Source organism: Strix aluco, chromosome 4 (genome assembly GCF_031877795.1).
Source record: "Strix aluco isolate bStrAlu1 chromosome 4, bStrAlu1.hap1, whole genome shotgun sequence".
In the NCBI taxonomy this organism is placed as follows: Eukaryota; Metazoa; Chordata; class Aves; order Strigiformes; family Strigidae; genus Strix; species Strix aluco.
The window spans coordinates 73883795-74027973 of record NC_133934.1 but is presented as its reverse complement, the minus strand read 5'-3'; the positions used below and the strand labels follow the sequence as shown (position 1 = coordinate 74027973).

General features: G+C 37.7%; 2 protein-coding genes across 7 annotated transcripts; one reads left to right on the top strand and one right to left on the bottom strand.

Annotated features, from left to right (window-relative positions):
* Positions 1-88856: 88856 nt before the first annotated feature.
* Positions 88857-96793, bottom strand: C4H4orf33 (chromosome 4 C4orf33 homolog). Of its 4 annotated transcripts, none has more exons than XM_074823663.1 (6): positions 96715-96793; positions 93833-94022; positions 91930-91990; positions 91691-91742; positions 91379-91578; positions 88857-89702 (listed from the first exon to the last, which is right to left on the bottom strand). In XM_074823663.1, exons 2-6 carry the CDS (start codon positions 94017-94019, stop codon positions 89603-89605), a joined length of 600 nt encoding a protein of 199 aa, XP_074679764.1. In that variant the 5' UTR covers positions 94020-94022; positions 96715-96793; the 3' UTR covers positions 88857-89602. The 4 variants fall into 4 exon arrangements, with proteins under 4 accessions (XP_074679764.1, XP_074679762.1, XP_074679763.1 ...); XM_074823661.1 differs by lacking the exon at positions 96715-96793 and adding an exon at positions 96032-96258 and having other exon boundaries at positions 93833-94092; XM_074823662.1 differs by lacking the exon at positions 96715-96793 and adding an exon at positions 96032-96258.
* On the top strand, positions 96361-142670 carry SCLT1 (sodium channel and clathrin linker 1). 3 transcript variants are annotated; one of them, XM_074823658.1, is made up of 22 exons: positions 96361-96437; positions 96804-96887; positions 99981-100048; positions 100750-100802; positions 101716-101785; positions 102819-102874; positions 103250-103382; positions 104157-104279; positions 106402-106467; positions 109105-109175; positions 115115-115205; positions 115377-115468; positions 117153-117330; positions 120785-120883; positions 122584-122655; positions 123570-123644; positions 124150-124295; positions 125190-125382; positions 126743-126939; positions 138046-138124; positions 139203-139298; positions 142004-142670. In XM_074823658.1, the coding sequence occupies exons 2-22, from the start codon at positions 96854-96856 to the stop codon at positions 142064-142066; spliced, it is 2055 nt and encodes a 684-aa protein (XP_074679759.1). In that variant the 5' UTR covers positions 96361-96437; positions 96804-96853; the 3' UTR covers positions 142067-142670. The 3 variants fall into 3 exon arrangements, with proteins under 3 accessions (XP_074679759.1, XP_074679757.1, XP_074679758.1); XM_074823656.1 differs by having other exon boundaries at positions 96434-96658; XM_074823657.1 differs by lacking the exons at positions 96361-96437; positions 96804-96887 and adding an exon at positions 97003-97021.
* The last annotated feature ends 1509 nt before the right edge of the window (positions 142671-144179 follow it).

Here is a 144179-nt window from a genome sequence, read left to right as displayed (position 1 = left end):
GTAAGAGGCTGGCAGACAGTCTATTTGCAGCTGTATTCTTATTTTTAAAAATAAAATTCTTTATGCAGTCAGCAAGTGTCTTTTCTAATAATTTTTCACTTCAGAGGAGCACCTCTACTTACACTAAGATATTGCAACATGAAACAGTATAATACGCTCACATATTCTTTACAGGCATATTGAACATTTCAAGTAATCTTTTGAACTATACAGTATTATTGCAATGACTTCTCTTTTTTTCTTTGGTTTAATGACCACAATAGATGTGTTCACAACATGCTACCCTGACAAAGCAAGGTGCTCTGCTCTAGAAATTTGCCCTTCTTTTTCTTCGTGATCTAAAGCTAGATGAAAAACTGCAGTTTCTTGCACGGGGGGAAGAGGTGAGTGTCAAGGGCCAAGCTCAGACTATAGTAATAAGGTATGTTTAACCTAAGGGCTACTCATCCTGCAGAGATTCTCACTCTGTGAGCAAACTAAGAAATCAGAGGATTACACACAGTGTAAGATGAAACCCAGTTCAGGTAAAGATGACAAAAATCTAATCTTCATAAAACTGTAACAATGTTCTTTGAGGCTTTTTAGTCCCTAGAATTTAATAATAATATCCATTGACAGCTTAGTCATTGAAGTCCTTGGTGGTGTACCAGGCACTTTAACAGTCATCCAGAGGATACGTCTGTTTCTGCCAATTCATAAATGCAAATTTATTTTAGACAAGGCATGAATAACCCATTAATTCATCGTCAAGTACAATCAGATGAAAATGCATGTGTTGAGCAACCAGCCATACGTTATTATTTGTTATGGATCTGCTATATCTGCCTTCATTTCTATCCCTTTTCAGATGAGGGACAGACAAGATGATTAAACAGGCAGTGTAAATCTCAAGATTACAGTCAGGAAACATATCTTCATTACAAAAAGTTCTCTAGAAGCCCTTATAAACCTGTATCATCTCACATCTAACAACATGTTATTGATGTTCACTTCTCAAAAACTGCCACTTGAAAATACGGGTTAGGTTGTAATTTCTAGCTGATCTCCTGTCTTTCTCATATAAATAGAAGATAACTGAGTGGGTGAAATAAAACAGAAAGTCGTTCTTGCATCTCCAGCCTCTAGACTAGGAGAGACTATCAATGGTATGCTTCTCTTATGATGAACATTCACTAAACCTTTTGTTGAACTAGTTTCTATAATTTGCTTATCTGTATAACGGAGTTTTGCAATGAGATAGTATGCTTTACTGTTTTCTTGAGAACACTGTATCAATGCTTGCAAATGTATTTGCTTTATACATTCAGCATACTGCAGAATGCAGCTCTGCTGTAAATCTGTAGCCTCACAAATTAAATGTGCTATACATTACTAGTTACCATATTTCAGTCATGCTTTTAGCATAATTTTGAATAAAGTTAACATCAATATGTAATTTTGCATTATTTTTATTAAATATCTACTGCAAGAAAATTAGTCTAACATCCATTTAGCAGCAACATAATATGTACCAAAGCATATAGTTGCAACAAAAGTAAGTACATCTTCACAGGCAGCTAAAGACAAATGCAACAAATTTTGTCTCTGTTAAAAGCCAGCTTCAGGAAAGCCAGCTCAGTCTTGGCTTAGCCATATCAAAAGGACAATGTCCTTGAGCTAACAGCACCTTTTTTTTAGAATTCTCACTATCTTCCTTATCTTCTTATATCATGCCTTGACTTTTATTGACAAAATGTTCAGCTCCTAGAAACTACACCATCTTATATCACCTAGGAATGACTCCTCTGAAAAAAACAAGTGATTCTAACAGGTATAGAAGAAATGCAATCCTGTCCTTTAGATATTTAAAAAAAAAAAAAAAACAAAAATCAAAACCACAAACAAACAGAAAAACCCAGCATGATGTACAGTTTTTAGCAAGAAAAAGATACAGGAACCTTGACCAAAAAATGAAGAAAAATTCCATTATTTAGAAATACATATTGTATTTTAATAAATATGAGTAATACACATTGCTGTATCACCTCAAAAAATGAGATAAGATTCCCAAATTATCTCTACACAGGATGAAAATCTCCTAAATGCATACAGACATCCTAGTCTAATAAGTATCAGGTTTTAAATAATAAAATCTATAGAACATCTTCTGTCTGCTCTAGAATGAATTTTACTCATAAAAAGAAAACCTCATGTACACCATCAGTCCAAAATCATCCTTTATACTTGTTTTAATCTCAAAAATAAAAGATTTTTCCTTTAGAAATCAAAGTCTTTCTGCATGGCCTATTTGTGCTTCAACACCTCTTACCACTGCTGTGTAACTAGCACCTTTAGTCTCATGCAGAAGTAAATTTAGCATCCTACAGCTTTCCTAGGAATAAAAGGAACATCACGGTAGGAGCCAGTGAATCACTTTCAAGGCAAACACAAGCCCATTTTCGTGTCTTTGTATTCTGCTGAAGTTTGTCAATGTCAAGTCAACCCTCCCTGAAGACAACACATCTTCAATTAGAGATGTAAAAAACAGTTTGCATGCATTTAAATCCTGCAAACTGGCAATCTTCTCATGAAAACCACAAACAATTATTTCCATTCTCATGCATCAGTACTCCTGATTTACCATCGTTTTTCTCTTACATGAATTGATCTTTAATTTCTAAGACAGGGAAAAAGACTGAGCATCTTTGACAGGGGTTACTGATTTGCCATTTAGTCACCACACAGTCAAGCTTACAGTGTTAACAGTTTAAACCACATGACCAGGTAATATTCTTCTCTAATAAATTCTTAATATACCTCATGGGTTCCCACTCCACCCTCATCCAGAAAAATTGGTGTTTTCTCATCTTCCCAACTAAAACAATATAGAACCGGCTTATGAGCGTTTGAAGCTTGCAAGTTTTCTCATGCTGAACACCAATCAAATACGTTACCATGCGGCAATTACAGGAGATACATATTTAAAAACATTAGAATATCAGAAGAGGCACTGAATTTTGATTCAAATATATCAGGTTGTGTTCATGTGAGGCCAGATCTTCAGTTGGTTAAATCAATACATCTCCTTTGCCTTCAGGGAAACTGTGCCGATTTAGATTCCAAATCAGCAACGCACTGTAGTCCCACTGAAGTCAGTCTGTCTAAATGTAAAGCTCAACAGCAGTATAAGGCCACTGCTAATACCGATGGACTTCTGAATCACAATTTTACTGTGATCAAGAATATGAACCATGTCTTTTAGGTTACTGAAACTGCTCAGAGACATATGCAAAACTGAAAATTAATGGGGAAATGTCACAATTCAAAGGAAGCTGACACCTGTCAATGTGCTTTTAAAAAGAAATGTTCTAGTTAGCAAAAATGGTAGAATACTGATCTGTTCTGATGAGTACTCATTCAAAATTAGGACTCTATTCATTAAACCATCTCTTAGCTTTTTTTTTTTTTTTTTTGTGGTGGAAAAATCAGAATTTCTCTTTCATTTAAAAAAAGAATGCTTCCAAAACAGTTCAAAAAGGTAGCTGTTTGAAATTTACTGTACCTTTGTTTTAGACTCTCAGAATGTTTAATTTCCCTTTCTCACTGTTAACCCTATTGAATTTTCATTGATTTTATTCTCCCAGTTTTTTTAAGGCCTCAGCTTTCTTTTAATTAACATAATTTCTATCTCCTCCCTTTTTCCTGCAGGATTTTGTAATTTTTTTGAGTCTCCAGAAGCCCTGGAAGAGTCTAAGGTTTGCTAGAAGATACTGAAGGTGTTCTGTGGTTTGCGGTGTGTGCTGTGACTGAAAGCACATAAGGAACAATCTTCTATGACAGTACTACTGTACCCAGCACATCAGATGGCCACAAAGTCCTGTGTGCCCCTCTTTATGTGGTATTAAGCATATGCTCCTAGATGTTGATTTCTAATACAAAATGTGTAACTAACATGAAATCTCAATTTGAGTGTTCACTTTCAGAAAATTTTTTTCAATTCAAAATGGCAAATTCTGTGAAACATTCTGATTTAAATGAAAGCACAATTTGCAGAAGAAAACTGCCATAATGAGCATTTTGGGGCAAGTCTTTTTGGAGGAAAAAAATGAATTCTTTGTTATTTTAAATCAATCTTTCTTTTAGACAGAAATGTCAACTTGCTTCAGAACAAGCATATTTCTTTATGGGAGATACTTCCGAAAGGAAAATTTTCAGAGCATGTCATACCCACTCATCACCCTGCACTGCTCAGTGGTGGTAGAGAAAGTAAAGGAGTAAAGATGAGCCTGGGAGAGGGTGGCAGGGCAGGCATTGTTTTAATGTTTGTCTTTGTTTCTCACTACTCATCTATTTTAATTGGCAATAAATTAGTCTTCCTCAAGTTGAGTCTGCCTTGCCCTCAACAGTAACTGCTAGGTGGTCTCCCTGTCTTTAGCTCAACCCATGAGCTTTCTCATCATATTTGTTTCTCTCCCTGTCCTGCTGAGGAGGAGGAGGAGGGAGAGAGTGGCTGGGTGGGTGTTCGGCCCTTAGCCAAGGTTAACTCACCCCACTGCATTGAACTAGATTTTTCACAGAGGACTGGGAACTTGCAACTGCATTGAACAACTTCAGAAATCCTAGCAACGGCTCTGATTCTGCAACCTTTTATGTCTGGGAAAAGACACAGGTCTGTGCAGAGCCCTGTTGATTTCAGTGTACCTGCCTGCAAGGACAACTTCTGTACACAGAAGATCTAGCTGGAGCCACTGAGGATCCACCAGAGCACAAAGCTCCACCTGCTTCAAGACAACTGCAGGATCAGGACCATGAACTGCTCAAATGAATCCGAAGATAATATAACTGTCAAAGGCATATGAACAAAACCAAGAAAATCCCTTCACAATTAGCCCACAACCACTTAGCTATATGGTCATCAAAATACTAAAGAAAAAACTTGTTGCCAGTATAGTCAGGGTTCTCTTAATTTCATGCACTGTGACTTCAACAATTTCTTCATTTCTCATTTTATTTCTCTAAAAGTGGCTTCATTTAAAAGCAGGGAAACCACATTTCATGCTCTTCAGTTTCATTAAAGATATACAAAAGCCCTTACCAAAAGAAGACTACTCTAATTAAACCATTGTAGCAGAAGGAAATATTGAAATGATGAACCTGAAAGGATTCTGACATGCTATATATTCTCTTGCACATCATCGTTTATGGTATTAAAAAAAAAAAAAAAAAAAAAGAAAAAAGCTCCTCCCTTTAAAAATAAAAAGGTTTAGAATCACATGATGAAACATGTAACACTCAACTCAGAGTAACACAAATGGACTATCTCACAGATTTTCTAAAGTGTGTCAAGAAAGAAGGTCATTGATCACTCCTTCAGCAGAGTGAGAACATAATATTACACCCTCAGAAAAATCAACCTGTATCTGCTTGACAAGGAAAGTATGGTTAAATCCCCTACTTAAAACACATTTCATAGGAAATGTGATATAAATACCATAAGAATTACATAAGAGAAGTTCAGCATCATTAAATATGTGCTGCTTAATTGGCACTTGAATTAAAGCATTGCTGAAAATAAAAGAAAAAAGTAAAACCTGAATATTACTCCTTCCCTCAGGAACTGCAAAATAAGACTTTTTTTGAATTATATCTTTCCAAGATCAAGAAGAATGGCAGTGACTGTTCTGACACTGGGAATAGAATGAGGTGGGGTTTTATTTCACTTTCAAAGCACATAAAACTAGGGCTATGTTAAAAAGTTGGCTCACAGTGAACTCAATTTTGTGATTAATTAATTAATTGCTCCAAATTCCAATGGTATTTTAGGGATCTTTTGGTTACAGGACAAATACATACGTGAAGAGTTTGTTTCCAAGTGGGTAAGCAACCATTTCTGGGGCTGGCTTGAACCGAAGAAGCAGCTTATATTTATTCAAATGCTATTTCATAGTGGATAAGGATCTTTAGCGCCCCTTTTGCATTCAAATCCTGTACAGATAACCACAGTCTGTTGGTTGTTGCATCAGATGAGGCTGACAAACTATTTCAGTTAAATTCCCCATTGTTGAAGATCTCTATCACAGGCTCTTCCCTTCTCCTTTTCAGGTGGGTCTGCAAAACAGATTAAAAGGAAAAATGTAAAAAAAAAAAAAAAAGTTTCTCCTTTCTTTCTCTTAGATCTCTCCAAGGAAAGGAGACTACCATACGATTTCTATCAGGGAGCCTCCTCCACAAACACACCTGCCACCTTCAGTTCATGATGTTCTCTACCTTCTCCTTCAAAGCTGTACTGCCTCAGACTCCTGTAGCTAAAACTTTCTGAAGAACCACCCTTCAGGGTCTTTCTACATGAAAAGGAAAGTAAAGACTGGAAATGCATATGAATATTTCCAGTCTGACAAAGCCTGTGCAGCCCATAACATACCATGCTTCCGTGTGGTTTCTGATACCCTGAGTTCCTTCCAGCTCCAAGATGACAGAGAAATGGCACTGAGACAGGTGATTAGACTTACTTATTCTCATGCCACCTTTTTTTCATTCCAGAAACACCTTCACAGATCTTTTGAATTATCTTCTTAGCTACACAAAGGATGAGCAAAAGATACTAATTCTGTGCTTTTTTTTGATTCCTATTGACTAGGTCAGTGACTAACAAAAGACCCAGAAAGTCATTTCCAATAATCCAAACCCTATTTATAATAGGCAAGAGGCACAAGAGAGCAGACTCCAAGGAAGTCAAGAAACCAAAATTTAGTTTCTTTCATAGGCTGAATGAAAATGAAAGACATATCTTCCATCCAGAAAAGCAGATGAACGTGAGTCTTGTCAATCTCACAAAAACCTCTCTATCAAATTAAGAGCTATGAAATATTAATTCTGTTATTTTAAATTCACTTTTGTTACTCTCCTTACAATCCACTGGAAATACTGAAATACTAGAAATGTCCAGTAAACACACATTCATAGTTCTGGCCCTACTATCAACAGCGATCAAAGCAGAGAAGAGAGCAAATGCATTACTGACTGACTCTTGGGAGACTTTAATCTTTTCTCATAAATCACTTCTCTCCAGCTACCTGATCATTTGGATTTCAGAATAAAATGCATGTTTCCTGTAAGGTTCTGACTGATCTGAGTGGTTCACAAGTAGGACCATGAGGAGTCTTAAATGGCAATGGTCACACGCTGTCCTGGTTTTTATGCATCTATTCAGGTAGATTGCCTGAAATGAACCATGACATCAGCTTATGAGGAAAGGTGTCATTTTTTCCAAGAAACTTACTATTGCAGAGAACTATAACTAATCTTTTTTTTTTTTTCCTAGCTTGTAAGGTTGAGATGAAGGTGTATTCAAAATATATTTCAAAAATATTTGCTAAATCCATACACTAAAATCTTGCAGTATGTCTATTTCTCACTTGCTTACTCTGTGTAAAACAATGGATTGTACACTATATATGCTGGTGGGAGAGTGGCTTCCCTAAAACATAACACACTGGGAAACTGCGGTCTAACATACCTCGCCAATTTTGCCTGAAGCTGTTTCCATCAACAACAAAGCAAAGGAGGTATCATTGATTTCAACGGATGCTGGCTCAGATGCAAAGACAGTATACACAAACAAAGCTTTAGGGACTGGTTTTGATCACCCAGGGTTTTTTTTATTGTTGCTCATCTCTGCATTTCCTGATTTTGTTGAAATAAAGAACAGCTGTTCTCACAAGCTTACCAATTCAAAGCTGTGAAGACAAAAGTTGCATCCAAATTTCCTTTTTCTTTAATCGCATAGTATAGATCTTATTTCATTCAATGGAGAACAAATTAAGTCCAAAAAGGGAGGGAGAGGAGTCAGTCTCACAGTCCTGCTAGTTGTGAGAAAATGTATCTCCCTGCATGTGTATCTACAGACACACTCTGCTGGAGTTTCTTGCTCCCCAATATGTGGCCAACAGAACACATACCATGGTGAAATGGTTCACACCCTGAGAACCGTTCCCCAAAATTGCTCTAGGGTCATTACAGTGACAAACCTAAGTCAACATCAGCAGAACTGGCATTTTTCCTGGACAAAAAGATACATATGCATTCTTCACCATGTGTGGCCCTTGCACTGAGTTATGATACATACGCAAATCAATTGTAGGCACAGTACAACTGATGTGAACGTGCTCTGTGGACATGTTCTGGTTTTCTGGACATTCAGCACTCCAAACAAATATCCTGAACCCTTGTTTTCCATCTCAACAAAATTTTTTGCAAAATAAGTCAATACAGCCAGAGAAACATGAACATCAGAGTAAGATGTAAGCCAGGCACGACCCCACACCAGTACATAGCTTAGCATGTGCTATAAAACCTGCCCAGAAAGTTGGCCAAGTGTTTTGCTACTGCAGACACACCACCAAAATAGCCCTACATGCTATAGTTCCCCAGAAAGATACAGTAGCTCCCTCTCAGCTTTCCAACAGCATGAATCTGTTCAGGGAAAACACTGCACCCACGCAGCTGCCATGTTTTCAAGCAAAACATCTCACTTTGGATTGGACTGTGCAATGCAAATGTACCTGCAGCATCTGTACTCTCTAGTTAGCTCAAGCCACACTACAGTCACTGCCATAACAAAAGTTTACATATATCCTTCAAGTGGGATATAGTCTGTAGCTGAGGAACAGGAGCACCACATTCGATCCTCGCTCCCTCTGTAAACTGAAGGAAACAAATTAGGCACTGTGCCTCTGTGCCTGTTGCTCAAGAGCCAGGCTGCTGTGCTTTTCAAACCAAAAGGACAAAGATCGCTGGCTGCATGTAGGTGGGGGCAGACAATTAGTGCACTGCACACACACACTCACGGCTAGAAAGAGGTCTGTCTCTCTGACACAGCAGCAAACAAGAGAGCATGACTTCTAGGTCCAACACTTTTTTCTTCCTTTCCCTGCTGTCTCAGACAGTGAAATGAGGCAGGGATGACAGCTATCAGATAAGTCGCTACTTACCTGCAAGTCAAGTGCCACACACAACTAGTTGGCAGTATAGTTTCCCACACACATTAAGGGCCCATTCAGAATCCCAAATAATAATTTACCTCACAAGAGTTTGATCATTATGTGCTTTGCCTGGCCCTTGTGCTCTTGTAAAACCCTCTTTGAGTAGGTAGGCATGAAATAATCTCCTGCTGCCTGTAGCACTGGCCTTTTTTTCTTTTCATGTGACTGCAAACAGAAACTCCTTATTCAAAAAGGAAAAGGTTATTAAACTCAGCAGAGTTATTTTAAAAAAAGATAGAAATGAACTGTGACTGCAATCTTAAGTGTGAGTCTTGCCTAGAAAGCTGTTCAACACACAAAAGGCAAGCGGAAAGCACAGATTCAAGTTAAGTCTGGCCATTTTCATGTATAGTCACCATTAAACTGGCAAGACAGCAATCTGTTACCTCATTTTGTTATGAATAGCCCTTTAATTTGGGGTTATTATTATTTTTATTAAAGGTTTCTTTAAGCTGTATGCTCTCTTGACATGAGTCTCCCTTTTCCAAAAAAGACACACATCTCAAAAGGATTTAGGCATTGTTTGTACTTTACACTGGTGAGTTGTTTCACTGATGTCAGAATGACTCACATGAGTAACATGAAGGCCGATAAGTCTAAGCAGCACCGGAGCCCTGTCTGATTAAATCTTTATATCCATAGCAGTTCACCTGTTAAACAGCGTCATGGTCATGACATGAAAAGTCAGCAGCTGGTAAGCCAATGAATCAACACAACATACCTCCAAAGGCCAAGTTTTAACTTACCTCCTTGTTTTAAATAGGATGATGAATGGTGGTAAAAATGGTACTCACTCTTCATCTCTTTCATGCCTTTGTTTGTTTAATGGCTGGACTGGCCAGCTACAATATTTCTTCTGCACATAAAACTTATTAAGTGCACTCCAAACCTGAAGTTTTAATGCTATTCTCTATGCTAACATTTGCCTGGTGCATAAATTGCCACAACAATGTCGCATCTACCGTGATGACAGTACAATGCCTTGAAACAACAGTCCCAGGCCAGTCAGAATGATTATTAGCACTAGTCACACTTGATTGAAAATAAAACAGATAAGCTGTATTAAACCATCTTATTGGTAACCATCAAGAAATGAAATGAGCTAATTACTATTTCCTTTCTTTTCCCAGTGATCTGCAATCCCTGGATGAATGCTGTGTAAACCAGAAAGGTTTTTGTGGCCATCCTTTAGTAATTGACCTTTAGCTCTTCCCATTTCATTTGCCCTAAGTGTTAATTGACTTTGAAAAAGCAGTATATTATCCTTTTAGGAAAAAAAAAAAAAAAAAAAAAAAAGTCTGATTTGTGCCCGCCAACATCTTAAAGCATCAAAGGCCTGTTAAATCATAGTGCAGTACAGCTGGAAATGAGTCTCCAGAAGAAATGGAAAGAGGGTGGGGGAAGGAAGCAAATCCATCACTGAAAGAGCTCCAGTGCCATCTAGAGAGAATCTGCACTAACCAATTTTCTGAAAGGGAGGATCAGGTTGTTAGTCAAAATATTTCCATTCTGATGCTGTTCTGGGGGAAAGTAGGGACTCCATTCAGGTTCACTACATCTATACATTTTTTAAACCAGCTTTGTAGTAATTTGCACTAAAAATAGCATATCCTGGAATATAATCTACCATAAATTCTAAGGAAATCATGGGAGATAGCTTTAAAGGCTCACTTATAGCTTTGTTTCAAAGCAGCTCTTTTGAAGAGGTAGGTGCTGTATCTTTGCAGAAGGTTGCTTCAGTCACAAACAATTTACATTTTGACAGACATGCTATGCTCCTAGCAGCTGCCTTTATGATATTGCTTGTCAGTTAAAAAGAAAGAATGTGCTATTTCAGGCTATGATTTTTTCTCTTTCAAATATATAAAATTGTCTTTTCTGAGTGTTTTATATGCAGCAGCCTCACAGAGACCAAGTCAGACAGAGAGCAGGCGGCACCCATGAAATGTGCTACTAGTAACAGTCAACTTTAATCTGAGCAATTTAATTTACTCTGCCTCTGACCAAAGAGCAACTGAACTCCATTTAGTGTAAATGATGGGTCAGCTGCTATGAAAACTGGAGAGGCGTTCCTCACCACCAGCACCTAATCCAGTTACATTCTCAAGACAGACAACACACGGGTACATGGCTAACTTCATCTGGAACAAAAGAAATTAATTTGTAGTTTAGGGTACAGTCAGCAAGTAATGAAACTACATCACTAATGCACCTCAAAAGGGAGAGTTCATTACTGCAGTCTCACAAAAACACTCGCTGTGAATTGTGGCCCTCTTGGTCTCGATCACTGTTATTTACTTCCTAATTAAAAAGAAACATGAGACTTGTAATAGCTAATAGGAACTCACAGGTTTCTCTGTCTACTGACTCCCTGAAAATTTCAAAACCAAAACCTGCTTGAGGACTAAGGACTGCTAGTATGAACCTAGCCACGACCATTAAAATATTGCCTGGATGTTTTTCATATTACAGTGTAATTTGTATTTGCTTCCTTTATGAAATCCTATTGGGCTGAAATATCTTGAGATCAAGAAAATTAGTAAATTAGTTTATGGCTATCTCCTTTAGCTAGCCAGTGAGGTACTCTGTGATAGTGCAAGGTATCTGCCCACAATGGCAGCAGTGGTGAATACTTCACAGAAGAAGGTGACGGTGCTTATACTTGAGCTAAGAATATGTAAAACATGCTGCATTATACAATTATGAAGGGCAATACCTGAATTATTTTCACTCTTCATTCTTGACTAAGAGTGGCACCGCAAAACAGGATTATCAATAAAATTATACCCAGAAAAAACATTCTTCATTTTCACTGAAATACACTGAAATCAGAAACATTTGATTCCACACTGCCCTGCACTCCTTGACATTTATCCTGACTGGATGCTAAATGAGACCATTCTGAACACTCATTTTACAGGGGCATGGGTGGCTACTCAAGGTGAAAGCAATGGAGAGTCAAGCCTACAGAACCTATTATCCAACCATCCGAGCCAAGAACTGGTCTCAATGAGGTGACTGACTGTCTTCTCATTTCTATTAATGGTAATACTGACAATTCCTGGATGGAAGAACATAGTAATTTTGAGTGATAGGTTTACAAGGAGAGAGAATCCACCACTTTGACGGAGTATTAGGAAACACAGAATACAGAAAAATGAAATGGATGACTGACTAGATAGATCTTCCAGTCCAAATGTTGCAAAATGCAGGAGGCATTGCTTTCATTCATTACAGCCAACAGACTTGTCAGGAGGAAAAACCCCAATGCACCTTTAAAACCCAATTTGTCCTTTTTGCTGACAAACACAATTAAGCTGTGCAATTGAGGGAGAGAACAGTAGGCATAAGAAAAGTTATTGTGAAAGGGCAAACATTTAAACATGGGTAGACTGGGCTCTTTGATGTTACCCTGCTTCTTACCTTGTCCAGAGACCTTGAACACAGTCCTGAAATAATGACAAAGAAGAGGAGCTCACCTTATAACAATATAAAGCATTAAAACCGAATCTGGTAAATGGCAAAATCCAGACAGTTGTAGACACAGTACTGCTTCTGGTGAAGCAGAAGTATAGACATTCTTATTATTATTCTTCTTTATTTAAGGGCAAATAAATTCAGCCCATAATACTTGCAACATGCAGACGACCTCTTTGTCTACTATGTTTTACACGAGAAGTTGTTTTAGGCATTACTGCCAACAGACAGTCCTGTTAATGTCAGACACAAGTACATGAACTAGAAATAGAAAGGAAGATAACATTCATTTTGTGGAAACGAAAGGATAGCATCTCTTTTGTGTCTGGAATTTATTGTGGAGTCAAAGGGCACTGAAGAAATTCTGTTTGATTTGTACATGCCACTGGATATAATAGGATGGACTTCATGAAGATATGAATCTCTCAGCTTTTTTGAAGGCTCACTTAAAATGTATTATTTTTCAAGGGATATAAATAAAACTCCTTTAAAACCACTTACTTACAGTGTGACTGTAATCAATTTACTTCATGTCTTGATGGTTCCCTTCCTTGCTTCCAGACTTTGTCTTGTTTATTGAAACTATATTTCTAAGGGTAGACTGTCCCTCACTATTATTTTTTTTGTGAAATGACTGGTACAATGAGACCAAGTGCCCACTCTAAAGGTAACTGTCATGTCAGGGTCCAGTCCTTGTTCAAAATGAAATTCCCTAGAACATATTCATTCATGCTAGCTGTTTTTGTGCATTTTAGCAAAAAAAAAAAAAAAAAAAAAAAGGCACACAGATCTCCCTCCTTCTTTCACAAGCTCTTTTGTCATAGGTTCATTGACTAGTGAATCTCATTCACGATGGAGGTTCATGTGTAGGCTTCTCCTTAAATACCACATAAAACCTGACATAGCTGGCATTGTTGTAAAGTAATATTTTATGATTTTGTAAAGACATGTTTATTTTTATATTGATTGTAAATATTTTGGAGAATAGGCTGGGTCTGCTCTGAAGAAAGCAAAAGCCGCAGCTTGATGTTGTTTGTCTAGTTTCCTCAGTGACCAATGCAAAGAGTTACAACAGTCTATTACTCATTTGAAGTTAACAGTTTCTCTTCTTGCACAAATGTCAGGGACTTGCCTTCTTGGTACACAGTATCTTGAGTTTGATCGTGATGGAAGATCATCATGCGTGCATGTAACCATGATACTCAATATCATCATCACAAAAACAGATTCAGGGATAGCAAATATCATCATGGCAGGGCACTAATGTCATTCATCACTTAAGCAGCCTCAGCCAGGTGCTAATGAAGTATAAATCACCATAACACCATTGAGACTAGTCAAGCTTCACCAGTTTTCACCAGCTAAAAAACTGTCCTGTCATATAATGATATACAGAAGAGTCTCGTAACACAGAGACAAGAATGAGCAAAGAGGCAGCAGATATTAGTGCTTTAGAGCTCTTCTGTTCTTTATAAGTAACCTCTAGGGATAATATCTCTCAATTTGTTTGCTTTTTAAAGAGCTTGCACAACCTTTTGGTCAGCCTCTTTCAGACCTGACTGGAAGCAGTGTTCAGCTTCTAATGAGGAATGCTGTAAGATGCTTTGCAAATTGTTGCATATTCACTTTAGTACGTGAGATATAGGAGACTAGCTGCTTGAGCGGATAAAAACCAGCTAGCATACTAGACCCAGAAGGTGCTTATGACTAGAAGCAGTTCCAAACGGAAGGAGTTGACTTGTGGAATACTGTAATATTAGTATTGATTTTGTTTACTTTATAAACCTGAAGGGAGGAAAATGCAGTAAAGTGATGAAATGTGCTGATGATATGAAATGGGTGAATCAACAATACACAATAGGGAAGCAATAAAATTCACAGGGACTTGGCTAGACTAGAATCATGGGCAGATAAGTGGCTTATGCAATTCAATTTGGAAAAAGGTAAGATAATGAATCTACAGACAAAATAACAAGAAAAGGGAACTCTATCTTCAATGGCCAGAGAGGTGACTGCTGAAAAGGTTTGCATTTTAACATTCCAGTGGAGAAAATGGTATGCTATAAACTCAGGTTTCTTTAAAATAAGCTCCCTTTCTGCCCATTTTTTTTTTTTTTCAGTAGTTGCTGCTGAATGGTAAAAGGCACTAGCCAGAAGAGAGAATTTTAAAGAATATGTGAAATTCTTCAACTTTTGGCCAATTGACTCTTTTTGCTATAAAAAAAGGACAAGAAACAATGTTTAAGCACATAGACGTTAGAGGAGATTATTCTAATACTGGGCTAGATTAGATATTATGAAAGTGACATTTATAATACATATATCACACTGATTAAAAAAATGAAATGGAATTGGGAAAGTAGGATGTGAATAAGGCGAGGAGAAATATACATGGGCTAACACAAAATACTTATTTAGGAAGCCTGAGAAACAGGGTATGCATTTGGAAAGCAGTGAGAAGATTAACCACATCACTCTTACCAGCTTTACAGAAGCACAAATCCCAGGATATTGTTGTGAAACCCGTAAACATACTGTTAAGAGGAAAAAGGAAAAATAAAAACCAAACCCTGACATCTGAGACAGGATTTACTAAGGAATACAAAATCCCAGAGCTGTCAGGATTATCCCAGTAACTTTTGTATTATTGAGAGCTCCTGAGCATTGGTAACACCACTTTGACCCCAAACCTTCTGTGCCATGTCAGTAATAGTAAGAAGCTATTATTGTGGAATATTTTACTCATCAGTAGTATGGTTTTAGCTGCCGCAAGACTGATTTCTGCTTAACTTTCCTTTATGGTTTTGGATGAAAAACTATTCTGAAGAGATGGTAAGGAGGGTTAAGAAATGGAGGTAGAAAAATGTCACAAAGCCAAGGAAAATGTAGTAAGAGTTGGAATGTTCCTTTCTTTCACAATATCCCCTTGGGCAGGAAACTTACCTGCACTGTGCAGTTTAAATCTGGATCCTGCTCCAGGCTTGTCAGGCAAGGAAGCTTTGAATCCTCCTCTCCCACTTTGCAGGAGGCCATCCAAAAGCCCTATTAGCTGGTACTCTGATAAATTTCTGTTGGCCTTTGCTGTGGGAGCATTTCCACTTGGCACATAATACCTGAATATTTGCTGGAGCAGAGGCAAGACCTCAAGTATTTTGTATGTACCATAACACACCTCAGGAGAAAAACAGTCACTTCCATGGCCCTTCACAAGACTGAGATACTAGCAAAAAAATGTAAGTCTACCTCCTCATCCTTCCCCTCTTCCATTCAATTCAGAAACGTTAAAAAGGGAAAAAAAACCTCCCAGAATTCCCCAAGAGCAAGAGAAGCAACATTTCTATGGTCAACATACCAGTTCTCTACTTCAGACAAGCAGCTACAGCAGAGAGCACCCACAAAATGTAATAAGTACCTGAACACGTTTCCTCTCTCTGACATGTCCCTGTCACTGGAAGAGGCAGCATGCAAGACCAGATACTGAAAGCTCAACAATGCAATGAAACCAAATTTTAATAAATAATATATTACTAATAACAGATAAAACACTCCAGTAATGTTCCAAACAGGGAAATATTTGGGGAAGAAAGCTAATGAAGGCTTAGGTCAGCTCTGAAGTTACTTTGGGGAAAAGAACAGCATTTTATCCTTCAGTGACTCCTAAGTCAAATACACACACTTTGCATGCAAAGACAGGTTCTGTTTTAATTTCCAACAATGCAAAGTTTACCTGGACCAAAGAGACTGTGTGAGGTCTTTCCATTTAATACCTAAATATTAGCAGTAATGGTTTGTTGTTTTTTCCCAAACCATTAACAGGCAAACCGATCCTACAGACCACAATGATCTTGTAAGATCTTCAGTATCCCCTCACTGACCATAAACCTGACTGATCCAGCCAGTGAAACTTGGTCAGCAATGCTACTAATAGAACAGGAAGAACCAAATCCTGCTCATTGTAAACACTATACTTGCGACTGAATTTTTCAAATCTGAATTGCTGCTCCTAAAATAATAATAATGATAATAATCAACAGATATGACAACACAGAGAGAAAAGTTTATATAGAGGAAAGACTATATTTTCTTGCAGACAAGACACAGGCTCAGTTTCGATGGTGGTCTACTTATCCTCACAGGAGCCACCCAATTATCTGCTAGCGTCTAATGAGAAAAGTGTTGTTTAGCTACCTCCAGATTATCTGTTTTGGCATGCAAAAACAAATCACAGCAATAGACAACCAACAGAACGGAAGAAAAACCACCAGCCAAACTAATTCCACATTTTTCACTGTGACAGTTAAATAAGTTACCACCCTTTATGCTTCTTTCACAAGTTTGAAACATGTACAGGACGTCCCAATCCTCTCATTTAATCTATCATGACAGTGTCAGAAATGGCAATATGTATTACTCCAGTATGTTAAAGAGACCAAGTGTGACAAATATTGCAAGGCTTCAGGTGACACATCGAAGTTTCACACATTTGTGAGATATCTCTGCTTAAGAACTACTCAGATGATTATACCTCTCATTTGTTTCACACAAGCACAAGGGATAAAGGTAGGCATTACACACACACACACACACATAGAGCATTGCAATTTTTTTTAATATTTTGTGGATAATTACACTACTGCTAGAGGCTGAATACTAATTGCCTGAAATCAAAAGCAAAATAAAAAGCAACCCTCATAGCTGTTAATTTGACAGCTGGTCATTTCCTCAAATCTGATAAAGAATCCTTGGGCCAAAACAGCTTTTAGAACTGTGTAAGGCACGTTCCTGTAGGAGGCAACATAGCAGCAGGGCTTCAAGGAGGGAACCTGATCTTTATTTAATAGACTGGCAGCTACAGAAGAGAACTCCAGCACATTTGCAAATGTGCCTGTAGCTAATGAGTGCATGTGCAGCTCAGAAGGGTTACAGATCTCCACATAAAACTCTGACCTAAAGCTAACACTCAGTTTAGAATCAAATTATAGGGGGAAAAAATTGTGTAAATAATTCATAAGAATTTTAATTGACATTCTTTTCTGTGGCAACAAGTCCATTAGCATTATGGGTGATTACCTGTTGTTTTAATCACTCTTTGTGTTATAGCTGTGCATTATATAAACTACCCAGCCCTGATACACTAGAACAATCTAATGACTGATTCTGCAACAGTACGTGCAGTCACACAAGCAGTCCTATTTTCCTCAGTGAAATTATACCAGTAAAGACAACTTCGCTCCGAGAACATATTGCACCATACCTTTATTCTGAGACAAATTATGCCAACATTTTATGCACTCTCAAGTCCAACTGGTTTCTACACCACTAATTGTAGGGTTAGATATTATTTAATTCAGGGGCACCTGATCTTAATACTTTTTCAGATAAGACTGGTGTCACAGCAAGAAGGAAGGAACAGTACAGCATAGTATATTTATACATATTCTCACCCACTCCAACTTTTTATAACAGTACTTTACTAGTACTATTAAGCCTACTCTCTAAGCATCATCCTGTGGAGATATTATAACCTATCAATCTCTTTCTTAGCCTATGTTTAGCTTTTTTCCCTTTTAGAAAACACAGTGGTGGTAGCTTAATGCTATCTAAGGATTCAATGTCAAAGCAGCTCAGAGAGAGGGAAAGCCACACAAGCAGTAAAACTTTGGCCTTGGAATCAGATTATATCAGTCCATCAGGTAAGTCTATTCGGTCACTGGTGTTGACCAACTCATTTCAGGAGTAGCACATCCGTGTAAATAAAGTTACACTCAGAGTATATCATTAATGCACATCACCAACTTTGCCTCCAGTGTAAAGTCATGGCTAGACAGAATGGGAAGTGATACTAGAAAAAGGTTTAAGATATTAATTTTTTTCCCATATGCAATCATGTGTGTTGATAGATTTCAAGCTCCTTCTGGAAACCTCTGCCAACACTCTAGCACATTCCCTTCCACTGCTCTGCACAAGCCTGCACTGGGAAAACCTGGTGAAAATGACAGCCCAGGAGATACAGGGTAATTACTCTGTTCAGCCACAGCTTCCAGCATCCTGAGTTCCCAAATGCTCTTTATTGTCAGGAAAATTCACACCCCTAAAAACACAAGGTCTATACTATTGTATTGGAAGATGTTCTTATGGTGAGTATTATGTATGCACCAAAAGAAGAACCATGAGCACCATTTCTGGGAACACATAAATAATAAAAAAAGCAAATTGAAATGAACAGTCCAAAATTAGAGATGAGCACTGTCTCTTCAAGGACTCTTAACCTGGTAGCTACAATGAGTCAGAAAGGATATTTTGCAGTAAAATAATGTCAGCTGTCATTTATACAGCTCTTTGTATCTGGTCAGGGTATTTTTGTACCATGATCAATTCTACATGTTGATTTACAAGCAATGTCCCAATCCTGCAATCACATATAAGTCTACAGATAACTAAATCTGTGAGTAGCTCCAACTGCTAAGAAAACAACTCACACGCCTGAAGTTGTGCATGTGCTTAAGTGTTTGCAAGAGTTGGGCCTAAATTACAAATTACATTCCTTATGCCTCTGTGATTGAGCACAGCAGCTGTTTTAGCTTCATACATCAACACGACACAGCCACTGAGGCGAGAGAGTGTCTGACCTCACAATACTACAGGGAGAACTGCAGGTAGGGTGATTAAAATTACTCAGATGGAAGAAGTCTTAAAATATGAAGCTTATAAATTATATAGTCCTGTCAAAGCCACGGGGACAGACTACACAGCAGCTTCCATACACCTACTCTCAGTTTCATGCAACCATGGTTTGGAGATAAAGTTTGAACGCTGGTATCAGAAGAGAAGGCAGAGGGGTGGACTTCCTGCTAGAGCCTTAGTAAAGAGGGGAGAGAAGGAAACACCACGATTGTAACAATCACTCTAAAAGCATTTCTTTTAGCAACAATATTAATTGCATTAAAATTAAAACTATAATTTTGTAATCTGACCGCTAGTAGACTAGCAGCAAAGTACTGGACTGCCATCTGCTGGCATTACCATATAACGAAAGCATGGCAACAAAATTAGTTTTTGGGAGTTCTGCAGGACTCAGCTCTTGGCGTATCCGCCGGTGGTATTGTGCCAGAATAACTGCACTGGGTTATACCATCAAGGCACGTGCTGCCTACAGCAACTATACTAAATGCATCAAGAAATACAGAGATTATGATGTTTTCTGACGCGTACTGCAAGATGTAATAGGGACCAACATAAATTTACACAGAAAACCAAACGCGAAGGGAAACCGCAAAAACAGAGCAGCTGTCAGGTCGGATCTGCAAACCTGGAAGCAGGTTGTACCCCAGTGAGTACACAAATTCAATATCGGATGAAACTCCAGCAAAACAGTATTAATCAGCCTGAAGGCCACTTTTGTCTGAGGAAAATGAGCATCTTTTGATGTACACTCATGCTGAGTATTCTCATGTCATACATCTCCACGTAAGAAGTGTCAACTCATTGTTTTTTCTGAAACTAAGGATAGCATCTAATGTATGTTAATGTTACTGTAAATTCATAAGCTATTTTGATTCAAAAAAGTTGAAAATCAATACTGGACACATTTTTCTGACATTCCCTAGGGTCTTCCCTTAACTATAAAATCATTTATGGCTAAAATTAAGCTGTCCAATTGTTCCATTACTTCCTCATTCCCATTATGTACTAAAACATCCATTCAGCATTTTTTTTTCCTCTACTAATGTAACAGAAATTCATCTGCTCAACGAGATTTATTGCTTGCTTTTTTTCCTGTGTTCACAAGAGATTGTTGTGCATTTTGCAGTAGGTCTTTATTATCTAGTAATGATGGCTTGCAAATTAAATTAGTTTTTAATGGCACAGTTAAATTCTAATTTATGTTTTGGAGCTTTGTTTAATTCATTTAGTTGTAATGTAATCGCTTTCTCACTATTATCTTACATTACATAGGAAGAACAAAAGCATAGCGACTCCTCATATTCAGTTGTTTTGCTTTTATTAAATCTTGTAACAAATTGCATTTCCCTGAGAAACTTTTTAAACTACTGTAGGCTTATCTGAAGAGAGGGGGCAGGGGGGCATACTATGTGGCTGCTTGGGATTCATAGTCTTGAAGGAGTCAAACAGAACACTTACTGCGACTCACTGGGGTCTGACTGTACACATTGCTTGTGCACACATACTCCTTAGAGGCATGACTCATTATTGCCCTGCAGATTTCTGGCAACAGCTATGCGTAAAAGCAGGGCAGTAAGGAAAAGGCAACAGCTCTTTACCTTTACTTTTTCTGGCCCCAAACCAGTCTGTTACTAGCAACCTTCATAACAGCTATTTTGGAGGACTGAAATGAGACTTAAGGAGTGATTGTACCTCCAGGTCTGATGCAGATTTTCCTCCCTGTATTCCCATCAGGTCATGTTCTGCCCTCTAAATCTTTGCTTTTGTGCTAACGGTTTCTTACAGGCATCCCACCTGTTCAGCAGGAGGTTAAAATGAAAGTACTTATTCAGTACATCATGTAAGTTATAGTTAGTATATGTGTAAGGAGTTTGAAAAGCACTGTGCACTACAGATTATTTCATCCAGGAATTAATGTAGCCCTACAACATAACTTAAGGTGTTTTATTGGGTGGGAAAACTAAAACACTGAGGCTAAATAACTTCTGAAAGCTTATACACTAAATATCTGGTAAGAAATAGATCCTACATTTCCAACATATTAGTTTTCAGTCAATAAGGTTGATTTTGTCTACAAAATTTCATAAACTAGTTAACCTTGCAGTCAATCACATGTAGTTTTAAAGGTCTTCATCTCTGTCTTCCCATAACCTGTGCTTTCCAAATTTAAATAAATGTATGTTTAAAAACAACACACGCAAATATACGCAAAACTAAAAATTCTGTCTTCTCGAATCTGTGTGCCACAGCACCACAAGCTGTTCAGACCTGAAGAGCAAACATGTTCCGGGTGCTAGAAGAGATCACAAGCAAGGGCTTCAGAGGTCTGCTTCCTGCTAAGGTGACAACTCCCTGAATAACCCAACAGAAGACAGATCCCTTTTCAGTACTCCACCTTCTAGTCTGCAACCTGGTAAAAGCAGCTTTTACCCTTCAGCCTATTCAGAAAGATGGCTCATTTTTTTACAAACCAATGATTAAATCCATTTAAGTAAAATGAAAAGAGCTACAGACGTTTAAACTATCACTACGATAAAATTGGAACCAGTTGCATATAAATGGTACTACTAAACTACAAAAAGAGCACATACTTTCTGGAATGACATATTTTGGTAGTTTCATTTCAACTTGGATGTCTTCTGACACGCCATTTCTAGCAGTGACCCTGGAGAGCCTATCAAACTGAATTTACCCTCTGCAGTCTGCTATTCGTCATAAACCAAAAAAAGCTGTTTCTTAATGTTTGTGGTATAAGGCCCTGAAATTAATTACAGGCCTATATTAACTCTAGGGACAGCTGCGTTATACATGTGCACTGTGTTCTGATGTTACAAACTTTGAGAAAACAGCTTTTGTGGTTTATGATTCATGGGTGTAAATCCAGTTTTGTACGACCTTGCATGTTAAAAGTCATTAACGTGGCACTCGGAAAAAATACAAATGATAGTTTTTGGTACTGACATGCAGTGCAAGAAACTTAAGGTTTTTATCCTACTCTTGAATAAATATGATCAAAGCTGTTCACATGGGAAGAACTGGCATTTTTTTAATAACATACCAACATTAATCTCTAAAAATACATTAATCCCTACCTCATCATTTGCCTTTAATGATCTATCAATAGATGAATAATTATCAATAATCATTTGGTAACATTATTTCAAAAGTTAAAATTCTCTCAGAAGCAAGAGAATCTCAAGTACTGCTATGAACATATTTTTGATTAATGTTTCATAAGGGTCAAATACCTTTTCCTCAATGTATTTTTTAAGACCTAGGAGACAACATTCATTTGGTTCTTTTTGACAGCTTTAACTTATTTCTAATTGGCACAGTCATTTTACAGTTCTACACTATGCTTAAAGTTTTTCACAATTAACAAAACTATCCAAGATAAATCTTTTGAAAAAAGAATCTTTTCTTCACAACAGTTATAATTTATGTATTCAGCCCAAAATATTTTTCACCTGTTTGCTGCTGAATACAACAGCTACAGATTGCTGGCTACAAGACAGTCATATAATTAGTATGACAGACCACTACAGATTTCAATTACTATATCATGATCAGTGCCCAGAATAAAGAGGGAAATTTTGTAGAAGAAATCCATAGGAAATAAACTGGACTGACAACTGACTAGAATTCAATTTTGCTGAAGTGATATTGAAATACGGAGAAGTAGCAGTACATTGATTAAGTTTCAAACTGCTGCATTACTAATACTGTCTCATGAACCTGTATATTCTGTTATCACCATGGCAACATGATCATCAGAGCAATCCAGAGAGCATGCAACACTACAGACTGTTCATTTACATTTGTGATAGATGCTGAAAAGACCTGGGATTTAATAAGCCCAAATTTCTTCTAGTTCATGGAAGAAAATGAAGCCCAAAACCATAACTGAAGTTCATAAATAAAAGTTATAGAAAAGGAAAGGGGAAAATGTTCTCAGTCTTTTAAATACATAGATTTATTCTAGATTTCATGATAAGAATTTCCACCCTCCAAAATTCTTATTAATTTACTGGAAATAGTATACTGTTAATTTCTTGTGCTGCATCCAAACAGAAATGCTATTATTTTAACCTTAGTCACATCTACTCTGCAGCTGAAGTTGTGTTCAGATTCTGGACTTTAATCTTCACCTTTAAAATCTGAGTAGTTTGCTCAAAAATTCAGATTTAGACTTCATACTAGACTTCAAATAGTCCCTAAATTGTGGATATTTATATCTGAGGTATAATGATGCACATGTAATAAAAGCCTACAAAGATCTTTAAAGACATCAGAATTTGTGTCTCCAGCTCATAATTCTGAGCAAAGTATAAGACAGTTCTGCATCAATGCCCTGGACACTACCTGCATTCACTCTGTAAGCATGTAAAAGTTGCAGCCAACATCATCCTTTTGGGAGAGGAGAATGCTGAGATGGTCATCCAGTTCACAGCATGGTTCCACAGATAGCTGTTCCAGTACAAGTCACAGGGCTGCAAATTAAATTAAAGTAGGAATAAGCAGCTAAGAAAAGGTATATAGGAATTATAGCCTATGTTAGAAAGCCTATATATTATCAGACTTAGACATACAGCATTATAATATGCAAAAAGCTGTTATACCGGTGACATCTTTAGGTTTATGAGTAAGTAATATTTCACTTTGAGTAATCATGGAAAAGGGATTCAGGTTGACACAAGTGAACTTATTTTCAAAACCTCATTTTGACCAAATAAGTCTGAGGAATCTATTTACAAATATCACATTAAAAATATAGGTTTTTATAAATAAAAGCCCTCCAGAATAGGGCAATGAGCTGGGCTGAAGCTGTTGCCTGAATGACTTCGCAAGACATTATTATCTGAACACACACATTTTCACAGATCTTCCCGTAAATTATCTCTTCTGAGACAAGAGATTTATAGTCATGGTACTATGAACACTGGCTTTATGGAGAAAACTTGAGAAAAAGAACAAATAACTTTTCAAAACTTCAGAAAAGTATGTTTTAATAACATATATTACATCTATTAACCTGCATTCTATAATTGTGTATTTTATGAACTGAAAATTACAGAGAGACTTCTCCATTGGTCACTGGTGAAACTTGTCCATTACACATACCCTAACCAAATGCATGTATTCAGCTCACAGCAGCAGGGATTCCTCCAGTTACAGAGTATGTCTGGCAAATTATGGAGTTCTCTGTTAGGGCTGAAGTTGAGCTCCACATGGGGGAAGAGGAGGATTATGGTAACAGAAAGTGTTTTCCTCTGAAGGAGGTTTGGTTTTTTTGATGGCAGTTATTCACAACGTCTCATGAAACTGAAATGCCACTGAAAATCCTGGAGAGAAAGATTAAAAGGCATAGAGCAAGTGAAGCAGTCAGGGGCCCAAGATGAAGATATCAAATACATTTCAGCTCCACATACATGGTATGTAAACAGAGATGGGCTTATATGGCATGTATATGTACGCGATAGCACTGACAGACAATTTAGCAGTTTATATATAAACTAGAATTTGAAGCCAGATCAGACACACCAACATTATAAAATCTATCAAATTGAACCCAAGCAAACACTCAAAAATAATAAAAGTAATAAGACCAAATTAAGCAGTATTAAACAGCAAACACTTAAATGTAATTCAGAGCCATTACAAGGTACTTCTTGTCTACAGTCGTCTGTTCATTTGAACAATGAGGAAAAGTAAAATGCCGTCATTTTCCAAATGTATAATTATAGCAGTTCACAAAGCTAATTACAAATGAGTATCACCAGCTCCAGTTCCCTGCAAAGTAGAAACTTCATGGACAATAATGTAATTATTATAATTTGTCATGTTCTCGTGTGATCAACTGTACTACAGACACAACACGTGTGCTGCAGAATGCCTGCAGAAACAGACCTCAAGTCCAGCTGCTACAGCAAGGGAGATCATTTCTAGCACAAGCTGAGAGTACAAGTGACAGAAAAAGATATGCCAAAGGAAACCCAGCATGTAAACATGCAATCAGAAGCAGAAACAAATGAAATTATATTGAAATTAGCCCCAGACTGTACTTGCAACTTCTTCTCAAACTAAAAAAGGGCACATTTCTTGGCTTCTATCAAAAAGTTGTGAACAGACCTTGTGTTATTTCAGTCAAAAAATCAGGGAAACGTGACAACAGCAAATTATATCATAAAAATGAATGCAAGGTTGGCCACCTCACATAGGTTTCAGGTTGACCTAGAAGCTGAATTGGATCCTTAAGCCCCAAATCTCGTTTCTATGACTCATCTTTACTGAAGTCCCTCTCTCCCTTCTCTCTCCTTCTCTTTCTCTCCATTTTTTCCCACAAATGCTAAAAAACAGTGAAAATCTGTTTCCTTACTGAGATTTTGTAAGCACCAAATATTACACTGATATTATTATATGGTTTTAAATAATGTTGAAATATAGTTTCTAAGCCTCTGCATACAATATAATAGATAAGGAGCCACTGCCCTTTTATTCATTCACATTTCCTGCTACAGCAACTAAAACATTTTCCACTTACAGAAAACACATGCCATCAGACACTCAAGGATTTTTCAAAAACTGAATTACCCCTAGTAAAAATAAAAAATAAGGAAGCATTTTGCAAATGTATGCTACTAGTCTTCTGAAACACGTTAACAACTTACAAGTGTCAAGGGCCTGCTGTAACTTAGTACCAAAAAAGCATTAAACGCAATTGCCTTTGACTAATAGATATTTTATGTTAAAGGATAACATCCAATTCTGCTCCAGGAAGTACATACTTGCCATTCATTGCAGACATTAGGAATTATGATTAAGATATATGAATGAAAGTCATCCATGGGAAAAAAAAAAAAAATAAAGTCCAACATTGGAACTAAAATTGTGAAGTTTAAGGAATACTCAGTATAACTCAGAACCAAAGGAAAATTAATTTAAGAACTACCAGATGATTTGTATCTCAGTAAGACAAAGTATTTACAGGGACATATCAATGTCATGTATCACCTCGTAAAACAAATCCTTGGAGGGAGTCAGGAAGAATTTTCTCAAAGTAACATCCTAGTTTGTTAAATGCAGTACTGCATGACCCCATTCTCATGTAACTCAGTGAAAAATGGATTCTAGTAGCAGTGGGAGCTACATTTATCTCTCTAAGATGCCCAGCTTTCCTACGAGACTCGATATCACAAGAGGACTGGCATTGAACACACTTTAAAAGGGCAAAGCCCAGCTCCTTTATTTCCGTGTTCCCCCAGCCTCTGCAGTTCTTCATGTCTTATAAACAAGCGTCTGAATAGACAGTATTTCCCTAATGCACAGAGAAGATTACTCTTCAGCCCAAGTGTGATCACTGAGATTAAAACAGACCAGGTCCTGAAAATATGGCTTTGAAAAAAAGATTATTAATAAATAGGGATGCAGTCAGAGGCTGTGTCTACAAAGAGTATATACTTAAGCTCTGTCCCAGTCACACCCCGGAACAAAACCTGTCTGTGCACCATCCCTTTTCCATTCCCCACTCCCTACAGCCCTAAGAGGAGCTAACCAAAGCCTGACCCAAAGAGCAGGGACACAGACATGCAGGGCACCATGGAGAGCCAGCTGCTTGTCCACCAGCAGCAGTGCCAGCACCCCTGCTGCTCATGAAAACCACTCAGAACAGCACTCTTGTCACCCACTATTGTTGTCATTCCTCCTTGCTTTTAATTTAAACATTATTTCTTAGCATTCCTGCTTTTACTGGCTGCTTGTAGTGGCACTGTCCCATAAAAGACTGCCCAGTTCTGCAAAAGGGAGCCCTGAGGACTTTGTCATTGTACGAAGCCAGTGGGATGGCTGCAGCCAGCAACGGTGGGAGCTCCCTGGGTGGCTGTCTGCCTTCAAGTCATCCCTCTGAGTCCCAAGGAAAAGCATCTTTCTTCCCCTGCCTTCGTCCCAGGCTGCCCACTGGCCTCTGCAGTCAGCACTGTGGCTGCTGGTGGCTACAATTAGCCCCTTGTGGGGCTGGCTGGCTAATTGCAGCTGGATATAATTAGCCCTTTACAGATTGCCAGGCTGAAACTTGATCACGTAAAGGCAGGACTTTTTAAAATAGTTTCTTGGCAGTTGTACACTAAGCCCCTGTGGAGACAAAGAGCATACATATAGTAATGGTTATTCCACACGAAGCAAGCAATCACTCACAGGGATTTCTTTTAATGCCTCTTCATGTTAACACATAATGAAAGAAATTAACCGTAGTCTTTCTAATATGGAAGTACACCCAGCTGAATACAAAATCACAGCATTTTCTAAACAAAAGACAGGGGAACAAAATAGTTTTTATCTTGAACTATTCATTACGAGACCAGTGATAAATTATTTCACAAAGGAGGCAGGAACTGTATGGCAAAGGTGTAGTTTTCAGTATGTACAGCATGTACAAATGTTTAGAGATATCATTAAGCCTGTATCAGTTTGAAGATATCAAAGCAACAGGTTTCTCTACTGTTTATATTCCCAGACAACATCAAAAAGGGCAGACAGTCATCATCTTTGTTCTAAATACAGTGGGCAGTAAATGCACATTTAAGACATTTATGGAGTACCCAGTAAATTCATATATACTAATTTATTTTTTTTTGGCAGCTGTGCCATGCATTCATTAAATTACAAGTGTAAAGGATAAAATGCAAGGTGAATCTATGTTTTCATTTCTAGAGGAAGATTTCAAATAAGCAAGCTATGATGAGAAACACTGTTATGAAACTGCTATCTGTGTGCTTGCAAAGTGACAAAAATCTGTATGTTTGCCATTTCCTACAAATATACAAGCTTTGGCCTTAGTTCTCAATATGCAGATATCCCATTAGTTTCAATGCGAGTCTTAAATATGCAGGATCACTCACAGTTATGTCCTTACGACTCTGTCCTGAGATGTCAATTATTTCCTTGAGAAATACATTCAAACATAGTTCAGAGAGGAAAGATCTGTTTGCAAAGAAAGAACTTGTATATACAGCTTTGAAATGGACTGTAGTAAAAACTGAGAAAATAACCTTTCAAGGCAGAACTATATGTATACTAGGCATCTTTCATTTAAAAAATAAGATCACTGAACAAGAATCCAATGCTTAAAAAGAGGGAAGTGTTTTTCCCAACACAGTCCCTCCGAAGAAATCCACCCCCCTTTCCAAAGCTTCAAGTGTGCAGTAAGATCCGTTTTGGGAGAAAGGTAATTTCAGCAATTTGAGGGCAAAATACGGACAGAAGGAGGAAAAGAGTAGTCATTGCTTTCCATTCTCCTTCCATCTTCTGATACAGTAGTTAGCACATAGTCTGGAGCAGTAAAAGGAACTCAAAGCAGGGAACAGTTACTCTGAGTGCTCACCTCAGGGCAAAAAAGACTTCCAGCTGAACAGTCTACCTGGCAATTACTTGGCAACAATAGTTGCAATTCTGTCCCTTCATCCAGCCAGGCTTCAGTGAGAAAAGTACCACACAAACAGCTGTGTGGTGACACCCATCTTCCTTCAGCGATGTTTCTCCTGCCTGCACATGTCCCAAGATCCACACAGATCTCTGTTTACTTACACATTTCAAGTTGTAACAGCTGGTTCATTTTGCCCTACACTTTATACCTACCAGTTTTTCCAGATAAATATTTACAAATGATAATTCAATAGTTCTCAAACTATACCACTGAGAAAGCTTCATGTGACATCAGATAACAATTTAAATTGAAAGAGATGTTCTGTAATATCTCCAAGTTTTGATTTGCACCGTACCAAAAAATTCACATTTTTCCCTACTAAGTTCTATTCCTCTACTGTTAATGTAAGTCCAGACTTCTTACATTAGAAGCTGAAGGGTTTTCAAATGCTTAAGTACTTCTTACGTACTGATTTTATTTTTTTTTCAAAGCATAACTTTATCCATTCAGGGTCTGATCTGAATTTCAGCAGTCAACAGGATGATTCTTGTTGATTTCAGCAGTCATCTGTGGAGCAAAACCAAACCAAGTTAGCATCACTTAGAACCTGAAACAGAAGTGATGCATTGTCTAATGAAAATTATTTACAGAATAGAAGATGCGAAATAATTACCAGCAAAATAGCTGACATTTGATAGTAGTTTACAATCAGTTAAGCAGGCAGTCCTAGAAATGTCAAACCTGTCAGATGTTATTTAGGTAGCCACTGGACTGACAACTATTGACCCATAACAGCTGGCCTTTTTCCCTTGTATTCTGTCTCTTGTATCCACATATTTCTTCCCACCTTGCAAAAGTTTTGAGAGGCTACCTTGTTTGGTTTTTATTTTGTTTTGTTTTTTAAGAAAATTTTACTGTGGTCTTCACCTCCAAGAATTACTACAATGCAAATTAAAAAATACTAAACAGCAATTTTTTTAAGTGCATATGGGAAAAATAGCTGTTCCAGCTGATTTTGAATTCATTTATTCTGCCTGTTGTTGAGACCTAGCCTTGAGGGATAGTCTCTGTAAAATGAGAGGGACAAGTAACTGATCTTCCATGTCTTCCATCAGATTTCACAGGATTTTCAAAGCCAGCATCATCTTAAATAAGAAACTTATTTAGAATTTGCTTGTTAGTGCACAATAACCAAAGTGATTTAAAGGAAGATTTCTTTCCCTGACAAAAACCCTAAGTAAACTCAGTTCAGCTGCTGCCTTATTTCAAACAAGGAAATGGCAAAAGTATATATATGCCCCCTCAACACAAAACTAATATCATTATTTGCTTTAATGACAACTTGACCACAGATGCTGGTGCCAGTACTCCAGCATAAATCCTCAATATTAAATGTCCTGCTTCAGCATGATGCTACAAGCTTTACACCCAGAAGCTTTATCCTAACAAGCAGGAAGTTAAAGAGTCCCGTTTTAGCAATTAGTTTTAACAAAATATATACCACACAGACAGCTCAATCCTCAGCATCTTATTCCCCCTTTCAGCAACTTACTCTTCTACAGCTTCACATTTCTCAGTAATCAGTCCCTTGAGGTAAGGACATTACCATTTTTCCTCCTTTGTCTATAAAGGACAATACAATTCCTGGTGTTACAAAAACAATAGTAATGTCCTGATTGCATTAGTTTGCCACTATTAGCCTAGAATAGAATGAGCCCCTGAGAAAAATGTTATTTTTTGAGGATGGAAAGAACAGAGTGAGTTTTAACTATATTTGATATTGGCCTGTATGCCCCATAACATCATTTCAGAAAACTCTGGATTCAATTTGGGCTGAGGCTATGCTCCTACAGTTGAAGTTTCTATTTCATAGTTCAGATTTTCTTGGGTTTCAGATTTACAAATATAAAGTTTCTTCCACACATAAATGGTACAGCAATCACTGCTCCTTCAATGTCTATTCCTCCTTTTTAACTTATGAAAGGCAAGAATTGTTTTAAACCAAGTTGTTCTTCATGCTTCATACCAACCACTGTTTTCCAGTTTTGGAAAGTAGTAACTTTTCCATTGTATAAATTTAAGTAATAAATTCTAGTCCTGTAATGCTTTAACCAAATTTCTGAGAACTCAGTTTAATACTGAAATATATAATATTAAAAATAATACTTCATTATTTTATTAAAGATTTGTTTCCTAGAAGCTTCACATATGTTTCCAGCAACATTTCCAAATGGAAGTGGTTGCTTGCACATGGTGTTGATTGCACATTAGATATCAAGGTCTTCTTTTGCATTGCTTCAATATTTTAGAGGAATCCAACAGTTCTTTCAGCAAGATTAATTTATACAAGTTACCTCGAATATTCCTTTGAAGTCATGCAGTTTTGTACACTGTTGCTTCCAGTAAATGATTCTTTAAATGCACAGATTGACTGGTGGCTCATTTTCCCTGAGTTCCAGCAAAGAACCCAGGACAACAGAGGTACACAAGACAGTGACAGTTTATCAATCTGTAACAGATAGATCTGTTTACTCCAGCTGTGCAATGATGAAACTCAACTGAAATCAAGGGAATTCCACCACTGGAATATAAAACAGTTATCAGTCAGGCAGAAATCTTAAAAGTCTGACAGTTGAAACTTCCCTCCATTTCCACTCTTGTACTTTCCTCTCTGATGTGTTCAGTTCCATTTGTGAAATAATGAGGGGATAAAGCAATTCTTAATAGGGCACAGGACTAGGTACCAGGAGATGCAGGTTCAGTTCTGTCACTTTTCAGTTCTAAAGTCCACAGCAGTGAAATCATTCTACAGACAGTGGAGAAATTAAAATACAGCAAAATGAAACAAATCCCTCTATTTAAATTCCAGTATTTTTTCCAAAAGTAAATCTCATCAAGTCTTTTCTCACTCGAGCAGCATCTTGCCTGGGTAAGTGAAAGACAGCACAGAATCACAAAATCACAGAATTGTCAATCAGACAGGAGGGAAAAATCTTCCAAAATAAAATAATATTCAAAAATATCATAAGACTGGGGAGGGTAGTAACTCCAGTGTTTACTCATGTTGATAAACCTTTTGGGTAAAGCATATTGAACCTGCTTATTACACTCAGTTCAATAGTAGTAACTTCAATAATGCCCAGTAAATAACTTGTTTAAAGCAAATATCAGGTTTTGAAGCAAAAGACATTGGGCTCTAATTTTCATGCTCTATTCGGACAACTAGCAGAGTAAAGGAATTACTAGGCCCTGCACTACATGGCATCATGTCTGGTGTAGAGTGATAGTTTTCTGACTGACTGGTGGGCTTAGGTTTCATAACATACTATAATATGCACTTCACTGTAAGCCCACCATTGCAATGTCAATAAAAGACAGGCACAGAATTTCTTATTCAAAGATTCCAGTGAGCAGCTCATTGTCATCTCCATCACAGATGCAAAACATACGCTACAAAGCTAAAACACCTTACTGCTTCTGTCTGCTGAATTTTACATTTGCTAATGACTGATACAGAAACAGGTGCTGCCGTAAAGCCATGGGAAAGCACTGAGTTAGCCATATGACTAAAGCAGTAATGCAAAGTTGTCCACAAGAGGGGAAGACATCAAATTAAAACATGTGTAATTCATTTCCTTCACAGAATATTTTCTGCTGACAGTTGTACAGACCTCCATGTGTTAGCAAACTATTTGTGATGTTTTGCAATTGGTTCGAAAGCAGTTTTTACTCTGTGGAGTGACAGCAGCAGCAGTGATTAAATGAAGCTGGAATGCAAGGTCCTGCTGAGCTTCCCCCGTCAGAGAGCAGCCATGCCACTGTACTTGGGAACTTTAGGGAGTTTTTGTGGGTTTTTTCTTGCTTTCCTTGCCAATTTGTGATTTGTTCTGTTTGACTTGCTTCCCCTTTCCTTAAGACTGTCACTATCTATGACAAGCTAATTATGATATATTCATTTCTGAATACTTTTAGAGAGATGTCCCAGAATGTCAAATAACGTTGTAATAGAGATGAGGAGAAAACAGCAGGTGCTTGACATCTAATTTAGTTAGAGCTGCCAGCCTGAAATAAGAGAAGAAATGAACATACAACATGTACCATGCATATATTTATTAAAACTCTATGTACCTGCACAGCAGAGAACTCAAATTAACCTAGCCAATAGGTTTCACTGCTGTTCTGTATCTCTTATCTATTCTACATTGACAGAGACGGAGGAATGCAGTTTGGATCATCCATCTTCTCTGCGACTATTAACCTGCAGAGATTCATCAGAAGTGGAACTAGGACTCGATACCAGGATATTCCCATCACATTCAATAGCAGCTGAAGCTGTTCCACAGCTCATAGAAGAGGTATCACACTTTTCAAGGTTTGCAGTTAGATGAGCATCAGAGAAAATGTTTATAAAAATTACTGGCAGAATCTTAATCAGTCCTGCCTGTCCTGGTTAAGAAGTCATGATCTCATAGAAGTGAGTCATTCCTAACAAAACCATGAATTAAAATACAAGTTCATCCAGATTTCCTCTGACCCCTAGATCTCAAGTACTTTGTTGAGAAAATCCTTCTCTGTTCACCAAATCACAAGCTCACAAGACAGTAGCATTAGTGGGTTTTGGGGAGATAGAGGAAACTCTAATAGTAAAGGTTTAGGCAGCTAGAGACATGTCTTCTTATCACATATTGTTTTTAGCTATCTTCTAGTAATACTTGCATTATTTTGTCATTTTAATGCTTTCTTATCCCATTCTAGCACTACGACTATACACAAGTCTCCGTATTACCTTTCCCTCTAGACAGGTATGCAAAAGAGAAATGTAAGCTATGAAACCCTCCCAAAGGGTTTTGACTCTCAAAGCACGTTTCTGACTTGGGTCTCAGCTTCCTTTGAAGTTGACAGGACTTCAAGGAGGTCTAAGCAATCTCACTGGAACTTAGTGGAAAGTCTTCCCCAGAAAGTTGGCCAGACAGTAAGCATGGGGCTCTATCATTTTTTCCCTAAGAAGATTCTTTTTTCAGACGTTGTTTTCACATGTATCCTTGGTTTGCTGCAGTTTACATTTGTTTAAAGTGTGTTTCCTCTGAAAGAAGTTTAGAAGGGCTTGGACTTATTTTACTAGCTTCATTGCCTCTAGTAGATATTAATTTTCTTTCACTGTTATATACCTGCGCCTTATATGTACTCGTGTGACGCCTGGGATTCCCTGCTTTCCCGTTTGGACACTGAGAACAAGACTTACTGAGCAACCTAATCTATGAGCCTATTACTCTGAGCTGCATGTAACATTAACAGATATGGGCAGAGGAGCTAAAGCATCCTCTAGCTGTGACTCTTTGTTGTCTCTCTCCATCCACTTTATAGGAGTTTAGAAGCTCTAGTCAAGCAACTGTAAAATTATGTGACTAGGCAGTAGTAGCTATGCAGAGTGAGTACATCTGAAATCTGCAAGACATCAAGAAAACAGCATGATTAGATATTAACCCTGTCTCACTATAGTTACTCTTTCTGTATTTGCATATTGTTTTATGCACTAGCAGGCAGTGTGAGGCACTCTGTGTTCAAACTGGGTATCTCAGACTGGTTGCTCTTAGACATATTTTAAGTCCAGCATTCTTTTTCTCTCACCACCTTTGACACTATTGTGGTTTAACCCCAGCCAACAACTAAGCACCACACATCCACTCACTCACTCTTCCCCCCTCCCAGTGGGATGGGAAGGAGAATCAAAAAAAAAAGCAAAACTCGCAGGTTGAGATAAGAACAGTTTAATAACTAAAATTTAATAAAATATAATAATAACAATAATAATAATAACTGTAATAGTAATGAAAAGGAATATAACAACAACAAAGAGCAATAAAACCCAAGAAAGACAAGTGATGCACAATGCAACTGCTCACCACCTGCCAACTGATGCCCAAGCAGCGCTCCACCCCTCCCAGCCAACTCCCCCCAGTTTATATCCTGAGCATGATGCCCTATGGTATGGAATAGCCCTTAGGCTAGTTCAGGGCAGCTGTCCTGGCCATGCTCCTTCCCAGCTTCTTGTGCACCTGCTTGTTGGCAGAGCATGGGAAACTGAAAAATCCTTAATTTAGGATAAGTGCTACTTAGCAATAACTAAAACATCAGTGTGGTTTCAACGTTTTTCTCACACAAAAGACATCACTGTACCAGCTACTAGAAAGAAAATTAACTCCATCCCAGATGAAACCAAGACAGATGCCTGCCCTGGTGCCATATATGCCTGATTTTCTATGACTGCAAAAAGAATACAATTATTTTGACAAGAAAAAAAAAAAAAGTGTGACCAACCTTGATATTCTTTTCAGCTCTTTATTATGAAAGCTGCAATCCACAGCTACGACCTTCTATATGTGCAGAGACTCCTTAATGCTCAGGACACAAAGTACAGAGGATTGCATAGCTCCACAGACCTCCTAAGAGAGATGCAAGCAAACTCTCGAGATGGCAGGCAGCTTTGCATTAGCTGAGTGAGCCTTCAAAGCCAACAAGGCTGTTGGAGGAAATCATGTCATCATTCTTGAGTCAGAACTGGCCATGATGGAAATCTGTATTCTTTTGCATTGAAGTCCCCTCCACCCCATGACTGCTCCAGGACAAAATCAAAACCATGCTGTCCTATTCACAAGCCATACCACGAGCCCTGAAAACAGGACTGTGAAGACCTGTTTAGGTAGAAAATTACTTAAACTCCCCTGTGAAACAGTACTTTATTTCTATGCCATTCAACTCTTCAAAGGTTTGGTAAGGACAGTAAGATGACCTATAAGCAAGAATGAAGTACTATACTTCTCTGTACATTAGGGGAGAGAGGCTTTGGCTTTTTTCTGCTAGCTCTCAAGATTCGATAATAGCAATAATAACCTTCAGCATTAAAAATATCATGGTCTGTTTCACATAGAAATATATATATAAAATAGGGTCTTATTAACAAAACAAAATTTTGTTTTGGTGCTCTGCCATCTCTGAAGTATGCAAGCATATAAGGAGTGGAAAGAAAAGACATTAATTATTGAACTGAGAATGGAGAAACTTAGTCCTCGTGATATTCAGAAGAACCCTGGGAAACTGGACTTCCTTGTAAAGCACTTCTAAGACTGATGTGCTCATGGATCAAGTGCTTTTGCTTTCTTTAAAGCAGCTGAATGGATACCAAACATGTCCTACATGTAACAGTACTCTCTGCAAGACCTCAAAAATGATGACTTTATTTACCACTGCAAATTGCTAATGCAGTAATCCTAATCCTCAGGTGTGGTACTCACTTGTTTCCAGCACCAAAAGCACAGCTCTCTTAGCATTTATGAAACTGAATCTATAAGCACATCTCAAATTCAAGCATATGCTCTGCACTGCCCTTCAACAGACCTGCATCAGGTTGGTATTTTCACATTTGAGTAATTTAAACCTGGAAAAAGTTGACTATGCCTCTAGATTTTTCAGTGTTGTGCACAACTAATGAAAAAAAAATAAATCTTGTAACAAAGAACCTAGCATTACACAAAGATTAAGTATTTCCAACAGTATAATGGCCCAAACCTACATTTTTATAGCTGGCACTATGCATTCTTTATAACATTAGCAATACCTGTAGCAAACTGAACTTATTAACCAGAAGCCTAGGGCTATCATGGTCACCTCAATAAATTAATGCTGCATACAGAGCTCAAGTCAAAATGCAAAGCTGGGATAATGTAAAATGTGCAAAGCCCCTTCTGCAATAAGCAGTATATTTTAACAGACAGCTGTGACACCAGTGTGCCAGGTACGCTGTCTGTTGGTGTCCAAATCATTGGTCTGAAACTTTAAAGCTATGGGGTCTAATTTCTCTGCTAAAATGTGTACCCTGTGCGGCTAATCAGTCTGGACAGAGGATTAGATAAACATCACATTTTGTGCTAGAATCCAAGCTAGCTGCGAGTATAAATGTACCTGTTGTGTAAAAACACTCCAAGTGTAACATCTTAACTCCCAGGTGAGATACCAGCTCCTAGGAAGGACCCTAGTGACACTACCTAAACTGGTAGATGTAGAAGCACGAAGTTCTCCAGTCTTGAGAGATAACCTGGCTGCAACCATTCCCATACTGCAGTGAAACTTGCACCTTAATCTTTGCAGGAGAGAAACTCAGGGATGTTTGCTGAAGGACATAAGAACAGCACTCCAGGTCCTTCACTGGGCATTTCAGGATCAGGACCCTAGGACACACTGAAGAATGCACCTGTACCTCACCATAAATGCTGTATTAAAAAAGATGGGGGTTTTGCTTCATGCAAGACAAACTCAGCAGAATTTTCCTCTTTCTTTCAGACACTGTTAGAAGAGTTATCAATCATGTGTTCATTTTTAGATGGAGGGCAGTTTTATACTTAGTTTCCTCTGCATGAGTTAAGTCAAAACTAGCTAAACACTGCAAAAGAGTCAAGCTAGTTGTTATCTTAAATAAGACTATTTTCTGACTGTTCCTTCTTCCTTGTTCCTCTTGCGTATATATATTAAACAATGAAGTGCCATTTAAAACTTCTCTGATTGTTCTTGCAGTTTCTGGAACATTTCCCCTCTGGAAGCACTTTTAACTGCTCTATCCTTCCTCTCAGAGTATTTGCGTAGTTCAGTTTTCTTCTGATACAGTGTGCTGTTCTGTAATCAGAGCCAATTGAGAATCAGGCAGAGACCTGCTTCCTTCAGTGCCTGGCTAATAGGTCAGAGTTGCTTAATATAGCACAAAACAATAACCTGGTCCTAACCATCACCTTTTAAAGCTACAAAAGCTATTTCAGACCAGGGATAGAACAAGTTCTTAAACAAACCCTGCCAGCAACCCTCCCTATTTTCTGGTAAGCTTTAAAGACTTCATAAACACATCTACCACAACATCTTGGGAATATACATGCCTCTTTGAGAAATGACATAAATTAAAATTTAACATTTTTAGGAAATTATGGAATCTTTTGCTCAGAGGCTCTCAAACTATCTAACTGTAAATTCCTCCAGTCCCTGATGTTCTAGATGGTTTTGTTACAGGTATTTCATGAAGACATTGCAACCTCCTGCAAGCTGACTCTCTCAACAAAAACTTAAGAGCAACAGTCCTTATGCCAATCTGAAAATTACATGGAAAGAAATCACAAATAGGATTTCACAGCAAACCCTCAGAGGTGCCCTAGAACATGCACAAAATAGTTTTACAGTCGCTTACAAACTCCCCCTTGCAACTGGCACAAGTGACCAGATAGGACCAATTAACCCAATCCATTCATGCTAAGTCAGTGAAAATATTCTTTCAGAATAGACTTAACTTGGGATCCAGCCCAAAATCCAGAATAATTAAAACAAAACAAAAGAAACAAACAAAAAAAAAACCCCACAAAAACCCAAAAAAACAACAACAACAAAAAAAACCCCAACCACATCATTGAAATCCTTATCTGTAGAGCTTTGGGTAGAAAACAGCAGCAAGCCCAATGTACCTTCTTACAGCACAAATTACTGAAAGAACATACCCCAGGTTTGGATGACAAAACAAATTTAACTGATAGAATAACCAAAGCAGGGTACAACAGCCTGCTCTGCCACTTTAGTAAACGTATTGCACTGTCAAAAGAAGGTTTTATAATGAAAGTGTTCAGCAGCTTTGGTAGCTTTTAGTTAAGTGCTCGCTATACCCTTCCTTGATCTTATGCCTTCTCACTTTTCTAATACAACCTAATACACAATTTGCCTATTTTCCTAAACTGTTTGATGGGATCATGGTTTCAACAATTTTTTCCATAGTAACTCCCAAATCTTTTTCTTGATCACTGTGCAGGATGATTGTTCCACTTAGCAGGTATTCCCCAGATTATTTAGTTCCTTCAACTTTAATTATCTTACATTTCTCTACATTGAACTCTATTTGCAATCTGATGGCCTAGCCTCAAGTGAAACAATTCCTTCTAATTTAGATTGCATTACTCTGCATTATTTGTTCTGCCTCTAATCCTGGTATATGCAATCTTGGAGGTTTTATTTTCAATATTCTTTTTCAAGTCAGCTTGATAGGTGTCAAGAGAAATGGCTCAGCCAGTTCAGAAAACAAATAAATGCTTTCAGAAAAAAAAAAAAATCTGTGCTTCAATATGAATTTAAGTGTTCTTCAGTAACTCAAAAAAATAAAGAAATTCATGTTTCATATAACACAGGAAATATAAATTACATATTGTCATAAAAAACCTGTGTGCTCTATCCTTCTCTCCCAAGGAAAGATCTAAAAGTCAGGGCTCAGAATAAATGCTTCGCCATTTTGGAGACTTCTCTGAGCTTGTGAAAACTATTTATTCTTAAAATCGGACTTAAACTGACCTGTGAAATAGCTGATGATTTCAGCTCCCTACTGCAAATTTTGTTGTCTTTTATTGGCAACTAAGAGCTGTATTTTGCACTTAGAGGAACCAGTCCGAAGTCTATTGCATGTAGTTAGTTTTCCCATTGGCTCCAGTAGGCTTTGGCTCAGGCTTGTCTAGTGTTTTCCACCCAAAGAACTCCAGCTAGCTTAATTACAGACAGAAAGAAAATTTCCTAATATTTACCTTTTAGAGAAGATAAACTTGAGTCCCAGAAGTTAACTACAGTTTTTAAGATCAGCAATAGGTTTTGATCATGGCTTTTTAAAAATTTGCTGAAGGAAAGTTAGCAGCAGTATAGGGCAAGAATCTTCACAAATCATTACACTGATCAGATTACCCTTAGCTTTATTCCACATTAAAGTATTTTTCAGCATATCCTCAGAAGCAGACTTTTTCTGTAGATTCTATCTATAGAATAACTCCTCAGTGCTGGCATCCCAGCTGGACAATCGGTAGTAGACACCCACTACAGCATCTGCTTTGTTTTCCATCCCCCTCATCCTCACCCAGAGGCTCTCAACCACATCCTTGCTGACTGTAAGGGATGTACCACCAAACCTCTCACTTACATCTGTGCAACACCTCCATCTTGCCTGCCCCTCCTGCACAGCCTGTACCCTCCAGTCCAGCACTACAGGCATGGGACTCATTCCACCAAGTCCCCCTAATCCCAAGGATATCCCAGCTCTTGGAATGGACCAAGGCTTCCAGCCAAAGGCACTTGCACCCACAGCCCCTGATAGCCACCTGTAGGGGCCAGGGGCACCCCAGCCTCCCCTTAACCCTTTCCCTCCCCAGGAGCAGCTGGAGAGGCCGTTGGGGGTGGGACAGAACACAGGGAACCCTGACCCTATCTCCTAGGAGACCCGAGTGAGTCGTTAGCAGCCAGCAGCCATAACACACCATGGCACTGCCACCACTGCAGCTCCTGCCGCGTGGCCCCTGGGCTCCACTGGAACCTCACCTCCTTCAGCCCTTTCTGCTCCCCGAAACCTTCTATCCCCAAGGTAAGGACCAACCCCAATCCCTTTCTTCCAGGCTCAGTCAACCTGTGCCAGCTGCCCAGGCAGGAGCAGCCCTTTCCCGCACACTGGGGAACCCCAGCAGGGGCGGCAGCCCAAGCCCCCCCAGCACCCCACCTCCTTCAGCCTTTTCTGCTCCCCGAAACCTTCTACCCCCAAGGTAGGGACCAACCCCAATCCCTGCAGTCTAGGGACACTTTTGGAGGCAAGAGTAGACATGACTGCCAGCCATCACTCCTGTCTTTCTTCCAGGCTCAGCCAACTTGTGCCAGCTTCCCGGGCAAGAGCAGCCCCTTCCTGCAACATGGGCACCCCCAGCAGAAGGAGCACCCCAGGCCCCCCAGGCACCACCAGCAGGTATGGCACCCCTGTCTGCTCTGACACCCCAGCACCTTTGCCACCTTCGGCGTCCCCAACCCCCAGGGCACTCCCGGCATCCCCATCACACCCGCCCCCTCTGACAACTTACACATGGGGTTTCTGCAAACCCAGGTGAGCATCCCTGCCCTCACCTGGGTGATGTGTGCCCAGTAAAACCAATTTCCAGAGAATTTCCCAAATACTTAAGGCCATCTCTCCCACTTCACCTCCTAGAAGCGAGTCTCCTCCCCAGTTTGTAACCCCATCCTGCTGGCACAGCAACTCACACCGCAGGGAGCACCCCAGCCACAGGCTCCACGCATGCCTGGCGCAGAGCCAGGGGTTGGCAATGGGGGCCGGCTCGGCGGGTGCCCCTGGAGGGTCCCCCAGCCCAGCACGGTCCCCTCTCACCCACACAGGGCTGCAGAGGGCTCCATGTGGATGCTATTTTGATCCCCGGATCTTCTATATCCAGTGGACAAACACCAGTCTGCCTCAACCAGCCACCTCCACATTGAGCCACAGCACCACTTCTCTGCCAGGTGCTGACCTGTGGGACCCCTGTGGCGGTGGGACCCCCCAAGCCTGGGCAGTCCCTGGGACCCCCCAGGACCAATTGCAACATCAAGCACCCTACAAAAATCAGATCGTGGTGGCCCCAGCCCCACCAGTGCTGTCAACATCTCTCCCTGGCTACCAACACAAGGGGCAGTCAGCTGAGAACATCATCCCTGGCACGGCCACCCCTACGGGGGCATCCCCAGGGAGCAACATCCTCCTGGGCAATGACGTCTCCTCCAGCCTCTCTGCTGCCCCCCATGACCAAGGCATTGAGGACCCAGCCACCAACCTTGCAGTGTCGGAGGACGTGCCTCTCGAAGAGATTCTAAGGTTCTTTGATTGCTCCCTCGATGCAGTGGAGGTCATCCAGGATGGTCCTGACAGCAGCCCCATGCCTGGGAACCCTGATGGCACTGGCACAGCCATCCCTCCCTGCGACTTCGACTTGCTCTCACTGCCAGATGATCTGCTCACCCCCAACTACAATGTCCCCGATGCCACCGACATCACCCTGAGTCTAGAGGAATTCAACATCATTGGGATGGAGCCCCAGGAGCTGTGGATGGAGGGGATGGAGCCACTGCCATCCCCGCCTGCCGTGTCAGTGGAAGAATAAGTGGAAGAGCACCTTGTCAATGCCACCCAGCAGGCGCAGAGCTCCCGCAGCCAGCACGGCGGGGCAGGGGGCGATTAGACCTGCAGCACAAATGAGATGGAGATGGAGGGAGTGGGGGGTGGGGGAGGAGAGGTGGTGTATTTGTGGGGGGAGGGAGAGGGTCAGAGTAACTTGTATGGGACCTTTTCACTTGTTTTTTGACATTAAAAGCTGTTTCTCCAGAACCACTCTGTGCCTGTGTGGGAAGGGGAGGGAGAGCAGGGGGCATCAGGAAACATCACCCAAAGGTGCAAAAGCCCTGCTGAGCCCCAGATCAGAGCTGGCGAGCCCCAAAGGGCACTAAGCCACCCCCTGGGCCAAATCACCGCTAGTGGGGCAGGCAATGGCAGGGGGCAACTCTGCCATCCCCTTTCCCACAGGAAGAAGCCCTTTGGTGGGGGAACAAGGACAGATGAGTCCCTGCAGGACTGATGGACACAGCCCCATGCAGAAAGCTGCATGGAGCCCCTAGGACAAGGACAGACCTTGGGGAGCCAGGGTGGGGACGGACACACATGACAACAAGGGCTGCAACACCTTAGTCTTGAATACAGCCAGCATCCCCTCCAGCGGGACAGGGCTCAGTGCAAAGCCCTTCAAAACCTCAAGACAATCATGCCCTTTCTCAGGTCCCACCACGCTCAGCTCCAGACCCTCAGACTGCCTCACTACCGTAGCAAAATAACCCCAAATCAACCCAAGAATGGCAAAGGAGGGAGATGCAGGCCAGGCAGCCATCCTCCTCTCCTTGTCTGGCTGCACCTTGGGCAGCTGCAACATCAGGAAAGGGGGAAAAAAATAATAATAATAATAAAAAAAAAAATCACCGTACCAGCCAGAAAGTGCCTGGAAACTTCATCTCTCTCTATTGCCCATTTCCCATCTGAGCTCCACAACCTGGGTCCAATGCAGCCAACAGCACCTTTGGGAAGCAGCCTCACCTTTCCAGGTCTGGCTTGCAGACAGTGCGGGGTGAGGTCCCCGTCAGAGCAGTCCCCCAGTGCCAGAGGTCACAGGGGCTCAGCCCCTTCCTTAGGGCACTCCCAGTGATGCCGCTGGGGTGGTGGAAGCCGCTCTGGACCCCAGGCAGGCACAGTCCCATTGATGTGAGCACAGCACAGTGCAGCTCCCCGTGCAACCGCTGCTCAGCGTGCTCACCTCACATGCTGACTTGCCCCAGGCATCATCTTTGCCCCAAAACTCCTGTCCCCTGGAGCAGCAGCACGACCACCGCCCACAGCTCTGGGGAGCCACGGAGAGTTATTCTGCTTGAGAGAAGGAGGAAAACAAAAGAAAAAGCCCAGAACCCTAACTTCAGGGCTGACCAAAAGTTAAAGCATGTTCTTAAGGGCATTGTCCAAACTGACTCCTCTTGAGTCTGCTGCTGACCAGCACCCCCAGATCCCTTTTTGCAGGGTTGTTCTCCAGCTGCTCCTCTCCCAGTTCAGACTTGTGCCTGGCATTACTCCTTCCCAGGTGCAGAATCCAGCACTTGGACTGGTTCAGTTTCATGCTGATGATGATTTTCCAATGCTCCAATTTATCTAGATTCCTCTGTAAGGCCTCTTGTCCCTCAAGAGAGTCAACAGCACCTCCCAGTTTGGTACCATCAGCAAGCTTGCTAATAGGGCATTCAACTCCTGTATCCAGATCATGGATTAAAATATTGAACAGCACTGGCCCTAGCACTGACCCCTGAGGAACACCGCTGGTGATCGATCACCAGCCAGATGTAGCCCCATTCACTACAACCCAGCCGGTTCTTCACCCAGAGCACCAGGAACCTGCTCATCCCACAGCTGGACAACTTGTCCAGAAGGATGTTGTGAGGAACAGTATCAAAAGCCTTACTAAAATCCAGAAGAACTACATCTGCCATCTTCTTTTCATCCACCGGGTGGGTGACCTTATCCCAGAAGGATATCTAATAAACAGGACTTTCCCTTTGTGAACCCATGTTGACTGTGCCTGATGATTGCATTGTTATTTACATGCCTTTCAGTAGCACCCAGTATAGTCTTCTCTGTAATTTTTCCAGGTGCTGAGGTTAGACTTACAGGTCTGTAGGTGTCTGGGTCTTCCCTCACACCCTTCTTGCCAACTGGAATAACACTGGCTAGTTTCCAGTCAGCAGGGACCTCCCCAGACTCCCAAGACCTTTGGTAGATGATTCAGAGGGGTCCTGTCATAAAATGCTCCGACTCTTTCAGTACTCTGGGATGAATCCCATCAGGCCGCATGGACTTGTGAACATTCACAGCTGATACAGCTGGTGCCTGACAATTTCAAGGGCCCACAAATGGAAAGTCACTGTTCCTGTACTCATGGTACTCTGACTCAGAGGACCGAGCAGCCCATGGTCTGTTGACTGAGGCAAAAAAAGCACTGAATCCCTCACTTTTTCTTCATGCCTATTTGTCAGGTGACCAACATCAACAAGTATTGCTCCAACATTTTCTTCAGACCTCCTATTCCTATTAACGTACTTAAAAACCTCCTGTTGTCAGACACAACACTGGCCAGTTTCAACTGTAATTGAGCTTTGGCCTTTCATGTCTTCTCCCTGCGTATGTGAGCCATGGCTCTGTCATCTTCCTGCCAAGCCTGACCTTACTTCCAGAGATCATACAATTCCTTTTTCCTCTGGAGCTCCATGAGGAGTTCCCTGTTCAGTCAAGCCAGCCTTCTGCTCCGCTCGCTTGATATCCAACACAGAGCAATTGCCTGCTCCTGGACTTCTCAAAGGTGCTTCTTAAAAACTGAGCAGCACTCACCAACTCCTGAGCCCTCAACAGCAGATTCCCAGGGGACTCTGCTAAGTACAGATTCTATCTGAAGACTGTGAGGTTAACTCACATTCAGATTAAAAGTCATTAACTTTCTACCTCAGGAATTTGGTAATGAGTGATTCTTTTTTTAGTACCACCAAAAAAAGAATCAAAATATAGAAAATGAATTTTTCTTTTCACCTGCTGAGCAGCAGGTTTTGATTTTCTCTGCCACTGTAATGATATCCTTTAAGAAGGGCAAAGAATCAAGTTTTCTAAAGATCAGAGATTCTGATGTCAACTGCATTTAGAAAAAAAGTACCTTGAATCCAGGTCCTACTAAGGAAGGGTGGGGTTTTTTTTCCAATATTTCTAAACGGTTTTGTCTGCTTTGAATACATATATATCTTCAAGTTTCACTGGAGCAACCTGCTTTAGACAGACCTGCTTTGATGTCCCCTTTAACCTGGGTTCTGTGATTCTAAAGCCCTGGAAATGGGTCTGCTTACACATGGCAGTAGTCTTCCCAAAGACAAATGCGACAAATCCTAGAGATGACTGGCACACGAGACATTTTTACATCTGAATTCTAGAAGATGTTTTTGTATCTTAGATTCTCATTAACACCACTTCATAAGGATACTGTAAGAGCTTTAAAATACTAGGAATTACAGATGTTTGTAAAATATGTATATTATATTTAAGGAAAGAGTGTTAATTTAAACAGAGCAGTTTACTTTCAAAACCATTTTTTTTGCATGCTCACACCCTTCACTTCTGAGGGGAACTGCTCCATCTGAATGGTTAGGTTTGGAATGCATCTACATATGTGGTCTAACAGATTGAACTCTCTTTAAAATAACAACCTGGTCTACCAATCATACTCGAGCAACTCAACTCTTCAGGGCTTAACCCTTCCTATTCAATTTCCTGCTATGATGAAGCAGTTGCTTTTGTTTAATTTCTGAAGGGCTTTGTTTACCTCGATGACAGCATTGATTATGTATAAAATTATCAATTATCTAGTATTACTGTTTATAAAGTGGCATCACCTTCATAGATATTTACAGAAAACTCTCTCTCTATGGCTGTTCTATTTGTTTCCACAAAATGAGTACCTTTACTTGAACACTGCCTTTTGAAAAACATCCGAGGAATCAGTTATATGCAAACTCATTTTAACTAGGCTTTGTAAAAACCACAGAAGTGTTTATGCTCTACCAGGCCTCTTAGCAGGGGCTTAAATTATGAACAGGAACCTTTGCCCTAGTGGCACAAAGGAGTTGGCACAGAAGCATGTCAGTCTCCTACTGCTCTCCCTTATCCCTCAGCCACCACTGGCACAGTTTTCCTGTGGAGGAGAGCAACTGAGGGCAGTCAGTGCTATTTCTAAAGCAGCTTTAATTCTCCATCAGCTTCCTGCCAAGAAATCTGCAGGGTCAACAGGGAACATTGTCAGGGAGTCACAATTCTTGTCGCTTGAGTTTTAAGCTTTATTGCTGCTTGAGCTTTGTTAAACATTTAGAATACCTTAAGAAACACACTGTAAGCACTGATAAGGGACATCTGCACCATACAGAATATCCCTCTCACTCCACTAATAATGGACCCACCCGTACCTTTAAGAGGCATGTCCTCGCACTTGCGAAAAGGTGCAGTTATACAAGTCTTGGTGTTTTATTTTTCTTCTCAAAAAACTCCCTTTCTAGTTCCAGATTATTATTTGCTTCTATTCTTGTGAAATCTTATTTTATCCTTTCATCTAGTAACCTGGTACCGGCCCACCACACTCTGAGTCTTCTTAGACAAAATAGGGAATTCTTCCCCTTTCAGTGAAGTGTATATTAATTTAAATTTACAAATACATAAATAAAAGAGGCACTGTCTTCATCACACTCTGAGAATCTTTGACACCAATTTCTTTAATATCTTGTTCAGCAACACTTAATATCTTTTTAGTCATTGTTGCTATAGCTATGTCATGATAACTTGGACACATCAGGGTATCTATGGTCTCAGCTAGTGTCAAGAGCAAGACATTCAACCTTCCATCTTATTCTATTATCTGTCTCTGCACAAAATAAATGCCATACTATCTAAATCAGTGGTTTTCTCTCAGTGATAGGCACATACACAGTTTCAGCTACAAGATTCATAATGGTTTCCTGCAAATGCCATCTGGGTATAGAAACTTTACTAGATTGGTATACAATCTGCTAGATTTACTGCAAAGGTAAACCACACTTGAAAGCTACTCTGCAAAATCTCCTAGCATCTCCATCAAGCTCTGGTAAATACTACGGATTTCCATTGATTTTCAGATTACATTTAGACAAGGGATTATCATTCAGTGTGAATCCTACAGTGCTGAGGTTCAGATTCATCACACTTAACTGAGGTACCAAAGGTAGGTGCGCAATAACCATAAGCTCGCTCTGTAATCATCAGACACTTTCAGAAAGCAATTCAGATTTTCAAAGGAATGAATGGCTTTTGGAGTGTGCTTACCCCCTTGAAGTGACTACAGAAGGAGCCTGAGACAAAAGCGTTCTCAGTTTAGGCATGTCAGCATAGTGCTAAAAGTTAAGTGGCTGGAAGGTCCAAGCTGTTTCTGACTATCAAATACTGTTACACTACATAAAAATAAAATGGGTGCACACATTTGTCTCTCGGAATCAAACACTGAACAGAATTAAGAGACCAAATGTAAGGACCTTACCCAGTTGATTGACATCATTTGCATGTAACAGAGTTACAAACTGTACAACAGCCAACAAGTGTTCATCCTAACCTCATTTACAGTTCCCATATTCTTTCTAGAGCTCTTCATATCAGTGCCCATGTTATACAATCATTCCTAACTTCAACACCTACATCTGGATTTAAGTGCCTAACAATAAAACGGCCTCTTATTCTCGCTTTAAAACATTTGCATGTAGGACTTGCATGTAAAAATAGTAATGACTTGCCCAAGTGTTTCTTTAGGAACATGCTGAACAAGATCAAATGTAGTTAATTGTAATAAAATCATTACAGGTTATAATGCCACTTGATGTTCATAGTAAAGTGAACTCATTAAGAAGAAAAAGTGGTGGTGTGTGTACTCCCTTGTAAGGAAACAGAATGATTATTATAAGTCAGCCAAGCTTCATTAGCAAAACAGCAGCATTTGTGAGTCAGAGCAGCACTAGCAGACAGCAGGCTAGCCTATTTGATCCATTTTTAAATCCATTTCTATTAGCCTTCAACTACTATTTTCAACAGTACAATGTTTAAACTGCTTACCATAACACAAAATCACCTTCCTCAATGTATAATTGAAGCATTCAATAAACGAGGTATTCTGGCAAGTAATGAAAAACAGCACACTATATACAACAGTAAATATTTGACTGGTTCTTCAAAAGAAAATTGCAGCATTTCAATATTTACTTTCACTCAGAAGTGTTGATGATTTCCCTACTGAGCAATAAAAGAGGAAAATTAAAAGTGCCTTCATAATCACTTGATCTTCCTTTTAAAAAACAATATTTGCCAAAATATTCTCTGTATTCCTATTGTCTGTGAATTAGAAAATGTAAATTGCAAATACATTTGGAAGTGCTACTGTTTTAAAATAGCATCTCAAACTTTGATTTTCCTATCTGCTCTCTGCCCTAGAGCGAATAGCAATTTCTCACTATGACAAGACGGATCTGGCATCCTCAAGCTATATCAGCATGAACTATCATCAGCACTTGCTGAGCATCTATCTCACGTTATATACAGTTCCTAACACATTTATGCTACAATGGCAATTATAAAAGTAACATTGGCTGCCTGCAGATGGTTATTTGATCCGTAACAAAAATGAGTCCTTCTTATTGTTTATTATCACTGGTGTAAAGTACATCCTGCCTGAGTAGAAGACAGATAACAGATATCTTATCTCTTTAACTATGTAGTCTCTTGAGAGTAAATCATCAGTTATACACGGTGATAAGGATGCCCCAAAACGTCACTTCAATTTTGATAATTCAAAACATTTGGAATAAATCCCATCTAAAGTAGTAAAAATAGCCTGCCTGCCCACACCCTTCTTCAGAATTAAATGTGTATTTAACACAACTAGGTAAAATTCACAAGACAGCCACTTCATTTGCTGGCTCCCACCTAGCAGGCACGCAATTGGTACCAATTTATGAATCTCATCTCTATCTTCACCAGGTAAAATAACTGATTTAGGTAGTGTGCTGTTCCTAGGATTGGTAGTATGATATAATTTATTTTCTTTTAAAGATTCAATCTGACACTTACTTTGAAATACTTACTCTATAAATAAAGTGCCAAATCCTTAGTTATGCCTGAAAGCAGCTCTTCAGCATTAACCTTATTTTTCCACACCAAACCTCAAGTTTTTTATGACAAAAAGTAAACAGAGAGGTCTGATTTTTCCTACTTTGACTACCTGAAGTTATACCAATAGGCTAAGCAAGGCCTCTAGGCTCCTTAGAGTCCACAGTGAAAAACAGGCATCTCCAGAGGACAATTCATACCATTCCGAATCAAATGTTATGATACAGAATTGCCATCACCCCTCTGTTCACCACCAAATAAATGAGATACCTGCTTTTTGAGATAACTAAAGATGAGAAAGTCCTCTCAGAGTGTCTTTGTCCAAAATAACACACAACTCAGTAAAAGCAAATCAGAACCAGCATTCATGGAGTAGTGGCTACAGCCAGCCAGTAATTCCTGGCCTAATTGCAGGACAACGGCAACGGTGTTTCAAAGAACAACAAAGAATATGTTATGATTAATTAAAACTGTGCTACAGATAATTTAGTTTTGGTATAGATAAAATGCTATATAAATGGAACAGTATTTTTTCTCTGTTATCAGAACACTCCTTAAAAAGCCTTAGGAAAGAAAAACAAAGCCTTATGGCTGAAAAACATTAGCTCATCACTCACCTGTGGAGACTGGATTTTATAGATAACCATGAAATGAGGAAAATGTTGTCAAGCTTGATTTTATATTTTCTGCTTTTGTCAGCTTGTGTAACTTCCATCCCCTTTTGCACAGCTCTTAATGTATTAAAAATAATGAATAAAGGAGAATCTAAAAGGAGAAGTCAAATATGACAATATAATTAAATTACTCAGCATCCAGAAATCTCTTGCTTTTCAGATCTAGGAGTTAAATATATGCCAATTCCATTTCCTTAAACACTTGACAGGACCTATTTTCTATGAGATTTCTTGCTAACAGCCTTTTAGTCACATTAAGTGCTCACAAAGTACACAGAAGTTGTATTTTACTGCACAGCCCTAATTGAGCTGTCTGGGCTAATGTAGCTGAATGTTACAGAAATGTTTATTATACAAGCCCACTTACTCTCAAACTAGAAAAGAACATTCCTGTACATTTGAGTGTAATTTATCCTAGAAAAAAGAAAGCAAAAGGTCTTTTATCACCCTCTCATTTCAGTGAATTATGCTTACGGAGTTCTTTTACAACTCAAAATCTGGTTTCACTCCAAACTGCAAAAGAGCAGACTCACATACCTTTCAGTTGGCTCTCATTACATTTGATGTCTCTTTCTGACCAAGAAGTGTAACTTAGTTCCTTGTAGCATTCAGTAGCAACTTGCTGTTTATAACTCATAAGGGTTCATACCTCAGCAGCACTCTATGAATGGGGAGATAATATATTTTTGTTTTCAATAAACGTCTTGTTGTGCATGTTTGCCTTTTCCCTATAACTTCCTTTAGTATTTGCTTCTCCATTTCTTTAGAGCATCTATTCATCCAGTCTAAATTAAAAGTCATGTTTAAAGACACATAAAATACAAAGGAAACAGATGTAAAAAATCCTAATACCTGCACGTGAAATGCAACTGTGGCTGAAACATCACACACACACAATCCCTATCTATGTATCCTATACACCTTCCTCGTGGCAGTGAAGGAGGTCAAGGGCAGAGATCAACTTTTCTCAAGCGACAGTCTAAAATCCAGCTCTGTTACAGAGTAGCGATGTGTTGTAGCAACCAATTTATTGGATAAAAGCTGTAAAGCAGGCGATGTTAACATAAAACCTGGTATCAGCACTTACCTGATAGGGGCCACTAGCTCACCTGACCCTCTTTTGAGCAACTCTCTGTACCTCTGCAGCATGGCTCCAGGAGCTCCCAGCTGTGAGTACAAGGCAGAGTCACCTGATCTGACCCCACAACTTGGGCCACAATAGAACAGCAGAATCTATTCATTTGATCTTTGTATCACACCTTATCTGCAACTGTGCTAGCGGCTCACCGACTCAGTACATGCCTTGGAGAAGAAATGGCAATCTAAATGAGAACCTTAAATACTAGACTTGACCCATTTTCCTTTATTTCTGAAGATGTCTTTAATAGTTTCTTTAATAAATAAATAAATAAATAAAACCCAACACACAAAACCTGCACATCAGCTTAGTGGGCTCTTCAAGGCTACAGAAAATGTTGGTTTAAATCCAGTTTTTGCCTCAGTCTGGCCCCACTCACACAAGCTTATTATCAAAACACCAACCCAAGATACTTTAACCTGAGAAGACAAAGGAAGATAGAACACTAACAAAGAGCAGAGACCGAGAACTGTGTTCATTTGTTCATAACCAAAAAGTCCCAAAATAAAGTAATATAAAAAACATTATATTAGTAGACTCCCGTCCCAACATGCAATCAGTGTAATTAAAGGCAGGGCTATTAGATCACAAGATGGAAAGGAGCTTGCACACAGAGCCATAAAATTAAAGTCTCTGTTCTCCTGTCAAATCTTTTCCCCCTGTGTATTACCTCTGCTTTTCTAACCAATTCATTTTATTTCATTTACTTTTTTGAAGTGTCCTCTCATTATAATTCAGTGTCTACACTAGACCTGCACCTTAACTGACTGATTTTTTTCCCCCTATGTCAATGCTTTGGAAGCATTTAATAGTAATTAAAGATTTCTCTAGTCTATTCAAAGGGTACACAGATAATCAACAAGCAGTGACTTTGACTGATAGTAACTGTCATGAAAACTGGGGGATGAAACCTTTGAGTGAATTTGCTTGAAGAAAAGCTCTGTAGATAATATGTTCCAAACTACGACTGATATATTTCTCCCACATGCCAGTGTCGCTTAGAAAGATGGTACAGACTACCAGAGATTGGCAAAATGAAAGATATTTGCTGCAGCCATCTGATTTTCTCAGTGATCTCATTTGCCCTGGGGTATCTCACCTTCTCAATATTACTTTAGACTCCTTAGTAGTATGACATATCAACAGAAAATCAATAGCAATAAAACTACAGTGAAGCAACCTTCATTGCTGAGAAATTAAGACAGAAAGTGAATCTTGTGGATTTCAAAATAATGATGAGATGACAAAAAACAACAGCAATGGTAAAAGGGCAAGAACAGCTAAAGGGCTTCCATGGGTCATCATTGCAAAACATTCCTTCTGTATACATACACTTGATTTAGTGCTGGTTACATGAGGTCTATAGTACCACAAAAGCTAATAAGTCATTGCCTTGGATGACAGCCTTAGCACCTGTGCTTCATCAAATAGCAGGAAGCCTTGTAAATTACCTAGAGAAGCAACTGGTGACCATAGAGCACGCCTGTGGGAATCCTGCAAATCCCATTTCAGCACACTGATTAGGTTCATTTCATTTTCAATATTATTAAAGCCCACATAAACATTTTATAGTCCTATTTATCCTTTTGCCCTGATTACTGTTTTTAGGATCAACTTAATACCACTTTTGCTTGTTGCACTAACAGAGATTCATTATTTCTGATTTTTGAAGTAGTGCCCAGCGTGTCTTTTACAACAGTCTGGAACATCTACTAATTTAAAATGAAAAGTAATGGCTGAGAGTGATGTTATAGAAGACCCTAGGCATTTGTATTTGAGGACAGATGAATTGTTTATTTATATGAGGGTGAAGTGACAAGAAAACCTTTAAAAGTATTTGACTTAGTATTGAAAGTCTTTGGTTTTTCTTTTTCTTAAGTTAAATTGCACCAAACACTTTTTTCACATCAATGAAATTTACTTACTACTTGCATAGAAATATTAGATTATGCATCAGCATCAAGGAGAGAAGTTCCACTGACATGACTAGACCTCTATTTATATCAGCAGGGAACAGTATCACAGAGTCTTGATAGTATGCAGATGAATATGAAACAAAGTAACTTCGTGGGTTGCATCTCAAATTTCAGCCTGGAAATGTTTAAGGTAATTTTGAGATTTATTGTTTCCAGCAAATGAAGTGATTTTACGCAGGTTTAAAAAAGTTTCAAAAGGGAGAAAACACAAAAGAAGTCTGCTTCAAATATTAAGACATGTGAGTTAACTCAGTAGATTTAAAAGTATCAGAAGCTGAAATCTACCATTAATTCCAACTTTAAACCAAAGGGGGAAAAAAAAAAGAATTCAGGAAGAGGATACATGAATGGCCTCTAGTAACAAAAAGAAATGCTGCACCAAAATTCCTGGTGTGTTGAACATGTATTTCTGAGTTCTGTTTATTAATACATTCTACAGCGTGACTCTACATCCGAGCCAAATTTGGTCATTTTCTCCTTCCCTCTTTTGAAGGCTAGACAAGAAAATTATCAACTTCTGCCATAAGAGGTCTTGCAGTGAAAGAGAGCTTCAAGAACTCTTTTTTGAAAAAAAAAAGAAGGCAAGTTCAAAGAAATGTGACTATTCATGGGGGAAGGCAGAAGTCACATTCAATTCATTCCACAATCTTCAGCCACTACTGCAGAAATTGTCTCCCTTAAAGACTCCACCTTTACATAAATACCAGCAGTGTTCTTTATCCTACAGGTTTAAGCAATCACTCAGTTATCCTGAATTCATGCTATGAAACCTACTAAAGATAAGAAATAAGACTTTTAACTCAATCAGAAACTCTGCAGGAAGGCACCAGAGAACTGAGTTCAGTGATTGTATTGCTGAGATCTGTTGCAACGTTTAACTGCATAGAACCTCCTAAGTATGAAGATATACCCATATACACATAGCACTGGTCTGGACCAGGTAAGAAGCAACAGAAAAATAAGCAGTAAAGTCAAGTTGTGGTCCATCAAGAACATGGTTGAAAGCTCCTGCTACACGACTACAAGCTATAGCCCAGATTTATTAACTGTAGCTATCACCTTCTACCAAGGACGTCACACCAAATCTGCAAATGTCCCAAAATACTTTACTGTGCCCATCAGTATCACTTGATTCTTAGTTTCACCTTCAGCTGGTTTACATCCATGAATGTGCTTCATCTAACCCCTGGCAAACTTTGTTAGCAGTAGCATTTTTGCATGAGATAAAGAATAACCAGAAATGCATAACATCTGCATACTGGAGGCATGTAAGTTCTTCACATTTAATTAATTTACCTAAGTAGTCACAACCTAGATTCTGAATCAAGCTAGAAAGCCATGAGACAGGGGAATTACCAGGGCTAAGCATCAGAACAGAATAGGGCTCTGCCATCAACCACTATTCTGGCCAGAAGCTACAGTTTCACCCTTCACCTAAAGGCCACCTTTCCCAGCTGTGGACTCTGAGTGTTGCAAGTGGTAACATATTACAGTCTTTAATATAAGCATGTCTTCTTAAAGTATACCTCTCCATAATACAGATTCTTCCCACTCACAGAAACTGATGACAGCCACAATCAGTAGAGATTTAGTACAAGTGAAGAAAATCTGAATGCATGTCTTATAAAAAACATACAAATGGGTTTCATCAGCTGGAGTACAATAGGAGGTCATTATCCAAGGAATATCATGACAGCATTATAGCCTTAAGACTGTAATGAGAACTTATAAGAATGGTATAAAGATTGTCCACTATCATTTTGGTCTGTATTGCTAAAAATATTTTCAGTAAGTTTTTTATTTTCCTTTAAGATGGCTCCATATGTCACACGACGGAGGTTCAGAGATTAAGGCTTTAAAGTCTCTAAAAACTGCAAATAAATCGCAAAGAATCTGCAATCCTCATTCCAGCCTGTATTAGCAATCTGCCATTCTACTTGTATAACTGATAGGCCATTCTATTTGCTTCTCAACTTTCTGCTAAATTCTAGCTTCACTAAATTGTCATTCACAAGTGAAATAAATACACAGACGGTTAGGAAGACCATAACTGATATAGCTTAACATAGTCTTAGCTCATTGTATTAGCTCTAACAGTCCTGCTGACCTCCAACTATCATTCTTTCTACTAAGTGTCTGATTCATCACTCCCAGTGAGGAAACCAGATAGAGAAAAAATAGAGTAGGAAGCCCAAATAATTAAATAAATATGCAGTTATTATTTGCTACTCATAATCAGGAGTATGAGCAGCTCAGTGCAGAAAGGAGGCCCAATATGGAGAGGGGGAAAAAAAAAAGATAGACATCTATCAGTCATGAATTCAAAGATCATACAGATAGCTATATTCCCGTAGCTTAATAAGATACACTGTGACTGCTGCTCAGTTGATTAATATCTGCATGATTTTGTCCAGCTACATATGAAAATTGTTATCTCAAACTAAGACATTTAAATTCACATTTGTATTGTACTGAAAAAGTACAGCAAGCCAGTTACTATAGCCAAGCTAATGCAAGTTATTAAGTTAAATGTCTGAGCAACTAATACTGAAAAAGACATAAAGACTAGGTCCACAAAGGGGGGAGAGCGTTTAACAGCATAAGAGCAGAAAATAAACAAGTAAAATATGAGCTTACATGGCTAGCAGCAGATATATTTTTTTACAGGACCCACAACATGTGCATAAAATAAATCAAACACTGTACCAATGATTCTTTTACAAGCTTCTGGCCTAGTCAGACATTGTTATTTGTAGTTATGACTGAAAGACTTGGCTTAATCTGTTCATTTAAAAGTTCTATATCGGCATCCTCTTCTCAGTTTTAGGATGAAATTCTTTAACATTTATGCAGTGCATTTCAAACCAAAATTATTCAATCATATTCAACACAATTTATTTTTCTTCACAGAAAATTAGCAATAAAGAACAGAACTGCTTCCTTATTTTGAATCTAATTTTTAATACTCCTTTTTAATAAAATGTCTATTTCATCTTTGCATTCTTGCTAGTCACTTAGAGATCTCTTTAAAGATGAAAAGAATTCCCAAGCATTCCATGTGCACCCCTGGTTTAGGAGACGATAACTGATGAGGGAGATGGCTTACCGCTGGAAAGAATTCTAGGTCTGACTGATTAACAAAGGGAAAATGGAATGCACAAAAGCAAGACATTATATCGGTTTATATTTGCCTGCTCAAATAAAATAATTACACTCAATTTTTATAAATATTTGACCTATTAGTAAAGCCTAGTAGACTATTCCAGTTTCACTGGCACACATTGGGAGTTCAGGAAGCAGACATATTACCTTCCCCCTTCAAAGAACTGGCATGGTGTGAAGCAGATTATAATATCAGTATTAGCATCAAGTACTTTTACTGTGTGTAGTCCCACAATAGCCAGCAGGATCACTTACAAGATACAACTCAATCTGACAAACAGATCCAGTGACTGAAGAGTGGAAGTTGAAAATACATTATTGAAGAGGGGTTTTTTTGGGGTTTTTTGGGGGGGTTTTTTTGGTGTTTGTTTTTTTTTTTACAGTAAGGGTGATTATCACTTGGGACAACACCCAGTTGATCTGATGGGTTTCCCATCACTTAATGTCTAAGAGTCAAGTGTAGATTTCTTCCTAAAACATGCATTCTAACTCAACTAGAAATTTGTTATAATACAAGAATTTGGGGTCAGAATCCTGTTACCTATGACCACATATTCAGTAAAATGTTGCCTGGCATTAACTCGAATCTTATTTCAAAGTGGTTTAAGTAAAACTGATGTGAACTTCTGAGAATATAAGTTCTAGGTGATCTTAAACTTCACATAACCTAAACTAAAAGGTTAAAAATTAAAAACTACATTTTTAAGGACTTCAGGAGAGGTCTCACTGAAATGAACAATTTGGTTGAAAATAGTATTTCAGGATAAATCCATGTAATGTTTGTTTTTTTAAACAAAGATTAACACTTTATTATGAAGAAGACAGAATAATAAAGATGTCTCTTTACAGACTTAAAATCTACCAGAATGTGTTGTGGCTAACCCCAGCCAGCAACTAGGCACCACGCAGTTGCTCGCTCACTCCTCCCCCCACCCCATGGGATTAGGAAGGAGAATCAGAAAAAAAGTAAAACTCGCATGCTGAGATAAGAACAGTTTAATAACTAAAATTTAATAAAATATAATAATAACAATAATAACTGTAATAGTAATGAAAAAGGAATATAACAACAACAAAGAGCAATAAAACCCAAGAAAGACAAGTGATGCACAATGCAACTGCTCACCACCTGCCAACTGATGCCCAAGCAGCGCTCCACCCCTCCCAGCCAACTCCCCCCAGTTTATATCCTGAGCATGATGCCCTATGGTATGGAATAGCCCTTAGGCTAGTTCAGGGCAGCTGTCCTGGCCATGCTCCTTCCCAGCTTCTTGTGCACCTGCGTGTTGGCAGAGCATGGGAAACTGAAAAATCCTTAATTTAGGATAAGTGCTATTTAGCAACAACTAAAACATCAGTGTGGTTTCAACGTTATTCTCACACTAAATCCAGAAGACATCACTGCATCAGCTACTAGAAAGAAAATTAACTCTATCCCAGCCAAAACCAGGACAGAATGTTACCTTTCATCCCCATCTTTGGGAAAAACCCATATTCAATCAATGGAAAAAAAAAAAAAAAAATCTGTCTGCAATAATTTTTTAGTAGTTCACCTAAACAATAAAAATTAAAGTCTAAGGAAATCCAGAATATTTTTCTGATGGCTTAACCATGTATTTTAAAATATAAGGGTCTCTTATTGCTCATGCACAGTAGCTATAACATAGTTACATGCTATACTATGATAGTTATGCTATACCACTATATTTAAGAAACAGTGTCAGTAGCATTTGTGATTCCTTTATTTGACAAAAAGCCATGGACGAAATAGTGCTTAGATAAAACAGAAAACCGTGCAAAAACTCCTATGGAGGAAGAGTAGAAGACAGATGCTATTTCAGTCATATCTGCCACAAAAGGGGAAATCCAGAACCACACCATCACTGTCACTGCCACACAGAGTGAGAAGCCAAGAGAGTAGACGTATGATTCAACTGTCCTGCATGTTCTTTAACTCAGTAGGAAAGAAAACACTGCCCAGCAATAGCTTCAACATGTGCTCAGCCTCTCCCTTACCCATTCCTACTAATCTTAGAAAGCTGTCAGGCTTCCTGCTTCCTCTTCAAACGGGTGCTAGAAATACCCGTCTTCCCTTTGGATCTATTAAAAGGTTGAGGGAAAGGACACTGTATCTCTACATTGTCAAGAACAGACTCTGTTTTCAGGCTTCCTTACAGGCTTTCAGTGAAGCTCCACCAAAAGACGTCACAGCTGTAGGGTACAGACCCCTTCTCTGTTACTCATACTTGTGCTGGCCCCACTAGCACTACTTCCATGCAGCTGATAGCTATAGCTGCCCATCACTCTCACCACTGAAGCCAAAGGAGGGAAACAAGACCTTAAAGCTTGTTTTCTCACACCAGCCAGATGCATTCCTCTTTCCCAGTAACCACTTCATACAAAGCTTCAGTGTGCGCATCATTTCACAGAGGCCTAACATCAAATTTCTCTTGAACACAACATCTTTTGATCCCCTGAAGCCTTTCATGCAAGCTGGGATTTAGGCACACAGGTACAGTGGAAGCAGAGAAATTGTTCCATTACTGCCTACATTGTGTCTGCGAATAAATGGCTCCATGCTCCAGGCCTTCTCTTTTAACTAACAAAGCCAACTACACATTTGCAAAACGTTGCGCTATATTCTTTACAAAAAAAATTCCCATTTAGATCGATCTAAAATGAACTTTCCTGCATTAGACTGCTAACCTGTAGAGCATTCTGGCTGCAGCTTTTATTGATTCCACCCAATAGTATTTTGACAAACAAGTTTAACATTGAAACCAACAGTTGCAATTTAGCAGCCACGAGTTTTCTCTCTTTCATTTTAATAATGTTTCTGCCAGCACTCACTGTTCTTGTTATTCAAGGTACAGCAGCCATAACTCATGTCCCTGGGGCATTATTGTATGTATACTTTGGAGTAAAGAGGGCTCTTAGGATGTCTAATATGATGTCCTTTGCAATCTGTTATTAGAGTATGAATCACCTTGCCAGTTAATCATACCATTATGAATACTGAAGACATGAAAACCAAGAGGGATTGAAATGCATATATTTCTAGATTAAGAAAAGCTATTTGAAAAATACAGGCAGACTAGTGCAGACAGGTTGTGAATTGTGTTGGATTGGCTCACAAAACTGAAAAATTTTAATCAAAAGGGCTTCTTAGTTGCTTGCAATGATATTGGAAAAGAAAGGGAAAGAACACACAAACTTCCATCTTCTGCTAAAAATGGAGATGTAATAGGAAGAATTCAGTGCATTTGGATGAAATCAAATATAATTAAGAAAAAATAGATAAATACATCAACCCTCTATTTACCTGCACTGTCATTTTAAGCTAGAAGAGGCTGATACATTTAGTCAAAGTCATCATCCGTACTGCATAGCATCGTTAATCTCTTGCTTGTTTATGCGTTAGTGTTCACTTACTTTCCTTGAGCGTACTTTGCTGCCACCTCCAGGATACTGTGGATAAAAGACTGGAAGTTTAAAAAAACCTGTAATCAACTGAAAGTTACTTTGCTCTGAGGTGCGATATTTCAAATTGTAACCATGGTTTTAGTTTCATTTTAAAAAAAACACCAAAAATCTGTTTGCAGACACCGTTCTCAAGCATGGGTGTCGTGATGGCTTACAGATGCAAAAGCTGCAGGCTGCTTGTTAGAAAAGTAAAATAGTACTTTAAAATAATAGCCTATTTAGCATAATGCTAAATTGCAGAGCAAACCCTATAAAAAGATATTTATGGTATACATTCATTCCAAAGGAGGCTTTTGTGATTGTTTTCCACCTAATTCCAGGAAAATAAAGAGTAAACAGACAATTGTGAATGGAAGTATTTTACAGGGTTGGGATATTTTTTTCTTTTTTTAAACTGTGATAAGTAATTCAAGGCACACTGCTAGACCCTTAGAAGTAGACAATAATTGCAGTGGAAAAAAAAGGTTCCAAATCCTCTAGAATGAGAAGGTAGTAGTGGTATCTTTCTTTCCCTTAGTGAGAGGATCAAGTTCAAGTGGATGGAATATCAGGTATCATTAAGGAATTCATTTTTCTAAAAAACTGTAATGAGGTGTTAAGTCTCACAGTGCACAGCTGTACGCAATGGACTACAGAAAATTTGTCCTAAAATTAAGACTAACATTAGACTAGAGCAAAAATTTTTAAGATGCTATAAAATTATTAATACCTACTTAATATAAGTCATGTACAACAGTAATTTTTTTCCTCATACATAAGTCTTTTTATCCCTCTCATCTCTTCTGTTACTTTCCTTTGGACGTTTCCTGACGTTATATCAATGTAGAAATTCTGCACTGTACTTTACTCTTTTGACTGCATACCACACACCTGCACTTGGTCACAAACCCAAAGCTACACCCACATTGATAATACGCTGGTAAGAGTTCTTTACCTCTCCATCTGAACATCAAGTCATTTCCCAAACATATCACTTGCCTTTTCTACATTCACTTTCAATGGCTCCTTGTCTGCTTAGCCACCTTTTGGGCCATTCACACAATACTGCAGCCCTCATTAGCTAAATGAGTTTGACCTGTGCCAAGCCAGTATCCTAACTGGCTATGACATAATACTTATTAAATCCTGACATATCTCATTATCATCTTTTTAAAAGGCTTCCGAACTTGCTAAGACTAACAGTATATTCTGGTTGTAGACATACTATATACTTTTTTTTGGTATCCCCAAAAGCATAAGATCTTGAAGTCATAATTTATGACTTGAGTCATAATGAGTGAAGGAAAGCTCACCAAAGAGATGCTACTAGAATTATTTTTTATTAAACAATAAGATTCAGTGAAAACTAGGTCGCACCCTACTAGAACTTTCATTTTTATTATCAATCTTCCTATCTCAAAAGCATAGGATGCAGCCTAGTTCCATTGTCTAGAATCTACACTCCAGATTTTTCAGTCCTTGACTAACAACAGGCAAACGAACATATCACACACCGTGGCAGAAATGGTCTGTACCACCGCATTAGGCATTGCCACACTCTTTCTCTGTAGAGAAGATCAACATAGGTACTATGTATCACAGAAGCCACAAAACAAGTTTAGCAACATTTAAGCAAGATCTATAATTTGTTAGACTTTTGCAGTTTATCCTATTGACAAGTGTTTCTGTATAAATCATGCTTTGCAAAAACCAGGGTAAGCATTCGTAGATGGCAAGCTACAATGCAAACACATAGAAACTCTTTCCATGTTATAGCTGAAGTACTTTGCCAAAAATAATTCACAATTATGTATACAGGTTAAGTTATTTGGCTCCATTTTAATCTTTATTCTTACAGTTATTATTTAAATAAAGACTTAGGTTGCTAAAGATGAGGTGTGTGTTCACTGGGTTCTTCTAAAGTCACTTGGCAATGCCAGAAGTGGAGAGCATAGTAATATGACTTTCATTGATTTCCTGCACTAAGATGATTACAAACATATCAGAGCCATAAAAATGCATTGAATAGGTGCTCACTGTGTTTACAATAATACTGAACTATACTTACCTTTTGGACTTCAAAAGGCTCAATTACTTTTCCTCCATTTTAGATAGAATTCACTTGCTTTCCAATCCAATTGGAATTTTAAGTAGTTATTAATTTGAACACAGTAAATGTAGGTTTTCTTTATAGCTGAAGAGAGCAGTTTGAGAGGAAGACAAGACAAAAACTTCAGTGGAATGTTTTATGTAACTTGATAAAATTTGACCTGCAATCCAGAAAAAAGTGCATTATATGTCAATATTTCAGAATACTTCATAACTACTAAAGAAATTATATCAAAATAAAAGCATTGCACTCAGAGTAAGGACTCAGCTGCCTGAAAAATTCATCCACAGTAGCCTGAATTGAAACAGTCAACTACTCTGGGACCTTGGACTGATACGATCATTTACTGAAAAATCCCTTTAAAAATACATCATAACACAGACCCTCTTTTTTTGACATTAGCCATCCTAAAGAACTAAAATTTAACATGAATTTATTTTGTTCAAAAGGGAAACCTGTGAAAATTCACAGCATATCAGCACCTCATCAACATGGCGTATTTGTGGTTATTATTTGGACAAGGGTGTAAGTGTCTGCTAAGAGAAATTCAGTCACTGAAGTGGTAATAAGGATTTTTTGGATCATTTTCCTCTAGCTTTTTTGTTTGCTTTTCACATGTTCTGTAAATCCTAGGATTTACATTTAAAAATGTCTGTAATCCAAGAAAAGCTAGAAATTGAAATTAAAATAGTAAATAAACTGAGAATTCCTGAGAAGAGATAATTTTCTCTTATTCACACCAACTTCTTTCTTATATAGAACAGAAATAAAAGGCTCATATAGCCTGTACATCTGAAATGAAGTTTTAAAACATGTTTCTAGAACACATTATTAACTCCATTACTATTATAATACTTTATAGTTTTTTCGTAGCAGAAAGCTGGATCACATTTTCCTCGCTATTGTTAACTTGCTATAGTTCCATGTAAACATAATGCCAATTAGTTGTTCATCACATACACACTTCTGCTGTCAATATTCAGTCTGGTTCTTCACCAGAAGCCATCAATATGACCTACACACTGTATTTTCTGACTGACAGGTGATGCATCAGCCACATGCTGTTTATTTGTTAGCTTCATTGATTTAAACACTTTCTTATTCTTTCACTTGCACATGCAGGAAGGGGATGATATTAGCAGAGGCCCCACAACATAGATGCAATGAACTACTCAAAGCAAACACACCATGAGATGAGTGTCCATGTATTGAAGAGTGAGATAAAATTAAATACTGTAAGTATATCAAGCTGCTTTAGCCATCTTGATTAAAGGGTAACAAGCTTTCAGGCACGTATGTCCCTAACAGAGTTTATAAACTCCACTTATCATGTAGTCTCATCGTCTTTTTTTCAGCTAAGCTTTGTCTCATTTTTTAAAAATACAAAAATGCAAACTTTTTTTTATAGTTTACACTGCTGTTGCAACAGCTAATATAGATGGGAAAAAGAGTTCAGGTCTCCAGTATCGAGAATGAATCACAATTTCTGACACCTTTAAACCAGACAGAATTAAGCCTCTTCCTCATCACATGAGGCTGAGTGGAAACAGTATTGCTTCATGCTAAAAGGAGGAGTTAATGCTTCCTTAGCCTTGCTTTATAAACAGTCTTCATGAGATTACAGCAACTACAAAAAAAAAAAAAACAAGGTGTAATTTATAATTTCACCCCACAACAGCAAAGGGGTCAGATTCTCTATATTCTCTGAACACAGGCAGGAAATGCATGACATCAAAGAACACAGGTAAAAACCCTGATCAAAACAAGCCACAAAGGAAAAAATTAAATTAGTGACCACTGTGGGCATAGTGCAACTCCTATTTCAGGCTAGATCTTATTGAGATGAGAGTCTCAAGACAGTCCCATTTAAACTAATTTAGCATAAAATACCACTCAACATAATGGTGGCAATGTCTAGTCTCAACTGTCTCCTGCAATTTACTTTTAATCTATAATGTTCCCCACCTATGTAATTTCATGGCAGAAAAATACTTATAAAGGATACTTTAAAATAGTGTTTCTGCTTACAGACCATCAGTTGTAAAGACACTGAAGTAAATATTCGTGATTATTAACATCTTACTATTCAAAGCAAAAGAAGCTATTCATTTACCACACTTTCTTTATTCAGAACACTTTGAATATTTGCAGACAACATTTTATTTTTTCAAGGAAAGTAATTTTTTCCCTTAGTTCAATAATCATTGTCCTCCAAATGTGGCTACTGCAATTGCTACTAAATACCATGGCATCTTTTTCAGAAATTACAACAACTGCAGGAAAAGGTAAAATATTTCAATTACAAAATCACATTGTAAATAATAAAAGGGGTGGTTCACAATTGCTGTGCCTCAGGAGGAGCTGAAGGCAGAATCTTTGAAATAATTATAATTATTTCCTTGCTACCTCTTGTCTCAAGACCTTTATCAGTAGTAGGTTAGTTCTTCCCAGTTCCCAACCCCTCCCCGTGTCCAGCCTCCACCCTTTGCCGGTACAGCAAAGCCTAAATATAAGTGCTGTCATTTCCCCATTTCTCTCAACTCACCTGGTTCAGCAAAAGCAACAGACACAACGGACAGCAGGAAAAGGGAAGCAGAGAAAAACAATCATGCAGAAGAGTGCACTGAAGATCACTTACCCACTTACTCCCAAGCATTCTGATCCTCAGCAACCATGGAAGTCAATGCTGAATATTTCAGTAATGTCAGACTGTTTGAGTAAACAATTGTTTATAACCTTTACTTTAGCTGATAGAAAATGATGCAGTATTCTATTACCTACACTGACAAGTGATTTATTGGTATACTTTTTATTCCTCAAAACTGGTTTTGGTATTACACTTCCCCACAACTGTACTGAATTTCTAACTCTATCTGCAATTCTATGTCTGAACAGTAGTGCTAGCTAGAGATCCTTAATTGTTAATGATATATTAGAGCAGTCCACTCTTTCACCAATACATGCTTCCTTAGGAATATATTTACAACTACTTTACTACAATGTTTGAAGGCTGATCTCAAAGTCCTGAAATTTGTTTTTCGTATCATATTTTTTACTTGCATCTTGTCCCCCCTCCAAGATTACACACCACCAAACGAGACAGGAATACTTCTCTATCAATATTTTGTTTCACTACTATGCAGCTTAGCATATTTTACACCAAAGCATTTCAGATGGCTTCTAGGTTGCTAGCTAGCTGAATACAAGTAACCAACTTCAGAGATTCAAGATCACTCTGACCTATATCCCAATCAGTTTTGAAAGGATCAATGAGGTTGCATTTTTCAAAAATTCTCAGCAATTCTCCTCCCATTGTGTTATAGAAAGTCTAATGATTTGCACAGAAATAATTAGTGAAGGGGCAAATATTTTAAATCCAAGTATTGTTAATGCACTGGACAAGCTGCACCACCTAGAATAATTCCGTTCTCACAGATATTGCAAAGGCATTTTTTCTACCTTAACGGCAATTAAATAATAATCTGATACTTATGTAATAAAAAAAAAATCTGAATTTATTACAAGACATAATTCAAGAACTGAACTACTTTCAGGGGAAGTTTCAAATATTAACAAGAGAAAAACAATTCCCAAGTGCAAAATAATGTAAGCTGTTTACCCTCAAAAGTTATTTATGATATACACAGAGGATCTGTGAATTTGTGCTTCATATTCATATATAGGTAGTCATGAATGGAATATACATGGCCTAAGCCCCAGCTTCTCAGTAAATCAGCTATTAAGCTGACGTGGAAATATTAAAATTTGCAATTAACTTTTTTAACCGTAGTTAGAGATGACATCCTCAAGCTTCCAGTAGTAACCTGAATTGCAGTTACCAGTCACTTCTGTAGTGTTTAAGAACCTCCTTTTTTCTTTAATACTACTTGCATGACTACTAGTACGGTTGCCTCTTCAGAAAAGACATGTTTAAGTAATCGTGATCAGTGCCACCTGTTAAAAAGGGTAATCCTAAATATAATTGCTAGATTAATGCCGTATCTCTTTCACTACATTTAATTTATATCATCTCCTAGTTTATGTTCAGATTTGCCTGTACCTGTTCAATCACACTACTTCTCACTCTGTAAGATCATTTGTAGGGACTCCAACTTCCTTAATACACAGCATGGTCTCTCTTTTTTTGTCTAATCTGAGCTCAGGTTGTTCTGAGTTTGGAAAAAATTCTGGTGTAGATAAATGGTGCAGTGTCTAAAAAGAAAAGAAAAATGTATGAATGTCCCCGAAGGCCACATTATCATCATTATTACTCCTCATGCTTTTGCCTTCTAAGTCTTTTTTGTTCCCTTCCCTCTTACTTCAGGGGAAAGTTTTCTCCATCCAGCCTCCTAGGTACCAGTCATTAAAGTCAAGTTACTCCTAGAAATGGGAACACACAGTAAATAACATCCTGCTTTCAGAGTCACAACTCCCTCTTCAGATCTAGAGCAGAGTATCTGCCCACTACCTCTTGCACATATCTCATTCAAAAAGGTATTAAAAGCTGGAGACATGAGTGGGGAAAAAAAGCAAGCTTTTCTTTTTTTAAAGAGAAGAAAATGCTAGATAACAGCAAAAAGTTAAATAACCATCAAGCACGACTCCCTTTTCACTACATTATATACTTAAAATAAGGTAATGTCTGAAGAGTTTTTAAAAGCAAATTTTAGTATTTTGGAATATTTCAGTTCTTAAAGGATGCTCTTAAAGGAAACTGAAGTTTCATTTTTTTAAGTAAGCTTTCAAACATTTCTGAAAAGCACGTCAAGCTATAAAAGAAGTGAAGCTTTCAAATCTCCAGTCCACCAAAAACACCAAAACATCGTGCAGTTGTGGGAAACAAGCTCTCTGTGAACTATCCCATTTCTTGCTCAGCTTTGCTCAATGATTCCATATGAATTCTCTTTTTCTGCACTGCAGGAGTTAGTGTTACAAGTCCTTCACCTTAGCTGACTGCACCTGGATGCCTCTACTGCTTCTTACAGAACCAGAATAAAACCTGTAGAACATTCCAGTAGAGCTTCTGAAACAGCTTTCACCTTGAGCTGGATAATTCATATGACTGTATCACATAGGACTTCTGTGAAGACTCTTCTGTGTGAGCAGGTTACTAAATTCCTAAGTCATATTCTCCATTCACTCAGTTTAACGGAAGAGTTTGCCAAGTCTGTCCCCCTCTTGCTGGATCTGGGAATACGTATATCCACAAACATATAACCTACAGCAAGACACCATGGCACAAACCTCTCCTTTCTGTTAGAATGAATCTGTTCTGCCCTAGAGAAGAACCAGCGAAATACTTGAGTGTTTGTAAATTTTTCATTAAACAAGGTATGTAGCCTTTGTTGCTTGTGAACTCTTTCTAGAATCTAATTACAGTCAGCTTGTTCACACAGCCTTCAGAAAATTCAAGGCATAAGACAAATTATATCATTTTCTTTAAAAAAATATAAAACATGAGAAGGAATAATCTAATCAAAAAGAGCAAATACCTCAAATAAAGTTTGTTTTCATTTTCTAATGTGGTGAAGTTTTTTTAAACAAAAGGTATATTCATAGAGTGATTGATTTTCAAAGAAGGGGCAAGATCAAGATTTTTGATGGTACGGTGATTGTTATGTATGAACCAGTTTTCAGCCCAGAAAATAGTTATAGGTGCATTTATACTTAAAAGGAATGCAGCACATGAACTTTGGGTAATCATTTTCACAAGTTTCACAAAACTACCTCATACATTCTTTCAAACTTAGTGGGAAGCTCATGAGATCTCAACTTTTCTGTGTTCTGATCTAATAGAAGGCAGAGATATGAAATTAAGAGACAGCTTGATGATACCCAAGGTCCCCCTGAGGAAAAGCAAGTTGTTTTGTTGCTTAGGTCCACAGCAGCATGCCAAACAGTGTTTATGAACTTGGATACCCTTCTTAAAATTGCAGTTTTGCAGTTAATGAGCCATTGATATACATACTTCAGAGATGCATAAAATTAGGGTTGAGGTAGACTACTGACCTAATAAATTTTTCATTAGAACTTTTCAGGTATCATTTTCACCAAAGTCATAATGAAACTAAGGCCTAGGGAAGGCCCATTGATTTCAAGGAATAGTCCCACTCCGTTCCATCGTGACCCTCCTGACTTCAGCAGGATAACTGATGCTACCAAAGCATGAATTCAGACTCTGCTTGACAACAGCCTGCGTCAGCACTGAGATGGAATCCTTGTTTCACCCTCTGCAGCCAGGGTTACAGCATGTTCCTCAGGAACGCAAGGGAATTGGCAATAAAGTTGTTCTTTATACAAAAGACAGGTGCAGTAAAACACTGACCTTGGATTGCCAGATATTTTCAAGGATATCATGTTGGCATTTTTCATGAGCACTAAATTCAGTGAAATGGAATGGGGTTTATTAGATTAATTGGCAATTATTAAATTAGCAGGGAAGTGATAATAGTACCTGAGAGTCTTGCCTTTGAGACCCTATCTAAGCAGCAATAAAAGGTTTAACTAGAATCTAGTTCAGTGTCTTGCAAACAAAGTAAGTTTACTGATAATAAAATAAGCCCAAAGATTTATTTTCTTATCAAGTATATTTGCAGGACTTCCTGAGAATAGACAACTTTAGTGCTATTTCAAGTGCTATTAATTGGTTGTACTATGAAAGCTGACAATAAAGCCTGAGGGATATCCTATAATAATTGTCGATACTGATGTGATATTCTTGCAAGAAAGAATAATTCATGGACTTAAATGGTTATTCACTGTTGTGCCAGAAAAGCAAGATTCTCTCCCACACACCTCCTCCCCTTTTTAAAGAGAGAAAGAGGACATTATGTAGAGAAGCACTAAGATGAAAATTAAGTCTTTTGGTGAATTAAGACTTAAAGACAACTAAGCACTGCTTCCAACAAATATCCTTTTGACCTGTTTCACCAGTATAGGCGCAACTGACTGATAGCACAAACCTACCAAGCAACTACGGAGTTGGTCTAGGAGTTTGAGACATACTGTTATAAGTTACTTTCTCACTTGAGAATGACCAACAATGAATCAAAATTCCTTAATTTTGAGTCATTATAAAGCCACTGTAAAAGAATCACCGTTATTTATCACGATCCAATGAATATGGTAAATCACTAAGAATAATGGCATCCATTTTCTTCTAATTTTTCTGGAAAAGAAGAGAGAAATATCCATACCTACTAAGGGAGATAGTTTTTCACATCAAAGTACATGCAACAGTTCTGGAAGAGGACAAATGAATTCAAAGTGAGAGTTTTGAAAGCCTATAAAGTCTGGCTTTATCTTAGTATCTTCTATGCTACTCAGGTTCAACTCATTTAATAAACTCAACAGCTTAAAGCTTAAACGATTAAAGTAAGGACATGCAGTAAGAAAAGACACATTAAAAGTAAAAGCCATACTCAGATGTAGCCATGTTAAAAAATAGAAAAATTGTAATGAGCCCTATGCTTAGGAGAGAGCATTGTGCAGTTAATGTAAGTAATGAACCTTTCATGTGAAATGATGTAGTGTCACAACTCATTTGCATCCCACTTAAAGTGTAATTAAGTTTCCCTGACAGCATGGCTTATAGCTGAAAGAACAGACCTGGCTGCTAAATTAATCCAGAATCCCTCTAGTTAATAACACTCTGCAAAGAAAACTTAACACGCTTTCATTTAAAGTTCCTAAACTTACATTTAAAGTGGCACTATAAGGAATTTCAGAGAATGCTTTAAAACTTCAAGCCACACTCTATCACACAGCTGGCTTGAAGAGAAGTGTACTGAACCCAAGACAAGGTTTGACCCAAACCGTAGTACACAAGATAATGCAGCAACATGTCTAAACACGTTTCCATTTTTTGTTCCTCTTGGAAAACTGACCTACACATTGCAGGAACCGCATCACCAGGGGAATGGTCTCAACTGCAGAGAGAGAGATAAAAGGTCACAGTGAAAAGGTGCTCCTAACTACAGCAAAACAGATTATCATCGGCTGGTTCATTACTTGTAATGATACTAACACCTGGATTTTGATAGAACAATAACATCCAGCAATGCTCAGTAATAGTCAACAGTAATTTTTGTTTTAATTGAAAGAAGGTCTATTATTAACTGTATTTTTCAGCTATAAAATCCATGCTCTAAAAATGAGTTACTAAAAACATTATATGACTGTCTATACAGAGAAGTCATGCTTTTATTTTTTTGGGTAACATGTTATTCATGAATCAGTTTATTCTTTACTGAGTTTCATCTTAAAGGTTCTATTTAGAGCAAAGAAAAGTGAACACTCCAGAACACATAAATTCTGTAAAATCCACCTGGATCTAAGAAAAGTTAACTCATTATCATGAACCGTAAGTTATGGACTGTCTCGAATAAACAGTTCCTAAACACTGTCATCTTACTTACCATTATATACCTCTATGCATGTTACAAATAGTGAGGAACCTATGCAGCCTCTCCATTATTCTGAAAATCTCATTAGAGAGCATTCCATTTCTGCCACTGGAAAGAATCCAATTTTAGCAGCTCCACAAGATCATTCCCAAGAGTCACTCTGAAATATATTACATGAAAATCTGCAAAGTCAGAATCTGGATCCAAAAGGAACAGGTGCACAGTGGCTATAATTAAACTGTAGCTGTTACAAAGGGCTTATTCCTTCACTACAAGAGGATTAGTTATAACAGCTTTTGTGACTACCAAGTATGACTAACTAAAAAACAAAAATCATGTTTTGCAAAATGTTTTGATGTTCTGGAAAACAATTTTACTCACAGTTGAAAAAAAATGAAAGCTGGCAGCAGCTATTCTTCATATAAATAAATGTTTCAACTAGTCACAAAAAAACCATGGTTTTACAGCTGGTGGTAAAGGAACATGAACCAAGTCTCTCTGAATTTGAGAGATTAAGCTATAGCTTCACAATATGAATACCGCCACTACTTAAAGGTTTGGTTAAAATAATTTCAAATATTTTCTGCTAAGAGGATGTTTTAGGAAAGCACATTGTGCCCAGGAAGAGAAGTTTAAAGCACCAATTATCCTTCCACAGTCATAATTTATAGCAATCAATACAAAACTTAAGTAGTACTTGAAGTGTAGCCCCTTAAATGATAGAACTTGCTCATTTGCCTGAATGTGACTTTCAACATAAGACAACACCGTTGCAGTGATCTGGACTAGATGTTTGTTTTCAAGTAGTTTTAGTCATTACTTGACAGTAGGAACTGATTTATCTGTACCCACAATAGTAAGGCAGCTGGTTCCCAGATCTCTCCCAGACTCCAATTTTGACTTAGTGTTTTGAAATACACCAAATGATAACTAATGGAGAAAATAAGGAACAGGAAAACAGCATACAAGTAAATGTTATGTGTTCCACTTATAATTTACACTTCAAAATTAAATTCTCTCGCATGTGACAAAACCAGAAGTCATAGGCTTTGGCTTTCATATGGAGCCACTTGCAAGTTTAACATGTTACTCAAGGCCACACATGTATCTCATCAGATACAACTTTGTCACGACCACACATTTCAGGGCAGCAAAATTCAATTTTGCTTTAAATGCAATGAGGTTTTGAGTTGGTTTTGCAAGTAATTATCAAGAGCTTATTGGCATTAACTGAACTAGTATAACAACAATTGTATAGTAATATTACATAATATTAAGAATATGAATGCTATTATATTCCCACTAATCAGGTAGTTAGATATCAAAATAGTAAATTTTTTAAAGCAGCAAATAAATACATTTTTTTGGCAGGGACAGAGCAATTTCCAGTTCCTTTGCTACAATAGTGAATAGGAAAACATGCTACAACAGAGTTAAACAGAGACCACCTAGGGTCCTTCAAGCAGACAGAGAATTCCGAGGTACTAGAGAAACACCAAGCCTGAAATGAAGGAAAAGCTGCTACAGAGCTTTTTCTCTAACAACAGCCTGCTTAAGTCCTGAAATCAGGACCACCAGGCACTATAAATCAACCTTGGGGCTTTGAAATCAATGTGTTCCCACATGGAAAGAATACAGCCAACTATGTTCTCTGCAACTTGTTTGCATACAGCTGTTACATTTCCTCTAGAACATTCATTCCTTGTAATTGTATGCAAATAATCAACTTACATAGGATGCTCTGTATTCTCATTAGCTGAAAAGTCCCATTGCAGATGACCGTCCAGATGACATTCCATTCTGGATGTAATCCAACACCTATTAAAGTCAAAAGGAAAAAACTTCTTTCCAGACTTCAGTGGCCTCAGAGCCCAATCTTGCTTTACTGGCAAAAAGAAACTGTTCATACTCACAGATCAGGCTCCTGACCCAGTTCAATCTCTTCTTCCAATCATATATCCATGGATAAGACGGAATTCATTATTCTCATGTGGCAAATACTTTCAATGAATAAATGATGCACCACTCCAACTGCTCCAGCTTACATCCACTTTCTGTAGCAGAGCAATCCCTTTGCAGGGCATTTAAAAGAAAGTCATTAAAATTTCAACTTCATTTGTAATGTGATATAGGCAAAGTACTTTGAACTAAAGCATTCTCAAATACGCAAAAATATTTTCATTATCTGTGTTACTCAAACAAGGATCTCCAAGTTTCTCTACTACTTCATGACTACTTATGATTTAGGGATTATTCAACTGATTCCCCAACAAAAGTTTCAACATACAAATTTGAGAAATACAGAAGATTACCTATGGAAAAGAATTATTGAATGTTATCATTGCAAGCATTAAAGTGCACCTGTTGAAATACAGACACTGATTTTGATGTCTTTGTAATTTTTAACGTATTTTAACATATGATTTCTTCAAACTGCCATACCAATAGTATACTTAGAGATATGTGACAGTTTTGTTAGAGATCAAACTCCACTAAATTAACTAAGTAGTAATTCCTGCTGGATACAACAGATTGTTCAGAACATCTTCCAAACTAGTGCCATTCCTATATACCTCCTCCTCTCCCATTTGAGATTGCACATGGGGACTGACAATACAAGAACTTTTTTCTCATGCTTGCTACGAAAATAGTTGTGGTAATATCAACAATGCCTTAAGTGAGAAAATTATCATTACAGTCATTTTTAGGTATCTTAATATAACTGGGCAATGCAAAATGAAACAGGAGTTGGGACTACACATCCAGCTGAATCATCACAGACTGTTGTGCTTTACAGACAAAAGTTTGTGAATACAATAAGGATCAGCTTTTGACAAAAACAGATGTACAGGTGCTATTAAATGGAGCACCATATTATCTTACAAGTTACAGTGACATTAATTTCTAAACAGTTCTGTTACTTCTATGTGCCAGTAACAAGTACTTCATAAAGTCTATATGTAAACTGAAAAGTGCAGGCCTTCTATCAAAATGTTCAGTGGTACCATTTTAGTTTCAATTTGAAATTTTCAGTTGAAAACCACCAATTTTCCAATTCAGCATTAATGTAAGGGTATAAATTAGTTTCTACATATTAATCTTATAAAACAGTGTGTACAGACATTTTGGATTATCGTTTGTCTAAACCACTATCACGGTAAAAGACAACCGCTTTTCAGTGTTAAATGCACTCTTAGTGTAGACAGTACTGACAAAGGTGCTACTTTTTTCCTCTACAGCTTTTTCAAAGACTCATTAAAAATAAAAGGACAATCATGAAGTTGTCCAACCATGTTGTCTAACTACAGACAAATATAAAAAATTAAGATAAATGAGAAAAACTACCCTTCTCTTTAGCCTTCGTCCCTGCATGAATAGGGTTTACAATACCTGCAACAACATAACAGGAACCCATCAGGACAGAAAGTGATGGATGACAAAGAATATTTAACAGCAGGCTCCCATTTTACTTACGTCATGCACTTACACAGACACAAGACGCTGCAGATACATGTAAGAGTACCTCCATATAATCTGTGGTTGAGGGATATAGAGAAAAGCTTTAGATGAAATCAAACACTGAGTTGCAAAAGGCAAAGACCACCTGCAGAAGTATACTCTCCCCTCTCACAGATTTTGTGTTCTCACTTGCTTCATTATACATTCTGCAGAGAGTAGGTTCTTAGACAAAACAAGTTTACCTAGTTTATTGCCAGAAATTTTACTTCTGAAGACTGTTCTTCTGCCACAATACTGCATTCAATCCTATCAATTATGGCTGCATATCCTGTGGCAATTAAAAAAAAAAAATCTCCCCTCTATTTGCAAAAAAACCCAACATACCCAAGTCAGCCAAACTGGCATTTTCAGAAAAATTCTGTTTTGGTCCTGACCGGATGACTGGATATACTACAGCATAAATTCCAATCCCTACCGGTAATTTAGTCTATCATGGAGGAAACTGTTGTTTATCTTCCAAATCAGAGAAAAATGGCTAAGCAAGCCTCAGACTAGCCTGAGATGACAAAATTGTAACTAATTCACCTGCCCAACTGAAGACAGGTCCTTTTGTTATATTGCAAAAAAAAAGCATCAAGTTAGTAACTCACTTTGGGATAGCCACCATACTAATCCTTACCTCAACAGCAGCAGCAGTGTATTTGTATTAACAGCAGTGGTATTTAAAATGAAAAAAAAAAAAAAAAAAAAAAAAGCCACAAAAAAACACATAACCAAAACAGGAAAGGAGTGATTGCTGCGTAAGTACAAGAAACATTTTGATACACAGGGTGAAATACTATGAGTTTTGTCATTTAATTCAACAGGAGCCAGATTACAACCTTAAAAGTATAATGAAAGACTATAATCAACTAAAGTTTCTGCTGTCTTGATTACACACACAACCATTCTCACTTCTGTCTTAATACTCTTCATTAAAGCACACAAACATTCTAAAATCTACCTGCCAAAGTTTTCATACATTACAGAAATCCTATTACTCCAAAAACATTAACTTAAACGTGCAGTTAACTGAAAGCGTGAGCTATTGAAAAAAATGTACTTGTAGTCTGCACAATGTGTTAAAGTGAGGCTGGACTTTTTGAAAATTAATAGGAAAAAAACCAGCTTTGGTCTTCACTTCATAAAGCTTAAGCATAAACTTGAATATAAAGAGATATCCACAGAACATTTTTCTGATTAACTGGATAACCTGAGCCAACTTCTAAGGGATATGGAGGCATCCTGTCATTACTCAAAGTACATTATTTCAATGATTTAAGACACTAAAACAAGTTAAGTGAAATGTACAGGTTTTAGTAACCAGAAAGGGAAAAAAAAAACAAACCACACAACATAAAGGGGAAGATGGTAAAAAGAGCAATGATTATCAATTTGCAAACCTCTCTGTAAATGAAAAACTGTGTAAAACATTAAAAGAAGAGATATTAGAAGAACTGATTTTACCATGATGGTGCTCATCTATTTTTACATCATTAAAAAATTACTTGCATTTAACCTCAAAGATAGTATACTTTATATGGAAACCTACTAAGTAAAATAGTTGGCAAGGTGTGAATTTATTATTAAATATCAGTTTTACATATCCATGGGTCTTATGCTATATTGTTCTTGAAAAAAATTACTCTCAAAAATAGCTCAAATAACTCCCTTTCCACTTAAAATAAGGCAACATGTATAAGTAAGCATTTTTTGATTTAAAAGTCTTCTTCTGCCTAGTGATGTTATATACAAAGTAATTCAGAAAAACATTTCTAAATCCTAGCTTTAAAAAAATCCTCAAGTCTTATTAGACAACTAAATTGATGAACCAAATCTGTTTTAAAAGTGACCTACCAAGGAAAACATTTTAGACCTAATTTTCTTATTCCAGAAATTCTTTTTAATGTGAAAAGGTACATGTGTGGGCAGGATGGTTAACATACAAATATGAAATCATGTACTTTTACTTCTCTACCATTAACATCAGAATACTATGTCTTTTCAACCCATGTACTCCCTTGTTTATTCACGACTCATCGTGATACTTGAGTGTCTGGATGAAAATCTATAACCATCAACTTTCTACTTACTGGCTAAGAAGCCAGAACAGCAGATTACTGGGAACCACTCTCATCACTGTAGCTAGCAAGAAGAAAGGACGAGGGCCCCATTTCCTCCTGTGAATTTACAGCAAGGCACAACTTAATCCCAAGCAAGATTTACAGAGAAATGCTGCATTTACATGAATAACTATGAAGTCAGTGACATTGTACCCAGTTACCTGTATCCAACTTATTTATAATCCAACTATTGCCTCCTATTAATGGAGAATTTTGTCAGTATTTTGGGAAATTTACAATCTGTTGTCCTGAACAGAACTCTCTTCACAAGGATCTCAATTGTTTCTAAGCACTAAACACACCCAGAACTCACTAAGACTTCCTTACTCATTGTTTTTTCCATGTAAATAACTACCTTTTTTCATATATGTAGTTGAAAATTATAGAAGAGAGGAGCATTGTCTGCAGAAAACTTTCTCCATTAGTCTGACTTTAATTCAGTAAAAGTTCAAGAATGCAGTCTGGTTTTATTGTGTAAATTAAATGGAAATGCAGTTCTTAATTAATGAGTCTACGAACACATGAAAACAATGTGAATTATGTCTTTCCAAAAACCTGATCATTCTGAAGTTATTTTTCCTGAAAATTCTCTGATCTCATGGATAAGAACACAAATAAGCTGCCCCTTAACTCTTGAGAAAATGAAATAATAATGCCAAGAGAGGAAACAAGAAAGAGTTGGTTTCAGATGGCATTTCGTTATCCTTGCAGGATACTACTCACTGAACAGTAGTATCCTCCAGAGAGGATTCCTCTATATTCAGTCAAACAAAATCACCTGAAAACAGAATTTCAATTAGAATGTTAAAACAAGCTCAGAGTCATTAAATACTGAATTTAACTTCACATCTAACCTCTTCTTCATTCAGCAACTTGGCTGATCTATCCTAATTTTCCATCCATAACAAAAACCACAAAGACAGTGGTCTTTTATCCTCATGCAAATGACTGCAATAGTTACCAGTTCAAATTAAAATAGTATCTGAATTTAAATTATGCACAGACATACAGAGCATAAATCAAAACTTCATCAGCTAACTTTTTTGCTCCATCAGAAGCTAATTACTAACAGGGAAACAAATTCGAGGACCAGATGTTTGTATTCATTTTATTAACTGCTCATCATACTGTATGTAACTGGTAAAAAACTCCATATACAAACTTTAAGACAAGTGAAGCTTCAGCGATCAACCACCTCAGGATCAGTGCAATGTCTGCTACAGAAACTAAGCTATAACTTCACCTACTCAAAACTGAAGTGAATGATAGTTTATATAAATTCCTATTGACAAAACTAGTAAAAGTATGTTAACCTTGGAGGTTCTGCAGTGGCCCTGTCTTTCGGCAGCTATAAGAACTTCTGTCTCATTTTCCAAAAGTGAAGCTTATGTAGTTGTGCTACTTATCTGTCCTGTTCTAATTATTTTTGAATCCATAGAGTAACCTCATCTAAAATGGGGGCAGGGGGGAATGCATTAACAATAAACAAGCTGTTACAATTTTTGTGGTGAAAAAGACAGCAAATAGGTATATGGAGGTTCCAGTTACTGTCTCTATAAAGTAAACAGGGGTACAATTTTCAGTCATTTGCATTTTGGTTAATACGCAGTTGCTAGTAAATCAGCTGATGCATGTACCCAGCATATCAAGCAGGTCACCCATCAGCCCCAATAGTGTGTGCATAGCTCCAGGAATAAACTGTCTTCTGCTTAGGATAGACATCAGAGGGCAGAATGGCACAGGGAGCACAGAAAACAAAACTATAAGAAACTACATTCTGGGGAGATGTTTGTAAGCAGTATGTTTTAATTATGTGACAAAGAATTCTTGGTTCATAATAAAGATTGGGGTATATAATTTGTATGTTTGTGGTGGGGTTTTTTTAGTAACATGGCTCTGTAACTGTCAAGAGCTCTGATCCTGTCAGAAAGGAAGTATCCACAATTCCTAGAATACTAAATTGGATTTCTTGCTGATCACAGGCTTGCAGATGCTGCTCAGCAAATCTCAGAATTAGGCCCAAATTTGATTCAGACTACAGATGCTTATATACTTTAAATCCAATCACTATGCAAATCATTATAGCAAGGCAATCCCAGCAGAGTTTTCTGGGAACAACAGAGTTGATTTAACAAAACTGGAATGGACATTTGAAATTACAATCTCTCATCTACCACAGATTCTCTCTCACACCCCATGTGAACTTTGATAAGAGTTTTCTGGTTTCAGTTTTCAAATTTATTTGCACTCAAGACTGCTTGATTCCAAATGAGCATTCTGTGCTGTATGGTACTATTCACTGCAACTTATAGCCTGACATATCTTATCATAAACATAAATATTCCAGGGTGGGTAACAGGTGGTGTCAGTTGATGTCTTAAAAATATAGCTCTTCCAGTGTGCAATGTCTCCTAACACCCAGCCTTTCAGACCCACACATCACTTCACATTCTGCCAACTTTTAACCCTTAGATATAAAAATAATCTTCAATAACAGCACTAATGGAGCTTAAACAAATGTGAAGAGCTTCAGACTATCTTCTGCTTCAAAAAACCTCCTAAGACATCAAATGAAGGCTTGTAGGCCTTACTGAAAGCTGATGATATGCGTGCAAGCAAAGAAACAGTTAACCTTTTCACCAAAAATATCTCAACATATTCCTGTTTCCATTTGTGAGAAACAGATGACTGATACTCAGCTCAATCTGAGTCTGACAGCAATCACAAGCTCCTTTACTGTCACTCCTCTAACAAGACCTAAGATTCTTAAGTGATTTCTAATGCAGATAGAAGGGCTCAGGGAACATGGAACACAAATCCAATGGAAACTAGGCTTCACAAAACAGCTTGTAATTAGCTTGTTCTAATTAGATGCTGAAACACACACAACCATCCACAATTAATTCTATTACTGATATGGCTTAGGGAACATCACAACTAAGTTAGAAGAGACCACAAGTGTCAAAAAATGTGAAAGCAATGCTAGGTGTCTCCCATTATGTGGCCTACTGAAAAACAAAAAACTCATCTTGTATAATACCCAGAATTTATTTTAAACAGTCCAGTCCTTATGACCATAATTAGTACAGCTGCTGAAAAAAAAAGACAATTAACTTATACCTATAAATGCCTGGTTTTAAGAGCAGTATATTCAATATTTTAAAAGAATCATTAAATTTGTCAGTTAGCACCATCATTTTTTAATTAAATCATCTTTCCCTGAGTGGAGAAAAAAATACAGGAGGTGTTTCATGAAGTTTAAACAGAGCAGACAATTCTAAAATCCAATTTTAAGGGTTGTAATGGCTAAACCAATGTTTTGAGATGTTGATAGACAAGCTAAACTGAGAAAGGAGAGAAGTTGCACAGATCTTTGAACAAAGTTCTACTTTAAGGAGGTTATTCTGGTCCTGCTAATCAGGAAAAAAAATGGATTTCAGCAGAAAAAACAGACGTTGAAAACTATAGAGGGCTTTCAGAACACATTTAAGAATCATGGATGGGAACGTTGTTAATAAGCAAAGAGGGAAGTTCAGCATCTCACATTACAGTGAACAGAAAATTGTGTGAAAACAGGCAATGCTTGTGATGCAATCTGTGCAATAGTCCCCATTTTAACAGATAAATTACACATCTTACAAGAATGCTATCATGATTTTAAGCACTTCAGGCATTGTAGACTCAGGAGGATGAAAATAAAGACTTGGCACTGTGATACTAACACATGCAGAATGTGATTACTTTTCCCTATATTATTTACTAAATCTGCTAATTAATCTGGAGAGCCTCACCCAAGCATCAAATCCACAGAATAACTGAGATAGAAAGCAGACAATTTATTTCTCTATTAAAACTAAACAGGTGCAGAAATAAAAAAAATAAATTTCCACTTCTCATAAGCTCTGATATTCTTTTCCAATCCTGAATGCTAAATCTCAGTAAGTCTTGACACCTCAGAGATGCAACATGTGGAAATGGACTCATGTCTTAAGGAACTTCCAGTATATAAAAAAATCCCCTTCCTTCAAAGGAAGCAAGTGCTTTACACACACCAATACCTTAAACTGTAGTAGTTACCACTTTTCCCTGACCCAACGTCCATGTCTATGTTCCTTTCTTTACATTAATACTCATTCAACTGAAGTTTATTTTGGTTTAGAGTTTTTGCAGGTAATTTGGTGTTGGTTTTTTTTTCCTCCTTTTAGAGAGAGGACCTGGAGTCAGGGTTGGGTGGAGAAAGGGCTTGTTTGCTTCATTATAGACGGAGCTGTTATCTACACTGACTCACCTTGTGGCTGGAAAAATTCTACTGTGAGCACAAAAGGGATATTAAGCCAGAGGCACTGGCAAGACAAAGTGCCCCCTTTTAAGAAGCAGCCTGCACTCAACTTTCAAAACAATCTTTCATCCCAAACATTTCACTAATGACCATCTCATCAATAGCATCTGAATAGATATAATGTAGTCACCACTTCCTACCCAAAGAACAATATTACTGCATGACCCAACAGAGTTTGAAGTACGAGGTCCCTTAAAGGAAGATTTGACTCTCTTCCTCTCTACACATTATATTAACAATTTAAAAATTCAAATAAGATAGCCAGATCTATTTAACAATATAAAGAAAACATCATTAACACTAGTTTGAGCAGTGATCTGTGATATACTGGTATCACTTCACCTATTGTCCTCAAGGCAAAACAGCCTGTAGAAGTGATTGAAGGGATGCATCAAAGAACAATAAAGGAGCATAAAAAGCCACCGTGGCAAAAACTACTCAAGAGTTCAGAAGTGACCAAGTACTTCTGCAGCCCCATATTTCACATTTAGCTTCTTGTCTATGAATATATGATCTTACACCACATTGAACTACATATACCACATGAACTACCACATTTATTCTGTACTCTCATTTCACATGAGGGACAGCGTGCAGGGAACGAATCTCTTACCAGCAAGATTTCTGCATTTATTGCAGAAGCTGGGAAGAATATCCAGAACAAACAAACAAACAAACCAACCAACCCCAACCAAACAACCCACACAACCAAACTAAAAAGATGGAATCACAGTTCAATAACTTGAATGATATATTGATAAATGAAATTGTATTTCTTCCTCTAGCACAGAATTTTCATGTGATATTTGCTAAGTCACTGAAACCTAACTTTTCACAACTGGCCACTAAATGTAATCCCATCCTGGCTCACATTCCACCTCTATAACTTTATTCATCAGGTTAAAATCTCCAGTACAGGTTAAAAGCAATATCAATGAGAGGCTAGTTATGCTCTTCATAGTCCACCAGACTACAAAAAACAAATTTAGCACTTGGCTTTCACACTGATCCGCTAAGAGCAATAGAATGTTAAAGTATTCTTGGATCTAAAGAGAACATCCTGTAGAAGTCATGAACTTTTTTCCTGTTGTTTTTTTTTTTTTCCCGGCCCTATCTCCATTTGCTCTTTTCTCTCAAAGCTCTTTCCCTTGACTCTTCTGGATGTTTTGCCAGGCCAGGTCTACTCTTCTGTACCTTCCCTTAGTTTTTCAACCATGTATCCTCAGCCATCCCGTTTTGTTTTCTTGTCCAGCTGCTGTTACATTTTATAAACTTTTCCCGGAATTAGTCTTCCTTCATAGCTCCATGTCTCAGCCCGTGTTTCCCATCCCCTCTTCATTTCATGGTTCACGCTCATCCCACAATAGCTAAGACTGAGCTTCCCAATTTCCTGAATTCTGGCAGCTTTCTTCTTCCACTTCTCATTATCTTGGTTTAGTATGAGATTTCTGAGAACATCAGCAAGAAGAGTTGCTTTGACCATCAGTTGTAACACACAGTTCTAGTATAACTTATAAGCAATGAGAAACAACTGCTGAGAATTACAAAACAATTCCTTCAGTTGGGTTTCCAAATACAAGAATAGCTGCAGTGTTTCAGACCAAGAATCCACCTAGCACAGTGGCCTTTATCCATAAGTAGATGTCTGAAGATGAGTAAGAACAGGAAGCAAAGAAAGCATATGCTTATCCTACAACACTCCCAAGATCCAATTATTTTCAGCTGAGGGGATTTCTTTAACCTGATTTTATATACTTAAAACCCTATCTTTCTTCCAAGCAGCTTTCCCAGTCTCCCACTGAGTCCATAGAAACTTCTCAAACACACAGTGGCAATATGTTATGAAAAGTACCACCTTTCTCTGCTCTTTGTGTGGCACTCCATATGATGGTCCATCCAAGTCAACCCCCATCCAGTTTCTTTACAGTTTCATTCATCCAAACTATGCATCAATTTGTAGCTCTCTACCACATCCTCAAACTAACTCTTCCAGGCTGAAGACAGCCCTAGCCTAACCAGTAGATGCTCATAAAAAAGAGCATTCCTCATCATGTAATCTGTCACTGGGAGGCAGAAAGACCGCGCAACATTGAACAAGTTCGAGCCTGGCAGTTCTACCTGCCAGTGGTGTATTCCTGCTCCCAGCAGAACCTTCAGAGAATTTACCTGTCAAGCTGCAAAAAGCTCTTTTGAAGTTTCTGAAAAGCTGTTCACAGAGATTACAAAGATGCCTCCTGACAAGAATATGGACCTCTCACCAAGTCTCAAGATTTCATTCCAGAAGTCATAAGAATTTAAGGAGGTACAAGACCACATTTTTGTCTTCTGACATCATGAACTACCTTCCTTTGAAACAGCTAAGGAGTTTGCTGACATTAAAAAAGGTCTGAAGTAGATACCTGGCATAAGAGGTTACAGAACACCCTGTTAACGTTTAGGAAAGTAATACACAACTTTAAAACAATAACCAATTATTTAAAGTGCCAGGCACAATTAAATCTAAATACCATGGCTCGTATAAGCTATAAAGCACTGAGGAAGTACCAGTTTCCAAAATGTTTAATTTGCCGATGGAAGCAAACTCAGCAGTAAGATCATAGCAAACAATTACACTGCCTAGAATTAAAGAGATGAATAATTTTATGACAGCTACTACCAGCACCGATACATAAACTTCAATGCCTGCAATGACTGAGTTCAAGTGAACAAATTCATGAAAGGAAAGACAAGATAAACTGGCAAAAAATGTGTCCTACAGAGGGAAGTTCTGTATTTTACAGAGATGACATCTGAAAAATCCTTTTTTTTTTTCTCCTCAAGAATCTGTTGCATACACTAAGAAAGCCACTGAACTAGTCTGGCTAGGTTGATATTTAAAACAGTAGTGAAGGCACAGTAACATAGATTTTATTTCAGCATTATTTTAACACAATTTAGTTAGTTCTGGTTTACCACGTGTAAGAAAACATTTGTATTCACAAATAAACTACATAACTGGCAGAGGGTATTTACACACACACAGTGGTAGTCTATAGCATTATTTCTGAAAATGAATCATGAACATATTTTGGTATGTTCATAGCTAGTGCGGATACAAACAGTGCCTCCTGAACCATCACTTAAAATCCTCCCACAGAACCTGCAGCTAAGGCTTTTGCTTGTTTTAAACCAGAATAAAGAAAACAAGCAGTACCAAGCAGTCTGCTCAGATAGAACTAGCTTCTAGAACTGAATGCTCCTGATAATACTGATTTTGTATTCCAAAAGATAGACAAGTAGATGGAAAAAGGCAAAATTGTGATACACTTGATGTTAACTGTTGCATTGATCTCACTGGGACTATTTGTATGAGCACATGTATAGCTGTTTATACAACCACTGTAAATAAGGGTTCTATAATCAGACTTAAAGCACTTCCCAGTGCTGAAGCACTGTTCAGAGACACTGTAGTAAACTAAAGCACTCACTGAAAGCAAAAGGGAGGAATCAGCAATAAAACAAATGCAGGTTAACTATCAAACTTCAGTAGCATTATTATAAACTTATTATAATTAAATGCAGTGAAGTCCACTTCAGAGATGGCTCTGGCAGCGTGAAAGAATAGTTTTAAATTTTATGTGCAGCAAATTATGCACTGTGCTGTTCATATTTTGTAAGTATTTTACATGGTTGGAATTTAAAATACCACAAACGTTCTCAGCTGTGCCTTTCAGAGGCACAAAACACCTCAACCTGGAAAAAAGGAACAGCAAGCAACATAGTACTTAACATCCCATTCACCAGTATTGTATCATCATAGCGCTGGACAGTATGAATATTAACTGACTGGCATTTCTCATGAGTTAACTAGAACAGATAATACAGTAGCTATGCCAGCCATGACAAACGAAACATATATAATCCAGCACGAAGTTAGAGTTTACCAGCTCTAACATCTGACCTGGCATATTAGAGAAGATTATTAAAAAATATACAAAGACATGAGCAAAATTTTAGTTCCATTCAGAGCTTTTGCATTAAGAAGTCCCACTATGCAGTGTCACTACACGCAGTATTAGATTTTATCACCTACCATACCTGATGGCCTGAATTGCTCCATCTTTGCATTTAAGACACAAATCACTTCTGCCAGTAGGACACACTACTGCTCACAGTTTCTTTAAAGAAAACTTTCTTTTTGCATTTTTGCACTGAAGAACAACAATTTTCTGTCCCTCTTAAGCTACAGTTTTCACACTCTCACATTCTTCTCTAAACTTCATTCCAGAGAGTTCGCACCACTCAAGCCTCACCCTTGAAGAGGTGCACCACCTCTTACAAAACAGGCTGTATTTTAAAAAAAATATTCCTTCAGAATTAAATACAGCCTTTGTGGAAAGTTTGCAAGAGACTATCCAAGAAATTTGTTAGAAAAAAAAAATCATTTGCGTATCATAACACTATCTTTTATATTACAGACTGACAATTCATGGAATTTATCTTCTGGTTTTGGTCTCAAAATTATTTGTAGAAACACTCATGTAGGAAAAGAAATACTAGAACTGTAACCACACAAAGTGGCATAGTGTTTATTTTGATAAAGATGTCTCAAAAATCAAAATAAACCACCATCAGCTTGACCGAAACATCTTTTTTCTGAAATCAAGGACATAGTAAGAAGAAATGGATCTGGCTAGGGACAACTAGGCTAGCAGCACCAAGGCATAGTTTTGATAACCTTCTTCTTCCACCTAGTGGCAAGAAGCATAAAAAACAAGGTCTTTGGGACTGCAGTCGTAAGATGTTTTCAAACACCCTCTGTAAAGATCTGCTGACCATTATAAGGAGGACTGAGTCATGTAGAATTCTGGTTTCCATGGTTAAGCTCACAAGTAATAAACATACTATCACAAGGAGCTTAGACATGCACTTATGAGACAGAACTGTTGAAAGTTCTCTTTACAGGTATATTTTCATTCACAAAGCTCAGTATTTTTTTTTCCAGGTTATTCAGTCTGATCATCTTGGAAGAGGTTGCAACTACCCAAATCTGCATTCTGCCTCAACTGCTCAAGTATTTACCAAGAAGATTTGAAAACAAAAAAAAACCCAACAACTTACAGCAGAACTGCTCAGCATTTCATCAAACTTAGTAAATCAAATACCACAATAAGATAAACTAAGACATCTAATTCTATTGCCCTATAGACAGGAGGATGGTTGTAGCAGAATATAAGAACTAATTAAAACTTTTTGCTGAATTACCCAGCCACAGTGGAAAAAATATGCCTATTCATATTGAACACTATGTAAGCAATAGAAATATATCCATTATTTCAACTGGAATTTTAAGAGCAGTGTTTTCAAGCTCACACTCTGCTTTTCTTTAGGATCAACATTCTCGCAACAGAACTCACTGAATTAGAAAATGGGTTAAACCAGAAGTGTATTTTCAGAGGCAATGACAAGCTGATACTACGCCCTTGTGCTTTCAGCTAACCCTGGCATTAAACTTGGGGAAACTCCATCCTTATCCTTTGTGTGGGATCTTCTCCTGAAAAAGGACAGGAACAAGGGAAATATTTCCTCAAGTTAAAAAAAAAAAAAAAAAAAAAAGCAGCACTGAAAACATGCTTGGATATTTACAATGTAGGACTAGTAAAACATGGCTCTTCATACATTTATATTTTATACATACACTCTGTCTCCTAAGCTTCTTACCTCAAGATAACACTAGGGCATAGGTCTATGAAATCTAAGTTCACTTCTATGACAGCACCTCTTATCCCTTAAGTTCCACACATTTCCTAGCTTCCTAATCAAAGTCTAAAGGTAAGAGGTTATATGTACTACAGCTGAAGTTAAGCATGCACCAACTGCTTCAGGTACTGGGCACTAAAACTGCAGGATAAGGGCTGAGAGATGATCTCTCCTTTTCCTCAATTTGGGGTGCTATAGTGAGGAAATGCCTACAGCTGTTCATTCCACACATTTTGCAAGAATCCAGCATCTTTTAAGGCTGTCTGTTTCTGATTCAGCTGAAATTGGCCAACGGATTTAAAATTGTTGTGGTAGTGGGGGAAAAGGTGATGACAACATTGCTAGAAAGGCAAGAAGTTAGTGATAACTCAACAGCCTCATTTCCTTAGGAATTCTGGCTAAATATGGTAAAATAATTAAAAACTGCCACAACATTAACATTTTCACATGTGAAAATGTCACACTTAAGGTTATCTAAAGCCTTTGCAGAGGAAAAAAAAAAAAAAAAGTTAAATACTGTGCACTCCCTAGCGGGTATTCCCCCATTTCCAAAGTAATAAAACTCCTGCATCTTAGACTTAGTATGTCACATGATATATAACTGTCACAAGGCCAAATATTATCCCCTGGAAACATCTGAGACAAGTTGATTTTTTAGAAATTTTTTTTTGAGAGCAATGGATAAGAAGTGCTTACAGGGTTGAAGCATTTAAATCCATTTCAAAGTGAAATGGATTTGTGGATGGAGTGCTTGAATGATCTATGCTTTCTATCATGCAGTTCTGCATTTTATGAAATTGATATCCTACATAAAGTATATTCAGTGCAACAATTTGGAGAATTTATCTGTATTATTCTTGATACAAGTTTGACATACAAAAACAGCACAATGCTGAATGCCTATATATATGTATGCATGCAGATACACACATACACTGAGTTAAGACTGGATTGAATCACATTCCTTCTATACCAGGATTAATAATAAATGAACATGTACTTAAATGGAACTCATGCAGAACAGAGTTTGTTTTGTCTTTTCCTCATGTCATCAAGAAAGGAGAGGCAATTCAGGAAAGATGGCTACAACGGGACTCCACAGTGTAAAACAGGGCCTGGTTAAAAGCATATCAAAGCAAGAAAGCTACAAACTAGAACGTCATCTCAATGAACATTGATACCCATCCCTGCAAAGTCCTGGGAGCTTTAAGTGATGCTGGCAAGCGTTGGATTGTCCACTGATGAGCCATGAATTCACTACTGTGTGCCAAGACACTGTGCTTCCATCTAACATATGCCTTACGCAGAGACTCCCCCCTACACTAAGCTCCTACCAAGTGATTAATTTAACTTTAAACCTTTAGAAACAAGTCAGTGCACAGGTTCCAACTCTGCCGTCCATGAACCCATATGGAAACCTTTTGATGAAAGCCAGCACTTACAGTTCAAACAGACTCTTAAAGCTTAGAAACATACAAGTGAACCAACTGAAAGCACTGTGGAGTAGCATGTGCCTTGAATAAAGTCAGTATGATAATTCTCATTTTCAGAAGCATCTAGCGTTACATTTTGTACTGTAGAGACAATTATTTTACTTTAAATTACTTATTTAGGGAAAGTAATCTATTTCCCTCGAAGTTTATAATTTGCATCCAAAGTCAAATCTGAAGTAGTCAGTTTGAAGTGGGAATGAATACCAGATGAAGTTTCTGAATAAATAATTTGATTTACTGTCCTTTACATGCAAAAACATCATTCATCACGTGAAAACAACCTTTGTGAGAAAAACAGTAAGCTCATTTGAACTTCTGCACACACTGTTTTGAGAAACTGCTTAAAACAAAGGCTAAAAGTTGAGTGATTTTTTTATCAAAATTTCAAAAGCAGCTTTGAGATGTCAGTATCTAAAAGACGTTTTTAATCAACATTTACTGGATTGTTCAATATTTCAGACTGATGTCATTCTTCAGAAAACTGTACGTGGATTGAAAGTAGAAAAGAAGCCAAACAATTGAATGTACAATACTTACAATTTTCAACAGATGGCACTTTATAGCAAGGAATCTATAACGTCTAATTAAAAGAGAGCAAAAACAATTGGATGGCTGAGTGCATTGACATGTCAAAGTCTGCATATGAAAAAGCCTAATATCCTTAAATTCGTAAGTATAGTTCTGTAAAACTGAAAGTACACAGAGGGAATCTAAAGCCAGATAAAACCTCTGAAGTAACATTCTAGCTCAGACATTAATCACACTGAGATGTTCTTCACAAAGGCAGGATATACCCATCTTTTCTTCTCAGGCAGAACTTACAGGTAGAGTTAAATTTAAAGACAGCAAAGAAAACATGTCCATCAGACTATGGTTATTACTGCATACAAGCTCAGGAGAGAACAGAGAATCCTTTTAGTAACATGACTTAAGAGTGTGCAGTCTTGTGCAACACTTTGCAGGCATTTTGATGTCTAAAGCTACCCAGAAGTTTTTTAGAACCATTTATGAGCTAAATAAACAAGAAAGGCCTGGGAGCATTTCTGCCTCCGAGTTACAACCCAAGTTACACCTTTAAGTCGTCTGTCAGTATTATCTGAGTGGAAGGTACTTACTAACAAGAGTCACAAAAGGCAAACTGAGAATGACAACATTTAAAGAAATCCATGGGGAGCGAACTTCAGTTACCTAATCGATAGTTACAAAGTCACTCTTCCTGGAGATGCACAGAGAAAGGACAAAAGGCGATGGACAGAAGTTGCAGCATGGGAAATGGCAATCAGGTAAGTTTTCATATCAGAACTAGTTGAGTTCTGAGCAAACTCACCTAGCTTCAACAATAGCCCTGCTTTGAGCAGGACATGAGACTACAAGAACATCAGTCCATTCCAGGAACCTGTAGGATTCTAAACTGTTCAGTAGAAAATGCTACCTAAAAGGATGAGACCCAGCACCACATCCTCAGAACACAACTTCTGAAAGATACTTCCTCAGTTATGACTGAGCCATATTTTCTCAGACTCCCAAAACAACGGATTCTCAGACTCCCAAAACTAGAGACATGACCACCTTTTACCCTGTGATGATGACATTTCAACAGGATGCAGGAAGTCCTCTTTCTAGTAAAAGACTGAGGTCTGAATCCTCGTTCTGAACTAAACCAAAGAGGTTTGATTTGAAGTCACCTATTTTTCAGCTGTAGGATGTGGTTAGTGGCTAAGCTTCCCATTTTGTAAGCTAATTTATATAGGATCAAGTCAGCAGCCACAACCAAGCAGCACTTACTATGCTAGACAAAACATCTCATTTGTAAATCCTATGAGCATTTACAGATTAGATGTTACCATCTAACAGTATCCAGTACTGTTGAAAATATTCATGCCCATATGTAGAAAATGTAGGCACATACCATTAGACTACTTCCAACGTTAGGTGGCATGCAAACAAAATTCTCGTATGGCTGAGCTGAATCCTTAAGGTGATGTGACAAGGTCTTGGAACAAACAAGCTTTTGCAGGCACACAACTATATCAAAAGGTTTTACTGAACATTATTTGTCCCAGAAACATTTCCTAGAATACATAAAACCTTTTGTAAATCTATCCTCTAAATATCACTAGAAATTCCACACTGAATTTGAAGCAGAGGTCTGCTAATAAAGTAATGCAGATTAAGCTCCCCCTTCAGCACTGTGCAAGGGAAAACTTCAGGTGTAGGAAGGTACAGGAAAGGATAGTGTTATATCTCCACAGCATCTTGCAGTGCAAATACTGGGCTACAAAATGCCACGATACTATACTCTTTTCTGTCCCTGAAGGAGGCATTCTTTCTCCTGATTGCAATCAAAAAATTTAGGCACATAATCTCATTCAACAGCAGAGAAACAAACAAGCAACAAATACAGCAGAAATGCAGCAACTACAGGAAACTGAATGATTCCAAGCCAGGTATTGGCCTTGTCAGGCTTAGAGTTCTTATGAAAACACAGTTGTAACTTTAGCACATTTTTTCCCCTTTGTTGGTAGGAGCAGATTCATCTCTGGCACAGATGAAAAACTGCATACCCAGATGAACTGAAACACAAGCCGTTGCATACTTCATACATTTAGAATCAACTGGCCCAGATACTTTACAGTTGGTTTTAAAATTGATCAGTGATTTTGGTGTCAAGGAAATCCGATATTTACAAACTCTGCTCAGAATGAATAAGTTGTTTCCACATAACTTATTCATCCAACCCTAATGCTATAAAAATTTATGTCTCAATCCATTTAATTAGTGAGACACTTCCATATATCTGATTCAGGCTGCTGCCAGTCTTCTCCCATTAGTCCTTTCAGGTTCAAATCCTTGAAAAATTCCAGGCGATGACTGCAAAGAGAGGAGAAATAAACAAAAAAGTTGTAAGTCTTGTAGTATGTGTCTTAATAAAAGGCAGTATTCTCAATAGGTTTAATTAATCTTTATTTTCAGGTTTTCTTGGACAGGAATGTAATTAGCATTCCATGTGGTCATCTTCCAAATCTTGAGTTTATAAATAAAACATGCTACTGTGTTTCTGAAAATCTAGTATTGGAAAACACAGGGCAAAATCCTCAGCTATAAGGAAGTACCGCACAGCATAAAGTGAAGGTAACAAAGTGCTCACCTTTTAAACTCCCTCAGCTTATGTTGCCTGGAACTGTGGTCAGAGCAAGAGCATAGCGATATCCTGCTTTATGACTTATCCGCACTCCAGTAGATTAAAAATTTACAACTCTGACCAACTGAAAAGTCGTATCACAGGGTTATCCTTTCCTTACAGAAAAGAGGAAGACTGGATAGGATAATGAAGGTACTAAATATATTTTTTTCTGTATGACCAGAAGTCTTGTTTTCTTTAAAACATTATGAATCAGTTCTTGCTAAGAATTTCTCCTTTAGGCTACCATACAGAAACAATAGAAGGAAGACACTGCAACCAATTGCTAATTAATACTTACATCAAACAACTGCCAAACAGGAGACAGAACATCTGACACTACACTAATCATTTAAAAAGGTAAATGGAATTCTCTTATTAGGAAGTAATTTGTAAGAGTAAAGACAATCTAAGAGCAATGAAAGTAGCAAAGCAAACTCTTCACATAATTGCATCCACCACCCATATCTGAAAAAGTCAAGCGTTTTTTTGGAAGGAATACTACAGAAAGAATAGAAAGAATCCCTTCCTGAAAAATATTACAGGCATTCTCCAGTTTACCACAGAAAAGGAAAAGTATCTATTTCTTACAGAACACTGATAATGTATTTTATTAGCAGTAGCATTTCTCAAAATATACACTTGCAGAAGCTAAGTTTTTCTTAAATAAAGGCAAAAAAAGGGTGACTTATCTAAAAATTACCTTACCTGACTGTCATTGAGTATGTTGAGTAACAAGTTTGCCTAAGAACTATAGTGTACCCTCTAGAGCTAGTTCATTCATACAAAGTGTCCAGAAGTAGACTTTATCAAATCATCTCAGCCTCACAGTCAAAGAAAATAAACCAGCCCTAAGCACAATTTAAAAATCAAGATAATCTAGTTTTTCTATTGATACTGGGTATCTTTTTATTATACTTTTCAGTTTAGTCTGCCTTTCCAATTTTTTCCGTAATATGGAAGCATCCGTAGTGGTGAGGTTGTTTAGAACAGTAGGGGAGAAGCAAAAGAGATTTCCAGGAAATGTATCTGGTGAAATTAACACTAAATGGCATTTCAGGACATGCTGGAGGCAAGGAAAAAGTAGAACAACCCATCCATGAGTTTGCTCAGAAAGGTGATAAAACAGATGCCAATGGTGTTGAATGCATCATTTTCTATGCACCTAGGGGATAGCATAGAAATCAAGCACTAATTACAGCTATCTGCCACAGTGCTTTATACAAAGCACAGTGCCAATGAAGCAAGGGCTAAGCAGTGTAATTAAAATAGTAGTGGCACTCAATCTGCAAATCAGATTAGCTTTCTTTTAAGTATAGTGCAGAATAGTGCAACTATACTACAGAAAAGCTAATTACATGCTTACAAATCTGGTTTCTGTCCTTCCTGTAGTTCATGTCGAGGCACAGGATGAAGCGCTTCATATTTTCTCTCTTCTCCTGAACCATGAATTGCAAAAGCATTGAACTTGTTCGTGCATGGTGGAAAATAATTCCATGGAAGATGAGCTTTGCCCTCCCATTTGGTTTTCATTCTTGTCACCTCAAACTCTAAAGGAAGTTCTTCCTGATAAAAGAGGAAAAAAAAAAAAAAGAGGTAATGCCATCTTCCAATCAGGCAACAGGTACCTACAAACAATTAGGTTTTCTGTACGTTATGAACATACTTGACCACTTACTTTCCATACTCTTCTTTTGCCAGAAAGCAGCAGCAACAAGTGTTGTCCATGGCTGTCAAAAAAATCAGAGCACAATTTTGTTAAAATGATACCAAGTTATTAGTGTGCTGTTCTGCCACAAATATGTACATTCCCCATATTGCAACAATTTCTGTTCCCAGTCTTCCTCATACATATATCTTACAAGCAACTGGAAATGCAAATTAACATTTGTGACTTTTTCAGAGTGCTGTACTTACGGACAAAGTTCAACTTCTAAATACTGTTCAGTTCTGTCACTCAGGAAAAATGCTTCTACAACTGAAAAAAAAGGCTGTCAGCATTTTATGTTCACTATTTTGTAATATCCTGAGACCTTCATATCCCACTAAAACAATTCTGTTGCCATGATTTTTGTCCTGTGCCATACCAGAGCTTGACTAGCTGTGTACATGCTACTGACAGCTTCCTAACTATTCAAATGCTGTGCCATAATTGTAACTTCAAGAGCTCTTATTTTTAATGCCTATCATCATAAAGAGCTTTATAAAGCACTGTACTAATTTTATTTACCAATTCCAGCTTTGGAAACACTCACCTTGATGCAGCAGTAAAATATAGCTGTCCATAGAGTAAGAAAAGCATCAGCACACAGCTATTTCACCTGGTGTGCTTGCTGTGAACAAAGCTGACCAAGACAGAGTGATCCTAGTCAATCATACTCACAGCAGGCACTCCAGGTAGAGCACTTAAGTGCAGAAGTCTTGTGTTTGCTGGTAGCCTGAGGACTCAGAGCAGCAGAGACCAGAAAAAAAAAAATAAACAAACAAAAAAAGGAACATACACTTACAGCGGAGCACACCCCCCCCCCAACTAAAACTACTAAATCCCAAAAATAGTGAGAAAGCGTTTAGCTCTTAAATGTTATTTCCCTGTAGATGGCTGATACTTTGGACAGGGATTACGGTACCAGGTGTATCTGAAAGCCATGTGTGACTGTTGAAGCACCTTTCAGGTTCACAAAGTAGAACTATAATGGTGTTTCTCGCAGCAATGACATTAGAAAGCTTTAGTTAGAATTATGATTAGATATGATTGGTGACTTTATTTTTACATAAGCCTATTTAGTATAATAATATCAAAGAGGTGCTAATACTGTTTAAGTAGAGCTTTAATCAGAATAGTTCAATAATCAGGAAGTAGAGAACTGCTGGAAACATTAAATCCTTGCATTATTCAAAGCAATGGGTAAAAGTGACAGTATTGACAGGAAAACAATATTACTACAAGAATATTCCCTGTTCCCTTTGGGTACAATTTTGAATCATATTTTATGAGCTGCTATTTCTTTGTTTCACACCTTCCTAGTCCTCAAACAGACTTTACAAAAGTGATTAAAATAAACATATATTTTAGTTATTGTTCTACTTCTTAAAGCAAAAGTAGAGCCTGTCTGTAGGATTTCACTTCTATTTACCTACTGCAAATGCATTTATAGATATATGCCCCAAAATTATTTTGATATTTAAATATGTCAAGACTCTGTTATTCCACAAGTTATATCAGTAGCCCAGAAACTAAATTTGAGTGCCTACAGTATTGACAGGATCAGGAAGAGTCAACCTCACCATTCTTGAAATCAATCCGGCTCACTGGACTCCATTTCTTTATGGCCACGACGTGATATATCATATTTGCTTCTTTTCCCAGTCATTTGTATCATTGCACTACTATAAAATAATCATTCACCTTACAGTCAGCAGTGCTAGGGATGAAAATCAATTCATCACCTCCAAAAAGAGCATCACTCTTGATACAGTTTGGGGTAGTTTTCAGCTGAATATAGCATGATGCTTCTAGTTACTTAAGGAGCTGTTTAAAGGTAAGGCAGTGATTACAACTAAATTCTTTCACAGTATTCTTTCCCAAACTGCTCAGGATATAAGAGAAAGGGAAATTTTTACTTTACATTTCAGATCTGATCTTTAAAAGCAGTACTGTGACCAAAGAGACTGAATTAGATGTCATACACTCACAACCGTTACATCAATTTGAAAAAATAACCATCACAGACTCTTAAATAAAGACCAGGCATATTAACTACAGAGGAATATCAGTGCCTACGCAAATCAGATATATTGGCAGCAGAACAGTTACACTTACCCTCATAGTCCCACAGTCTACTAAAAGGTTTCCCTGGATCTCCAAGGGGTGCTGGAGGGTCATTAAAGAAGGGAGCATTAACTTCCATTAGCAGTCCTGCCTTGTCCGACTTCAGCCCAATAGTTACCGGCTCATGGCTCACAGGTAAACCATCCCATGTGTGCTTAATTGTAAATTCCATCTTCATATACTACATAAATGAGAAAGGAAGGTTCTGTCCAAGATCTCGGATTCCACTTCAGCACCAGCTGCACTGTTTGCTTGGCCAGGAAAAAAAGCACACTTTTGAACAAAGTCAATCATCAAATCATGTTTTCAGACATTAGAAGAACTGAAATAGTTTAGCTGTAGAAAGCAACTAAACAGTTACATGAATGCCTTTCATAGGTTTTTATACCCCCATGGTTACAAATCACTAGTTTTACCAAACTTCAGGCATTCCAACTACGTACCTAAATAAACACCTTCCAAAACCATCAGAAATATTTATCAAGAGAACAGATAAACAAAACAAAGTCTACACTACATGATCTTCAATGATTTGGTAACATGATAAAAATAGATTGAGAAAAACCTTTCATGAAGCTGAGATGCAAGAAAATGAAACAATTAGCTAAAGCTTTCCTTCGCAGTCCCTGCAAACCAGCCAAACTAAAGGATTTCAAAGAAAACTGCAAGCACATCTTGTTAAACACACTGAATGTTTGCAGAGCAGCAAGAACAGAGAATACCACACTCCATCAGATGTTATTACTTGGAAATAACAGTACCAACCTTAAGAATAGCCTTAATCTATTTAATCAGCAAAAGAACCAGTGGAGCCCAGTTTCCAACAAGTTTATGGCCCCTTACCCCTCCCCTCCTCAGTATTATGAGTTGCTTCACATCTCCACAAAAGCAATCCTTGATTTGTTCCCTTACACATCTCCCAGTCATACAAGAAGGGAACTGGCAGTATGTAGCCTGACTGAGAATTACCCACATGCTGTTAAGTCCTGTGACCAGAGAGGTGCTAGCTCAGTAACTAAGTTGTAACCACGTTCCCTTCAGTTGGGAACACTAAATAGGGTTATTTCATCTCTACCCAGATACCCATTTTCTTGGGACTCACAGTAAGGTAAGTATAACTTACCACAGTCTGCAGGTGTTATCAACAGGTGTAGTACATGAGACAGAATGTAACCCACGTGCATCACACTCCCCTATATGCCACAGCTTTGCTCTTATGACACATTAACTGTGTCTCATACCCTCTGCTACAGTCACACTAGCCAGTTTCCCTTCACTGATGTTCATGCTGAGAAGCACCAGACCTCCTCTCTTTGAGTTCGAGATGGAAAAATAGCTAGAATGATGTTAGGTAGATATACTTACCATCAAGGAGATGACTATGTCACCAAAGTGTGACAGATTAGAGAAGCTATGAAGCAATAGATTTAGTAATTAGACACCTTAATTTAAGAAGTCTAGTAAAAAAGGAAAGTCAAATATTGGACTACTGCTTTTGACAAATTATATTTAAATAAACTGAAAACTAATTAAGTTCTTACGTCAGCATTTTAACTGTATGATATGCTAGACAAGCATCAGATGTACTTTATTCAAGAGACCTGGGATAGCCCTAGAAACTATGAGAGGCTCTACCATCATTAATGTTCACTCCAACTCAAGTGGCATGTTTCTGGAAGCAAGATGAACCAAGTTGAAAGAAAACAGTGCAAAGCATGGGAAGGGAAGACACCCAACAATTTCCTAACAGCATTCTTAAGCCAGCAGAAGTGGGCTCATAGTCCAGTATTAGTGGTAACTCAAACAGGCAAAGCGAAATCATCCACAGTTTAAAACAAAAAGAGAGAAGTAAGTATATTAAGCAAGTACAGTGACAACTCTTCTGCAATCATGACAATGTATATTGCGAACAGCCAGCCGGTACACTTAGGCCCCAGCCAGCCCCGCATCACCCCTCACCACCAAGGGCAGAGGCAGCCACTGGTGCCGGCCGCTGGCAGCGCCTCACGTCCCTCCTTACGGAAGGGATTTATATCTCCCACCCCAAACCCTATCGACGTTGGTAACAAGGGCAAAACCAAGCAGGAAGTAATTACACTAGTGTTTTTCTTAATTGCTCCAAGAGGACTGTGGGGAACTTGGAAACCGAGTAAGAGACAGCAGCTTTTACTGTAGTTAAGACTTCATTACCAGGCAGAGGCACGAGCTCCCAGAGGGCTCGAAGCTGTTTCCGGTTTCGGTTACCCCCCAGCTACTCCAGCCACGAACAACAGCGGCGGCGGCATTTCCAGAAGCGGAGTTTAACGCGCAAACGCCTCATTTGAACCCGTAAATTCCACAGAGAAATTTAACAAAGGGTTTCTTACGCTTCCACACATCCGTTGCGACTCTGAAAAGAAACTCGGCTCCCCAGCAAGCCTAGCGCCTCCCGCCACAACCCTCCCGCCCTGCGCGCATGCGCAGGCAGACCGCCCCCGCCCCACGGCGGCGCCTTCCGCGGGCCCCGCGCGCCGCCTGGGGCCGAGCTGGACGCTGAGGGCAGAGCTGCCGCGCGTGGGGCGGGCCGGGGGGCGCACTCGCCGGCCCTCGCCGCCAGGTAGGCCCCGCCCCGGGGGCGAGGCGCGAAGCGAAGGAACAGCCGCTGAGGCGTGCGGGTGCGCTGAGTGTCGGCCGCCGCCCGGGGCTGTGTCCCTCAGGCGGCAGTGGCGGCGGCGGGCTGAGGGAAAGGGGCAGGGGTGGAGGGACAGCGACTCTGTGGTTACTATTCCCGCCCACCCAGCCACGGTTTTACTTAATGAAAGAAGCTCTAGGCGGCAGGTGAGGGGTTCCCTCCAAGTTGCTGTCTCTCTCTCTCTCTCCCGAATGGCTCTCACCTTCCCTATCCGCCGATGGGGCTTCGCCCCGCCGGGCACCGGGGGTGGCGAGCGGCTGAAATAACCTTTTTTTCTGCCGATTTTTGCAGGCTTTCCTGAGGGGGATTTCTCCGCGGCGGTGAAGCTTTCCGCTGGAAAGATGGCCACTGAGCTCGGCATTGAGGGAGAGCCAGGTGAGGCTTCTGCGAGCAGCCGGCTTCTTGGGCTGCCCGCCCGGCCCCGACACCTCGCGGGTTGGCCCAGCCGCCGCCTCGGGGCTGTGGGAGGGACGGAGCGGAGGCCCCGCAGCTGCCTCTCGGGAGCTGGGGTCAGTTTCTACAGAGGGTAGAAACCTTTTTGTTTATGGTTGTAGCAGCGAAGGTTTATGTTTTGTAGCTCTTGTAGTGCTTGCTATAGTGAATGATGGCATCAAAACTAGATAGTTAGGTGAAGATGAGTAATTAAAAGCTGTTGGTGAGGGTAATAGAAAAAAACACATGCATTTTTTGTGATAATGTCTCTTTTATCTAGTTAAGAAACTGCTGTATTTTCTATGCTTGGCTTACACCTGAAAGGCAAAAAAGCTGTCTTGCCAGTTACTCATAAAATTTGCTTTACAGCCTAAAATCAGTATTCTTCATTATGTATTATTTGTTAGAATTTTGATAATTTTAATGTAAGCTTAACATAACTGAACCAAGGCACACTTTACTTACTTACCAGCAAAGTACTGGCAAAAATTGCTTTTGTACAGTTTAGGGAATGGGTTGATGTGCAGTCCCAAGAATGTTACTGTCTCTGTCACTAGTTAGTGTTGTTGGAAAACTTGGTAGCATGCTGGGAAGTAGGACAAGATTACAGTGTATAAAGTGCTATGGCTGTGCATCACTCAGTAATCAGAATTCCAAGTGGTACTATGTATGACAGCTTTAGGTGGCCAAAGGTGAAAGACCAGTTCTTGGTTCCAAGGACCTTAGTAGCAAAAAAGCTTCTATCTGAGCCAGCAGAGTCATCCTGGCTCAGAAGCCTGTATCTTTATTGAGTATTTATTATACTGTGATGTGAACAAATGATGGATTTTCAAATACTGGTATTTTGCTTTTTCATAGGTATTTAATTTGTCTGGGTGTAGCTTCTTATTTTATAAATCTTTAGGCTCTAAATAGACCTTAGACTAAACTCACTGTGAAGTGGTAGGAGGTGCCTTTTCTATCAAGGAGTTTAATTCTTTCTTTAAAAATCTTCATATATTTTGAAAGGTGCCAAATGATAAATTTGAAGTTGGCTTGTATGCTGACTGAGATGTAAATTATTTGAGGCCTGCTCCAAGTCTCACATATGGATTGCTGTTTCTCTTGTTTCATGAATGTGTAATCAAAGATTTAAGATGCTGAATGTGTGTTCTATACATAAAAAGAGATTCTCTAAGCTTTATTGTATTTAATGTAGCATAAATATTTGTTGTGTTAAATATGTAGCTATAAAAAAGGTTCTCATAGTGAAAAGCTAGCCTCAGGCACTGATGAGTTATAAACAGTTTCACCTGAATGCATTTTGAAGTATCAGCAGCCAACCCTACAAATAGTAATTCTTCCATTGTGTTACATATTTTCATTATAAGCTGCTAAATACATGGGACTTCTATCAGAATGTATTTAATGATTTACTGTTGAAGCTGAGTACATCTGTAAGGGGTATTTAAGATTTGTCCCCCTTTGCACCTATGGCCCCTCATGTTTGCAGACTGCTTTGACTGGTGAGGGCAGCTACTTTCTCCTTCCTGTTTCTTGGCATCCTTTTACTATTACCTCCTTTCTCTCTCCTCTGTTTTCTTCCTATACCTTCTCTTAGAAGATTAGAACCAGAAAAAGAACCATGAGATGCATATCAAGAAAAATAAGCAAGATGTTGTTTTAAATTGAAATGTATGCATTACCTTGCTGACTTCCTTTTTCTTTCTTTTTACCCATTCCAGTTACAAAGGTGTCACTCGGATTCTTATAAAATAAAATGGAATATTTCAGTTGGAAAGGACCTACAACAATCTCTTAGTCCAACTGCCTGACCATTTCAGGGCTGACCAGAAGTTAAAGCATGTTGTTAACAGCATTGTCCAAATGTCTCAAATACTGACAGGCTTGAGGCATTGACCACCTCTCTAGGAAGCCTGTTCCAGTGTTTGACCACCCTCTCAGTCAAGAAATGCCTCCTAATGTCCAGCCTAAACCTCTCCTGGCTCAGCTTTGAACCATTCCCACACACCCTATCACTGGATCCCAGGAAGAAGAGCTCAGCACCCCCCTCTCCACTTCCCCTCCTCAGGAAGCCGTAGAGAGCAATGAGGCCGCCCCTCGGCCTCCTTTTCTCCAAACTAGACAAGCCCAAAGCCCTCAGCTGCTCCTCACAGAACATCCCTTCCAGCCCCTTCACCAGTTTTGTTGCCCTCCTCTGGAGGCATTCAAGGACTTTCACATCCACTTAAACTGTGGGGCCCAGAACTGCCCACAGCACTCAAGGTGAGGCCGCACCAGTGCTGAATACAGCAGGATGATCACCTTTTCTGACCGGCTGGTTACGCTGTGTTTTTGTTAGATCAAGGATCCCTCCATGAACAAGTGGAAAGATCTGTTACTTCTCCCTTCCAGCCTTCTGCTGGTTCTTTTGTTTGTAGTACAAGTAGTCTCTGAAATTCCCATAGCCAAAGTTAGATGAGTAAGGAAGAGCGACACCTTAGTTGATGTTCCCAGCTCAGCAGTGTGAAATTACTCGTTATGCTTTGCTGCTTACAGACTACATTTCTTCATTCTTGTTGGTGTTTCTTCTGGATATACTTGCCTGCTCGGATCCATTTATCAGTGAAGCTCTCTTGACCTAAGTTTCTTGAAAGTTTGTTGAAAACTGCAGGGTTGAGTTCCCAACAGCAGGTTAATTGTCAAACATTCAGCTGATTGAATTGGACACAGTGTGATTTGTTGCACCCGGACCTGGTGAATCATTAAGATGTGTATGTGTTTTTGTGGGTTTTCTAGGCAGAAACTTCATTTTTAAAATCTAAAAAAAAAAAAAAGGAATGTGAAAGAAATAGAAGTCATTATTATTACACAGTCTTTGTAGGCTTTTTTTCCAGTCCTATTTTAATTAAATTAATTGTGCTAATAGAAGAATTTTATGATGTTGTGTGCCTTCAAAGCACTAAATGTGTTAAACTTATTTCTGACTGCCAGTCAGATTTATCTAGATAATGGCCCATGTTGTAGCTATGATTCTCAGACTTTTGTATTTTTCAGATCAGAGACTAAATATGGCACTTGGACAGTATGAAACAGATGAGATTTTGAAAGCTACTGCTGAGCAGGTATGTGAACTCGGGGATGGAAGTAGTAAGAATTTTTGTGATGAGGTTTTGTGACGAACATCTTTGCACACATAGAGCACAAACCACTTCAATGTGGCCTTGCTTTGGCTCCATCACACAACTTTAGGGTTGCTTGTTGTTTTTCCAAGCAGCAACAGCAGAATAATACTGTCATAACAGTGAATTCTGGTATTTTGGATACATTTTCAGCAGTTTGTCACATGCGGAAGAACATAGCCCTGTATGAAAGAATACTTGATTCCTACTTTAGTAGCCTTTTCCACTTTTGTAGACTTCTCTTTTCAAAGAGACTGGTCTCATGTTGAGATAACTTTTCACGCTGGGTACTGTAAGCCTGTCTGCAAGCCTGTGTAGAAGCAAGGACATCACCACTTTCCTGATGCTGAGATGCATGGAAATGAACTTAGCACTTACACAAACTTGTGAGTGTTCTTTAAAGAGCCAGGTGATTCCCTCTCAGATGCAATTATGCTTTATATCAGAGCATCTTGAAAAAAAAATATTATTTTTTCAAATTGAGCCAGGACTTAAAGATTTTTGAACATAAACCTGGAACTGATCATGTGGGATATTGCATATGATCACAGTACAGGCAGAACAGCAGCTTTGGGTTGCATATAAAAATTTAAAACTACATGTAGTCATGTGCAAGTACTAATATACAAAGTATACCATTACAGAAAAATGCCCCTGGTGGTGATGGCATATCAGGATCCCGGATGATGGACCAAAGGTAACTGATTTCAAATTATAAGTGGGAATACTACAAAGTATTTAAAAGAAATTGTCATATGTTTTTAAAAGTGTAAATATCCAGGTGAGCCTGGTCTTATGTACATGTGTTCACAGCTCTGAGAACTTGTGAATGGAGGTCTGTGAAAGTGTTGCTGTAGCCCTTGTTTATAGATACTATTCTGTTTATTCAGTACATTAAATGCATGACTTTTCTACAATCTGTAAAATAAAGGATGAGATATGAATGAAGGGATTTTTATAGTCTACACTTTAACATAATAAACAAAAGTGCTGGTAAGACTGTACTGATCTAGGTAACACAGGTAACTGCTGACTGTTGAGGTCAGGTGGATGTATTTAAAAATATTTATTTGACAATCTTGAACTAACAGTTGCATATTAGGAAATTGTTTAATAATCATTGTCACTTTTTTTTATAAAATAACCTATGCTTTCTTGTTAGCTTTTAAGGCATTATCAGTCTAGACAAATACAGAATTTTCAGAGAATTATTCTTGATTTACAAAAATATTAGGAAGGAAGAATTATATAAATAGGAGGGTATTATTTTATGTTGTCTTATAGGCCGCTTTACTGTTGTATGTGAAAGCAGTAACAAAGTCTAGTCTAATCATTTGGGATTCTCTGTATGAAATATTAATGTAGTATTAATGCTCATTTATAGCATCCCATGTTCTAGTTATACAGGAAGTCTGCTGTTAATGATCATACTTTAGAAGTAGTAATTAAACTTACTAATTTGATTCTGGTGCATGTTGAGCTTGGAAACAAAGTGACGTGACTGGTTTGTTCTGTTCTCTAGATTAAGAATTCTTTAAAACTAGTTAATTATCAGAATAATGTTTTAGCATTTACAAAATTTCTTCTACTTATGTTTTTCAACTTTTTAGCTTGTCAATTCTAATCACAGAGTACGATAAACACTTGGAAGAAATGAGAGAACAGCTGCAGCTTTATCAGGTATGGATGTTTCTAACATTTCAGACTGTATATTCTTAGCATTTTACAGTATTAATGTCTAGGCCGTTAGCTCTTGTCAATAAAGGAAAGTATGCCTACACCATGCTTCACAAACTTGCTGGACTGCAGACTGCCTCAAACGGATGAACAGAGAACTTTCTATGACAAGATTGGGAGATTGTCCAAATTGTAGATTACCGTGTGTTTGGAGAAGCAGTGCTGTGAAATGAAACGTGCATGCTTTACTTCTCTTACAGGTGTTCTGGTGTGGTTGCAGGTACCTTTTCTGGGTGACATTCAGAGCAAGGCAGCTATTTGCGCCTCTCAGCAGCTCAGTCTTGCAAGTATAGGTACACCCAGCCGCCTTCATTCTTAATAATTCTTCACTGTTTATTATTGTAGAGGCTGAGGTGGAGGGGGACTGTCCTCCTTTCAACCACAGAAAAATGCAACTTTTTAATGCTTCATATGGTCACCGAAAAGTGATTAATAATTAAAACCTGTGGCATACAGAAAGCAATCTTTACTTGTGATCTACAAGCAGAAGTTATACTCTGGTTTTGGTTTAATGCACTTAATTGTTTGATCTGTCCATCATAAAAATTCTGCAAATACAGTCTCCAAGCTTGGCCAATTTCAGAAGGCACCATGGTTTCGTTGCACTATTTAGTTAACAAAACAGTCATGTCATGTAACTGAAGTTTCTCCTCAGTTAATTCCTAAACTCTTTTTTCAAATGCTTACTGCATAAAAGGTGAGTTATCTACCGTATCCCTAAAAAAACCCTTGAGTTAATTAAAAATCCACCCTTAAAAGCTATAAGAATTCCAAAAGGTATGTTTAATGCTCATAATAACTTCTGAATGCTTAGGTATAACAGGACTTAGCAGCAGTTTAATTTAAGTGGCACCCTGTGACTTTCCTTAAAAAAGAAAGTGATTTTTATTTACTGTATTATGCTGAATTAGATTGTCCATCTTTTAGAGTATGAATCACTTAAATGAGTGCTTACTCTTGCATGTTTTTGTGTTAGGAACAAATGAGGCAGATGAGACTAAAATTTGAACAAGTCACCAAGGAAAATGAAAGGTAAATAATTGCACTGCCCTGTTACTACTGCTGGTTTTGTTGATTTCTAAACCTTAAAAAGCTTTTTTATAGGACCTTGAAGTCTTTTGAATCTGCTTAATGGCTGAGGATTTCATACTTGTGAGCTTAATGTTAGAGTCTTTAAGTGTTTAATATAGATTACAGCACCAGGGTAGGCAATGTAACCATATCTCAAAAAGAAGTAGGTATTAAACTATTTCACACTGTCTATTGTGTTTATAGAATGTAACTTAAGAGATTTAAATGTGACTTAGAAGTAAATAGTATGTACAGATTGAAGGTGCAGTATGCTTCACTTGTTAAAAATCCCCTGTTAAGTCGATACTTGGCTGAACTTAGTTCTTTGAATTTCAGTCTGCATGCAGAGTTGAAAGAGGCTCTTAAGAAACAACTGGAGGCTCTTCCTTTCGTGCCTCTAGAAACCGATATTGCTGCAGATGAAGGCATAGTGAGAAACCTTCAAGAACAACTACAGCTGGCGAATCAAGTGTGTGAGATGAAACATTTGTACTGGTTTATTTCTCTTGTTGTGCCTTGGCAGATTAGGGAAAGCTGTCTTATTTCTTGGTTCAGAATTCATTTGTTTAGAATTTCTTGAGACTATTTTGAGGCCCTCTTGATTCTCTGTAGATAAAGAAACAAGTACTTATACTTTCAACTTAAAGACCTGAAGGGAGTTCATGTAAGAAGTTTTTAATATTAACTTGTGCCTGTAACTTTACCTAGTTGACTTGATCTTTATATTGAATTCCTGACCAGGAAATTAATGAAATACTTTGTTCAATTCAAGTTTTTGTAGTAGCTTGTCATTTTAATCAAAAACACTGTAATGTGATATGAGGAAGCAACTATATGTGGGGTAGCAAAAATGATATTTAATCAAAAAATAAGCACATTTTGTTGAGATTATTAAAACAGTGTATTAACCCTGTTGTGTATGATTAAGTTGAAGTTAAATTGACAGCTGAACTTTGGTATTTGAGTATTATATGCTGTAGGCCTACAGTAAATGACTGTGAAAGTTTGAGCTATAAAAAAAAATCTGGAAGACTTGCAGTTGTAGGTGGAATTTGAGCTTGTAAGCATCTGTTATTCTGCATCTGAATTTGTTATTTTGTCTGTGTAGTTGTAACATGTGCAGAGAAAAGTACAGAAAATGGCATTTCTTCAAAATAGAAGACTTCTCTTTTTAGACAATGATAGTTGAAAGTATATGTGCTATAATATAATATTCTATACAAACCATTGTTCTGTAACTTAGGAAAAAGAACAAGCAATAGAGCTCTGGCAGACTGTATTACAGGAGCATGCTCAACTCCAGCAGCAGTACGAGGAGCGTGGGACTGAAACGCAGATTCACGTGGCTGAAAGTCAAAAGCAGAAAGTAATTTTCATGTATATTGTTGTTAATTTTGAAATGTTTTTCTATACTGTTAAGATTCTGGGTCTGTGTGTAGTCAAAATGAAGTGTGGGGGGGTTCTACTAGTCCTGTTAATTATTTTCCATAATAGTCATGTGAAGTTGAGTGGCCATATGTGGTCACTGATTCATCAGCTAAATGCATTGTTACAATTGGAAAAGTTCTTTATTTGAAATATATGGACAGGAACGTGGGGAAGGCACCGGGTCAATCTTAGTGCCTAGATACATATATGTGCACCAGATATGCATATACATATAAATAATTGTGTTTGAATTGCGTGGTTGGAAATCTGCAGTAGAGTTCAACATCTGAAAAAGCTGCTAAAGATTTCTGAATTCTAAGATAGAAGTCTTTCATGTTTTCTCTGATGTTTGAATCCTGAATTTTGTCTGTAAGATCATAGTGGGGTAGTGGGAAAAATAGCCTCTATTTCCTGTTGTCATTCAGTAAAGAAGTGTGTGTAAACAGGTGAATCACAGAATCATCTAGGTTGGAAAGGACCTTGAAGATCATCTAGTCCAACCTTTAACCTAGCATTGGCAGTTTCCAACTACACCATATCCCTCAGCGCTAAGAACCTGAAGATTCAGGTTCACCAGTATTCTTCTAATGCTAGCTTGTGTTCAGCAGCCTGTTTCTCTTCTGTTGTTTCTGGGCACAGCCCTTCAGAAAAGTTCATAAAACCCTTCAGGAAAGTTCATAAAAGCTGTTTTGCTCTGATGAGCTGCGTAAAGATGTTCAGTGTGTGAAGAACTAATAGAAACTTCACACCTGTATGTACCTCGCTACAGGTATTTCCATGTCTGTAAAGAGATGCTACAAATTTTTGGACATTTCCATTTTCAAGTACACTAGACTTGTGGGCACAGTTACAGCTCACCCATATAACATTTTTTTTACTGCTTTTTTATCTTTGTGGTATTGTCCAGCAATATGCTCTTTTCCCAGAAACAGGAAAAATATCTGTATAGCTATTGTGCTCTGTCAAGTTTCATAACTTCAAGTAATAGTTATGAAGATTCTCTTATCTACATGTAGTTCAACGTTTTGCTTCTGTTCCTTCCATTAGATTATTTCATGTGTTGCTTTGTCAGTTACTGGTAACACGCACATAGTAGAGCATACAGGGTCACTGGTAGCTGTTGGAGGGTTTAGGGCTGTCAGAGTCCACTTTCCATTCATAACTAAATTCTTGGTGGATTTTAATGTCATTGTAAGAAGAATGAGGTTGAGCTGCCTTTTATTTTTAAATACTACTGGTCTCCCATAGAAAATGGCTTTTCAGTTAAACTATTTTAGGTTTTGCTTTTAATGGAGGAACAGAAAATAGCTATCAGAGGTAAATAGAAATAGATGAGACCAACTAGAATTGGAATAGACAGAAAGCAAAGATGAAAGAGGATGCTGTTGTAAGGGTTGGATGTAATAAATAAGGGAGTCGATAGAATAGGCTTCTGGCATATACTTGACCTTGAGACTGTTAGATAAACACAGCACAATTAGTAGGTATTCCAGCTCAGGGACCTGAGTCCTCTCTATGCTCTGAAGACATTTGGCATGCTGCAGTTGATTTTTTTTCTGTGTTACGCTAGTTTTCCTAGGACAACAGAGTTCATGTTCAGGGACTGAGGAGTTTAATCGAACAATTTTTTGTATGAACACAAACATCCTATATGTCAAATAGCAAATTAAACATGTCCATACAGGCATTTTGTAATTAAGGGGTGCGTGTCTGCTACTGTGCGTAGCAAAAATGCTTGTAGTAGCATCATAGTCTGTGTGGCTCTTCAAAGGCACTACTCGTGTACGCTTTCATATTCAGATAGTAAGTGCGTATGATTTTTGGAAGGAGGCAATTTTTAATTGAGTGAAATTCAGATACGTTTTTCAGTAGTAAATCTAACTTTCCAGATTACTAGGTCCACAGCTAACAGCAATCTAATTAAAATCTACAAAGGCATATAGAATTTCCTGCAACATGTATACATTTTTTTGAAAATGTTTTCAGTTGACTATGAACTTTATAATTATACACTCTTTATGGTGATAATGATTATAAGAAGCTCTGAATTATCTTTCTAGGATCAACTGACTGGCTTTCAACAGTTGACTCAGCAAGCGCATATAGCCCATGAGAAAATGGAGTCGGTAAGTAAAACTTTCTGAACAGTGACCTGGTAAACTTTTTTTTCCTAGTAGAACCTCAAATTATAAAAGAAAAGGAAAAAGTCCTTCATATATACTTGGCTGAAAAAGAAATTGTGCCACTCAGCTTTGCAAACTTCTCTAGGGACCTGTCAAAAATCAAGTAGTAATGGCTTTTTTCCTGAACTCCAAACACCAGGTCAGGCTGGTTGTGAGGTTAGCTCCTTAATAGTATGTGAGCTCTTTCTTCAGGAAGTCAGTGGTAAGCTTACACTCAAAATTTTAGTATGTGGTGAGTGTACTTCAGTCACACATTATAAACCATCTTCACAAGGGAAAAATTTATTTAAATGATGACCTTTTATAGGCTAGCTCAGTCACATGTTTATCGATACCTAGTTTGGCACTGCTGGCTTCGGTGTCTTTGTCGTTGACCCTTTCAGGGATTTTTCTGAGCTCTACTCATCTTCTAGTGTTTCATCCATATCCTTAGATTGTGAGACTTCTTAGTCTCTAAGCTTTAGCCTAGGACTTCCAGGATTGACAAACAATTTTAATGTCATAGAAACACTGAGGTAAAAGACTTGAAGTTCCTGGCTGAGTAGCTTCTCTGAAAGACATGATTCCTATGTTATTTCTGATTAATGTTTGTCTTAGATACTGGCAGTGCAAAAAGACTCCTAACCTAGTCTAGGCAGTCTACTGTCTTCTGTGGTTATTGCTGGAACTTTTTCATCACATCTGACCTCTTGTTAAAATACAAGCCTGTTTCTTTGGTGTGAAATATTTGTAGGTATGAAGGAAGGATTACTGCACTCTTTGTCATGGTGCCTCTGTTATTGAAAACTTTTATATTGCCATCTTTTCCCTTTCCCTGCTTTTTCTATTCTGTTCAAGCAAGTCAACTCTTTAAATGTTCTCTGACAATGTTTTCAAAATGTCTAATCATTCTTCTTGCTTATCTTTAAATTCTTTCCAGTTGTGCCATCATTCTTGATCTATGGTGCTGGAAATAGCACAGTACTCCAATTGAGCCCTTGCCAAGGTTGAGTAGTATATTGCAGATTACTACAGAATTGTATCTTGAAAGCAGTTGTACTATTTACAAGCTATTTCATTAGTATTGATAAAAGCAAAATAATGCTCTCAGAGAGGAACTTTTGCCTTCTGTTGTCGGTGATGGTCTCACAATTAACTTTCTCTGAAGATAGATACTTTAGAGTTAGGGGGGGTTGCTGTCTGAAAACAATCTCAAGCAAATACTATTATGAGCTTTTAAAGCAGTTTTGCTGAGGATTTGGAAGTTACAGACTGATCTGCAGTTACAAGCAAATAAGTAATAGGTGCCTCAAAAAAATCAGAATCACCAAATGCTTAAAATCATAAAATTGAAAAGGGGTGATGCAGAGAGGAGAGAGTGAACTCTTTGAAAGAGATGAAACAGATGATGTTAAGATAAATGTAATCCATTTGTTTGGTTATCAAAAATACATTTAGCAAGGTCTGTTACCAAAGGCATAAATGTCATGCAATAAAGAAGCATGCCCTTTTTTGAACTAACAAACTGAAAAATAGGAAGTTAAGAGACAGAGTAATTAGTCAGGTTTTTTATTGTGGTAAAACAGCTGTGTTTCCTAGATGTGCTCAGGTTAGAGTTGATCAGGATATTTATAAGTGTTCTGGAAATGAGATTCAGTATTGAGGTAACAGTGTTCACTACTGATGTTAAACTATTTAGGGTAGTGAAAACTGAAGTAAACTGCAGAAATTTGCAGAAATTTCTCATGATATTGAGAAATATACTCATTGAGAGTTCTCAATATACTCATGATGTTGAGTATTCGGGTGAATTTTGTCTGACATTTCACTGGTATTAGTAAAAAAAAAAATTATGTATGTGGGCAAGAGGGAGCTTTCACTTTGGGTACTCTGGTCTTGAAATTAACCACTCAATGTAACTGAGAACTAGGAAGTATCTGAAAACGATTCTTAACAGTCAAAAAAGCAAGAAGAATGTTAGCAATTATTGGGAGGGGAGTGGGAAGGAATATGTTGTGCATAAGTCCACAGTACAGTAGCTTCTTGAATGCTGCCTGCAGGTGTGGTCATCTCTAATATCTCAGTGTAAGGTCTATGTAAGATCTAGTAAAGGTTAGTAGGGTAACAAAAAGTATGAAGTGACTTTCCTTCGACTGTCTTCTCATTTGAGAATGACCCCTTCAGCGCTATGACTGGTATAGAAAGAATGAAGGAGGAGCAATTGCTCCTTGTTTCTTGTCTCTAAAAGAAAGGAATTGTTTCCAGCAACATGTGGTCCGCTGTGGTAGTCATAGTCACAAGGTATGCTAGACACCTAAACTAGATGGGAATGCAGGTGGTAGGTCTGAGCTATTACAATTCTCACTTCAGAAGTTTTTACACTACCAAAATCTTGGAAAGAAGGGAAGGATCACTCTGCATTTGCTTTTCTAAGACACTCTACCTAAACCTTGGCACTTGGAGACCAGCCACAGTGTTAAATAGACCTTATTGGCTATTTTTATGGTATTATATTCTGTAGAAATGCCCTATAACAATTCTGAATATATAACATTTTCAACACAATAAGGCAAACGTTACAAATGTCTACTTATTTTTCAGAGCCATCAACAGTTTCTGAAAACTGTAACACAACAGAATGTGGAACTAGAGCAGCTACAAAAACAACTGAGGTATAAACCAGGCAATTTTAAAAATCATTAAGTATCTTTTCTATAGCTTTTTCTAACCTGCTGCTGTATCGTGGGCCTTGTTTGTACTGCAAACGGACTTGATAGTGATAGTTACAATGGTTTCAGTTAATTCCTCTTAAGTTTGTTACAAATATGTGCATCATTAGTGTGAGGCTAGTGTATTTCTGGGTAGCATTGTTTGGTTCAGCTGTTTGCTGAAATATTCAGCATTTGACCTTTGATTTAAAACAAACAAAGTGTCAGTATCACAGCAAGATTGACTCTGAAGATAAGTTTTCATTAGAATACAATTTGCTCAGAATCCAGTTACATTAATACTTGTTTCTGAAATTTGAATGTTCAAAGTCTTAATGTTTTTAATAAAATTTCCATTCATTGTTTCTCAATAAAGAGATCTAAACCATAGGGTCTTTGGAAGTTAGAGGTAAGGGAAACGGTTAATTATATTCCTGAAGTATATCAAAGCGAATGAGAAGAATACCTGTGACAGTTTCATGATTATTTGTATTTACAGCCATAGTCTGTTCAATGACAGTTTACTGTGTATGTTAACTCTTTTAGTGGTAGCTGAGGTCAAACTAGAATATAATTTCAGTTCAATAGTGGATTTGTGGATTGACAATAAGAAGGAAATAGATTCATTATCAACCAGTGATAATTTTTTTGTATAGCATTACCTAAAGCTTTAAATACGCTTTTAAAAATACACTTCTAAGTTTATAAGCTTAAAATTTATAATGTACTTAAATTTTAGTTTCATTATTAAATTTTCCTTTGATTTTAGTGATTTTAATTTCCTTTGATACTGTAATTTAAAATATTTAATATGGTTGGACTGCTATGATGTTTTAATTCATTTTATCTTTCGATTTTAAAGAATATCACCCCAAAAATTATGAAAATAACTTCCATTTTTATGTAAGCAGTTAAAGATGGCTGTATGTTTGTTCATACACTCAATTTTGTATGCAGCTTCTGCAGGTAATGCTGGTATTTGGAAGCCTAGGTTGGCTGAATGCATGCTGATACCGATTTTATCCCTGTAAGAAAGAATGGCTGCATCAGATGTTCCCTCTCCTCTCTTCCAAACCCATACAAAAATGCTACATGAAGAGCAACTGGATCTCTTGTAATGCTGAGTGATTATCACTGTAAAGATTGGGCATCATACAAATTTCAGCATCTGTTTAATGAATCTAGTTGTACTATTTGTAGATGTTAAAGTTACTCTGTCATACAGTAAAAGATACAGGTTTAGAGTGAATGAACAGATTCATTAGTGCTGAATATTGGTCATTGTTGGATATTTATTAATCACTTTTAAAATCGGTCTTTTTTTGAGATTGATTGTGTCCAAACTTTCTTGCTGTTAAAGCAATAAAAATTAGCTGCTTCTAGTATTAAGCTTTCATCCCCTACTTGGTACATTATGGTTTACTTGAATCTTATTTGTTTCAAACAATGTTTATTTTTACGTTTCCTTTATACAATAAATTTAGGACCAGAACCTGCTTACAAATGCCAAATACCTCAATCACTGAAGATGTGTTTTTGTGAGGGACTTGTTAGCATCTCTAATTTTTATTAGCCAAGATTTTTCCATGGAAAAACTGTTTTCAAAAATATTGTGTTCTGGAGAAGGAAAAGGTTGTGACAAACAATCAAAGATGAAAGGTGCTATTCAGGGTATTTGCTAAAATAAAGTATTTCCAAACTCAGTCATCACTTGCAATTTGCTTGTGCATGCTACCACTTAATTCTTAAAAGGGAAGGAACAACATTTTCATATCCCTACTTTTTGGGAATTTCTTTCCTTGCTGAGGATGTTGGTATTGAATTACTGGTTTGGTATCTCATTCATCTATAAATCTTTGGTCCTGCGTTGACATGCTTACATTGACTCATGTAATAAGTGGGTATGAAAGCAGTTAGCATTAACTGAACCGATTTTAGACATTCAATAAATGCTATCAACATTCAGTTTATTACAGCATTTCTAAACCTCTCAGTGGTTTTGATTCAAAAACAAAAAAACAACCAAAAACAAAATCATAAAACTTAAAATCATTCAGGTTGTAGTTGAGCAGCGGGTTGAATGTTTTTGTCAAACTTACAGATGTCATGATTTCCCTTGGTCTCATTTTCACTTCCGTTTTAGGCTCGATCCTTGGAGTTATATGAAATTCCTTAATGATACCACTTTGATCAAATAATTTAGGGTATGGCATGACAACCAAAATGGCCACACTCTTTGATTCCTAGCCATGCATACACACAAGGATCTGTGTAACTGTCTATATGGCCATGAGTGTGGATAGTAGAAGGAAATTGCATGTTTTCTGCTTAAACTACTGCTTCAGGAAGAAGATATATTAAAAGGTAGAAGTCCCTGGGACTGACTGAAAGCTAGTGGAGCATCTTGATCTGAGCTTTTACTTACACATGCCCAAATATATATGCATATTTTTTTATTGCTGTTTTATAATTAGTGAAATTGTGAGTGAATTTAGACTTCCATCTAAGTATCCACAGGGCTGGAGTAGTCATCTTCCTTCTCCTTTCAGAAGGCCAATTTCTCATTTAGTATGTTCTAGCTGAACAAGACTGTTCAACATGTGGCTTAAATCAATCAAAGCACTTAACTGCATTCCATTAATCAGAAAAGGGACAATCACTGGCCTATACATTAATGATCAATATTAATAATATAAAAGGTAAACCATGATACTAGGCATTCATAATATATTAATAAACAAACAAAAACAGCCTTCTGTAATAGATCCTATGAATTACTGATCTCACATGCTCTTTCTTGCTTGCTTTTACGTAGGTGCACACACCCTCTCTCAGAGGAAGCAGGGATCTGTGCACAGATATTCCCTTTTTGGGCAGTACGTGTTCCCCAGTCAGCTCGCCCTTCCTGCCTGAGGTGTGGGTGCTCCAGCTTTAGGTGGACCTGTGCTCCTTCCTCAGGTCTGCTAGTTGTGCCCTGCTGAGCACACGCCCTGTGAGTTCTCATACACGTATCTGATACGTTGGTCCCCATTTATTACACCCTGGGCCGTCAGTCTGCCAGCTGGGTGCAGGGCTGCTCCTGGTGTCTGGTGGGGTGGTTGTTCTCAGGCTTGAGAGAAGGTGACAATGCCCATGGGGTGTCTCCTGGCAGGGTCAAACACAGCTTCACTGCTGGGCTGTCACGCTAAGGTCTGTTACCCACAGTCACAAATTTTCATGTTTCCTTTCAAGCTGTCATCTTCTCAGAAGTCTGTAACTGTTTTATCTGGCTGGTGATGATCATGAGCAACCTTTGCCATTGTTACTCTCCCCATAGTGATTTCAGTTTTGGGGAAAATGGCTCTCAGAGGGATTTTGCCCCTCTAATTATGGGCACTGATTACACTGACATTCGTCTCAGATCAGCTAAAAGTTCTTGCAGCCCTAAAACCAGTACTATGTTATACTCACAAAGCTCATGACAGCAGCTCTATATAGTAAGTGTTGCAGTGATTCTCAAAGAAGTCTGGAATATTTTCACCAGTTGCTTCGCTAATATGAAGTTGCATAGATGTTGTTTGCATGGATTATATAGCATATATTGCAGACAATTCTAATCCTTTTGGATGTTTTTAATAGGTTTACATTGATTTATATTGATAGAGTAACAAGTCTGAAGAGGAAAAGTAGATTTACTTTTTTTTTAAAAAAAAACCAACTTGTGTATAACAATTCAGGTTTGATTTAGGTTTGTATGGCATAGGTTAAGTGTAATTTTGGAGCTTTCAATATTGCTGAATTGGTAGTGTGTTGATAAATTTTAGATATGTTAAGATTAACATATAGCAAAGTATGCAATCTGACACATGTAGCCATAGAACACTTGAAACATGCTCCTGACGTATTGACATATCTCCAGTATGCGTGTCTAAAGGAAGACAGCTAGATTAAGTTCTGACAGGTAATCTGGGGAAAAGGAGACCAAATCAAGAGTTCTGTTGGAAGTTATTTTCAGGTTGATATTAGCTTTTGTTCTTTAGATCAGAAGCTGACCTTACCCAAAATAAAAAATTAAAATTTGAGCAAATACCCCCAAAGAAGTGTTTGAGAACTGAGTCATTGCTTCTCATCAATGTTAACATAAACTCAATGTAAAATGTACAGTTACACTATAATACTTGCATACTATTTATGTACTATTACTCTAGCTATTAAAGGGTCATAATTCGCCATGCATAGAGACAATGTAATATTTGATGTACTTCTGTAGAGAAATTAGGTTTGAGCAGATTTCACTTATTTATATGCTAGAATTTTTATTAAAACATTTATTAACGCTTTAGTGTTTTGAAGGTCTGTTGTAAACGGTTAATAATTTAGTTCACTGCATTATTGTTCTCTTGAATTAACTACTAGCAGCCATCTCTGGAGAGGGGATGATTAACAGTCAGTGATCAAATGGTCTTCTCTGGTGACGTGAACTGTTGAGTTCAGCTGCAAGTATTAAAAATGTTTTCATCTATAGGCTAATGAAATATTTTAAAAGATTTGTAGATAAAACATATAAACTAAGAAACTTGGCATTGCTGGGACATGCATCTGCATTTCAGAATGTTAAAGCTTTTAAACAGACATGACTTGCCAAGATTCTTTTAAAGATACATTGCACAGTGAAGAATAAAAGTGCATCTTTAGAATCAATTTGTTGCCTGTTAAACACACATCTCTGAATTTGGTCATTAAAATGCATTTTTAATACTTAAGTTGTTCTGAGTTTTATGACTATTTTTTTCTTATTTTTCCCTTCTAATGCTGGGTTTTGAGTTTTTGTATTGTTTTACAGCACATTTTAAATATTTTTGAGGAAGTAACTTAAAGTCCTCATAAATTCAACAATACTTTTTGTAGGAGAAAGGTGCACGGTTTGGCTGGAGTAAGATTAAAGTTTTGGACCTGCAATGAGGACCACGTGTCTAAGAATGGTTATCTTTGGTTTTGCTTTTTAAAGAAATTATAACAAAATTAGCTTTTCTGATTAATTAAAATGAATGTAAGTATTTGTTGTGGAATTGCTGGAATTATATATATTTTGCTTAAGATTTTCATACAGGTGTAATATGCTCTTGTCTTTTATGCTATTAAATCAAAATGATTATTTCTATAGGGAATTTTTGCTTGAATTAAGTATTTTCTAGCTTCCTTCATAACAATTAGTGCTCCAGTTTGTATTAGTTTATCTAATACGTTTGGTCTTTTTTAACTTTATCATACATTCAATCACTGGTCTTTAAATTTAGCCTAATATACAGCCTGAATAAATGGGTTACACCCCACGTGAAATACTCTCTCTGTCTTTCTGTTCCCAAGTCGGAGGAGTAGGAGTGTTGCTCATTTCAATAAGCTTTTCTACTGAGGAGAAAGTCTGATTCATTAACTAGTCCTTTTTTTTTTTTCTGTTTCAGCTTATAAAACCTATTTAGATTACAAAGCACATCAGTTAAATTCTTCAGAAGTGGTTAATGATTTTTTTTTTTTTTTTAATTCCTAGTCAAATTGCTTTAGGAAGTAAAATTCTGAAAAAGATTTCTCTGTGAAGTGTCTGTGGCTAATTATATTTAAGTTATTGAATTAAGTTAAAGTTTTTGATTGCCTAGTCCTCCCAAATATTTGATCAATACACACACCTTCCTGTTAAGCTATCTTTAAGAAGTCTTTTCCACAGGACAATTGTTTCATGAATTTGGTATTCCTCTCTCACTGTGCCACATAGTAAGGAGGAGAAGGGAGAAACCTTTTCTGCCCTGTAGGAACAGTATTACAAAATCTAACTGCCCCTCACAGCTATTTCAGCAGAGTTGTAGTGGAGCCAGCTTTTTCCCCTATAGCAATTGAAATGTAATTCATAGACTTTTTTCTTTATACAGGCAGGCCAAAATAGATGAGCAGACAGCAAATGCTAAGATTGGTGAAATGACCAGATTGACGGAGAAGCTTCAAGGCCAGTTGGAGAGAAAGGTATTGTAGAGAAAGGAATACTTTTCTGTTGCAACTGAGTGGCTAGTCAATTATCTGAATGCTGACATTAAACTATTCACAAGTGTTCTCTAACTTGTTTTATGTTAGTATATCTTTAATTTGTTCAGGGAAGCTCAGACGGTGTCTGGATAACACATATATGCTTTCTAGGAAGAAGATGTGATATCTGCCCAGCAAAGAGAAGCAGCATCTGACAAACGCCTGCAGCAAATGCAGTCTAGTATAAAACAATTAGAAACAAGGTAAAGATAGCTCATTGGGTGTTAATAACAGAATACATGCAAGTGAGATAAAATACAACTTCTTTTCAGCCTCTGGATTTTGTGTTTCTGAGCAGTTCTGTTTTCTCAAATACTTATGTCTGACTGCTCTCTGTCTTATTTGTTCTATTCTGCAGTCTTTCAGAACAACTTCTGATTTCGGTGTATTCAAAATGATAAAATAGACTGTCTGATTTTATTAACTGTAATGGAGAAAAAAATGAGGCATATATTTTTAATTCTAGTGCATAATTTCTGGTCACTGAATTGTCATTAGCTTTAGGTGGAGTTCTAAAGAAAAACATTCAGACTGAAATTTGAAAATGTTTATGTAGACTAGCTGTTTTTGAGGTGAATACAGATTTTTCTTTCTGTGTTAATTAAGATTTGGTTTCAGGTCTTAGTTCAGCAATCTTCATACAAAAAAGATTATTTAATAAAACTGTTAAAGCACACTTCTTGACAATAAATGCTAGTTACAGAAGTACTTTGAGTATCTGATGAGGAGTAGAACTTTAATTCCAGCACTATCTACTGGAAGATCTAAGATTCGATCAGGTTCTTTCGTGTGGATTTTTTTTTTCCCCTTCACTCTCCAAGGATATGACACTTAGCTGAGCGCAGTGATTTTGATTCAAGTATCACGAACAGTTGAACATTAGTGAAATGACCTGATAGGTAAGAAGAATTTGTAAATTTCTTACTGAAATAGTTGTGTGACTGTTCATCTTCCCTTCTGGGTCACAGCCTTGTGAGCATTATTAGCAGAGTCTTCAGTAACTCTAGAAACCAAACAATTAGTAGGGAACCAACCTTGTGACTATGTGGTCAAGTACTGCCTCGAGGAGTTGCTCAGGCTTGTGTGGCTACCTCTACTTGATGAATATCACTGGCCTAAGCATTGTGGAGGCTCTTAAGTTTATTTTAGAATGTCTTAAAGATTAGCTAGTTTTATTATTTTCTGTAGGTTTTTGGTTCTACAAAAATTGTGCTTTGATTCTACAAAAATAGAGTGGTTGTCTTTCTTTGCGTGCTTGTAATAAAACATGTTAGAAAGTAAAAAAGCACAGCTGCTTCAAAAGGCAGCCCAAGTGTTGCCAAAGTGCTCACTGTGGGTATTTAGAACTGTGCACTTTATTGAACCAGCAGCATTTGTGGAACTTCCTGAGATATCTTTTTTTGAGGATACCCCTGAGGCAATCTTGCCCTTTCTCATGCCTACCAATACTGACAATCATAATTAAATAATAAGAATTTCTGAGATGTTGTAAAATTACCAGTGGTTTTCTTGTATTAATGGTATAGCTGCAACTTCATTGCCCACATCCAATTATTCCATTTCCTCCACAGAGGAAAACTTTATTCCTTCTGGGGCTGTTGTGTTCTGTTTTAATATAGAACGTTTCCAGTGATGTATCCCAGGATAAGTAACATTCTTCTAAGGTTCCTCTGAGATTAGAACGCTGAGTTAACTCCTTTAATTCTGTTTCTTTCTAGGACTTGATGAATATCAAACTCAAAGACTCTGTCCAAAAACAAGCAGAAAACCAGGAATGCGATTTTGGGAACTTAAGAATAAATACTTCGTATTATTTTAGTTTGAAAGAATTAGTGTCTTAATCAAGCATCTTATTGTTAAATGAGTAAAATTATTACGATCTTGTAGATTACGTGTTACTGTCCAAGACGCTGAACAAGTGAGGACAGAAAGAACAGCCCTGGAGAAACAAATCGGAGAGCTTCAGACAAAGTATGCTAATCTAGAAAGGGAGAAGTATGATGCTGCTGCAAAAGTGCAAGATTGCATACAGCTCTTAGAAGAAGCTAACCTACAAAAAAATCAGGTAAGGCAACAGATGAAGATATTTCTTAGATATTAGGATGCTTTCATCACTTGGAGTTGTGAAGTGCCTGATGATGTATTCTTACAGGCATACGTGGCATACACGACCAAGCTTCTTTTATGTCTGTTGTACCAGAATTAGTAACGCGTAAAATAGCGAACTGTGATATAACCATGCATTACTTGTCATACAGTATAAATTTCAAAGAATATGTTGAGTGCCTGGATAACAGTGATCTAAGTGATAATACTGTACCTGAACTTGAATTTTTAAAAAATTTTGACAGAGTTTCTTAGCAAATATGTATAAACAAATTGGGCTGTCAGAATAAAAAGGAAAGTCCTGCTATGAATTTATAACTTATTAATGGTGAGGAAAGAAGAGCTAAACTAAAGGGACTTCTTTATTATATGATGGACATAGGTCACCAAGAGAGTGAGTTCTGTGTTCAGTTCTTAATTATTGAGAAGAAATCTGGAAAAGTGACTGAATAATGAGTGGGTGAAGCCTGCAGTCAGGGTAAAAATTGCAAAGGTGTTTATTAATGTATTATAAAATGGCAGAAGAAATTCCAGTGTGCCATACTGGGTGCTGAATTTAGTCTTACAAGTCAAAAAACGGTTTAGGCGATGGTGTGGATGTCTCTTAAGAACACATTCATGCGATCCTCAGTGGTGCTCAATACAATTAATAGAATGTGCAGAATGAGAGAAATAAAGATGCCTTTAATCAAAGTGCACCTTCATGTGCAGTTTTGATCAGCCCGTCTCAGGCAAGACATAGGAGAATTAGGAAAGTGTGGAAGGAGTCAACAAAGAAAACTAGATATGTGGAGAGGCCTTAAAATAAATTTTTATATACAATATGTGATTCAATTGGCATAGGATGATGCGTATGCCAAAAGTATAGATATGAAAACAGTCACATTCATGACAGGACAATCTATCAAAACTTCCTAAAGAACAGGGTCTAATCTAGCAAATCTTGACGTGTCTATTGATCCAAAAAAAATAGTTGCCCTGTTTTCCCAGTTCTTAACTTTCCTGAAGTACCTGCGGTTTGCCCCTTTAGGAGGTAGGATACAGGGCTTGGTAAACTTTTGTCTAATATGGGCTCTTTGTGTTTTAATCCTAAACTTCAGTTCAAGTTCAGACTTCTAGAAATCTGATGAGTTGTGTTTGCTGGCAAGACAGAACCTTAATGCACATCTGATGATTGTAGCCATCAGTTAGTGAAACCCAGTTTAGTTAATGCCTATGGGAATAAATGGAGAATCTTAGAATTCATTCTGTTTGGGCTAACATGTTGAACTGTTGAGCAGTTAAGGAGATAAACACTCCCTTTTAGTCTGAAGTTGCTTTTCAAACTTGAGGAGCCTCCTGAGTATCTAAACTAGCTTTTTACTTTTAACAGTTGGACTATTAAAGTTAGCGTTGCTCTTGCTGATTTCAGTTCTGTGACAAAGGAGGCAGACCTGCCTCCCTTTTTCTGACAGAAAAGGGAGCTAACTTCTTTAAAGAGATGCTGCTACCTTCTGCCCTGCTTACAGAATAGATTAAAATACTGACAAAGCTTTAGGGTTCTGGCCATTACTGCAGTTAAACTTCTGTGATTCTGGTTGTTGTTACGGAAGAGGATTATCATCCTGTAATAGTCTTTCTTCCCATGTATTTATAGGCATTTAGGAAATGCTTTGGTGGCATCTTTTCATAATTTCCTCATAACTTTCTGCATCTCATTTGCTTTATGATCTGATCTTCTACAGTTCCCTTAACCTGTTAGGCTCTGGTTCAGAAAGGGGTGAAAAATGAAGTTTTACATCCTCCAGCTCTTGGTGGCCACCTTTGGACTTGTCAGTTCCTTTTACTTAGTAAGATATTTTGATCCTTAACAGCATTTCCCTACAGCCCAATACTGGGGAGAATATCAAGAATGAAAGGTAAAAATAAAGTAATTTTTTTCAGAGTTTAAAAACCAGAAAACACTTTTTCATTTGAAAATTACTGATAAGGAGTATAAATCACATTTCCTCTGCTAAGTATTAGTACCTCAGAGCAGTGTTAGAACACCAGTTTTCATCGAAAAGTAGTTCAGCAGATCATTTGATGCTACTTGCTGTGAACTCCCATGAAACTGACAGAAAGAAGTGGCCCAGCAAAAATTATTGTGATGTAAATTGCATCTCTAAGATTGTAACTGGACACTTACAGATAAATAAGTGGCTTGTTCTAAGTAACAGTTTAGATTAATGCTGTAGTAATAATAAACTGGAATTCTCAGACACTTGTTAATTTACTGCTCTGGCTAAAGCATCCTGATTTTTTTAAAAATGGGAAGTTTATTAATGAACAGGATTAAAAAAATGCAGCATAATATACATATCAGTTAACTTTGTGTCTTAAGCTGTGGCCACAGAGGTTTCTCCCTGCTCTGTAAGAGACTGAGGGTGGGAGTAACAGGCTGTTATAATAATGCTGCTTCTGTTATGTGAACGTTATAAAGTACACAAAGCTAAGCTTACAAAAAGACATCAGAAGAATTTTAAGAGTAGTTTGAGACATAAAATACAAAGTTGAATGGGAGCAGTAAAAGAGAGTATGACCGATGAAGTGTCATGTTACTGCCTAAACTGGGTAACCTTCTATAGACTGAATTTATATTATCCATTAGGGACATTTTTATGTTGTCTTTTATGCTTCTACATATTCTCGTTGTGCCACCTAGGATTTTTCATCTGACCCATCAAGAATTCTATATTCTGTAATTTCTTCAGACCAGTGTCCCCTATTCTACTTTATCATCAGTAACTTTGTTGCATCCTCTAGAGGAAGGGTTCTTTGCTATGCCTTATTCTGTAATTCTTGCCATTCTTTCATGCTAAAGAGCTGTTTGGTTCATTGTAATCCATCATGAAAGGGGCTGCATACACATTTCTTAGTTGCTTATAAATTTTTATTCCTTTACTGTTGGTTTTCTGGGAGATGGGTAATTTAGTATATCAACCATAAATAATGCTTAGCTATATGTAGGGCCACGTGTGTGTGTGTGTATACAGGTATTCAGTTTTCTAACAGAGAACTTTCTATGTGCCCCTGTTGGCATTTTTTATTACAGATCCTGACCCCAGATGAGAACATTGAAGAGTAGCCTTGCCTTTTGGTCTGAGTTCCTTTGCTTTCTTCTGTATAATTCCATGACCAGCCAAAATCTGGAAGTCCCAATAGAAAAAGGCATCTACTGACACTAACTTTATGTGTGTTCTGATTTACAAGAATGTGCAAAATGTTCTTGCTGTTCCTGTTTTCTTGTTGGGTCTCGGTGTCAGCTACTCCAAAGTAAAAAGGAAAAAAGGTTTTTTGAACAGTGACTATGTGTGGTTTCTTCTCTCAGTGCTAGATATTATGTCACCACTGAAATATTATCAGTAGTATTTCAAGTTGTTATTTTTTTCTAGGCACTCTTTGGGGAGAAACAAAAGGAAGAGGAAATCAAAAAAATGAAAGATGAAATGTCTCAACTTGCAGAAGATACTGCTGCAAGAATTAGAAAGGCAGTAAGTTGTGATGTTTAGAAAGAATGGAAAGTTTTTTTGGTTTTCTACAGCATGAAAAGCTATTGATGGTGCAAGGTTATCATGAGCAGTTTTCTTACAAGTGTTTCGATAATGTAGGTAGCAAGTCAGCATGCTGACAGTACTGTACTCTTCAGCTTTGTTATCTAGACATATATTCTTCCAAACTAAGTGTTATTCTTAAATATCACACGAATCAAAAATGTTGATGCCTGTGCAGACAGTGGTATAGTGAAGGCTGCACTGTGAAGATGTAAAGAATGGCACTTCAATTTCAGAGCTTCTGTTCAGTAGCACATCAGCAGACTGAGTGTTGTGTTGGTATCAAGGTATTTAATTTACGATATGTGGCCTCATCTTGGAAATTGCTGATGGAAGCTTATCCTGTATGCTCAGACAATAGGACTTGTTGAAAGTTATACTATCAGGATTTTGGCATCTCAGTACTTAAAAATACTCTCCTAGTTAGGCAGGTAAGACTCTTCTACCAAGTGCAGCTAACAGTCAAAAGGCTCAATGTCATAGCACACTTAGAAACCAGAATTTGGTGAGAAATGACTAAAAAAAAAAATTTTATCATCTCTTTATGGTTTCTCTTATTACAAGCAGCTGAAATATTGAAGCTCTTCTGATAAAAGACTAGTCACAAAATTAATTTTCTCCATGTTGTGTCCCATCTGCAGTTAAAATGCAGACTAATCTACCTGGAGGTTCTCAGTAATTATCTGCATGTCAAAGAGACTTGCTTTATTTTAAGGCAAACTCCAGAGGAAATAAAAGGCTCATTACAGGCGTGTGTTGGCAGTGTCTTTTGTTGCAAGTGGACAACAGTGTAAAGCAGTTATCTCATTTGTAAGTTTTCAGTGGTGTAATTGATTTTGCCTCCTTTCACTTTCTTCACTATGACACAATGTGCATATGTACTGTATAGGGATGAAAGGATTCTTTTTCTTTCCAGTCCTTTTATTTCAAGAGGTTTCAGGAACATACTGCCTACATTTTCAGAGCCTTTAAAATGAGGATAAAGATGGTTTGTGTCCTCTATTTGGTGGTTACCTGAAAGAATCACAAAAATTGTGTGGATTACTTAAAACTGCAATATTTAATGTCATACATGGTTTGGAGAAGGCGTGAGAGCTAAAGGGCAACTAGGATAACTACTCTAGTTGTGACAGTGATTTACTAATCAGAATTTAGACATTTAGAAATGCCCTATTTCTAATTTTAAAATTGTCTCAGTGAAAGAGAATCTATCAAAAGCATAGAAAGTAACATTTTAAACTATGAGTTGTCATGTTTCTTCAGGTATTAACAAATACTACTTTTGCTATGTGATCTAAAAATATCTGTTACAAAAATTGCAGATATCTTGCACCTAATGGACAGCAGCTTTCCTGGTAGTCTTACTGTTCTTTTTGTAAGGCCTTGTTGTGATGTCTTCCTTTCCACTTTTTTTTGAAGCACCCTCCGTTAAAGTAGTATGGATTGATAATAAACATTCTTCTAACATTTATGTAGTAAGATTTGTCAGTTATTGCAGTCCCAGATAGTTTCATATTTATATACATGCACCACATATAGGCTATATATATATATATTAAAAAAAAAAAAAAAAAAAAAAACAGGATGGAAAAATAGTTCATGGGATTAATTTTTTAGTTTTACTTTGTTTTTGATCACAGGTAGATTCTGCAAAGAAGCAATATAATGTGCAGATTTCTCGACTAACAGAAGAACTTTCAGCTCTTCAGATGGTATGGTGTTAACTGATGAAAGTATTTTTGATAGCAAAACATTTGAGACTTCTAGTTTTTGTTCATCAAGTAAAATACTAAATTCAGGTAAAAGTAAGTCAACTAAAATATGATTAATGGGTAATTGTGTAGGACTGAGCTTTATTACTGTATAGCACTTCCTGCACTTCTCCAGGCATTAATGCAACATACAGAGTCTTTCCTGTTACTTGACAAAAGCAACTGTGTGCAGTGTTTTAACAGTCAGTGCAGAGATTCATATTTAGGTGTAAAGGGTATTTGCTTTGAAAATTCAGTTTTAATTTACAGATTTGCCTTGTGTGTATACAATCGTATCTTACTTTTACTGAGAACTTGCCTGGCTTTGCATGAAATAATACAGTTCTGCAAATCCACCCACTTTTTTGTGGAAGTTAATTCCCTGAGTTACACATATTCTTATCGTAGTTCACAAGCATCTTGACAGTGAGATTCTGTGCTCTAGAAAATATTTCCCATGTGATGGCATTTCTTAAGTATCCCTGTTTCTTTCAGGGATAGATAAAGCATGGACAGCTGAGTATTGCATATCTATTGTTGGGTGCGTAGAAAGGAAGTATATGAAAGTTCATAAAGTATGCTAAGAGAAGGTCCATGCATCATAATCATGATATTTTTGAAGGAACCAGGAACTTGTAACAAATTATATGTGAGACCAAAAGAGCTTGGTGCATATGCACATATTTATGGATTAAATTTATTAAAAAAATATTTTACATGTCTTGATCTACATAGTGAATGAGACTGATGAGCAGGTAAATATAATCAAATGTACACATACCAGCAGCAAGAATTACATTTACAATGGATGGGTTTTGGCTTTGGCACTCCTTGAATTTTTGAGTTTATTTTTTATTAATTTATTTTTAAAATAGGAATGTGGAGAAAAACAGGGTCAAATTGAACGAGCCATTAGAGAAAAGAGAGCAGTGGAAGAAGAACTTGAAAAGGTAAGGGAACTACATGCATTTTGACATCATGTTCTCTTTTTCAGAAGGAAAAGTTACATTGATTTTTCCCATTTCAGATGGGGTTTTTTTCCCCTTCATTTTCTTATTTTATTTTTTGAGTAGGGCTTCTTAATTGTAAATCTTTATGTAATTATTTTAAGTGAAGTTTTTTTAATCCAGAAAGTGTTTTAAAGCTGAAATACTAAACTGAAAAGCAGGGTTCTTTGAAAAGTGTAAAAAGTAAAAGGAGATATGTTTGATATAATCCGAAAGAATGTTGGTACATATTCCAGTTAAACTTGAGCTGAATAGACATAAAACTAAATGAATGCCAGATCTTTGACAACTTCTTTCCAAGTAGCAGCAAAAGTGATAGAAATTCATTTTTGTTTTAAATCACTGGAAGATAGGATATAACGAGGAGTAAGTAGCCTCCTTGTCAGTACTACACTGCCAGTCAGCAGTGCAAGGTGAAGGTGATCTTACATGTAAATTTGTTCTTCAGATTTACAGGGAAGACAGGGGAAATGAATCTGACAACAGAAAACTAGAGCAACTGCATCAGAAATATTTACTTGCAGAAACTACCAAAGGTGACCTTCAGCTAAGTCTACAGACAACACAAAATAAACTGAAGCAACTGGAAATGAAGTAAGTAATGGACGTTACAGAAATTAGAATGGAAAACAATGGAAATTATTTCTGACTATTTAAATTGTTGGTTATATGTTAGGTTTTTGTCACATCTTTTTAACCAGTAGCAGGAATAGTGTCAAGATACCATAATTCTGAAGCAAGGGCAGTTATGAATTACTATGAAAGAATTAAAGGGGATAACGTGCTATAGAATGAAAGATTTTCTTTACAAGATGAGAACTGCAAGCAGTTGTTTGACAAAAAAATGAAAATAGGAGTACCTTGCTGCATTTTTAAATACTATTTATAGGAAAAGTTACTCTGTGAAATATTCAGGCAGAATTTATTACTTTATAAATTCATCTACAGTGTGATATCTCTCAGTACATGCATAACACTACGTTTATGTAGCATACTGAATTTGCAGGTCTGTGTTCAGAGCTAATAGACATTATTGCAGTTCCAGTAATACAGTGGTAAAAAGTACAATATGGTACACGTTTTTAAGTTGTTGTTTTCAGCATGAAAAGTGCAGGACTCCGTAGAAGCTTCAGTCATTTCTGTACTCTGATGATCGTAAATCCTGTCACTTCGCCAGAGCAATCCTCAGCTGGGAATCTGGAAACGTTATAAAAATGAAAATCTTGGTTTCATGTTGACATTTTACTGAGATTGCTGCAATATTAGAATGGTTTTATGAATTCTGTCATCTTGATAAAATTCTTTGCTAACTTGTGCATAGTTCTAGCTGTCAAGCCTATTAAACATGCTGAGCTGATAGAAACTTTCAGGAAGAAACAGGGGAATGGCTATACTGAGTCAGACCAAAGATCTGTCCCAATATTTTTTTTGTCTCGTACTGTAGTTGTTCAACTCTTGAGTACCAACAAGACTTTTCTTCTCTTTCAGCTCCGAGGAAGAGAAATCTCGTTGCCAGGAAGTTATCTGTAAATTGCAAAGCATTCTGGATTCAGAAAGAGAAAAGAGTTCCTTTGTCAGTGAACAAAGGCTAAAACTTCAGCAAGAGAATGAACAATTGCAAAAAGAAATGGAGGGCTTGAGAAAATTGACCATAGAGGCTCAACAAAAAGCTAAAATAAAGGTGTGGTTTATATGTTGTTTTTATTTTAATGTAAGACTGATATTTGCTTAATAAGGCAGCAGTTCTAAGAGATCATTGAAGGTTTAAATTAAGGATGAAAGTTTCAATGATGCTTCCTGATTTCTGCTTAAAAGTAATTTTGTTGTAGCATTGTGTAACCTCAATCTATTGGGTAACTCAATCTCTGCTAATAAATTGTAATTTAATGTGTATTAAATTCTGCTTGATAAGAAGATCCCAAATGTTCTTTTCTTTTTATAAGATGAATAGATTAAATAATAGCACATTTTCCTTCAAGTGATTTCACTTATTCCAATTCCAGATCTTCATTTATCTACTGTCTGTAATGTGTTAGGAATCTCTCTATGACTTTCTGTCCAGAGTGTGTCTACTTGTATGTCCACCATGTTGTCAGATCAGTGTGTAACTAATAAATAATTTAATAGTGTGGTTGTCAAACATTGGTTCTGTATGTTCTGGACAGAGAACATTTTTCTATATGAATAGTTTCAGACAAGATAATTAGCTGAAAGATGGTTCTTTTTGAATGGGTTCCATTAAATCCACCTGAACAGACTGCAGATGGGATAATGAATTAATAGTAACCTCAGCAGATTCATGGTACCTTTGGCTTCTGGAGGGAGTAACAGCTTTGATCTTTGATGTGCTTTCTAAACATATACAGCTGGTTCCCCTCTGCTCTTAACTCCAGGAGTATAAAGATACTGAAAAGGGATCTAAGAATCTGCAGCAATGAGGAAGACTTCAGTAAGCAGCTTTACAAGTTATGAACAGGGACCATCTCAAATCCAGTTTCCACTTTACGCGACAAGAAAAAGGAAGCAGTCAAACTAAACGGGAAATCTTGTTTCAACTCCAGAACCCTTTGGTCAAATACAGTTTAAAAACAAAATACCAAAGTCTTGTAACAGCTGGCGGTTATAAAGCATATACCAGGTCTCTGTCTCAATTTTAATCAGACAGGTTTCCATTATAGTTACAGATAAGATTTACTGCTTGCTTTCATTTTCCTCTGACACACAAAGGATTTTAGATGCAGTTAAGAAGTCCAAACACATTTTAGCTAGATGAAAAAGAACGTGTTTCTGTGGAGAAAACACAAGGGAGAAGGATAAAGATTATTTACCAAAATAAGCATACACAGCTCATTATCCTTTATTGTCAGTTGTACTATTTGCTTATATTGGCTTTGGGAACATGTATCTCTTTGAGCATATAATTACAAGTTTAATTATTTTATGTTACATGCTTTCAACAAATGTTTATAAATTTAACTGTTGGGGGGGGGGGAAAGTAAAAAGTGAGAGACTTGATTGTACCCAATTTGTATTTTTTCTAGATAAGCATAATGGAGCATGAGCATGCTGTGAAAGAACATGGATATGAAGCTCGACTTAAGGAAATGGAAGACACCAGTCAAAAGTCTACTGCTGAACTTAGACGCCTGTTAGTAGCTCAGCAAAAAGCAACAAATAGGTGGAAAGAGGAAACAAAACATCTTTCTGAAATTACAGAAGCTAGGATCTGTAAGCTAAAGTAAGTGCAACTTTGTTCCTTCTCTGGAAGCTGTTACAGTTTTAGTTACTGTTTGGTGTATGACAGTAGACCTGAGGTGAAAATCTGTGAAGAGCAAACCATCCAGACTAGATGATGTGCTTCCAGCAAAACAAGAAAGAATGTTCTGAAGAGAACTTTTGATGCTCTTTGTGAAGTTACCACTGAAGTAAAAATTTTGCGTCTTGTTGATGTGTGTGAGTTTTGTAATGGCAAAATGTAAATGGAATATATTACTTCTAATTTTTTCTTTCAAGCTACAGCATGCTCAATTTAGAGAATTTTAGATTTGGATTACGAAAACCTCTATGTTTATAGCTATTCAGTTCAGTTCTGAGCAGTTGCTGTCATAAATGAGGATACAAATGAGTTGTGTGATTGCCCTAAGCAAAAATATGATATAAACTTTAATTTCTCTTAATTCATACAGGTTGCCAGGTAACTAGCTGATACTTGTATTCCCAGCACAGAATATAAGAATATTTTCAGTTTTGAAAGGGCATAATAACAAGGGCTTCTCACACAGCAGACACAGATTACGTAGCATTCCTAGATGCTGGGGAACGCAGGCACCTACAGTGCCTGTGAGCCTATATACAGACAGGCATCAGGTGGTTTAGAGAAGATGGTGGTGGTACTGGAAATGAGTGAGTAGAGAAGGAGGTATCCCAGTGAGAAACTAGCCATTTGCAAGTTATGTCTGAAATAATTCTACAAGCTTATCTTTGTTTTAAATGCATACTGCTATAGATAGTGTTTGCTTCTACTTGGATGGTAATATCTATGCAAAAATGTTGCGAATCCACACTGATCAGTTTATGAAATAGGAGATATGGCATCCACATCCGTCTTGCTTTGCCTTTTCAGTGTGTGGACACATTGCACAGCGTTACAATGTAAACAAATTGTTCTGTGCACAGTGGCTTTGTAGTGTCTCTCCTTTTCTGCTATTGCCTTCCTTCACCTCAGCTTCCTCACATGGCTGGCAAGTAACAGCCAAACTGTGGCTAGTTGCAAGCTGACACGCACACACGCTCACTCTGGTTAGCCAGCTAGCTGGTGCTTGTAGGAGGCCGAGTTTTAAATGGGTTTTCTCTCAACAGAGGCAAAAATATATTTGCCTCATGTTTCATTTGATTTCTAAGCTCAGGAAACTGTCAGTTAGATCAAGTAGACTATAAATTAGAGATTAAATTAGCCTGATACTTTTATAGAGCTTTTTTAGAAGTTTATGTCCTCAAGATCTCTTCCTCTTCAAAATTGGTTGAAAATTGGGGGAGATTGACAGACTGGTACACAGTAACTTCTAAACTGGGAGCCCTGATTTCGTAACTCTCATTTCTCTAAAATTAAAACTATTTGAGAAGAATATAACATTGCATATATCATTATCTTTTAGGAAGTGTATTCAGTGGTTTTTGAAGAAAAATTCAAGGTATGCAGCTCTGTTAATCTGAGAAATTTGAAATGACCCTTTAACTTCAGTCACTTAAAGCTCAGATTGCACTCATGTATAGTTCTTTGCTCAGGTTGATTTTAGAAGTTGCTTACTATCACGCTAACAAGGAAGCAAAGCTTTTGCCCTATTAAATTGCAAACCTGCAAATTCTAGCCTTTATTTCCTTTGGAGTAATCTTTGGATTTTTCATGTTTTAGTATTATTATGGTTTACACATCCTCAGCTCAAACCACAATATTTCCAGTATCCTATGCAATTTTTGTAGTTATAATTTTTTAAGCATAGCTTGACATTTCTTAGTTGTCAGAATGCCAATGGTGAGTGGGATTAGAACCAAAGTTTCTAAACACGAGCAAGGAAAGTAACATTTTGAAAACATTGCCTGCAACAAATCTACACTACCACTGCTCTAACTTGGTTTTCCATATTTCTTAGAGAAGTATGTGAATTTGAGTTCCAGTGACCTTCACAAATAGCAGTTTCCTATGTGGTGGGGCTTCCCTTTGAAATGAGTTTTATTCCTTTTTAAAGTGACACAATGTCTGTCATGACTAGTTGTAGCTATTGCCTGTCCAACTAGAGGAATGCTATGAGTTCCATCCTGCTTGAAATACAAGAGTGATTGATAAAACATTTATTGATGACCTTTCTGTTTCACTAGCAGCTTCACTGATATGCTCTTCATTTTTTCAAGTGCTCTTTTTCTGAGTGTATAGAACACTTTGTAGTAGTGGTGGATTGTTACCTGTGATAACTAGTTCAGTTTTAAATTTTTCAGATAGTTCAAAGTCATACGAAATCCAATTAGAGATAACATTTTTGCCCATTTTTCTAGAAAAACAAGTCCTATATAATCACTCCGGTCACTTTTACCTCTCCTAAGTAAACAGTTTCAGGTTTTTCACCTTACCTATCCAGATATAGAGTGGCTTTATTTTGCCTTAAAATATACTGCATTTTGCAAGGATTACTAAACAGTTTCTTAAAAAGGCAAAAAGTCTCTTTCAGAAGTCATCACAGTGTGTAGCACATCTGCGAGATGCTGGGAGCTGTTCTTATTCGCTGGCAGTTTTAATGGTATAGCTTCACTGTATGCAATTAGCTGGGTCTTACTCATACTTTTTTGGTATCTTTTGTAAATGCAGTAACTGGAGAGTAAAAATATTTTGTAGTGTTTCATGCTAAGGTAAATTTTAGCTGTTAAACTTGTAGTTTATTTTCTGTAAATGAAACTACAAAAACTGTCACAGCTGAGCACGTGGGTTTATAACTAGATCCTGAATGTAGTTCAGCGACTTCCAGTTAAAAGGGAAAAATCACATACTTCTAAAACAATTCAAGTTGTCTATGAAACAGCTGCTGTCCTTCTTAAAGCTTTAATGTTAAGTGTTAAAATGTTGTTATAGCGGACAAAAGCTTTAGACCTTATTTGTCTGCAGTAAAATGCTGACACAGAAAATATAACAGACATGAGAGGCAGTCTGCTTTGTGAATCTGTATGAAAAATAGGTAGTAAATTTTGAAAATGTCCCTGTTTACGTGAGAGACTACCTACGTGGCATCATCTGAAAAACTCCTGCAATAATTTAACGTCCTGTATCGGAGAATACTGCCTGGTGAGCAGAACAGAAAAAACATTCATCTTCTATTAAAAATTGTAAGTCTAGGCTAAGTCCACATGATTCTCTGTGACTTCAGTAGATATTTTGCTGCAAGTCTAAAAGCAAAGTCAGTTACTTTTCAAGATTTTTTTTTTTTTTGTAGGTGATGCTTTTACGTAGGGTATAAGCTAGAATCAGTTTTTATCAGACATTTGCTCTACCTAACAAGGAAGCTGGCAACAGGAACAAGTTTTTTCTCTGCTAGAAGGCTGTCATTTAAATTGACATAAGGAAAGTCGTAATTAAATATGTGCAGTGATGCTCTGATATTGCAGAGACAGAACCTGTAAGTATTATCTATAAAATCTAAAACCAGCTTATTTTTCGCATTATATGCACTACCAGATACCTAGCTATGTAGTGCTGAATGCAGCTGGAACGAAAATTAGCTCCCGAGTTACACAGTAGTAGTTATTCAATGCAAAGTCCTTACTTATAGATGAATAATTATCATATTTATTTTAATCTTAGCACAATAACATTTTTAGTAAGTATTCTGAGTGCAAGTACAGAATGGTAGATCACTTCTTTCTTTGTTGTAAAATAAAATAAAATTAGAAAGCAAAATAATTTTGCAGCAAATGCATTTGTCACAGAAATATCAGCAAGACCGATAAATAATAGACTGATACTAAGCAGGATCTATTGAATTAAGGGCTCTGTTTGAAAGTCCTCTTGAGGCTAAATGCAGGAAATGGTATCGCCAAGCCGTACAGCAGGGTCCAAGTGAAAGGCCAGTGTTCACCCAGCTTTCCTATATACATACATTTTTAAGTTTATGAGGTTTTGAGAGGGTTAGTTACACTGTGGGCTTGTAAGGAAAACTTAGTATCTTCCTTAGAACCTTCATCTTGTCTTGACTGGGCAGCAAGGCTATGAACTTAGATGAATATATCAACATACCCTTTTTAAATAGAGAGCTCTCCAAGTTTAGCAATGTATCGTGGTTATTTAGTATATTTTGAGGACAGTCCAAGACATTTCTTGGCACTTCATGAAGTTACTGTTTGATGTATCGGATTCGTGTAAATATATGAGCAAATACAGAGATTGTGTTGGTGACATGTAGCAGAACTTAAGATTTTAATAAGAATTATTACTCTTACAGCATAGTAATGTGCCTTATAAGTGAATGTTTTTCAGGAAGTGATGAACTTCCTAACAAAGTCATGTCCATCTATAGCAGGGAGGTAGTTTACATAAAAGCATTTTATATTGCATTTCACCAGAAGTTACTGTTAGTGCAGCTCTCATAAGCACTGTCAGTGTCCCATTTGTTAGTGTAGGTGTTTCCCATTCCTTTGCCTTAAATTCATGATCTGTTGCTGGTTTTCAGTTCTGTCCTTATTACTTTAATTTTCCATGTGAAGGTGTCTGAAACATTTTGGCTTCTTTACTAACCTCCCAGCAGCAGCTGCTAACTTTTCCATGTTCTGTGCAGCTCATTTGTCATCTTTTAAGTCTGCAGTGTTTTGTTTGTGAGGTGTAATCCATATACATAAAGGAAGCATTAAATAAATACTTTTAAGAAATGAACCAACATCAATGAACGTTAAGTGATTTTTAATTTTAAAAAAATTAAGAAGGAAAAGTAAATTTTGCAGCCTGTAATGGTGTAAAGCCGAGTGGTGATTTTTTAAATAACGAAAATCTAGTAGATCAGTGAAAAACCTGTAGATAAAAATGTTGGTAAATAAATTGATACTTTCAGGCTTCACTGAAAACTGTTCTGTGCTTTCTTGACATTTGGGTCTCAGTTCAAGTTAAACATGTAATCGTTGCCTGTAAAACTGAACTTGGAATTAAAAACCAGTGCTGAAGCAGTAGGCAGTGCATTGAATACTTGTAGACTAAATTCCACCATTTTCTTCATGAAAATACACTGCAGTCTTCATTTCTGAGAAGAGTTTTCTTCCCTCTAAGCATCTTAAGATGTACCTAAGCATACTTTTAGGATTTATTGGTAATAGATCTCACCTTCACCTTGCAAGAAGGCAAGGAATCAGTTTTGCTTTAATATACTTGTGCCAAAAGTCCATCTTGAAGGTAACTAAGAAGGTCGGAGCTTCTTGCAACATAGGTCATGGTTCCAAATAAAAACACTGCTCTTGGCAGCATGAGGAACAGCTCATGACTAGTGTTTATTCTCTTCATTCCTGCAAAACGCCTAGTCTGGCAGACTGTGAAGCGAAGCTGTTCTGACTTTTGCATCCATTTTAAATGTACTTTGAGTTCTAATGACATTTACTGAAGTGAACTTAGACAGCAAATATTTACAGTTATAAAAGTTATGCAAACGAATGATTACTGTTAAAGGTTGTAAAAAAAGTGGTGTAGCACTGGTATTTATTTAAAGATGAGTTGTCCCCAGGCTTTTCTATTGAATTTAGATTGTTTCTTTGTCTAAGAATGTGTATGAATATTAAAAAATTAAAGTGCATCTGTTTATATGTGTTTATAAACAAACACATACTAAATCTATCACCCTCAGATTAAGTTGGGGGGAATTTTACATTTTAAGTTAAGGTGAATTTAATGCTTCTTAAAGACCTGTACTGGGTTTGGCTGGGATGGAGTTAATTTTCTTTATAGCAGCCTGTATGGTGCTGTGTTTTAGATTTATGACCCAAATAGTGGTGATAACACACCCATGTTCTAGCTGTTGCTGAACAGTGCCAGTAGAGGGTCAGGGCCTTCCCTGTTTCTCACTCTGCTGCCCCAGCGAGGAGGCTGGAGGTGGGCAAGAGGCCGGAGGGGACACAGCCGGGACAGCTGACCCTGACTGGCCGAAGGGATATCCCAGACCATATGGCATCATGTTCACCAGTAAAACTGGGAGGATGTTCTTCCAAAGTAGCTGTTGTTTGGATACTGACTGGGCACTGGTCTGCTGGTGATGAGTGATTGCGTTTGCATGATTTTTTTTTTTTTCTTTTTTTTGCTTCACTTATTAAACTGTCTTCATCTTGACCCACACTTTTTTTTCCACACCTGTAGCCTTCCAGTTCTCTCCCCCTTTCCTCTGGAGGGGAGTGAGCAAGCAACTGGATGGAGGCTTACCTGCCAGCTGGGTCGGTCCCCTCAAGACCAAAGGGCAGATGTGGCTTTTGAGACGGAAACGCATATTAACACTTAATTTTAGTAGAATTGGTTTGGTTACTTACTGTGTTTCACCAGGCTTGCGTTCTGACAGTTGCATCTGTGCTAGGGTCTGAGATTGGGCCACCAATTCAGTTCTGACCAGGAAGAATCAGTAGAATGAAGTGAACTTCTGAGAGGCAAAAAGTCATCTTTCACATTCTTTATAGGGGTTTAAATGGAAAATAGTAAGGAGAGCAGTGTAGAAATTCTGTAAAACTAGCAAGCTTCTTTCTAAAGGTAATTTTTTTTCATAACGCAAAGAAAGCTTTTAAGACTTGGTGAGTAATTTAACTATTAGATGTTCATTAATTAGTAATTGACACTGACTTGAGTTTCTATTTGATCTTTTTCTCTCCCTATATCTGGAACATCGTTTAAGTAATCTAAATAACCAAATCGGAATTAGGTTTAAACTTTAAAAAGTTATTTTGATCTTCAGTGTCACTTCTCCTCAGATTTGTGTGGAATTTGATAAGAAATAGAATCAATCCATATTGTTGTTGCTGTTCCTGATCTACAGAGTGTAGAGCTTCCAATTGTGAAGTTGTAAGCTCTAAGATCACTGTCAGTTTGAATGTCCCAAAACTTCAGGGGACTTTGGTGATCTGCCTTTGGCAGCTGTGGTAAAAAAACGGTATCAAGTCCTTCCAGCTTTTACATTTTTTGTCTTCATTTGAAAGAATTTACTTCTGAAAGAAATGAGGAATGCATACGCATACTTTTAAAGGCTCTTGCTTTCACTGAAGTATAATATATAAGCTATACTCTAGAAAACCAGTTCCTATGGCCATATCTGAGGGGAAGAGACTGGCTAGGACTGTTCTTATGACCTTACAGCACTGCGTATAAAGCTATACAGTTCTCCAGACTTAAACTGTGGATAATAAATGACCACAGAGGTAGAAAGGGAAATCAGTAATACCAAAGGAACATTTAGGAAATTGGTAAATTGGAAGGAAGCAAACTTCAGTAACAACAGAATACAGGACAGATTGAGAAGGGGCGAGAGAGAAAGTTCTGACAATAGAATTTAAGTGAAAACAGGGTAATCAGATCTGCCAACATTTACTAAAAGAAAAAGTTTAAGGGCAGATTATTTGTTCATTCTGTAAAGTCCACTTTGACTGGTCTGTACTTATGTTAACTGGGTTAAACAAATAAATAAAGAGGTCGTAACACAAGTAGTAATAGATGGTTAATCCCTTCTAACTGGCATATCAGTATTATTCATAGATTTTTATGTTCTAATCCTGAGAATGAAGATGAGAACTGGGGTGAGTTGAATTTTGCAGATGAGCAGCAGTTACACATAAAACCTTACCAGGCTCCTCACCAGTAGCCAACACCAAGAGCGTATTTTTGTTGAACATACTTCTGGTTGGACCAGGGATCAGACCAAGATTCACACTGATAAGCAAAGTGTCATATTCAATCAAATGACTGAATTACCCACAGAGTGCCCATCAGTGGAGTAGATCTTGAAAACTGCAGATGGGAAAAGGTAGATCTTGTAACTTGAAAACTTCACAGGAAATTGACAGTTCTCTCAGTTTTGCTGGGAACAGTACTTTGGCTGGTTGGACAGGTGGACGATTGCTCAGTTAAGGTACAGTTTAGCCTGAGTAGGGGTAGTAGTAGGTACCGGCAAGTCTGGTCTCTTTTTACAAATATAAACTGAATCTACAAAACAAACACTGCATGAGACAATTTATAAACGTTGGCTTAAATGATAAAGAGAGTAAGTACTTTAGAAGTTACTTCCATGTAACAATACATTTGAGGAGCTTTAAAAATCTTAACTCTTCAAGGAAAAAAAAGTTATAAAATTTAATACTAATACTATGAACAAATTGGTAACTTAATAATCTTAACCATCTGCTGCTATTGTCTAGTAGTAAGATACAACTTTTTGAGGAAAAAATCAAAACTATTTGTTATAACATAACCTGTTATATTTGAATAACTATACTGAATGGCTTCATTTTTTTTAATATTCACTTGAATTACAGTTGTCAGTTCTTACAAAAAGGGAATCCTTACCATATTGGTTTTAGATTTAAATACTTTGCTTAGCTTAAGTCATCTGATTACAGTTATTTTGGGTGTCTTTGTTCCGGTTTCTGCTTCTGAAATATCTCTGTGTCATAGTTAGAGTCCCTGACTCATCGGTAGCCATGTGTGGTTTTTGGAGTTCTCAGTTTTATCTTTCCTATAATTGAAAAGAATCTGCTGCTGAAGAGTGACCTTTTTTGGTGCCTGTGTATGAAGGGTTGGCCAGGACAGCATTCTCCTTCTCCCTGCATCCTGTACAGTACATCGAGTGAACCGCGCAGCATCTTGAGATGAAGAAGTTTCCTCCATTTCTAAAACATTATTCTTGGCTGCGCTTCTGTAATGTTTGGCAGCCATCGCTGCTTATTTTAAGATGTTCATTAAAGAAAAAAATTAACAGGATGAGAGACAGCTGCAGGTACTGGCAGTATACAAAATTCATAATTACTAAGAGTAACTGAAGCATATTATAGTATAATTCAACCGAAAAAACAGCTGGCACATGCTATATTTGTCATATGAGAGCTTTGCAGAATGTACTTGCTACAGCTGCTGGATTTATTACCCGTCTGCCAAAACGCGAAAAGCTCACCTTTTGTTTCCTACTCACTTAACAAAGACAATATGGAGTAGGGACTGATTTGATTATTCAGCAGTTGGGGTTACTGCTCAGTTTTAATATTAAAATCTCATAATATCTGTTTGGGGGAGGGTTAACAATCAGAATGAATCAACTGTCTAGCTCAGTAGTCATCACGTTTCCTTATGCTTACGAGGTTAAACTGTTTTCTTTAAATACGTGTGCAGTGTGATCTAATTATAAAAATAATTTCTTGATATGCAGCTGTATATGAGCCTGTAAACTCTGTTTATAGCCTGTGCTGCTAAGAATGCTAATTCCACACCTCAGTACAAGTATTGAAGACAGATTGTTTTCAGTAACTAAGAATTTTGAATTTGGAAAATTAATTGATTTGGATAGTCTTCCAAGATGACATAACAATGAAGGAGGTTTGTCAGAATTTAAGAATTTCCTTATTTTCAAAGCCTTTTTTACTAGCATAGTTAAACTTGAACATAAGCAGTCTACACATTGTAATGAGTAGTGTTTGAATAGTTTTCTAGGGAGTTTATTTTTAAAAGGTATATATGAAAATATATGACAGGAATTGTATAAAATTTCTGTTTTGCTAATAAAACAGTTTATAAAAACTGAACTTTCAAAAAACAGCTGTTCATTAGGATTTCTATATTGAAAATGCTTCATCTTGATGCTTGGTACTGATTACAGAGGACAAATTACAATAATAGTGTTCAGTATTAACATACTATCTTGATCCTGCAATTTTAATCCATCTTTAACTCTATTTTATATAAAAATGTTCACATGTGGTAACACAGGTATAATCTATATGCAGTTTTAACTGTTTCACATCGTTTAAATATCTGCCTACATACTCTTACCTTTACAGCAGCTAGTCAGAAGATGTTGAACTGTTTTTATGATCTCTACCTGGGATTGGTTAAAGGGGTATATTCGCAACCTTATGTTAACAGATGGATTGCAACCTTGTATTTCAAGTACCATATAGCAGTTTTCAGTCAAACTTCTATGAAATACTAAGTTTTAAAGCTTTTAAGAGTAAATTATTTTTGAGAACTAGATTCCATCATTAAAATAGTAGAGGCTTTTTAAGGTGAAGATTGGAGGATAAATTATTTCCTACTTTACCTCTGTTCCCCCAGAAAGAATAAAGGCTTTAGCTTCCATTACAGGGCGTGTAGTTTCAGTAACAGGCGGAACACCTAAAGGTTAGCTATCAGCTTTCTGAGCACTGTCGATGTGCTACATATTCATAAAAGTGGTTGCATTTCAGCATACTTTCAACTTGGGAAAGGAAAGTAAAGTGAGAATAGATTTGAAAATTCTTCACAAGTATGTTTGAACCTCAGTGTAGAAGATGAAATTGTGTCAATCTGGATCGTGCCACTTTTTGCGATGGCTGTTGCTAGTGGAGCAGAGACTGGTCAAAGGTTAGAGCAGCGCATTCAGTTTTGCATCTTCCTCTGGCTGAAGTTACTGAAGTTCAGATATTTTTCCATCTTTGGTCATCTGTCTTCTTCAGTGACTTGTGATGACGGGAGGCAAGACCTGTTTCCTTTGAGCACCAACTCAAAAGATGTCTACCATAACCCAGATATTTTTTTGTCTTCCATACTATATAAATTCAGGATCATTAAAACTCATTCAGCATAAAAGTGAAAAGACCACTTTTAAGAAGGTGACATTTTCCTTTTCCTTGTGAAGTGTTACATTGTTGTCTGTCTCACAGGTATAGAACGATTAGGTTTCAGGTACTTCAAAGTACCTTCAAAAATGTCCACTCTGAAGTCTGATTATGGGGACACTAATTAGAATGTTAATCTAAATATTGAATGCACTGTGCAAATGCAGCTTACATTTATAGCATATATGATAGCATACCTGCAAAATAGGATTGGGTAAACTGAAAAAAACCTCTGTGAGATGTCAGATGCTCTTTACAGAGTCCTGTTGATTCAACAAATACACCTTGTTCCTCTTCCATTATAGTTTTGCATACACATGAAGAAGTGCTAGCTGTGTAGTGCTCTTGAAATCAATGTTTTAAGAGCAATGCTGTAACTAAAAATATACCATAAGCTCCTACAATGCAAGAAAGTACCTATGAAATCGTATTCCTATAACTGATGCAATACTGTGTGTTTATCAGCATCTTTTCTTCTGATTTATAGAAGTGAGCTGAGTCAACAGAAACTTCGTAACCAGGAGCTCACTTCTCAGCTGGAAATGGCAAATGAAAAGGTAACTGAGGTAAGATAATGACTGATATGACAACTACTTTCAGTTACAAACTGCTGCACGTACACTGGGATCTTAATAGAAACCGATTTAGATGAGTTATGTTGCTGGCTTAGAAAAAACTAAGGATTTTTGACAGGAGTAGTCATAACTGGAAAACCCCACTGTTTCTGCTGACTGTCATGTTCAAATGGCAGGAAGAAAAATGAACCTTCCTCTCAAATTACAAGAAAAGGGAAAGGAGAGATCATCTTTCAAGGTTACTAATCTAGCAATTTTAGACAATTCAGGAAATGTTTCTGAAGTCACTTACGCCTGTGTATGCATGCGTACCTCTACAAAGGAGTAGGCATTGTGTTACAGATAATGTCGCATATGCAGAGATACCAAATTCTCAGCGTACTCTGTGTATAGTAGAATTTACACTGTGTGTGCATATATGCATATAGATAAAAGCATTATCCATTACAGATTAAGGGTAGGGTTGTTTTGGAATGTGCATTGTTCAATAATTAATGGCCACTTTAGAAAACAGCTATCCTGTCAGCCTCATAAATCTGGGATAAAATCCAGTTCTATCTAGGATAAGTCCTTCTGCATTGTTTGTTGTAGTGCTGTATTATTTAGAGGAGAAAAATGGGGCTGATGTGAGAATAGATTTCTGTAAGTAAAGGATGGATAAGAAAGACTTTAATCACACCCTTTGATGAAGAGAAGAAACCTGTAGCAAGATTAGCATCTCATTTGTATTATCTAGTATATTCTTTCCTTTAAGTATAGCTAAAACATTTACATTGTAACATTGTGTAAATTAAATTACCTGGATTAAAATGTCAGCTTTTGTGCATCTTACTTCAAGATGGTGAAATGAGTAAAACTTCCTCTGCAGATTACTCTGATTGGAACAGTCCTATGTCGTAATTAAGCTGGAAATTCTCTATAGTGTGTCAGCAGTATGTCTTCAGTCTTATTTTAAGTGGTAAACAGTTCCACTGCTTAAGTTCCTCTTGTTTTAAGCTTTTTCACTACAGTGTGTGTGGATCCAGTAAAAAGAACTCTGCGTTTGTAATGAGATATTTCATTTACACAGGACGAAAAATTAATGGTGGAATATCGAGAATACATCAATAGGCTGCAGAGGCGACTGAGCCACGCAGAACAGAGGGCAGCTACAGCATCTCAAAAGGTACAAAACAAACAAAAAAACATGTTATCTAAGTGCATTTAAAAAAATCCCATTGGATATTACAAAAATATTCACTTTGTATCATTCCTGAGGCAGAGGTGATCGTTTATGTGCATTATTACTAATGTAATTTTAACAACAAGCTTGTACTTTGGATGCGTCATCACAAAACTGATGCATATTCAATTAAATGCCACCTTCTGACAGGATGCTTCAGTGACAGTATAAATTTGTTTATGGAAACAAATTTGATGCGAATTACACTTGCGTGGTTCAAAATGTGTGAATGAAGGTGTATGATCATTTCCTTCTTCAGAAATGGCAGCAAGTTAGCAAAGAGAAAAAAACCTCCCATCAAGCCAGGTTTTTTAGCTTGGTGTAACCTGCTGCAGCAGTCACAAACGATGGCTTCACGTGGTAAGGAGCAAATGTTGCGCTGGTTCCTGCACCTGTCTCCTGGGGAGTCTGCTCTAAAACAAAGCGTGTCTGGAGTTGCTGGCTAGGGAACTGCCTTTATGCAACCTGCCAGGCAGCGTAGCTCTTTTCTGGGAATTCTGTTTGTGGTTTTTTCAGCCAAGTAAGCTCCCTGGTCTAATTCATTGTGTGGCTGCACAAAGAGCGTGGGGAAATGGCATGCAGTTGTTACGGGACAGAACTGGTAGCGGGGACCTGTTCGGCGTTCATCACATTGCAACCTTGAGTACCTTCTGCCTTGTCACGCGAACCTCCCAAGTTGTTAACTTCTTGTCTGTCCACCTGCATTTTCATTAGTAGCCTCCAGTAGCTGTGTCCCACACCCCACTGCAGTTACCATCAGTTGTGCGTAACAGATGCAGTAAGTCCTGTAATGTCAAAAATACTGACAATTGTGCAGACAGAATAGGAAATACTTGTTTTTTTCCAGGCCCCGGGGATGGGGAAAGGAAGGGGTGGTGGATGTATCTCACTACCATAGGAAACATGCCTAGTACATGTTCAGTGTTCTGAAAACTTCAGACAAGGTGTGTCTGTTAGGGCCAAGACCTTGTGCACTACTGTGATCACTTCATGAACTGAATTGTTGCTGCTGCCTTTTCCGGTTCTCTCACCACTCAGTGCCAGCTTTGAGCAGTACTGTTCAGTATTTTTAGACATCAGGGATATTGGGAGGAAAGGTTTTCTTCTCTTCAGAGAGAAAAACGTCAGGCTTTAATTGTATAAACCCCGTGCTACCTGCAATTCTGTATTTTCTCTGCTGGACGACAGTAGGTGAGGTTTTTTCCATCCAGCTTCTTTTTTCCATACCATTCAAGCTATACATCTTGAAGCAAATCCCATGGCAGGTTTATAGGCTGGGTTCAGTTCTTTGCCAAGCAAATTTGTTACCCAAGTTGGTTTCCTATTAAGTAGAGGTGGTCTTTCTGCCTCCTGATTTTTTAGTGATTTAGGAAACCCATTTGCAAATTGTAGCTTTTTAATGGGGGGGATCCCATGTGGGTTGAAGAGAGGAAATGTTTGGTTGATCTAAATTGTCCAATTAGGACAAAGGGCATTTTTTCCCAACAGCAGTGAATAAATGGGCATAGCTGCCAAGCTATCAAAACATAAGCTGTGTTTCCTGGCTGTAAATGCTCTCTGTCATGACAGGGTCTACCCAGCTGGTGAAGATCTGCTCTGAAAGAGTGACTTATCTTTTTTTACCTCCTGTTTGTTACATGGATCTGTTCAGCTCTCATACTTCTGAGGTGCTCTCTTCCCTTAAAAAACATGGTCAAATAACCTTTCGAGGGAGTAATTCCTGGCCTTGGTGTCCATGTAGGAAGAGGTCTTGCTGTTCCTGAAAACATCAGTAATTAACTGTTCCTCACCAATCTCCCTCTGAAAGGTACCAAAGAGATTAGACAAGACGTTTAGCAGCTAAATTGTTGTCCAGACCTTATTGCCAGTCTTCAGAACTGCCTTGCCCTCTTCAGGCTTGGCAGAGGTTACTGCTGCCAGCTGTCAGGCACAGCTCCTTTGTAGTGACTAAAGGACGTCTGTGCCAAGCCCCCTCCTCCCCCCTGCCAAAACAAAGACATACCAGTGCTGTTCCTACTAAAGGCTGGAAAAAGCGGTCTCCAGTACTGCTACAAGAAAGTCCGCTCTTCAGAATCTGAAGAAATGAGGCGTTTATTGTCTTCTAGCTCTCAGAAAACCGAATGCTCACCTGTGTGCTTCCTCAGATTCAGAATGGTAACTCTTCTCTGTATTCTGAATCTGTAGGTTGAGGGCTACTTTCTGACTTAATTGCGTATTCTCATTACATTATCCAGCTTACTTGTAAAATTAAATCCAGTATAGGCTAGAGCTGGACTATTAGGGAGTCTAGAAATTACATTTTTGTTGTGGTTAGTTCAATGACTATAAATCTTAGCTTATTAAATAACAGTAATTCAGTAAGAACCAAAAAATGCAGGATAACATTTGCAAAGGTTTAAAATGTGTGTATTCTATGTAGATGTCTTTAAAGTACACCCCTGCTGCCTAATCTTTCATCTTCTTGAATTCTTTGGGATCTGAAACAAGACAAGAGCAGTACTCATCTACTGTAAATGCTCCTATATACCCCAAATTCCCACTTACCTACGCTTCTTCCCTCTCCTTCCTGACACCTTCCATATCGAAGCTCTACTGATACTTTGATCTTACAAAAAATCATGTAAGAAACTGCTTGCTTTTAATTACAGCTCAGCCTGATAACTACACAGAAGAAAAAAGCTGCTTCCCTGAAGGATCTGGAAAATACTTAAAGACGTTGTATTGTTCATTCACCCCATGTTGGAGTTAAGAAGATTACTGGAGCATTAAAGTCAAACGCACAGCAAGGCTTGTAAAACTTATGATAAACATTTTCTGTTTTATTCAGGTAAGAAAGGGGGTGGACAAAGATACTGTATCTGTATGCATAGTAAAGACTGGAAGAAGACTGCAAAATGATGTCATTAAAGTCCTTTAATGTAGCAGATGAAACAATCTGATACAGTGCTCTGGCATATTGGTCTTTTTTGGTCTAAAAAACACCAGCTCCAACTATGACAAGACTGTGTACAGGGAACAGATGACATTATATTGAAATTCATGAACAGCTTTGCTCACATACAGTCGATACCTTTAATTTTTCTTTGTAGTGCAGTAAATTGGGAACATTTTGAAGATCTTTTACGAATTTTAGTAAGACACTAACTACATGGCGAATGTCAAATAGTTGCTGTTTTTACGGTAGGCATTACAGCTGCAAAATGCCTCCACTGCCTTCCAGTTTTAAGAATTTGGTTGAGCTTGTTCTGATGCCCCTGGGAAACAGTTAATAAATAAAATACCGCTGTGGCTATTCATACAGCTCGTTCCTAAGGACCACAGTCTGTCTTCATTGTGCTTTTTCTTCTCAATTGCTATTTTACAGTTGTTCTTTGCTTTGCTGTTGATCTGCCCTCTTGGTTTGTATGTGTCTGGGAACTTCAGTTCTCTGTTACTTCAGTTTGCACAAAGCTGGTGAAGTCACCCAGTCATCCAGCTTTTATGCATTATGAAATGGTGTGTCTGATTTCTACAGATGCCAGTATGTGGGAATCCTCTTGCGCATATGGTTTTGACAGTTGAGAAACTTCATACATATCATTTTAAAATTAGAGCTGAACTCTTTTTCTCTTTCAGCATATATTATAAAGAGCTGATAGGTGTTAGCTGATTTTGAAGTGCTCCCATCTTGGCCTTAAGGGACGTAATTTCTTCTCCTTCCTCTTAAATGTGAAGAGTGTAATTCTGATTTATATCTTCTAATTCAGTTGATGGATAACGCTTACCCAGGGCTTGGTGAAAACTGTTGTTTTGGACTAACAAACCCAGACATCTCTCGCAGTGGATCTTCACCGTATTTGCATTTTAGAGGACAGACTTGGGTTGATCACCACTTGGAAATGAGTTTGTGCCACCTCCTGCAAACCCAGGTGTTCAAGTAGAGCCTGCAAGAGGGATGCAACCTAAAGAAAAATTTCTGCTTACCGCAGAGGAAGTTACTATTTCCTACAGTTGCACGCACTTCTTTTCTAGTGCTTTCTCGGTTTGGTACATGTTTGTATCCACTGCAATCTCTAATTTTGCTAAAAGACTTCAAAGATTTTTTTCAAAGCAATGTGGATGCATTGTCCAGAAGCTCCAAATGTCTGTTGCAGTGAGATTTTCATCAATCAATCATGTATGTGGTACAGAGGGAGGTAAGTACCAAGCACCTTATTTTCATTTGCATAATGCGCATCTGAGGTGATGACAGACCACCTGGAAGATTTTGTGTGAGCCATTAATCCCATACACTCCTTGAAGAGAGGCTCTAGCTCTCTATGGCAGGTAACTAAGTTTTGGTGTGACAATATTTGTGTACTTGTTCCTTGAGGCACAGAAGGGCACCCGCTTGGTTCCCTTTTAATTATGAGTATACTCATTTCAACTTGTGGTGCAGCTCTTGGGTAACGGGGATTTGCCACAACAGGAATTGCAATGATGACACACGCACCTAACTGTAAAGTTAAGGGGCAGCAGAGCAATTATGGCAGATGACGCAGGAAAGAAAGAGATTTCCCTCCTGTCTGCCTAGTCCTCTGAGCAGCTAAAAACTGACCAAATTCATCTGTCTGAACCACACCGGGGAGTGCGGTCAAGCTCATCGCTCTGACACCACCTCCTTTTTGCTTCTGTGTGGCGTCGAGCAGGCTGCTGACATGTTGCTCACAAGTTGGACTTCCAGAGGAAAGGCACTTGCTGAGGCAATTAAAATTTGAGGCTTGCTGGTTAAGTTTTGCTCTCTCCCTCAGGATGCTAGATTGTTTCACGGAATTGAGCAGCAGGCTTTTCAATCATCGCTCTTGG

Bases quoted from the DNA above. Each gene is read 5' to 3' on its own strand.
- C4H4orf33 (XM_074823660.1), bottom strand. The intron at 91,991-93,832 runs GTAAGTGTAACT...CTTTTTTTTCAG, and splicing joins TAGACTGTGGGACTATGAGG to TTGTAGAAGCATTTTTCCTG. The intron at 89,703-91,378 runs GTAAGCATGTAA...CTCTCTTTGCAG, and splicing joins GAAGGACAGAAACCAGATTT to TCATCGCCTGGAATTTTTCA.
- SCLT1 (XM_074823658.1), top strand. From the start codon at position 96,854: ATGGCCACTGAGCTCGGCATTGAGGGAGAGCCAG. The intron at 123,645-124,149 runs GTAAGGGAACTA...TTTGTTCTTCAG, and splicing joins TGGAAGAAGAACTTGAAAAG to ATTTACAGGGAAGACAGGGG. The intron at 125,383-126,742 runs GTGTGGTTTATA...TATTTTTTCTAG, and splicing joins AACAAAAAGCTAAAATAAAG to ATAAGCATAATGGAGCATGA.